The following is a 138,630-nucleotide window of genomic DNA, read 5'->3' on the forward strand; positions in this document are numbered from 1 at the left end:
AGAAGAGAGATATTCCTCTTTAGAGATTGAGCTCTGTGAGAGTAAACATCCATCCAAATTCTATAGCTGTTCCAAGCCTTCATTTCTTTAGAAGCATAGAGGCAAAGTCTACACAGAGCAACTATCTTGCAAGTAGTCACCAGACTGTATCAGTAAAGATTTACAAGGGCCAGATGCAGTAGCTCGTGCCTGTTATCCCAGTGCTTTGAGAGGCTGAGGCAGGAGGATCACTTTATGCCAGGAGTTCAAGACCAGCCTGGGCAACATGGTGAGACCGCCCCCCCCAATCTCTAAAACAATAAAATAAAATAAAAAAGTAGCTAGGCATGGTGGCATGCATCTGTAGTCTCAGCTACTTAGGAGGTTGAGGTGGGAGGATCGCTGAGCCCAAGAGTTCATGGTTACAGTGAGCTATGATCATGCCACTCACTCCAGACTGGGCAACAGAGTGAGACCCTCTCTCTAAAACATAAATAAATAAATAAATAATAAAAAAATAAAAGATTTACCTGGAACAATCAATAAAAGAAATTAAGATTCCAGCCATTATGTTCTGAGTAGTTCCAAGGTGTAGGATAGGCAGATAAGAATGATTCATTAGCGGCTAATGCAACCAGTACTTATTTTGGAGGATTTAAAATCATGCACTAATCCCACTCAGAAAGGTCTAAGAACTAGCCTAATAGCCATTGAAATGTAAGCTCTCATTTCCACAGTGGAGCCCTTCCAGGCTATATTTTGTCTCAAATAAGATGGATGCCTGAGACTGGGTCAGGCCGGGGTCCTGCACCCATACATTTTTTTCTATGAATTTCATGCCATCAAGAAACCATTGAAAACGGAAGTTCGCACTTTACCCATTATTATATTAATGAGATGAAAATGTGTAACCAATTCTGTCCATTCTGTTTCCATGCTGAGATGGCTTAAATCCTTCTGCTGCATGATTGTTTTGTTGGACCACATCTCAAAACTAGAAACATTAGAAACTTGTCATTTAAGTGTTCAACTTTAACTATCTATAGTTCGCTGAGTTTTTGGTGTGGGATACAGGCAGCATTGCATGGCTATAAAGGATTATTCACTAGATTAAATATAATATATAATATGTATTATATATTATATATTATATATAACATATATTATATATTATTCACTAGATTAAATATAATATATAATTATTATCTAATATATTAACATATATTATATATAATATATTAATATATAATATAATATATATTATACCTAATTCTATCACCTTAACTGATAGGAAGAGGAAATTGATTTTAATCTTATTTTATAATTGTCCTCTATAGCTATTCAAGTGGTCATCTGATTCCTGTTGGAATCAGATGGGTCTGAGCAACCCACAGAAAGTCGGCCGCAGAACCTAGAACCAAAACAATAGAAACCTTAACACTTGCTTAGTCCTGTTCCATGGAAACTGTAGAGGTTGGTTTTTTCCTCTATTCTACAGCCATTTTTCGTAAGTTTATTTCAGCCTGTCTATTGACAAACAACCGATTTTGGAGCATTTAACGATTTTGGTTGGGAAAATGCTGGTGCTTTAAATAATTAATTAGTGTTTTGATAATTGTTTTTATGGCATGTTTGGGCATACCACATAATTTACTTAAATAAACATCCCAATGTGAAGTTAACTAAGTTCTGAAGAAAGTTAACAAAACTCTCAAGAAATAGATTACTTAAAAAACTGCAACCACCTTGGTTCCTGGCTGTCACAACTTAGATTTAGATTGCTATAAGTATACTTCATCGTGCTTACTGCCAAATACTGTATTTCTGTGTTTGTTCATAAAAATTTAATTTGAAATGCATGTAAGGATGATACGGTCTTTTTATAAAAGGAAGTTATTATCTGTGATAAAAGCAGTTGTTGACATTAGAAATGCAGACACAAGGATCCAGACGGGAAATGTAATAAAAAGAAAACAAATGTAGCAGGGGAGAGGGGGTTAAAAATATGGCAAAACAAAGCCAGATGTGGTTGCAAAAATCTGCCCACAGGCAAAGCTGGAACTCCTACCTTTCAGATGGGCCGTCGTTGGCCATGAGAAGTAAAATATCCATCCTGGCTAACATGGTGAAACCCCATTTCTACTAAAAATACAAAAAATTAGCTGGGTGTGGTGGCAGGTGCCTGTAGTCTCAGCTACTTGGGAGGCTGAGGCAGGAGAATCACTTGAACCCGGGAGGCGGAGGTTGCAGTGAGCTGAGCTCACGCCACTGCACTCTAGTCTAGGAGACAAAGTGAGACTCTGTCTCAAAAAAAAAGAAAAGAAAAGAAAAAAAGAAAGTAAAACATGACCCCAGATCTAGAAAGCAAAGTGGACGATTCAATTCACAGCTGCCTGCTGAACGCAACCTCTGCAAGTAGAGATACACATTTGTTCACTCCTAAGCACTGCTTCTATCTTTTTCTAAACACTGCTTCTTTTTTCTTTTTGAAGACAAGGTCTCATTCTGTCACCCAGGCTGGAGTCCAGTGGTGCGATCACGGCTCACTGCAGCCTTGACTTTCCGGGCTCAAGCAGATCCTCCCACCTCAGCCTCCTGAATAGCTTGGACTACAGGCGTGTGCCCCCACATCTGGCTAATTTTTTCATTTTTCTGTAAAAATTAAAAAAGAGGTCTCACTATATTGTCAGACTGGTCTTGAACTCCTGGGCTCAAATGATCCTCCCACCTTGGCCTCCCACTGCTTCTTTTAGTGTCTCGGGATAATTGACTGTGGATTTCCACGCTGCTGAGCCTTCTTGTTTCCATTTTTTCTTCATCAGACATTCTCCAGTGGGGCTCCCATATAGCAGTTTAGTGAACAGGCTTTAATACTATTCCCCATAGAGCTGCAAAGACATGAGGCTGTATGGCAAAAACTGGTACTTCAACACATTTTACTCAGGCTCAGATAATCTGTTAAATGTTAAATTCTTTAAACAAAACCCAGGGCAGGTTCTCCCCTCCCCACATCCATACAGTTGTCATCCTGGAAATTATTTTCACAGATCACCAGGATCCTGTAAGACTCCCCAGGTTCACCCTGATGTTCACCAAAGCAAGTTGTTAATGATGTACTCAGCGGCGGATGTCAGTGCTGGGGTTTGGCTAATGTTTTTAATCTTTCCTGTAAGACAAATGTGTTTTTAACTTGTGTTTTACCCGCCCCCACTCCCCGCCCCTCCCCTAGGCTGTCTAGGGTCGCTCCTTAATGTTCAAAATAATTCCATGCTTATGCAAATAACAGAAAACTCACAGATCTCCCAAAAAGGGTTTCTTAGGGCCCGGCGCAGCAGCTCATGCCTGTAATCCCAGCACTTTGGGAGGCTGAGGCAGGCAGATCACTTGAGGCCAGGAGTTCCAGACCAGCCTGATCAACATAGTGAAATCCTGTCTCCACTAAAAATGCAAAACTTAGCCGGGCATGGTGGCAGACACCTGTAATACCAGCTACTTGGGAGGCTGAGGTGGAAGAATTGCTTGAACGCGGAAGGCGGGGAGGTTGCAGTGAGCCAAGATTACACCACTGCACTCCAGCCTGGGTGACAAAGCAAGACTCCGTCTCAAAAAAAAAAAAAAAAAAAAATTACTATCACTCAAGACAACCCACAATCTTGAATATCATGAAGCCCCTGCCTTTTCCTTCTCCTCCTCCTAGGTGAATTGCTGGAAGACTCAAATTTTAATGAAACTAAAAAGCATGAAAACTGTAGGAGGTGTAGAAATAAATACTTGGTCCTGCCTCAAACCCACAAAAATTCCAGAAGGGAGGCAGCACCCAAGGGTGTGCACAGGACAGTGTAGGAGAAAGACTGACCTCGAGACCCAGAATGATTTGCTAAATTTCCCGCATCTGTGTCTTCAATAGCACAGAAATGTTTCTAATAACTTGGTTCACAACAAGAACCAAACGTTTCTTCAAGTCTTGCCATGAATATTTTCGAAAACTACAATGGCCACATTAATAGAAATCAGACCTGGAAATACATCCCCAGGTTGTTATAAGGATATCCAGATTAGAGAGTTTAAGAAAGTTCAGACCCTTAAGCAAAGTTTCGTGTGTGATATTAGGAATTGGCAATTGAGTCCCACAGCCTATGAGTCTTGTGTTGAAACTCTCAATCCCAGAGCCTCCGTGTGGAAATCCGTGCCTATCACTGTCTTCCCAGCCCTCCTTCTCTGCTGATGTGGGTGGACACACACACATACATATGGACCAGCCAGTTAGATTTTGGCCAAATAATGACCTTGAAATGGGCACTTTCAAATCTGGGTATGAACACATAATCATTTCTTCTTGTTTTTTTTTTTTTTCCTTTGAGACGAGGTCTCACTCTGTCACCTAGGCTGGAGTGCAGTGGGGGTGATCTCAACTCACTGCAGCCTCAACTTCCCAGGCTCGGGTGATCTTCCCACCTCAGCCTCCTCAGTAGCTGAGACTACAGGTGAATGCCACCACGCCTGGTTAATTTTTCTGTATTTTTAGTAGAGACAGAGTTTTGCCGTGTGGCCCAGACTGGTCTCGAACTCCTGGGCTCAAGTGATCGTCCCGCCTCAGCTCCCCAAGTGCTGGGATTACAGGCGTGAGCCACTGCACCTGGTCATCATTTCTTTTAAAAGATATTAAACCTGCAGGATCCTGAATAAACAAGTATATATTAAGGAGATTGGGAAGATGGCCAGGCGCGGTGGTTCACGCCTGTAATCCCATCACTTTTGGAGGTTGAGGCGGACAGATCACGAGGTCAGGAGTTTGAGACCAGCCTGACCAACATGGTGAAACTCCGTCTCTACTAAAAATACAAAAAGTAGCCAGGCATGGTGGTATGCGCCTGTAATCCCAGCTACGCAAGAGGTTGAGGCAGGAAAATGGCTTGAACCCGGGAGGCAGAGGTTGCAGTGAGCCAAGGTTGTACCACTGCACTCCATTCTGGGTGACAGAGTGAGACTCTGTCTCAACCTAACAAACAAACAAAAAAGAAGATTGGTAAGAAAGCAGATCCTGGCCGGGCGTGGGGGCTCATGCCTGTAATCCCAGCACTTTGGGAGGCCCAGGCAGATGGATCACGAGGTCAGGAGATCAAGACCATCCTGGCTAACACGGTGAAACCCCGTCTCTACTAAAAAAAATACAAAAAATTAGCCGGGCGTGGTGGCGGCCACCTGTAGTCCCAGCTACTCGGGAGGCTGAGGCAGGAGAATGGCGTGAACCCGGGAGGCAGAGCTTGCAGTGAGCCGAGATTGTGCCACTGCACTCCAGTCTGGGCAACAGAGCGGGACTCTGTCTCAAAAAAAAAAAAAAAAAAAAAAAAGGAAGCAGATCCTAAAAGTCAACCTCAACTTCAAAGACATTCAATAACCTCCTATGTGATAATGTTGTGATGTAAAACTAGATAGTACTACGTCAATACTAGTCTTCAATTTTAATTCTATTTATTTGAATCTTACCGCAACCGGAATACATGAACATAATATAAACTTTAAGGAAATACATATATGCGTAAAAAGAAGAAAATTATTGTCATCCCTAATCTTAGGACAGAGAGGTAACCATTGTTAGCGTGTTGGTGTGGTGTATCTTTCTTTCCTCCATTCATTTACTATTCATTCATTTATTTATTTAGCACCAATTATGGGCCCAGGAACTGTATATTCTTTCTGTTCTTTATACATAAATATGCTTCTTTTTAAAGCATGGAATTATTTTATACCTAGGATTTTAGCCTAACTTGTTATTGTTGTTGTTATTGAGATGGAGTCTTGCTCTGTTGCCCAGGCTGGAGTGCAGTGGTGCAATCTCGGCTCACTGCAAGCTCCACCTCCTGGGTTTACGCCATTCTCCTGCCTCAGCCTCCCGAGTAGCTGGGACTACAGGTGCCCGCCACCACGCCCGGCTAATTTTTTGTATTTTTAGTAGAGATGGGGTTTCACTGTGTTAGCCAGGATGGTCTCAATCTCCTGATCTCATGATCTGCCCGCCTCGGCCTCCCAAAGTGCTGGGATTACAGGTGTGAACCACTGCACCTAGCCACCTAATTTTTAAAAGTTAATTATAAAATGTTTATTATAAAACATTTTAAAATCAGGTTTTAAAATGGCACAAAATAGATAGAATAAAAGTGTTTTATTTCATCATCTATTTTGCACCCTTTCAATAGTTCTGTATTATTTCATTCTATGTATGGATATACCACAGCTTACTTAACCAAACCATCATTGCCAAACACACATCTTTCACACAGTTTGACAAGGTGCTATGCGAAGTGTAATTTTTACACACATCTATGACATGTCTGCTTACGTGATATAAGCAGACCCACTAGATCAAAGAACACAAAGGTTTGAGGACTTTTGAAATTTATTTGTAAATTAGCCACCACTTTATGTTTTACATTCCCAGCAACAATATGTGATTTCTCACCCTTCCAAACACTAATCACTTTTTAAATTTTACCAACGTGTTAGGTTAAAAACAACACCTTGTTTTGATTTGTAGTGTGTTTCATTATTAAGGAAATTGAACCTCTTGTCATTTGGTTAGTTGGTTGCTCGGGTCAATAATAAGGTATTTATTGAGTGCCTACAATGTTACCAGTTCTAAACTGAGGAAGACAAATGGTTTACATGTAATGAACAATAAAATACCAGGATATATAACAAGAAGAAAACAAGACTTAGAAAGGACAATTGTTTAAGAGCTGAGCTCTAGAAAGGAAGCTAGACTGATGCATTTTTTTCTCCTTATAACCTATTCTATTTTTGCTGCTGTTATTATTTTGTCTTGTTTTTGTTTTTTGTTTTTTGAGACAAGAGTCTCTCTCTGTCGCCCAGGCTGGAGTGCAGAGGCACGATCTTAGCTCACTGAAACCTCTGCTTCCTAGATTTAAGCAATTCTCCTGCCTCAGCCTCCCAAGTAGTTGGGATTACAGGCATGGCCAATACACCTGGCTAATTTTTGTATTTTTTGTAGAGATGGGGTTTCACCATGTTGCCCAGGCTGGTCTCGAACTCCTGGCCTCAAGTGCTCAAGTGATCCTACAGCATTGGCCTCCCATAGTGCTGAGATTACAGGCACTAGCCACCATGCTTGACCAATCTACTCTGTTTTAAAACTTGTTTTGTATATACACTATACACCAAAAAACACACATATATATGTACATCTTAAAGAATTATAGAAATAAAAAAAATGAAATTAAAGAAATGAAACATACACCCATGTGCCGGTCTCCCAGCTTAAGAAAGAAAGGTAACTGATTATTCTGCAGCCTTATAAATGCCTCCCAGAAACAGGTTCTCCTCTATTCTGCAGCCTTATAAATGCCACCCAGAAACAGATTCTCCTCCTTTATTCTAAGAGGTAACTGATGAGCTTTATATAAACCCCCTCCTGAATTTTCTTTAGAGATTGTAACATATGTGAACATATCTCTGATTAACATATTGTTGAGTTTGGCCTGTTGTTGAATCATATATAAGTTCCGCAATTTAGGGCTTTTTTTGTTTTGCTTGGTTCTCTTTTTTCATACACTATGTTCTTGACCTGTATCGAGTATAGGTTTTCCATTTTCAGTGATATAAAGTCTTCCATTACTTAATATACATCAATATACTTATCCAGCTTGCCATCACTGGACATTTGAGTTCAGGTTGTTTTCTTTTTAGAATTATCACAGGCAATATTGCTATGAAGAATCTTATGCATGTCTCCAGATCAAACGTGCAAGAGTGTCTTTAGGGTATATATTAGGTTGAACCACATGAAATTGTCAATTTTTGTATGTCACAGACAGTCTAATTTACTCACTTACACAGTAGGCATATGTTTGACTTAATTCCTAATAAATTGTTTTATAAAATGGTTTTATCAACTTGCACAAACACAAACACAGCAATGTTTGAAAGCTCCCTTTGTTCCACATTCCTGCCAATACTTGGCTTTGCAAGACATTGTCATTTGGGCCACCGTAGAGGGTGTGTAGTGATGTCTCATAGTGGTTATCATCATCCTGATAACCAGTGAGGTCGAGCATTTTTCATTTGTGTATTAGTTATTTATGCCTTCCTCTGGGTCGTACCTGTTCATATTTTCTGCCTTTTTTTAAATTGGAGTGTTTATCTTTTCCTTATTAATTTATAAACATTTATATAAAAAGATGAGTATTCTGTGTGTATAATATACAGAATATACTTTATATTACAGAATACTCATCCTTTGTCCGTTACGTGCTGAAATATCTCAGATTATGACTTGTCTTTTCAGTCTCTCATTGATGTCTTTTGAAGGAAAGGACATCTTGATTTTATTGTGATCGAATTTATTGATATTTTCCTTTATGATTTGTGCTCTCTGTGCTTGTTAAAGAAATTCTGCTCTATCCCTAGGGTCATAAAGATATTCTTCCTATATTTTCTCCCAAGTACTTTAAAATTTTACCTTTCACATTTTGGACTGTAATCCACCTTGCCCTCTGACTTCAGCATTGTCATCTGAAAATGGACTGTGAGACGGCTTTCGTGATTTTTCCCATACACATGACCAACTGTCCTGGTGCCACTTGTTGAATAATCTGCCATTTGTACACTGATCTGCAATTGTCAGCTCGGTCGTGGATCAAGCTGCTATATTTGGCAGGCCTTTTCTTGGGCTCTCTGTTCCATTCTTGCTGTCTCTCTGGAATAATAGACATTATCTTAATTGCTAAAGATATAGTAGACAATATCTTAATTGCTAAAACTTTATAGTAAGTCTTGATATCTTGTAGACATCAAGTATCTTGTAGATAATCTTGATATCTTGTACATGTCCCACCTGGTTCTTTTTAAGATTGTCTTGGTTATTCCTATCAACTTACTCTTCTATTTAAATTTTAGCGCCATTGCGGTGGCTCACGCCTATAATCCCAGCACTTTGGGAGGCCAAGGCAGGCAGATCACCTGAGATCAGGAAACCAGCCTGGCCAACACGAGGAAACCTCGTCTCTAATAAAAATACAAAAATTAGCCAGGCGTGGTGGCACACACCTGTAATCCCAGCTACTCAGGAGGTTGAGACGGGAGAATCGTTTGAACCCGGGAAGCAGAGGTTGCAGTGAGCTGAGATTGTGCCACTGCACTTCAGCCTGGGTGACACAGCAAGACTCTGTCTTAAAAAAACAAATAAATAAAATAAATAAAGTTTAGAATTTGCTTATCAAGTTCTACACAAAATATCCTTTTGGCATTCTTATTAAAATTGCATTAAATCTCTCATCATTTTGGGTAGAATTGACATTTTTATTATGTCTTTCTACCATGAATATGGTTCTCTCTCCATTTAGTTAGCATTTTTGTTATAACTGAATACAATTGTGTAATTTTCTGCATGAAGGACCTGCACAGAATTTGTCAGATGAGTGCTGGATTATCCTACCTTTGACTTCCAAGTGTACCCTCCATCCTTCCCACCATGTCATGTGCCCAGGAGACTGACTCTGTGGACAGCATCAACAGGCTCTCTGGATCCTGACTCCCTGGAGTGTTGGAAGTAGAAAGCAATGGGTGGGAGATCAGAAGGCATAAGAAGAGTGAATTGGAGGTCAGGCACAGTAGCTCACGTCTGTAATCCCAGCACTTTGGGAGGCCGAGCCGGGCGGACCACCTGAGGTCTGCGGTTCAAGACCAGCCTGGCCAACATGGTGAAACCCCGTCTCTATTAAAAATACAGGCCGGGCGCGGTGGCTCAAGCCTGTAATCCCAGCACTTTGGGAGGCCGAGACGGGCGGATCACGAGGTCAGGAGATCAAGACCATCCTGACTAACACGGTGAAACCCCGTCTCTACTAAAAAATACAAAAAACTAGCCGGGCGAGGTGGCGGACGCCTGTAGTCCCAGCTACTTGAGAGGCTGAGGCAGGAGAATGGCGTAAACTCGGGCGGCGGAGCTTGCAGTGAGCTGAGATCCGGCCACTGCACTCCAGCTTGGGCGACAGAGCGAGACTCCGTCTCAAAAAAAAAAAAAAAAAAATTAGCCAGGTGTGGTGGCGAACGTCTGTAATCCCAGCTACTTGGGAGGCTGAGGCACGAGAATCGCTTGAACCCAGGCAGCAGAGATTGCAGTGAGTCAAGATTGCACCATTGCGCTCCAGCCTGGGCGACAGAGCGAGACTCCACCTCAAAAACAAAAAACAAAACAAAAAAATAGAAAAGCCATGCATAGTGACTCACACCTGTAATCCCAGCACTTTGGGAGGCTGAGGCGGGTGGATCACCTGAGGTCAGGAGTTCGAGACAAGCCTGAACAACATGGTGAAACCCTGTCTCTACTACAAATACGAAAATTACACGCGCGTGGTGGCGGGCGCCTGTAGTCCCAGGTACGCGGGAGGCTGAGGCAGGAGAATCACTTTCAACCCAGGAGGCGGAGGTTGCAGTGAGCTAAGTTTGCACCGCTGAACTCCAGCCTGGGTGAAAGAGCGAGAGACAAAGTCTCAAAAAATAAAGAAATAAATAAAAAGAGTGAAATTTAAAAAAAACGTCCCAGCACCTTCTCTTCCAGGCAGGCGGTAGGCAGTGACTGTGCTCTTCCCTCCTGCAGCTCCAGCTAAAGCTGAAATTCGCTCCAGCTTCTGCTTCCCATTCTTGCCTCCCCAGGCCTGAGGGTCCCTGGCTGTTACTTGCCCGGGGGTTTGATCATCTTCACTGGTATCCCTTCGCCCTGCCCAGACCTTTGCAGTCATTAAACTGCATTGGAGTTGCCACCTATTTCCTGTAGAGACCCTGCCTGATACAACTGTGAGTGTATGAAATTTCTCATGCTTTGTAAATTCTTTCACGTTTTCTACGTAGAAAATCATATTCTCTGCAAATAGTAATATTTTATTTTTTTCCTGTCTGATTCTTACACTTTCTGCTTTCCTTACACTGACTTGTGCTCCAGAGCACTGCTGGTCTGCAGCAGCAAGAGCGACCACCCCCGTTTCATGCCTGATTTTAAAGAGATGGCTTTTCCTAATTCTCTACTCGTAAGATGGTTGCTGTCGGTATAGGGATTTCCATCCTAAACCTTGCTTGCTAAGATTTTATCATGAATGGTTTATGAATTTCCTCAAATGCTTTTTCTGAATCTATCATAATCACAGGATTTTTCTCCTTAAGACTATTAACATGAGGTATGACATAGTACCCTTTATAATGCTATATCAATCATTCTAGAAATAAACACTACTTGTTCATTGCTTGCTCTGGATTGCTATTTAGGATTCTTGCCTTTAGATTGGTCTGGGGATCTTTTTTTCTCCTAAATGTCCTTGTTTGCTATTGGCATCTGGATTACATTTGTCTCATAAAATACGTGAAAAATGTTCTGTCCCTTTCTATTCTTTGAAAGAGTTTGTGTAAGCTTGAAACTACCTGTTCCTTGAATATACAGTAGAAACTACTTACAAAAACATCTGGGATTGGTGTTTATTTTGTGGGAAGACTTTTTTTTTTTTTTTTTTTTGAGACGGAGTCCCGCTCTGTCACCCAGACTGGAGTGCAGTGGCCGGATGTCAGCTCACTGCAAGCTCCGCCTCCCGGGTTTACGCTATTCTCCTGCCTCAGCCTCCCGAGTAGCTGGGACTACAGGCGCCAGCCACCTCGCCCGGCTAGTTTTTTGTATTTTTTTAGTAGAGACGGGGTTTCACCGTGTTAGCCAGGATGGTCTCGATCTCCTGACCTCGTGATCCGCCCGTCTCAGCCTCCCAAAGTGCTGGGATTACAGGCTTGAGCCACCGCGCCCGGCCAATTGTGGGAAGACTTTTAACTACTGACTCAAATTCTTTAAAAATTATAGGGCCCTTCAGGTGTTTATTACTTAAATCAGTTTTAAAATGTATACGTTTCTAGGAGTTTTTCCATTTAACCTAAGTTTTTAAGTATTTGACATTAAGTTGATCACAGTATTCCCATAAAATGTAAGGCAGTTATGAACTTCATCCATTCAGATATTATTTGTCATTTCTTTTTTTATTGATCTGTCTTGCTAAAAGTTTGTCATTTTAAGCAGCTTTGGGTTTGATAATTTTGCATCTTTGTTTCTTATTTTATTTCTTATTTCTATCTTATTATTTCTTTGTTCTTATCTTCTTTAGATACATAGCCTTTCTTTTTTTCCAGTTAAGCATTTAAGGTTAGAAATTATACTCTAAAATATGACTTTAGCTATGTTTGCCAAGTTTCAACATATAATATTCCCGTTTTATTCAATTTTAACTATTTTCTAATTTCCACAATGGTTTTCTCTTTGAGCCATGGGTCCCTTTTTATGTTTTATTTATTTATATTTAGAGACCGAGTTTCGCTCTTGTTGCCCAGGCTGGAGTGCAATGGCGCGATCTCGGCTCACTGCAACCTCTGCCTCCCGGGTTCAAGCCATTCTCCTGCCTCAGCCTCCTGAGTAGCTGGGATTACAGGCGCCCACCACCACACCCAGCTAATTTTTGTATTTTTAGTAGAGACGGGGTTTCAAATGTTGGCCAGACTGGTCTTGAACTCCTGACCTCAGGTGATCTGCCCGCCTCAGCCTCCCAAAGTGCTGGGATTACAGGCATGAGCCACCACGCCCAGCCCATGGGTTTTTTTTAACATTACATAGTAAGAGATTTATTTTAAGTTTATCTTTTAAACAGTAATTTCTGGTGTATTTGTATTGTGCTAGGGACTTTGAGATTTGTAAGCTTGCTTTATGACCTGTTAAGTATAGGTGTCCCTTAGGGGCATTGGTTCCAGGACCCCTGTGGATTCCGAAACCCAAAGATGCTAGTTCCTCATATAAAATGGGAGTAGTGTTTGATTATAACCTATACACATTCTCCTATATACTTTAAATCATCTCTAGATTACTTATAGTACCTAATATAATGTAAATACTATGTAAATAGTTGTTATAATGTATTGTTTTTATTCAGTAGTTTTTCATCGTTTTTGTTTTGTTTTTATTTTATATTGTTTTGTTTTCATTGTTTTATTGTTACTGTGGTTTTTTTTTTCCCACATATTTTCAACCCGAGGTTGATTGAATCTAAAGTTGTGGAACCACAGATACAGAGGGCCAACTGTCATCAATTTATAAACTGGCCTATGCGTACCTAAAAAGAACGTGTATTGACCAGGAACTGGGCACATTTTACACACACACATACACACATATATATGTATGTACATTTCTCAGTAGATTCATATTGATAATTGTGCTGTTCAAATCATCTGTCTCCAATGATGTTTTAGTGAATCTGTCACTAATTCCAAGAGAGAGATGTTTTAAAACCTCAATTTATCCTTAAAACTGTTAATTTAGGATTTATATGTGATTCAGTGCCTATAAATTTAGAATTGTAACTTTCTGTTTAATTGAAACTTCTACCATTACGTTGAAACTGTAATAAATTATTTTTGCCCTTAGGCTAATTTATCTTTACATGGTCATATCTGCCAAGTCACTGAAGGCATCAGCTCCCTGTGCTAGTTAAGCAATAACTGGAAATCTGGAATACAGAACCTGCCCTTTAGTAGTCACTAAATAAATTACTGTTCAAATAGTGAATGAATGGATGGATGAACACACCCAGCTGACTGCCTGAAGAGACAGTAAAAATAGCTTTCAGCTGAAGAGAGAAATTATATTCCCACCATTTGTTTTTCATCCTCAAGCAAAAACCACAATACTGCAGCCAACCCGAGAGTCTGTCCAATCAGTCCGTTTCACCAGAGAAGCAATCTCCCCCTGCCTTGCAAAATGGTGATTTTAAGGAAAAACCTTAACACTCTTTCTTAAGGAAAGTGCTTGGAGAGATCGGAAATTGGGTAAAGCTGTCAGTGACTCCACGGGGGGAAAAAATAAGTTTTATTTGCTGCCCCTGGTTGAGCATCAGAACAAACTTAGAATCAAATACTTTTATGCTCTGGAAAATGTGTGCTTGAGAAGATGCAGAGGAGTCCGGCAATTAAAAGGATATGAAAACATTTCATTTCTCTTGCATCAAATTAGTTTGCTGTTTGCAGATTTCAGAGATAAAATCACGTGGGTTTTCAGATCCTGTGTCTTATTGTAACAGATTTCAGGGGTACGGGATGGAGAAAGAGAAACAAAGACTAATGGAGAAGATAAAAATAGAAGGAGTCAGACACAGAGAGAGGGAGAGAAAGAGGAAGACAGAAAAAGAGAGAGAAAGTTAGAGGCAGAGGTAGAGAGAATCCGATGGTGTAGGCGGACTAAGAAACATGCTCCCAACCGGCAAAGGGAGGAAAGGAGAAAGAAACGCTCCACCACTGAAGTTTGTTTGCCTCACTTCTTTAGCTCTGGAAAGAATAGATAAAGAGGAAATGGGGGACTGGAAGGGGAGAGAGCAAAGGGAGGTTATAAAACACTTTAATACGTTAAGCTGAGGGAGGATTCCAGTGCTGTCTGCTGAGGTTTCTTTCATTGATTAAGACCAGCGCCAGCTAAAAGGGACAACAGCATGACCCCACATCCTCTCCTTTCCCTCTACGACTCCCTGTCCATCTTTCACCAGCTCTGTCAGCCTGCGTGTAGAGGCCTTCATCATCTCTCCTAGTCCCAGCCCAGGAACCAGAATCAAGAGTTCATTCCTCCTGTCCCTGACAGGCCTCGCATTTCAGCAGTGTTGGGAAGCAGATGGAGATAATCCTTGCTTCCAGCAGAGAAGAGCGGAACCTGCAAATTTACATGCAGAGACCCATCTCATCCAACAGTCATGGTGGGGATTCCATAACACTTCACTTCTACCCAAAGAGAGCCCTCGTCTCAGTCCTGCTCTGCTTAAAGTAGGATTCATTGTGCACTTGTCTTTGAAACCCCAGCCTCTCCACTCTGCTGGACCTATGGGGCATTGCCTGATTCATTCATTTCAGGCTCCCCTGAAGCCTGACCAACCAGAGTCTTGTTCATAGAGGAAGGACTCTGTACATTTAGAATCGAATTGAAACTGGGGCCAAGCAAGGGGTTGCATAGCTCCCTAGAAGTAAAGCTTAGATTTTCTGGGGTCTCACTCCAGGGCTCTTTCAACCTGACCACACCCCTGTTGCTCAAAAAGGCAGCTAACTTTTCCTTCTTCCAGACAGCAAGTGTCCACTAGCCTGGCATCAATAACAATCTATTATTCAAATGACTCCCTGTATTCCTATTTCCCTAGTTGTTCATTCTGGTCTCTTTCTTCCTACTTCATACTTTGCAATGTCTAGTAACTATTACTAAGTATCTGATACATAGAGGAGATCCTCTCCCGACTGATCAGGCTTGAATGTGTGCATGGATGAGACACACAGATCATCTTTATTGAGGGGGTTTGACTTTAAGAATACACAGGAAACTGAGACAGCCCAAAAGCAGGCTCAAGCAGCAGTGTAGACGGCAAATCGTGGTGCTTCCAAGTTCACGATGTACATCAGGCCCTGGGGAGAGCTGAAACAGTACTGGCTTAATGCTGCTCAGAATCCAACCTGAGCTGTAGACCCATTTCACGTGATTTTCCTGGCCCAAGAAGTCAGGTCAGTTTGCCTCTGTCCAGTAAGGAGTCATCCTGTTGGTCTCTATTTATTTATTTATTTATAGATACAGAGTCACTTTGTTGCCCAGGCTGGAGTGCAGTGGCACAATCATAGCTCGTCGCAGCGTTGAACTCCTGGGCTCAAGCGATCCTCCCACCTTGGACTTCAGAGTAGCTGAGACTACAGGCATGTGCCACCACGCCTGGTTAATTTATTATTATTTTTTTTTTTTGTAAAGATAAGGGCTTGCTGTGTTGTGCAAACTGATCTTAAACTCCTGGCCTCAAGCGATCCTCCTGCGTCAGCCTCTCAAAGTGCTGGGATTACAGGCATGAGCCACTGTGCCCAGCCAATCTCCCTCATTTAGATCCTCAGATGCTAAACCCATATCAGTGTCTTGAGTCCTGGACAATCACTTGGTACTCGGGAAGGAAGGCTGGCACTTGGAGTGCCTCACTCCTCTCCAGGACATCTCTCCTAACAAGTAGAAACTATTTTTCAACTTTCCCATAAGCAGTATTAATCTATTTTCATCCCAGTCTGTTTCAAGTAGTTATTCAGGCCGGGCGCGGTGGCTCAAGCCTGTAATCCCAGCACTTTGGGAGGCCGAGACGGGCGGATCACGAGGTCAGGAGATCGAGACCATCCTGGCTAACACAGTGAAACCCCGTCTCTACTAAAAATACAAAAAATTAGCCGGGCGTGGTGGCGGCGCCTGTAGTCCCAACTACTCGGGAGGCTGAGGCAGGAGAATGGCGTAAACCCGGGAGGCGGAGCTTGCAGTGAGCCGAGATCGCGCCACTGCACTCCAGCCTGGGCGACAGAGCAAGACTCCGCCTCAAAAAAAAAAAAAAAAGTAGTTATTCAACTCTTCTTTCCTCAAGCTATTCTGTCATTTACTCCTCAGTCAAGTCACTCAATTTACTTGCTCTCTATTCTGCTAATCAATTTCTAAAAGGTCCTTCATCCCATCACAATAAAGCCAGTACCCAGAAGCTCTGGTCCCTGCTGTCTTCAGGAGTCTCTCACGTCATATCAATGCCCTCTTCCCATCATGCCAACCCCATCTCAGAGATCTGCAGATCTGAGTACACATGGCATAAAGATGGCAACAGCAGACACTGGGGACTACTAGAGGGAGGAAGAAGAGACGGGGAATGGGTTGGGAAACTATACCTATTGGGGACTGTGCTTAATACCTGGGTGACAGGCTCAATCACTCCCCAAACCTCAGCATCACGCAATATACTCATGTAACAAACCTGCACGTACACCTCCTGACTCTAAAATAGAAGTTATTTGCCAGGTGCCATGGCTCACACCTGTGATCCCAACACCTTGGATCACCTGAGCCCGGAAGTTTGAGACCAGCCTAGGCAACAATAGGGAGACCCTGTCTCTACAAAAAAATTAAAAATTAGCTGAGCCTAGTGACACACGCCTGTAGTCCCAGCTACCTGGGAGGCTGAGGTGGGAGGATTGCTTGAGCCTAGGAGTTCGAGGCTGCAGTAAGCTGTGATCACACCACAGCACTCCAGCCTGGATGATAGAGCAAGACCCTGTCTCAAAATAAAAAAACAGATAAAATTAAATTTACTAGTTGAAATTATTTTTTTAAAAATCACTAGTCATATGTTTTATATCCTTTTAATCTAACTTCTAAGGTAATTACTAAATAATTACATTATAATCTAATTAAATGATTGGTTTCACAATTATATTTTTATTAGAAATTAAGAATATTTAAATTATATATATAAAGAAGAAGTCTGCAGGTCGTTGCTGGTGTAAAATTCCCAATGAAGGGTTCATGTTTCAGTTGGCACGTTTGTTACCCCACCCCCTATCTAATCAGAAACATACTCATCCTTCTACACAGGCAAACACATTAGTAACCTGCTGAATATTACTTGTTCTCCATGTCAAAGCTGTCATGTTCAGCTAACCACCTAGGATAGCTTCCTCCTCTCTGCACTGTCCTTCAATAGCCTGCCCAACAGGAGAACCACACCAACTGGATCGCAGGAACACCTCATCATTGCAACAGCAAAGCTGCAAAAGACTGGCATTGTGGATACTGAGTTCCACTAAACCATGCCAAAAGCCATCTTCTCCCCACCCTCATCTCTGTCCAAGCCATCAGCAGCTCTTTTACCTGGAGAAAGATTAAAAGGAGGATGAATGAGAAGACCCCAAAATAGAGTGGCTCAGGAAGGTGACTTCTGATTAAAGACTTAAAGAAAGGGAACATGGCCACATGGAAATGTGGAGGCCAACATTCCAGGCAGAAGGAGCAAGGTGCAGAGGTCCTGAGGTCAGAGATACCTGATGTAATAGAGAAATGGGAGGAGACCACGGGGCCAGAACAGAGGGAACAGGAAGGAGAGGAGATAACAAAGGCCTTGGAAGTCACTGACGAGTTTGAGCAATGCATTGACAGGACCTGATACTATTACAAGCCCCTTCTAATGGTGGAAGAGGCCATAGAAGAAGACAGAGAGGGCAGCTGTAAGACAGTGAGAGGTGCTGGGGTTTGGGGTCAGGGTGCTCCACTGGTGGTTATGGGATGTGGTAGAACTCTGGGTACATTTTAGAGGGAGAGCCAGCGGAATTTTTTTTGGATTACATGTGACGTGTGAGGGAAAGGCTGAAAACAGTGGGACGCCAAGGCCCTGTGATTCTAGATGGAGTTGCCATCACTAAAATGGGGAGATGGTCCCCCTTTCTCATAGGGTGAAGCACAGCTTTAGCCTGGGAAGGCTGTGCATGATGCAGCATCACTTTAGCATTTTCTAGACTGCAGTACTGAAGGCAAAAGGAGGTGGCTCATACAAAAAGCACCTGTGGTCCAGTAAGGACCCCAAGAGAGTCAGTAAGGACACTGAGGTTTGTTGGCCGCAGCCTCTGGAAGAAAGGAGTTGCCTCTAACTGAGATGAAAGCTCATGTGACCTCGGAGAGATGCCTCAGCTCCTGACTGTCCAATATTCAGTTCCAGATCCCATAGGGTCCAGCCCTTCTTCTTAAAATCAGATTCTGGGATAGCCCCCTGCAGCCTATCAATAAAGAAAGCCCTTTTCCTTTGGCTCATTTGAGTCAGTTTCTCTTCCTTGTAATTTGTCTGTTAAGATGGAGACAAAAATATGTCTATAATGGTCGCCCTTGATTATGGGTTCACATCCCATTCCATGATGCTACCTTTCCTTTATATAAGCTGTGTGTCTACCATGTGTGAATCAGGTTTGAAATAGAATGCAATAACCCATTTAATCAATAGAATGATCAGTAAAAATATAAAATGGTCGGCATTCATCAGAGTTCTCTAAGTTGAAAGCAAAAGAAATTTGACTCAGCCGGGCACAGTGGCTCACACCTGTAATCCTAGCACTTTGGGAGGCTGAGGCAAGTGAATCATGAGGTCAGGAGTTCGAGACCACCCTGGCCAACGTGGTGAAACTCTGTGTCTACTAAAAATACAAAAAATCAGCTAGGCGTTTGGGTGGGCACCTGTAATCCCAGCTACTCGGGAGGCTGAGGCAGGAGAATAGCTTGAACCCAGGAGGCAGAGTTGCAGTGAGCTGAGATCGCACGGCTGCACTCCATCCTGGGCAACAGAGTGAGACTCTGTCTCAAAAAAAGAAAAGAAAAAGAAATTTGACTCAAAATAGCTTAAGTATAAAAGGACATGTGGCCAGGTGCGGTGGCTCAAGCCTGTAATCCAAGCACTTTAGGAGGCCGAGGCAGGCAGATCACCTAGGGTCAGGAGTTCGAGACCAGCCTGGCCAACATGGTGAAACCCTGTCTCTACTAAAAATACAAAAATTAGCCGGGTGTGGTGGTGGGCGCCTGTAATCCTAGCTACTCAGGAGACTGAGGCAGGAGAATTGCTTGAACTTGGGAGGCGAAGGTTGCGGTGAGTCGAGATCATGCCACTGCACCCCAGCCTAGGTGACAGAGCAAGACTCAGTCTCAAAAAAAAAAAAGGAAACGTATGCCTCTTACACTTGGGAAGTTGGAGAGGTGGCTCTTCAGGTATGATATGCTCCACATGCAGATTATATCAGCAGGTATCTTCCTATTTATCTATCTTTCCATCCATCCATCCATCCCTCCCTCTCTCCATCCACCCATCCACCCCGCTATCCATCCCTCCATCCATCTCTCCCTCCCTTCTTCCCTCCATCCATCATTCATCCCTCTCTCCATCCATCCCTTCTTCCATCCATCCTCTCCATCCACGTCGACGTGCCAAAGATCGATCGATCGCGCAAAGTTGATCTGACGTTGATCGATCTGATTTGATCTGCAAGCGTGTTGATCGATCGCTGATTGAGGCTGCTGATCGGTTCGACTGCTGATCGACGCGTTGATCTGACGCGCGGTTTGATCGACGCAAAGATTGATTCCGCAGCGCGATTCGATCGCGTTGATCGATCGATCTTTTGATCGATCTTTGATCTGATCTTTTTCCTGATCGATGCGCTGATCGATCCCTCCTCCATCCATCCCTCCCTCTCCATCCATCCCCTTCTCCATCCATCCCTCTTTCCAGCCATTCCTCCATCCACCATCCATCCATCCATCCATCCATCTGTCCGTCCGTCCGTCCATCCATCCATCTCTTGGTTCTACTTTCCTCTGTGTTGATGTTGTTCTCAGGCAGACTCTACCCAGTGGTAAAAAAGATGACCCTCCAGGACTGTGGGTTTACGTCTTCCCTGGAGAGACCACTTTCTCTCATCATCCACATCAGTCTCTGAAACAGGTTTTTGTCTGAGCTGCCTGGGTCTCATGTCAACCCTGTGGTGGGAGTGTTGTTGATTGCAAGCCATTAGTTGACTGACCCACCAGAATTATACAAATGCCAGAGTAGTAAATCCTGAAAGGGAGGAATAATCTGATTCAGACAAAATAGTAAGAGATGAGAAGTTTTATCTGAGGAATACAAGTCATTTTAATTATCAAGCCTGGAGAGACATTAAAATGAGACAGCAATCATATTTTACTCCCCGCTTTGAGCTATGTATTCATCTCTTGAAACAGCTAGCTATTGCCCCAAGTAGCTATAAATTAACCTAATGCTGCTGCACTGGACAGGTTCACAATATAGAGTCAATCACAAATCAATGTTATTTCTGTGAACCAATGAGAATTCCTGACAAGCTACTTCATATCAGGCTACTCCCTGTCCCCGCCTCCTTTTTTTTTTTTTTTCAGACAGAGTCTCGCTTTGTCACCCAGGCTGGAGTGCAGTGGTGCAATCTTGGCTCACTGCAACCTCCACCCCACTGGGTTCAAGTGATTCTCCTACCTCAGCCTCCCAAATAGCTGGGACTACAGGCATACACCACCACATCCAGCTAATTTTTGTATTTTTAGTAGAGATGGGGTTTCACCATGTTGGCCAAGATGGTCTCCATCTCTTGACCTCGTGATCCGCCCACCTCAGCCTCTCAGAGTGCTGGGATTACAGGCATGAGCCACCACACCAGGCCCTGTCCCCCCTTTTTTGCCTTTAAAAGCCTACTCGTAACTGCTGCTAACCAGAGTATATATTCAAGGCAACTTGAATCTATGCTCCCGGGTTGCAATCCTCAAGCTTGGCCCAAATTATATCTCTACTTATATCAGTTTTGCCTCAGCTTCTCCCTTTTAAGTCGACAGAGATATCCACTGCATAGGTCTTCATTTGAAAGTAATAAAAATGGTCTTCTCTGTAATATACAACTGATACCACATTAAATCTGTACACAAATGCCCTAAAACCATAACAGGTATTTCAACATGTTTAAAGGCAGTTTCTCTCTTACATGTGCACATATACACACATACAGACTCCAGCAAAAGTGTTCATTTAAAGATTCATTGGAAAGGCTATTGGGTAAGCATTTTCACAAGGAAGTAAATCAAATGTGACTTTATTGGATATCAGATCAGCTCACTCTTTGTTTTTTAACGACTTCTTGTGTAAACTGTAAGAGAAACACTCCTTGGGCTGGCAGAGGCGATGGGAGTTTGTATGGAGCTGTCTTGCTCAAGGGCTATTTTTTAGACACTAAACTCTTTCTTCTGCTTCGGGCACAGAAGCAGGGGGTTACATGAAATGAGTGAAGCACAAATAAATTTCTTAAAGGGGTGGGAAGGGGGAAAAGGAATAAAGTCTGTGTTTTGATATACAACGTGGAGAGTACAGGTCAGGAGGAAAAGAAAGGGTCATTCAAACAAAGATACCCAAGAGGCCTACAAATGTGTCTCATTTTGTGAGCATTATCCATTTTGGGGAAGGGGGGGTGTCGGATGTTGATTTATGCACCAGGCCACCAAATGTAACGTTTTGCCAATTTTTTTTTAAAGGAAATGTGGTCATTACCTTTGAATGAAATCCAACTAGCCAGCTTTCAATCATGCAGGAACTAACTATCCTGGTGTGAGTTACCTAAATCCTTTTCCTAGCTGACCTCTTTGTATGATTACTTCACCTTGAGGAGAGCAGTGGAGGGGGAAGAACTTAAGAGTTTTAAAATCTCAGCTTGGGTAGCGAGGACGTAAATCCGTAGCCAAATGGGAGTTAAGGGTCAAGGATTGAACACTGTCTTTACTCCCTGATCCTTCCACCGCTTCAGAAACTATTAATACGGCCGGGCGCGGTGGCTCACGCCTGTAATCTACGGCCGGGCGCGGTGGCTCACGCCTGTAATCCCAGCACTGTGGGAGGCCGAGGCGGGCGGATCACGAGGTCAGGACATCGAGACCATCCTGGCTAACACGGTGAAACCCCATCTCTACTAAAAATACAAAAAATTAGTCGGGCGTGGTGGGGAGCGCGTGTATTCCCAGCTACTCGGGAGGCTGAGACAGGAGTATGGCGTGAACCCGCAAGGCAGAGCTTGCAGTGAGCCGAGACCGCGCCACTGCGCTCCAGCCTGGGCGACAGAGCAAGAGTCCGTCTCAAAAAAAAAAAAAAAAAAAAGAAACTGTTAATACATCTTCTAGGAGCTTTTCTTACCGAAATTAAAAAAGGAGAAGGGCCCCGGGGTGGGATGGCTGGGTGAAGGGGGATCCCAGATTGTAGTGTTTAAGAAAATAAATCCTTCCAGAAAAGGAGGCCAAAAAAGACTCCATTTATCGCGATGATGATGACTTCCTGAATTCACTTGACTTGTTTCCATTTTTCTCGATCTTTCTGCCTTTTCCCCTTTTTATTTATATGTATGAGCTCCTTACATACTATGAATAATAATCTTTATCAATCATGTAGCTTGCAAATATTTTACCTAAGACTGTTTATCATATTTTACTTATTTCACTGCATTAAACCTTTTTACATTAACTAAATTTGGGTAAAATGTCTTCTTTATGAAAAATGCATCAGCTCTTGATATATTGGTTTTTAAAAACAAAGTTTAATGGCTTAATTAAGAATGAATATATTATTTTAAATTTTCATACAATACAGAAGTATACTGACTACAAAAAAGAGCCACTTTTACTTCCTCCCTCCCCCAATCACAACACACCCCCCAAGGAAAGCACTATTACAGTTTGGTACGTAAATTTTAGGCTTTTTTTCTATGCAGTTGTACATGTGCATCCATACATACACACAGACCACAGACACACACACGGGAGGTATATAAATAGCATTAAACTGGACATATTGCTCAGTGTGTACTTTGTCACATAAAAATATGTCTTATGATTCCATACTATAGGTCTACCTTAGCCTCTCTCTCACTCCTTTTTTTTTTTTTTTTTTTTGGTTGCCCAAGTTGGAGTGCAGTGGCATGATCTCAGCTCACTGCAACCTTCACCCTGCAGGTTCAAGCGATTCTCCTGCCTCAGCCTCCTGAGTAGCTGGGATTACAGGCATGCACCACTACACCTGACTTATTTTTTGTATTTTTGTAGAAACAGGGTTTCACCATGTTGGCCAGGTTGGTCTCAAACTCCTGACCTCAAGTGATGAGGCTGAGATGAATGGATCACTGTAGGTCTACCTTAGTCTCTACAGGTCTACCTTAGTCTGTCTCTCTCTCTCTCTCTCTTTTTTATTTCATTTTTTATTTATTTATTATTTTTTGGTTCACTCAGGTTGGAGTGCAGTGGTGCGATCTCAGCTCACTGCAACCTTTGCCTCCAAGTTTAAGCAATTCTCCTACCTCAGACTCCCAAGTAGCTGGGATTACAGGCACACACCACCATGTCTGGCTAGTTTTTTGTGTTTTTGTAGAGATGGGGTTTCACCATGTTGATCATGCTGTTCTCAAACTCTTGACCTCAAGTAATCTGCCCACTTCAGCCTCCCAAAGTGCTAGGATTACAGGCGTGAGCCACCGTGCCCAGCCACTTACCTTATTCTCTCTTACTGCTGCATAATGCTATGTAGCATTGGAAATAGCACAGTTTGTTTCCCTAATGATGGACATTTAAATTGAAAAATTTTTGCAATTATAAACAATGCTGCATTGAAAATTTTTATCCATGCCTGTTTCGACCTGTATACCTTTGTACATGTGCAAAGAACTCTCTTGGACAGAAAATACAGAAGTGGAGGTGGTAATGCAAAGAAAAATGGATATTTTTCTTTTAATAAACACTGCCAAATCAGTCTTCAAAAGGCTATACCAATGCATACTCCTTCAACATGGAATGCAACAGAATTTTTTTTGAACTGCCCAGCTAATGGGTGAAAAATAATCTATCTTCCTTACTTTGATCTGTGTTCACTGTTTACTAATGAGATTAAGAATGTTTTCACATGTAGATTGGTTTATTTAAGTGAATCACTTGACTGTTCCCATTTTTATCCATCTTTCTGCCTTTTTTCCTTTTTTTATTTGCATGAGCTCCTGACATATTATGAATAATAATCTTTATCAATCATGTATCATGTAGCTTGCAAATATTTTATCCAAGACTGTTGATCATATTTTATTTATATCACTGCATTAAACCTGAATTTTTTTTTTATTTTTATTTTTTTTGAGATGGAGTCTCACTCTGTCACCCAGGCTGGAGAGCAATGGAGTGATCTCTGCCCACTGCAAGCTCCGCCTTCCCGGTTCAAGCTATTCTCCTGCCTCAGCCTCCTGAGTAGCTGGGATTACACGCACACGCCACCACACCAGCTAATTTTTGTATTTTTAGTAGAGATGGGGTTTCACCATGTTAGTAAGGCTGGTCTTGAACTCCTGACCTTGTGATCCACTCACCTCAGCCTCCCAAAGTGCTGAGATTACAGGCGTGAGCCACTCCACCCAGCTCAAATTTTTATTGTTGGCAACAAATTCAAATTTTAAAAGAAGTTGTGCCAACAATCTTTTTTATTGGCCAGGTGAGGTGGCCTATAATCCCAGTTCTTTGGGAGGCTAAGGCAGGAGGATCACTTGAGGCCAGAAGTTTGACACCAGCCTGAGCAACATAGTAAGACCCTGCCTCTACCAAAAAACATAAAAATAAAAATTTTAATTAGCCAGATGTGGTGGTGTATGCCAATAGTTCCAGCTACTTGGGAGAGTGAAGCAGGAGGACTGGTTGAGCCCAGGAGTTAGAGGCTGCAGGGAGCTATGATCATGCCACTGCACTGCCACCTGGGTGACAAAGCAAGACTCTGTCTCTAGAAAAAAAAAAATTTAAATCTATTTTATTAATCTGTGTATTTTCCATTCTATATAAACTAGCAGATGGGCTTGTCAGATTTCATAAACTATCCCTGTTACGGTCTGAATGTGGCCCCCAAAGTTCATGTGTTGGAAACTTAATGCCCAATGCAACAATGTTGAGAGATGAGCCCTTTAAGAGGTGATTAGATCATGAGGGCACTACCTACATACATGAATTAATGACCTTATGGCAGGAGTGGGTTAGTTATCTCAAGATTGGATTCCTGATAAAAGAATACATTTGGGTCACCTTCCCTGTCTTACTCTAGCCCTCTCTCTCTTGTCCTTCCAACTCCTGCCATGGGATGATGCAGCACCAAGGCTCTCACCAAATGCTGGCGCCATGCTCTTGGACTTCCCAGACGCCAGAACTATAAGCCAAACCAATTTCTGTTTATTATAAATTACCCAGTCCGTGGTGTTGTTATAGCAACATAAAATGGACTAAAATGGACTAACACAATCCCTTTGTAACTTTTCATGAGCTTGCATTGAATTAATAGATGACTTAGAAAAGAAAAAAATTGCTCTTTCCCTGCTGCCACCAAGTCACACGGAGGCAGAGGCTTGGGTGCGTTCAAGATTCTGCTTCACCCTTAACCCACCGCCATGGCCGAGGAGGGCATTGCTGCTGGAGGTGTAATGGACATTAATACTGCTTTACAAGAGGTGCTGAAGACTGCCCTCATCCATGATGGCCTAGCACGTGGAATTCGCGAAGCTGCCAAAGCCTTAGACAAGCGCCAAGCCCATCTTTGTGTGCTTGCATCCAACTGTGACAAGCCTATGTATGTCAAGTTGGTGGAGGCCCTTTGTGCTGAACACCAAATCAACCTAATTAAGGTTGATGACAAGAAACTACGAGAATGGGGAGGCCTCTGTAAAATCGACAGAGAGGGGAAACCCTGTAAAGTGGTTGGTTGCAGTTGTGTAGTAGTTGAGGACTATGGAAAGGAGTCTCAGGCCAAGGATGTTATCAAAGAGTACTTCAAATGCAAGAAATGGATAAATAAATCTTTGGCTCACCAAAAAAAAAAAAAAGAAAAGAAAAAAATTGACTTTCACAATGTTTATTCTTACCATCCAAAAACATGATATGTGTGCTTATTCGACTTGACTTTTCTTTTGTCCTTCAATAAAATTTTATGTGTTTCTTTACATTAGGTTTATGTCTAGAATTTTTCTCTCCACAGGAAATGAACTTTAATTAGCTTTTGTCTCCAGAATTCCCCACTGATGCCTGGGCTTTACGGTTCTCCTCACCCCCTCCAGTTTGAAGGTCCAGACTGGAAAGAAGAGACACAAGGGGCACAGAAGATTCCCTAGCACAAAGTTACAGGGGGGTGTCTCCCTGGCAAGAGATCCCCGGGCCCAATGCCTCCCCAGCCCAGCCACAAGTACTCAGAGTGTCAGAACTTATTTTTGTAATGAGAAACGTGGGCCCTGCCTCTCCCCCACTCATGGAGAAGGTGGGTGTCTTGCAGCCTTGGGGGTCTTCACTTCAGTGGGGCAGAGAGTGTGGGCCCAGCGAGTGTGGGCCCAGCAGAGGCACCAACAGCGAGAAGTGGTCAAAGAGACGGTTGCACACCACAATCTCCCTGTTCGGGGCCCGGCCTGGACACTTGTACACCATAAAGTCACTGCTTTCATTCTCATCTGCAGACTCCAGCTCCTCAGGAGGCTCTTTCTGCAGTTCCAGCCATAGCATCTGTTACTTCTGGTGCTGGTAGTGATAAATGTGCATGCTGGGCACCAGCTGCTGGTCGCAGGTTGTATGGAGGCGGAAGAATAGTCAATTATTTTACCACCATAATTAAAATCCTTCCTTCCTTCCTTCCTTCCTTCCTCCCTCCCTCCCTCCTTCCATCCTCCCTTCCCTCCCTTTCTTCTTTTTCTCTTTCTTTCTTTCTTTCCTTTCTTTCCTTTCTTTCAGAGTCAATTATTTTATCACCATAACTAAAATACTTTCTCTTTCTTTTCTTTTTTGTTGACAGGGTCTTACTCTGGAGTTCACTGATGTGATTATAGCTCACTGCAGCCTGGAACTACTGGCCTTAAGTGCTCCTCCTACATCAGGTCTCCCAAAGTGCTGGGATGACAGGCATGAACCACCACACCCCACTTAAAATATTTTCAAGACTGTCTCTAATTGTTTATTGATGGTACATTGAGTTACTAATTTTTCACCCATTCACTCAACAGGCGTTTGTTAAATGCTTACCATGTGGGGTATTGCAATTCTGTTTCTGGAAAGGGATCCCGAACTAGACCCCAAGAGAGGGTTCTTGGATCTCTCTCAAGAAAGAATTCAAGGCAAACCCAGAGTAAAGTGAAAAGCAAGTTTATTAAAGAAGTAAAGAAATAAAAGAATGGCTACCCCATAGGCAAAGCAGCCCCAAGGGCTGCTGGTTGGCTATTTTTATGGTTGTTTTTTGATTGTATGCTAAACAAGGAGTGGATAATTAATGAGTTTTCCCAGAAAGGCGTGGGCTATTCCCAGAACTGAGAGTTCCTCCCCTTTTTAGACTATATAAGGTAGACATTGCCATGGCATCTGTAAACTGTCATGGCACTGGTGAGAGTGTCTTTTAGCATGCTAATGCATTGTAATTGGCGTATAATGAGCAGTGAGGACGACCAGAGGTCACTTTTCTCTCCGTCATGGTTTGGGTGGGTTTTGGCCACCTTCTTTACCGCATCCTTTTATCAGTAACGTCTTTGTGACCTGTACTTTGTGCCAACCTCCTATCTCATCCTGTAACTTAGAAAGTCTTTATTTCTTAGAAAAACTTTATTTCTAGGAATGCAGCTCAATAGGTGTCAGCCTCATTTTACCCAGTCTCTATTCAAGATGCAGTCGCTTTAGTTCAAGCACCTCTGACAATTTTGATTGTCTACTGTTGGCGGGGCATGGTGGCTCAAGCCTGGAATCCCAGCACTTTGGGAGGCCAAGGCAGGTGGATCACTTGAGTTCAGGAATTTGAAACCAGCCTGGCCAACATGGTGAAACCCCATCTCTACTACAAATATAAAAATTTGCCAGGCATGGTGGCAGGCACCTCTAGTCGCAGCTACTTGGGAGGCTGAGGCGGGAGAATCAGTTGAACTCAGGAGGTGGAGGTTGTAGTGAGCCAAGATCGTGCCACTGCACTCCAGCCTGGGCAACAGAGCGAGACTCCATCTCCAAAAAAAAAAAAAAGTCTTCTGTAGGGATACAGACAAATGATTGAGTTTCCTATGTTCATATCTGTACAAGAAGCTATAGGATGAAATATCAGAGAATAAATTTTAATAACCAAGGTCGAATGGACAGAGAAGGCCAAAAAGTTTAAAGGAAAAGCAAAGCAAAGCACTTAGAAACATTTCCTAGTACATTTTCAACCACGTTTCAAGTGTCTCCTACTAACACAGGAGAATTTTCTATTGAGTGGTGGTCAACACTTTTCTCTTCCTGTGGTCATGCCATCTTTCTCACAAAAAACCAAAAATACACAACTGTGGGTCCCCTTCCTCCACTCACCTGCCAACTCACCCCCGTTTTGCATTTGATGCTGTGAAGTTCAGAGTCAACCTTAGCAAGCCTCCAGTGCATTATCCATATTATCTTTCTCCCACCTACCTGATTAGGTTTTCGCTTTTGTTCACCTTTTAAATTCGGGTTTCCTATAAACTCCCAGGAAACAAGGCGAGGAGGAAGAAGAAAATATTTCTAAGTATCTGGGACACTAGTTGGTACAAAACAGTTTCGAAGGGGGTTGTTCCTTCACATTCCTGAGACTCCCAAGGACAAGGTCAATCAGGTCCCGCTCCCCTTCTCCCTCCCCACTCCGCTCCTGCCCCAAGCCTAGGTTCAGTGGAGACCATGTTATCCCCTACTGACCGCCAGCCTTTCCGCTGTGGGGCTGCGCTTCTCTCCCTAAGTCACCTCTGACTTTTCAGCCAGCAACTATGTTCTTTCCGGCTGCCAGGGACAAACAGGACATGAAACCTTTTATCGTAAAGACAGAAGTATTTTCTTGAGTTTCTTTTTTCTTTTTGAGTCTTCGGAAAGAGAAAAGGAAGGAACCTTCTTTCAAGGCCCAAAACAGTTATAAAAGTTGCGTGCTCATGGCAAACAGCATTTCTCATTGTGTTTATGTGTTTTCTGCCCCACAATTCTGAATGACTCAGATGACAAAAAAAAAATCCAGGCCTGGGGGAGGGGCACCCGCGGGGTGGTTGTTGCTTTTCAAACTGTGAGGCATAAATGATACAAAATGCCAAAAGAAGCTGGAAACCCATTTTAACCTGAACTACAGGTTTGCATTTTTCCCATTTCTCTGCCTTCTGTCACCTCCATCCCACCCCCACATCCAACTTAGCTTTTCTATTGCAAATAGCTGGGCCCAGGATTTGAATGAAAGCAGAAGCTGTTTCCTCTGCTTACGATCGGCAGACAACTGCATCACAATCTGGGCGACTTTGCAGGCTTGCTACCAATTGTGAAATAAATAACTTCTGATTTATGCCATTTGTGTAGCAGAAAACTACAAAATAATAGATACAAATAAAGAGGTTTTTGTTGTTCCTTTATGCACAAGAAACCTCTTTATTTGTATCTATTATTTTGTGAAGGCCATATTTAGATGAATAGCTGGCCTTTAGATTTTTGTATCTTTAGGCTTGAACAAGAGTACAATAACAAAGAATTTACCAAAAAAAAAAAAAAGTAATCAGGACAACCTTGTAGTAAATTTTTGACCCTTGAATAATTCAGAAGCCAAAATCTATGAGAGCCACATTCCACCTGAGACAAGGAGAAATGATTCTTTCACTGCAAGAATTTCTTTAAAAAATCAACTGACAAATTTTTAGCTAAAAGGGAAATCTCCCATCTAGTTTCTTGAATGACAGTCATTGTTACTTAAAACAGACTCCCGTGTTCGGTTCTGATTGGAGGGTTGTGCAGTTTTTCTGGTTTTAAAACTGATGGCATTCAACATGGCAAGGGAAAGAATTCTCCCAGCCATTTGCATAATTATCTACATTTAAATTCTCACCTTAATAAATAAGTCCTTTTTTCCCTCAGCGTCATTATTCTTTTTTTTTTTTTTTTTTTTTTGAGACGGAGTCTTGCTCTATCCCCCAGGCTGGAGTGCAGTGGCGCAATCTCTGCTCACTGCAAGCTCCGCCCCCCGGGTTCACGCCATTCTCCTGCCTCAGCCTCCCGTGTAGCTGGGACTACAGGTGCCCGCCACCACACCCGGCTAATTTTTTTTTTTTTTTTTTTGTATTTTTAGTAGAGATGGGGTTTCACCGTGTTAGCCAGGATGGTCTCGATCTCCTGACCTCGTGATCCGCCCGTCTCGGCCTCCCAAAGTGCTGGGATTACAGGCGTGAGCCACCGCGCCCGGCCTGCGTCATTATTCTTTAATAGCATTTTACCTGATTGCAAAAGTAACACCTGTGCATTGTAAACATTTTGGAAAATCCTGAAAATCACAGGGAAGAAATAGACAAATCATTTGTTTCTCCAGCACCCACCAATAACTATTATTCACATGTTAATGTTTAGTCTTCTAGTCTGTACTTCTCAATATGAATATATTCATGTTCTTCACAAAAATAAGAATACGCCATTTTTGCTTTTTCACAAACCATTAAAAATCTTTGCCATCGTGTTTGCAAGTAGATGCCATCCGATGCTGCACCATATTTTTTCCCACCAATTCTTTCCTCCTAGGCATTTGGGCTTTTCCTGGTGGCTCCATGAACAATGGAGTTCGTGGTTATGAAGAACGTAGTCTAATTCAACTCACCCTAAAGTGACACTTCTACCCCTGTGACCAAGAATTCTCCTGGCGGGGAAAACATAACAGGAAAATATTTCATACACTTTTGGGTGAGGGTTGGCCATACTAGACTTTAATGCAATTATTAACGTTTCAACGGCAAACTCCTCATTGGCTCATTCAAACAACCAACCAAGAAGGGGGAAAGTTCTCTTTTCAGCTTTACACATTTATTCTCTATGAAGGTACACTTTCCCTCATTCCCTAAAGAGTAAGGAAAGCTCATTTGAACTTTTATATTCCCTTTTTGCTCTGAACTCCATTATAATGTTTCTCTCAATTGTCCCCTTTTCCGTAAAACTTTCACCCACTTCCCCCTCGGCCATCTTAGCCCAGGCCCCCACAACACGGGATCTGCTCCTGTCCTGGGGTAACCATCATTATCTGTTATGTTATCTTTGGGCTATTTAAAAAAAAAAAAAAACCTTTTATCTTTTCTCCTAGTGTTTTTTTTTTTCCTCCATCAGAGTGTATGCCCGATTCAACTTGGTAGCCCCACACAGTAGACACTCAATAAATATTTGTCGAATGATTCTTTCAAGGCATCTCGGTCACAGCACTTTCTCTGCATGTAGGTCTCTCACAGGCTGGAGGCCACAGTTTAACAAAGCCAGGGCAAGGTCAGAGGGAGGCCGAGAAGGCGCTTTCAAGTTGAGTAATGAAAGGCGATGTTAATTACTGACATGGGCCATTTAGAAGGAAGAAAAATGCTATCTCTTATTAATTTTGCTGAAATGGACACACTCTTGTCAGTGGCTAATGGTTAACAAAGCCACTCTTTGCTGAAGGACAGGACAGGAAAACCTCGGTTACGAAAGGACCAGAGCAGCCACAGTGCAGAAACTTCCTGCCCCTACACGCCTGCACCCGCCAGAGATAACGTCTTTCACCATTTTTTTTTCCTCATGTATAAAGTTAGACAGAAAACCATCAAGGAGAGGTTAAAAGTTTCATTTCTACCAAGATGTTTATGATGGGTTTACAGGGAAGCCAGGCTCCGGCAAAGGACACAGGAATCAAGTTTACATTTTAATGGAGGGAGGCGGGAGGTAGAAAGAGGAGAAAAAGGCAGCTTGTGGAATGGGAATTCCTCATCCTGTTAGTGGACAACACTAATGTAATCAAGAAGAAAGGGTCTGTTGAACAGGCGCTCTCCCTGCGATTTCAGCCTGCCGATAATCTTGGTGGAAGTTCATAAATGCGTCTCAAATGCTCCCAGCCTTTCAGTCTGAACACGCGGTTTTGGCAGTTGTGAACTTCAAGTGGACCCATTTAAGCTGATCAGAGGAAACAGGCTGACAGTGAGCTGATTAGAAACCTCTTAGAGACCCTTCTTTAAAGACGGAAAGGAGTTCTTAACTTTTTTCCATCATCTTTAGAGAGAGACCCAGGGGTGGGTAATAAAAAAGAAAGGTTGCAAGTGGGGTGGGAGTGGGGGTTGTGGGCGAAGGAAAAGGTTCATTTTAGAACACGAAGAAAAACAACTGCTTTGCCAGCCCTTTCCCAACCTCCTCGCTCTTGTCAATTTCTGCTTTGAGGGAATGTTTGAAGATAACAGGAAAGGAAATCATGAAATGATATGGCAAGGATGAGTGAGGCTTAAAGAGACGAAGGCAAGCTGTTTCCTTGACCCAGGCTTATCTCAAGCTTGCCAAAAAAATAACCATCTATCACAGACCCATAAATAGGTTAGGAACATGGGAGTAAAATGCTGCTTTTAATGATAAAGCAATCGGTGAGTTAGTTTTAGAAAACAACCATCTCAGACATCTTAGGCTTAACAGATGCACACAAAGGTGTACTTTTGTCTGGGGGGGGAGGGGGGGTGACTTCTTGAACAAGCTGAATATTTTTTAGGAAGGAGGAGCTCCACTTGAGAAAAGTTACAAACATACGAACATTCAGAAAGAACATTTCAAAACCTCTCTGGGGAAAATAGGAGTTACTGACAATAATACACGTGCAGGGAGAGATTCCACTGCAAATCTAAATAAGTGAGAAAGCTACCTCTTTGCTAGCCGCAAAGCCCTGATCAGCAACAAAAAGTCCAAGTTAAGGATTTGCTTTCCAAACTGATACCCCACATGTGACCTAAAATAGACCAGGCAGTCAGGTTTCTCACTGGGGCCCTTGAGTCTGCAAACCTGATCCCTGCTGAAATACTCCAGGAAGAACCAAATTCTCTGGGTTACAGCTCTTAAGATCACAATAGCAGTTTCAATTCCAGACCTTCAACTGAAAATGAAGTTTACAAATTAGCTTTGAATAAATATTATGCTTCCAGTCTCCAGCGAAGAGCCACAGCTCTGAGAGAAACCAAATTAGAAAAAGACTCAATTCAGCTCCTAAACACACAGAACCAAGCCCAAACCGACCTAGCCTGGCATGTTTCTCTTCTTGCTCTACCAAAATAGCATGGTGATGTCATGCTTTCATTTGTCCCCCAAAACCAGCCACCCTGCCCTCCTAAAAATAGCTTGATGCACTTCTAAAGGGAAAAAAGGGGGAGTCAAAATATTTTTTGAAATAAAATTTTTTTCACTTAAACCGTCAAGCAATAAAAGATAATCTTTTCTTTCCTGTTTACTTTGTCTCCCAGACTCTGTGTGTGTGTGTGTTTTTCCCAAAGTCCCTCTGAAAATCATACAAGAAGGAAAAACCTTTTCCAAAATAATTTATGTAGTCTGACTTCTGAGGCCTTCTTATGTTTGTAAATTTTCTCTTTGTTCTTTGCCAGTGAATGCACCAGACTCAGGATTAACCAAGGACTTATTTAGGAGTCCTTTGAAAAATATAAGCTTATGTGTAGGGAAGAGGACCGACTTAAAGAGACTGCTAGACATCAGGGACATACATCAGTGATCCTCAAGGCTGTTTGAGCCTCCAGACACTTGTAACACTTTGAGATACGAAACCTTGGACTCACTAGGGACCTGTTAAATCATTTAAGTAAGGCCCAGCCATCTGCATCATTCAAAAGAAACCCAGGTAGCCATGTGTGGTAGCTCATACCTGTAATCCCAGCACGTTCAGAGGTTGAGGTGGGAGGACCAGGTCAGGAGTTGGAGATCAGCCTGGACAACATGGTGAAATCCTGTCTCTACTAAAAATACAAAATAAATAAATAAATAAAAATTAGCCAGCCATGGTGGCAAGTGCCTGTAATCTCAGCTACTCAAGAGGCTGAGGCAGGAGAATTGCTTGAACCCGGGATGCAGAAGTTGCAGGGAGGCAGAGGTTGCAATGCAATGAGCCAAGATTTTGCACCACTGCATTCCAGCCTGGGCGACAGAGTGAGACTTCATCTCAAAAAAAACAAAAAAAACGTTAGCTGGGCATGGTGGCATGCACCTGTAGTCCCAGCTACTCAGGAGGCTGAAGCAGGAAGATCACTTAAGGCCAGGAGTCCAAGGCTGCAGTGAGCCATGATCATGCCACTGCACTCTAGCCTGGGCAACAGAGCAAGAAAAAGGAGTAGGGAGCTTGGAGGGAGGTGGCGATGGTTAATGGGTACCAAAAAAAAAATGAGTAAGACATACTATTTGATTGCACAACACGGCAACTATAGTCAATAGCAACTTAATGTACATTTCTAAATAACTAAAAGAGTGTAATTGGGTTGTTTGTAACACATAGGATAAATGTTTGAGGGGATGGATACCCCATTCTCCATGAATCTCCTGCCTGTATCAAAACATCTCATGTACCCTACAAATATATATACCTACTATGTGCCCACAAAAATTTAAAAATACATTTTTAAATTAAAAGGAACCCAGGTGACTCCGAGGCTCATTCGGCATTAGGAAGCACCCATCAGACTTGGCATGAAGGCCGATGTTCCAAAGAGCAAGCTCTCATGTCCCTCTCCCCACACCAAAAAGCGGTACCTTGTCCCAGCTCTTCTGAACACAGCAGACACCAGCTATTCCAGCTAGATTGATGATTTCAGAACACCCCTTAAAGTAACTTAGCATCTCTCTCCCACTTCCTTCATTTCTCATAAATTGCTATAGGTTGTCTTTGATCTCAGAGTAAACTCCTTATAAAAAGGAGGCAAAGTAACTGAGATGAAAAACAAACTTTACTCAAGAATCCAATAAAAGATGAGTGGAGAGGGTCCCTGCCACAGATAGGAGATTTCATTCACTAAGTCTGAAGACACAGGCAGGGCAATGGGTAATAACTTGTTTGAGCCAAACTTACCCCCTAGTTAGGAAGGCTGGCTGTCATTTACCTGAGGGTTACATTAGAACAAAAACAAGTCCAAAAAAAAAAAGATGCTAAGAATAAAAATATCTCTCTTTTTGGGGTCTTCTTAACTTTGTCAGAGTGCTTCCACATCTATTGTCTGTTTTTATAATTAATCCCACAAGTAACTACATATTTGTTTGTTTTGTTTTATTTTGAGATGAAGTCTTACTCTGTTTCCAGTGCAGTGGTGCAATCTCGGCTCCCTGCAACCTCCTCCTCCTGGGCCCAAGCAATTCTCATGCCCCAGCATCCTGAGTAACTGGGATTACAGGTGCGGGCCACCACGCTGGACTAATTTTTGTATTTTTGGTAGAGATGGGGTCTTACCATGTTGCCCAGGCTGGGCTCGAACTGCTGGCCTCAAGTGATCCACCTGCCTCAGCCTCCCAAAGTGCTGGGATTACAGGCGTGAGCCACTGCATCCGGCGATATTTACGTATGAGATCTATTAACCAGCCTGTAATCTCGGCACTTTGGGAGGCGGAGGCATGTGGATCACGAGGTCAGGAGATCAAGACCATCCTGGCGAACACGGTGAAACCCTGTCTCTACTAAAAATACAAAAAAATTAGTCGGGCGTGGTGGTGGGTTCCTATAGTCCCGGCTACTCAGGAGACTGAAACAGGAGAATGGCCTGAACCCGGGGAGCGGAGCTTGCAGTGAGCGGAGAGATCGTACCACTGCACTCCAGCCTGGGCTACAGAGCGAGACTCCGTCTCAAAAACAAACAAACAAAAAAACTATTAACCAAGCACATTTTAATATTGCTGTCACTCCCTAGCTTAAGAGAAATATGGGAAAAATTTCACGGGATTATGAAATTGATTTCTAAATACCAGTATATTTACAATTTATTTTTTAACTTATCAAGTGAAATATCACCAGTATGTTTATAATTTATTTTTAACTTAATTTTTACTTTATCAAGTCAAATATCTGGCAGAGTTACTTTAAAAGCATTAAGACTTTGGCCTAAATTGGACCATTGAGGTAGGGCATGTTTTCTTTTTTTTTTTTTTTTTTTTTTTTTGAGACGGAGTCTCGCTCTGTCAGCCAGGCTGGAGGCTGGAGTACAGTGGCCGGATCTCAGCTCACTGCAAGCTCCGCCTCCCGGGTTTACGCCATTCTCCTGCCTCAGCCTCCCGAGTAGCTGGGACTACAGGCGCCCGCCACCTCACCCGGCTAGTTTTTGTATTTTTTTTTTTTAGTAGAGACGGGGTTTCACCGTGTTAGCCCGGATGGTCTTGATCTCCTGACCTCGTGATCCGCCCGTCTCGGCCTCCCAAAGTGCTGGGATTACAGGCTTGAGCCACCGCGCCCGGCCGGGCATGTTTTCAAATTTCTGTCTTTGATCAGTGCTTTTCCTAAACCACTACAAATAAATGAGAACCTCACCAACCTTAAAGATATGGCAAAGTAAGGCCGGGCGCGGTGGCTCAAGCCTGTAATCCCAGGACTTTGGGAGGCCGAGGCGGGCGGATCACGAGGTCAGGAGATCCAGACCATCCTGGCTAACACGGTGAAACCCCGTCTCTACTAAAAAAAACACAAAAAACTAGCGGGGCGTGGTGGTGGACGCCTGTAGTCCCAGCTACTCGGGAGGCTGAGGCAGGAGAACGGCGTAAACCCGGGAGGCAGAGGTTGCAGTGAGCTGAGATGGCGCCACTACACTCCAGCCCAGGTGACAGAGCGAGACTCCGTCTCCAAAAAAAAAAAAAAAGATATGGCAAAGTAAAGGACGTTTTAGTGCCTCCTCTGGTAAACCATTTCTATTTTCCTTGACTCACTGTCAGTGACAATGTAGACTGATACCTAATTACACACTTAGATTCGTACGAAATTACTAAAACGGCTTCATCGTCTGGAGTATTACCCGAGGTTCGTGGTCTCACAGCCAAGGAGAACAAGGACGCAGGCGCGCAAAAGTGGGAGGTTAAGAGCAGAAGTTCAACAGGCAAAAGAAAGAGAATAGCTCTCTGATGCGGAGAGGGGTCCCAGAGAAACGGTTTGCCAGTTCCACTGGTGAGATGCAGGGGCTTTATAGCCCAGCTGGTGAGGAGGCAGTGTCTGATTTACATAGGGCAAGAAAGACTGATTGGACCAGGTGTGCCATTTGCATAGGGTACGAATTTCTGGCCACCCCCACCCTAATCTTTTAGTATGCCTGGCCTGCGCCATGTTGCCCACTCCTTTACTGTACACGTGGTAACAGTACATGTGGTAACAAAAAAAGGGAAGATGGAGCTTCCATGTTGGACATTCCTGGCCCCCAGGTAGCCCTTTTCTGTCGGCACAGCTGCCAGCATTCCCCCATGCAAGTTGCCAGCTTGCTTATCTATTTTTGCAGCTGGATTTTTCAGAATGCTCTTTGTTAGAAAAAATAATAATAATAATTTATTGGGCTGCATTTTTGTTAAAAGGGAAGCTCTGCTGAGGACTCTGTTGCCCTCACTCTCCGCCTAATTTCTTTCTACCTCCTGTATCATTACCTTGCATGTGATCTCCATCAAAAGAAGTATCTCTACTTCCTCTCAACTTTCCCAGCAATCTTGGTTTCCAGGCTTTACTTCACACCTTTGGGTTCCTCAAGCGCCCCCAAGTTCTCTCAGACTCCTCCAAGAATTTAGTGAAATGCTTAGTAGGAACAAGGGTAAGAGAGTGTCTATAGTCTACAGCGACTCAGAAAACCAGAGGAAGGAGAGATCCCTCCAAAACAGGCTCACCAGGAAACCTTAATGGCAGACACAGGTTCTTTGTTGTTACTGATGTTGTTGAGATAGGTTCTCATTCTCTGTCACTCTGCCACCCAGGCTGGAGTGCAGTGGGGCAATCATAGCTCACTGCAACCTCGAACTCCTTGGCTCAAGTGATCCTCCCTCCTCAGCCTCCTGGGTAGCTGAGACTACAGGCATACACCACCATATCCAGCTAATTTTTTTTTTTTTAATTTTTTGGGAGATGGGATCTTGCTATGCTGCCCAGGCTGATCTGGAACTCCTGGGCTTAAGCCATTCTCCCACCTTGGCCTCCCAAAGCGCTGGGATTATAGGCATGAGCCACTGTGCCTGGCCAAGGGAGACAGGTTTGATCTGGGCTTTAAAGAATGGATCAGGATGCAGGGAGGAATCGTTGGCTTTGTATCAGAAAGTATTCGGGATTTACCTGGAATAAGAACAAGCACAGGGCATGGTGGGGGGCACCTCTGGGTGGGAAAGAGCAACTAGAAGATTGTTCTCATTTGAGAGACAGGTCTGTGGGAGACTTCTAGAAATAAAATTGGAAGGACAAGGTGGCAGAAAACCCAATAAAGCCTGAATGCCAAGGTGACGGCCTTGGAAATAATCAGAAACGCCACTGAGAGCCACTCCTGACTTTTAAAGAGAGTGACATTTAAGAGGTTTAAGTTGGCAGCCATATGCAAGATGTGTCAGAATGAGGTAAATAAGCAAACTGGGTGAGAGGCAAAAGGGCCTCGACCAAGGTTTATTGATAAGTATGTTGCCCAAGACTGAGTCAAAACTCTTGCTAAAGTCAATCTAGATTAAATCTGTCGCTTGCCTTTAACCTAGCAGGCCAATCAAGGTCTCCAAGGAAGAGATGAAATTCCTCAGAGCAGGTCTTGGTTATGAAGCCAAGTGAGTGGTTATTCACACTTCGTGTCTCTGAGATGGGCACACAGGCAGATGTGCTGACTATTTCCCTCTTTCCACTGTCAGTCACTTCCTGGCCAAACTGTCTAAAAACAAGAGAATCACAGAGTCTTAGCGGTGGACATAACCTCAGCAATCATGTGGTTCCTATCATGCACTGGTACATCATTTTGCACTGAGAGCCAACCATGTGACCAGAACTGTGCTGGAGGAGGGAAATGGAACACAGTAGCCTCACGGGAGGCAGAAGCACCTTACCACCAAGCACCCCAGCTAGTCCAACTCCTTCATTTTACAGATGGGTAAACTGAGATACAGACACATCAAGTGACATATCCACATTCACACAGGTATTTGCAGATCCAGGTTAAATATGTAGACAGGCCAGGCGCGGTGGCTCACGCTTATAAACCCAGCATTTGGGGAGGCCAAGGCAGGAGGGTCACTTGAGCCCAGGAGTTCAAGATCATCCTGGGCAACATAGCAAGATCCCATCTCTACGAAAAGTAAAATACAATTAGCCAGTTGTGGTGGTACATGCCTATAGTCCCAGCTACTCAGGAGGCCGAGGAGGGAGGATGGCTTGAGCCCAGGAGTTCGAGGCTACAGTGAGCTATGATCACACCACTGCACTCCAGTCTGGGCAACAAAACAACATCCTGACTCTTAAAAGGAAAATGCAGACACATAGAAATCTACACGGAGACTATATATATATATGTGATGTATATGCAATATATACATACGTCTTTGTGGTTATGTATGTAAATATATATGTATATATGTAAAAGCTCTGTGGACATTGTGACTATCAAAGAGTTCATAAGTAGATACCCTAATCTGGCAAACACAACGCAGATAGCAAAGCTTCACTTTGATTCAGTTACTTACAGGAAACATATTAATGATCTTTATCACTAGATACCCCAAGGAGAAGTAACCTGGGAGCAGAAAGGGGTAACTTTTGAGCAGCACAATCATTTATTAACATGACCGCCAACCCTTCAGTACCAGTAACTACAAAGCATTCCACTCTCAGAATATACTTTCCCATCTTGGGATGCTTTCACTTAAAACAGGCAAAAATTGGTTGCATTCTGCACCAAGGGGCAGCCCTGCTGAATTAGGTCCTGTGGTTTGTTTCTAAGGTATAGCCATCAAACTTCTCCATTCACAGGATTTTTGTGGATTTGGTTTTATCTCTGGACAAGAGACCAGGCTCTGACAAGCTGCAGAAATCACCTCTTTCTCACAGAAGAAGAAGAAGATTGGAAAAGCCATTTAGTAATAATTTGATCAGCGAATTTTCCTCGCCAGTGGGCCTTAGCACAATTGCCTTAATTTCTCCCCTGGGTTGGAGGAGTGTGTGACTGACGGGGACTCCGGTGGCGTCTGCGTGGCAGGATGCACACACACGCAGGGCTTGCAGCTGACAGAGCTGCAGCAGTGGCCCTGAACGGCTTAGGGAAAATAGTTATGTTTCAGCTACAAACAAGGCCAAACCTGGAGGTGAAAAGACAATCAACAAAGCCACAGTGTTGATACTCCCGAAATGGAAAACAGCTGTCTCGGAGGGAAATGTTGGCTATTCCTCTGTAGCACGGAGGCTGTATGGCAGTCTCCCACCCGCCTAATTTCTCAGCAGAGGATCGGTGTTCATGAGAGAGAAGGAAACACGAGACAAACCGAGTGACAAACCAGGCAGAGTCTACCTGAGAGAAGAGCAAAGGGGAGGGAGAGTAAAAGGAAGCACAAAGAAAGAAGAGCAAGCAATTCTGCAGGAGAAATACTCCCAAAGTAGCAGAATGAAACAACCACAGCGCACCGCATGAAAGAATAATCTGGAACTTGGTGATGGTGATCCCTCAAAAGATCTCGGAGGAATCGAATATGATTCCAGTCTTATTCTAAAGAAACTTGGTCAGTTAACGAAAAAAAAAAAAAAACAGGTCTTCGGCAGAGTGAGGCCAATTGCAGGAGTATTCAACTGAAATGCATATGGTTTCGATGACTTTCAGCTAAAATGAAAATTTAGGATTTCAAGGTATACTTAAGAGGTTTGGTTTTAAAAAAAAAAAAATCTCAAAAGATAGGTTAAAAGGAGAGGGAGTGAGAGGAAACCAATTGTACCAGTAGGGGTGGGGGTAAAGAAGAAAACAAGGAAGGAAGAACATGATGCAAAACTCAAGTGAGACCAGAACATTTTCACCAGGAAAGCCCTAGTTTTAGTTTTTAATATATTTTTTTGAGACAGAGTCTCACTCTGTTACCCAGGCTAGAGTGCAGGAGTGTGATCATGGCTCACTGCAGCCTCAACCGCCTGGGCTCCAGCAATTCTCCCACTTCAACCTCCCAAGTAGCTGGGACTACAGATGCACACCACCACACCTGCTAATTTTTAAATGTTTTTGTAGAGATGGGGTCTCGCTGTATTGCCCAGGTTGGGCTCAAGTGACCTTCCCACCTCCCTCTGATTACAGGTATGAGCCACTGTACCCAGGCCAACAAATGTTTCTATATCAAAAGAGCTCACAATACGAAAAGGTTACAGAATCAAGAATAGTTCAAGAGTTCTAGAAAGAGTCTCCCATGTGGAGCTAGTCGTAGAAAACAGAGGCTAAATCCTGGATGCAGACACATGGGCAGTCCAAGCTCACTATAAGGCCATATGTTAACCTCCAGTCCCAGAGGCAAGCGGTGAGCACACACCGGCGACGCCCTTGCAGAGCCAGGACAGGCTCCTGAATTAGATTTTTGCATACACTTCCTTGATTGTTACCCGTGATGTCCCAGGATGAGGGAGAACAAGAAGCATTTGTCCTTTTGTGACAGAGGGTCACAGAAACAAGGAGCCAGGGTGAGGAGGGAGTGGAGGAAAAGTATATGTTTGAAGGAAGAAGATGGAGAGGCAGCAAGGATGAACATTAAAGGAGGAGGGGGAGGAGAATACAGATCTAGAATTTCTAAATTACCCTTGGCGCAAAGATCTGGTTTACCACTCAAACGGTACAATTATAAAGTTGGCGTAAAGGAGACCAGGGATCTAGTTACTAATTTCTTACTAGCAATAGCATCAAAACCTTCTCTGCTGGTAGCTGGTCTCTTGACAAAAACCGTGTGCCTTGTACATGATGTGGCCTATAGGGAGAAGTGGTTTTAATCAGGCCGATCTATAAAATGGTATGCAGTTGTGGTCTTGCTTCTCAGATGTCGATCCGAGCAGAGGAGAAAGTGAGGGTTGGAATTGTCAAAGTAACTAAGGGGCGGGGGGCGGGAAACACTTTACATAAATGCTCCCTTGTCTTGTAGATGCAGTGTATAGGCTAAGTTCGTCAGAAAATTCAGTGGGAACCCTCTGGTGGATTTGAGAAAAATTACCAGAAACATTCCTGTTGTTCATGGTTTTTGGACCAGATTCTACCCGGCCTCAAAAAGGAAATTCTGGCTTGGTTACAGCCTTAAATGGGTGCTCAAATCCCCTGAATATTTGCTGCAAAAGTACTTTCATTCTTACTCCATTTTGGTTCATAAGAACATCAGGCATCAAAGTCACATCCTGGCTGTATCCCTGTTGACCTTGGCAGTGATAGATACAGCCATAGTTCCAAGATTATTCATTTCTAAGGTACAAAATTCCCCTCTCCCCTCTGCCTTTTTTTCTTTTCCCAGAGACAGGGTCTCACTCTGTCCCCCAGGCTGGAGTGCAGTGGCTCAATCATAGCTCACCGCAGTCTCCAGCTCTTGGGGGCAAGCGATCCTCTCACCTCAACCTCCTGAGTAACTGGGACTACAGACAGATCCCACCATGCCTGATTTTTTTTTTTTTTTTTTTTTTTTTTTTTTTTGGTATTTATTGTAGAGCTGAAGGCCTCACTGTATTGCTCAGGCAGGTCTTGAACTCCTGGCCTCAGCTGATCTTCCCATCTCAGCCTCCGAAAGTGCTGGGATTACAGCTATAAGCCACTGCACCCAGTCCCATTTTTTTTTTTTTTTTTTTTTTTTTTACAAACTTTGTAGAATTTTTACATGGCAGGCTTTTTTTCTATCTAATTATTATTTTCATTTCCTAGGAAAATGCTAAATTGCAAATGTAGGGTTTTGTTTGTTTGTTTTTATTTATTTTGAGACAGGGTCTCACTCTATCTCCCAGGCTGGAGTGCAGTGACACTCTCACAGCTCACTGCAAACTTGATCTCCTGGACTCAAGCCATCCGCCCACCTCAGCCTCCCAAAGTGCTGGGATTATATGCGTGAGCCACCATACCAGACCCCGCAAATGTAGATTTTTGAAAAAACAACTGCAACATTTTAGCCCTTTTTAAAATCAGGACCCCTAGGTCTTTCCCAATATAACTAACCAGCCAGTGATTCCTCACTCACCTCCCTTTTTTCTTTTTTTTTCTCTTTTCGATACGGAGTCTCACTCTGTCACCCAGGCTGGAGTGCAGTGGCGCCATCTTGGCTCACTGCTACCTCCGCCTCCCGGGTTCAAGCGATTCTTCTGCCTCAGTCTCCGGAGTAGGTGGGACTATAGGTGCGCGTCACCATGCCAGGCTAATTTTTGTATGTTTAGTAGAAACGGGGTTTCACTATATTGGCCAGGCTGGTCTCGAACTCCTGACCTCGCTATTCACGCACTTCAGCCTCTCAAAGTGCTGGGATTACAGGCATGAGCCACCGCTCCCAGCCCACTCCCTTTTAAATGCAAATCTTCTGTGGGAGGATTAAGTCACGGAGCCCCCAGAGAACTGTGCTGGGAGGGGAAGTGGAGGGTGTGGAAAGCCAGTGGAAAGCAAATCTGTACATAGCCTGTAGGGCAGATGCCCGAGGCTTGGGGAGACTGGGAGAGCAGGTCTCTAAAAGGAACTTCATCACTTTTCTCCTAGGCCTCAGATGATGCTAGAGTCCTACCAGAAATTGCAAATAATTCTGGCTCACTTTTGTATTAGAGCAGACGAGAGCCTAGAAGAGCAACAACAACGACAATAAAATTCAGTGTGTCCTTGAGGCATTCTCATGAGATAATATTAAATATATAAATACTATTCATTGTTTTTTCTCACAAATACATACCCACCACCTACCAGGAACTGTCCCAGAAATTGATGAGGAAAAAATGATTTTTATGCCATAACTAATCATATCGTAATATGCACTAGAATAAGCAAAGAACTTAAAATAGGATATCATGGGGACATTCGAATTTATAAGTCTAGGAGTGACATGTAAGCCGGGCCTGAAAGAATAACCGCAATTCTGCTGAACTAATTAAGTAGGTTGTGGGCCGGGCGCGGTGGCTCAAGCTTGTAATCCCAGCACTTTGGGAGGCCGAGACGGGCGGATCACGAGGTCAGGAGATCGAGACCATCCTGGCTAACACGGTGAAACCCCGTCTCTACTAAAAAATACAAAAAAAAAACTAGCCGGGCGAGGTGGCGGGCGCCTGTAGTCCCAGCTACTCCGGAGGCTGAGGCAGGAGAATGGCGTGAACCCGGGAGGCGGAGCTTGCAGTGAGCTGAGATCCGGCCACTGCACCCCAGCCGGGGCGACAGGGCGGGCCCCGTTCTCAAAAAAAAAAAAAAAAAAAAAAAGTAGGTTGTGGAAGAGAGTGCTAGCTGGTGAGGAAAACCTCTCTTCTCCTAAACAGGCAGCTAAACTGTGTTTTCCATCCTTTTTTTGCCGTTAAGTGTGGTCATGTGACTGAGTTCTAACCAATTAGAATGAGACGGCAAGGGATGTGTAGCTTTTTCAATCCTGGCCATAACATTGTCCTTCATGCGCTTCTCAATGTCCTTTCTCCTTTCATTAGGTAAAATGGAGATGATCCCCAGGCCCATCTTGGAAGCAGTTTTTGAAGACGGTAGAGACGGGCCCGCTTAACTGCTGAAAGACTAGGAAGGGGTCAGTTTCATGACCACGTGCAACCACAGAGGGCTGTTAGGTGAGCAAAAACAAACCAGCTGTGTCTGAGCCACCACCCATTTGTCTATGGGTTGTAGCAGTTGGTCCACCTAAGCAAGGAAGTGCCGAGAGCACAGGACGTGAAAAGACACAGGGCTAAGGTACATGGCACGTTCACGAAGGTACAGGAGAGGCAAGAAATGAGACGGGAAAGGGGGCCTAGGACCAGGTCTTGAATGACATGATAACTAAGTTTTGGCTTTTTCTTGTAGGTCAGTGGTTCTCACCCAGCGGCAATTTTGCCTTCCAGGGAACATTTGTCAAAGTCTAGAAACATACTTGGTTGTCTTCACCAAGGGGAGGAGGGAGAAAAGTGCTACTGACATCCATGGGTTGAAGCCAAGGATGCTGCTAAACATCCTACAATGCACAGGACAGCCTTCCCCATCAAGGAATTACCTGGGTCAAATATCAGTAGTACTGAGATTGAGAAACCCTGCTGTATGCAGTGAGACACTAGCAACAATTCTTCTTTTTTTAAGCTGGAGTCAGGGTCTCCTGCTGTTGCCCAGGCTGGTCTTGAACTCCTGGGCTCAAGCAATCCTGCCACCCTGGCCTCCCAAAGTACTGGGATTACAGGTGTGAGCCATCAAGCCCAGTCACAGCGATTCTTAAAAGGAAAGTAACCATCTTTGTGTGTTAGATAATTATAACAACATGGAGGATTCACTGAAGAGAGAGAGAGGAGATGAGAAAAACAATTTCATGCTTTGTTTATCAAGGACCTCTTATGTGTGCTTGATCATGTATCAGGCACTACGGATTCAAAGATGAGTAAGAGTCCAGCAAGGGAAATAATAAGTACCTTTATGGGACCTGGGGAGACTCAAATTCTGGCCTCAGGTCTTTATCCCCATGAGCCTCCTAAATTAAAGCAAGAGAAGGGCCTGAGCTAGAGCAGGGGTTGAGGACATTGAAAAGAGGACCTACTTGAGAAACATCTCAGAAATGAAATGAACCAGGCTGAGTGTTGGAGTGGATGTAGAAGTTGAGAGCAGTGAAAACCAAAACTGAGGTCTTTATCCTGGGCAACTGCCCAGATAATGCTGCTAATAGGAAAATGCAGGAGAAGCAACTGACTTAGAGGACTGTTTTGCATGATTTTCTTTTTGAGAGAGTAAATATCAAATTCCTATAGGACAGGTACAAGCAACTCACATAAAAATTGCCAACAGCTGATAAACTGTTTCTTTTTTTTTTTTGTCGGAGTCTCACTCTGTTGCCCAAGCTGGAGTGCAGCAGTAAGATCATAACTCACAGCAAACGACCCCCCAGGCTCAAGTGATCTTCTGGCCTCAGCCTCCCAAGTAGGTAGGACAATAGGTGCACACCACCACTCCAAACTAATTTTTAAAATTTTTTGCGGGCCGGGCGTGATGGCTCACATCTGTAATCCCAGCACTCTGGGAGGCTGAGATGAGCAGATCACCTGAAGTCAGGAGTTCGAGCCCAGCCTGGCCAACATGGTGAAACCCTGTCTGTACTAAAAATACAAAAATTAAACAGGCATGGTGGTGGGCACTTGGGAGGCTGAGGCAGGAGAATTGCTTCAACCTGGGAGGTGGAGATTGCAGTGAGCCAAAATAGTGCCATTGCACTCCAGCCTGGGTGACAGAGCAAGACTCCGTCTCAAAAATAAATGAATAAATTTTTTTTTTTTTTGTAGAGATGGGGTCACACCTTGTTGAACAGGCTGGTCTTGAACTCCTGGCCTCAGGCAGTCTTGCCTTGGCCTCCCAAAGCTCTGGGATTACAAGTGCGAGCCATTGCACCTGACCCCAATAAACATTTTAAGAATGTTTGGCGCAAGGCAGTGATGAGTTACACCAGAGGTCTGTCATATCCAGAGGTCTGAGAACCAGGAGAGTCAATGGTGTCACCCTCAATTTGAAGCAGAAGGCCTGAGAATGAGAGGAGAATAGGGCTCAGGGGGCGCTGGCACAAGTCTGGAGTCTGAAGGCCAGACAACCTAGAGTTCTGATGTCGAAAGATGGGGGGAAAACATGGATGTTCCTGCTGCAGAAGAGAGCAAATTTGCCTTTCCTAGGCCTTTTTGTTGTATCAGGGCCCTAAAGTGATTGAATGATGGCCATCTACACTGGTAAGGGCGAATCTTCCTCACTCAGTCTCCTGATTCAAATGCTAATCTCTTCCCAAAACACCCTGCGTACACACCCAGAAATAATATTTTACCAGCTGTCTGGGTATCCTTTAACCCAGTTAAGTTGACCCAGAAAACTAACAATCACATTGGCATTTTAAGTACATATAAAATCATTTACATTGAAATAGTAGTACATTCACATTGGCATTTTAAATACATACAAAATCATTTACATTAAAATAGTAATGCATGTAAGTATATTTGTAATTGATATAAAACATATATACATATTTAAATATGTATGCTCTATAATTCAAAATTTCACTTCTAGGAAGAAATTCTACAGAAATAACCAAATGAATATATTAAAAAGTGTTCTACACATATAATGGAATGTTGTTTATATTTCATTGGAAACAAATGACCACAAATTGGGAATCAGTTAAATAAATTATAATACTTTTGAACCAGATGGAATACTGCACAGCCACTACAAATAATGTACTCATTGAATGCAAAGATATTCACAACATTAATAATACTAACAAATTAACAATATTGAAGTGACCAAAAGCAGGCTGTTAAGCAACCCATATGGTAGAATCACACTGATATAAAACTGTATACATCTAATAAGAATCGAAATTTTTTAATTGGTAAAAAACAAAAGGCGATCATGGTTGCCTCTAGGTGATAGGGTTGTATGTGATTTTCCCTTCTTAGCTAACCTGAAAAAGATTGTTTTTTTGTTTGTTTTGTTTTTCAGGTTTCCTGCACCACAAAGTTCCTTTCACTTAAAAATTTTTTTTTTGTATATTTCACAATCTTTACTTGTACCTTATAGTCTAAGGCTATCAATCCAACTTCAGTAAGAACAGTTTCAGCATCAACTAATGAACAGTAGCTAAACCAGAGAGCAGTCAAAAGTGTTTTAAAGGCAGCAGCATCAGCTGATGTTCTGCTGAGTCTCTGGATGTTCAGAACCACGGTCCCCCGGCACTTCCAAGCACCTGTGGGCTGCAGGTGGAGCCCCAGGAGCCAAAGGGCCGCTCAGCAAAGGGTGGAACTTGGCCTCGCAGTCAGCTGGCTTCTGCCTATTATGGTCATCTTCTTTCCAGAGGTCTTGCTATCTCAGTGGACGTGGAGGTCATCCAGCTGTCCTGGGCTGTTTTCTCATAGAAGAGGAGCTCCCTCTGAAAACTGTGTCATTCTTAATTCCTGGGCCAAGTCTTGGGACACATCTTTTCTTAACGCTTGCGGGTATGACAAGTGCAGTTCCCATTTTCCTGCACTTTACGAAGTCTCTAAGGTGCAGGCAGTAGACATCCTTCTCCATGGACTCCCCCTGAGGCTCCTTCACATGTTTTCAGGACAGTTCAGGCAGAGCGGAAAGCATCGGCTGCAGCTTCCGGACGTCCCTTGCACCCTGCAGAGAGACCTGCTCACTGAGCAGACCTTGGACTTGTGCTGTGAGTTCTGTACTCCTTTGGGTTTCTTCCCACAATTGTATGTCTGCTTTACCAGTCTTTCCCTCAGGACATTCGAAGGAAGCACCTAAATCACCATTGTCATCCACGTTTTCAGAGGGACTTGCCGCCTCGATGCTGGGGGACCACCCTGTTCTGCTTCCCTGTTGCCCTCCACTTCCAAGTCCTCATTTTCCGTGTCGTCCGTCTTTCCTGGTGCAGATGAAGGGTACTCAGCAGAGCATGGGCCAGGGAAGTCACTCGCCTACTCCCGTTCGAATATTCGGGACTTGAGGCCTTCTTGTCTTTTTTTTTTTTTTTTTTTTTGTGGCGTCTGATTCACAACTTCTTGGTCAGGCAGCTCTGCGGGTTGCTGATGGTCCGTGCTGTCATTCACATCGTCCGTGGTGTGCACCGGAAGATCTCCATGCTGTGAAGCGTGCGGGATGCGCTTCACATCAGTCACTTGGGAAGTTCAGGAGACTGCTTTTTCATGCTTTTTTCAGAAGCTCACCTTGGTTAAGTCGTGATCGGAAGACCTGCTCATTTCCATTAGAACCTTCAAGCAGAGTGTTTGGAGCAATCAAGGACTGGCCTGAGCATGGATAACAGGTAGCTACCACTGGTGTGGGCTGCTGGTTGCATCTTGGCGCCGCCCTTTCTGTGGACCTCACCTTAGAGGGAAGCCCTTAGGGCCAGCCCTTCCCTCCTTCTCACTGCGTGTCGTCTCCTGACCAGAGAGGCCATCAAAGCGGTGCACGCCCGGCTCACTCAGAGTATCCCTAGGGTCGCTGGCACTGGTCCCAGGATTCTGTACATCACTAATTACCGCTGCCCACAGGTGGACCAGCAGCAGTTGAGGAGGCATTTCGCTGTGAGCAGCAGGCCCTCCGTGGCTCTCGAGGGCTCCACACCTCTGCCTCCATTCTCCACTGGCATGTGGGCCACAACTGACCACTCAGAGTCCTGCAGAGTGTTCCACCTCTAACACGAGGGCCCGCCAACCAGGATAAACCATCCATTCTGCTGGGGGAGGAAAGGCACCGCATGTTCTAGAAAACTGTGTCCCTGATTTTGCTGTGCAAATAGAAAGTGACATTACTTAATGCAGTGCCTTAGAAGAGTGGAAAGAGTTCACAGCAGCCCCCAGCTCAGGCCACTCCAGGTCCTACCTGGCCTTACAGCATAGCTAGAGGGTCAAAGCCGGTCATGCCACAGCCCCGTGTCCAGGCACGATCCTCTCAGGGCAGTGTGATGGCCTATGCCTGGTGGGGCTCATTACCCTGATTTCAGGTTTCCTTCTGCTGCAGGGAAGCCTGGTCCCGCCTACAAAGAGGCTGTCTACCTTGCTAGATTGAACTGTGGGACTATGTTTTCTTCATCTCTGTAACCCCAGTAGCTCGCCAGAGACCCTTATACACTAGGGGCTCAGTCACTGCTTGTCTTGTTTTCTTGTTGACTCTACTCTGACTTAGGGCATGTTGCTTTCCCCTCTTGATCTCCATGTTCAGATTTGTGAATAAGAGTTAAGTGGGTGAAGGCCCCTCTAGCTTTAAAGCCCCTCCACACAGAGAGAACACTGAAACCGGAAGCAGAAGCTGAGTGTGGTGAGTGGAGCATTTTCCCCTGGATGATGGAGGGGACCTATGGATCTGGCTGTGAGGGTGGCATCTGGCCACTTGAATGACTCTGCAGAACTGGACCCTAGTTTTCAAATCAGATTCAAGAATGATCTTTAGTGTGGGTGGTTTTGTGGGGTATGTATTTTTTTAGACTTCGCTATTGACACAACAGCTTCTGGAAGTCTTTTTGACAGAGTATGCGCAGGTGCAGGCTCCATCTGCTCCGCAGCCGCTGTCTGGTGACGGTGAGGGCTGAGAGCTGGACGGTCCTGTTAGAAAGGCAGAGTGCCAGCCTCTGGCAATGAGCAGAGTGACCCAACCTCGTCTCTCCTTCCCCGTGGAGCACTGCGAGCTCTTCCCCAGACCGGCTTCTAGGCTTCCCTTCACCCTCTCCCACCAGGCGGCTGTGGCCACTCTAGGATTCCATTTTTAGTTGTACTTTTTTTTTTTAATTGATCATTTTGTGAGCATTTTTCTCTGTAATGCAACAGAAATAGCACAAGTCCTTAAAAATGTGGGATCTCTCAGCTCCCACAAAAACAAACATGATGGCCTATGTAATTCGCTACATATTTAAATTGCTAGCTCTAAAAATAGATTCGGAGAAAGGGTGGACACATGTTCCACTTTTCTCATAACAGTCCTGGGTTATGCCTGTTATCCTGGCATAGTTATTAATCCTGTCCCCTTTCACTCTTAGACGGTCCTGGTTTGGAGGATAAATTTGATTTCATTCTATGCAAAGAGGAAATCTACAAAGGTGACATCATCTAACCTGTATTCATATAAACAGATTTTCCAGTCTTAGGTTCTGCGTACCTCTCCAAACCCCACAATTTTCTAATCATTTTATGTATTATTTATAGGAAAAGAGCACCAGCTAAAATATCTTGCCCCTTGGATTTCTTCAGCCAGCTGCTGAAGGAATTTATCTTAGTCTTTACTGAAGACTGAATTGTATCAGTAAGACTTTCTTCTAAGTCCTGTTGTTTTGACTTTTTGACTTACTCTGTGCCCTCTGATACACAAAGTAGCAATAATTTCTACAATGAACCATTGTATTTGTTCAGGAGAAATTCTTCCTTTTCCTCACATTTCTATTCAGTTTCCTCAAGGTATGTATTTGAAAACTTGAAAAATTGCCTGGCACGGTTATAGTTTAATGGGAGCATTTAAACATACTTTTCCTACAAAGCTTATCAGTTAGTTACTTAACCTTTATGAATAGGTTAAATATTTTCCACGGTATTTATATAAATATGATACTTGGTTTCAAGTTAAACCTAATAAAAAGGAAGTTATTCTTGACTTAAATTACTCCCCTTTCTTTTCATTTGTTTTTATTTTCCTCTTTTTTATGACCACTTGACTAAGAAATTCACAAGGCAGATGTGGAAACGTTGCTTTATAAATACAAGATTCAGCCAGTCCCTGTTGTTGTCCCTGTTTTAAGAAAAGAAAAGGTAACTATTCCTCCTGGATGTATGCTTTGGCCATGAAAGTAAGGTTTAAAATCAAGTCAAAGGGCTGTGTCGAGTTTAGAAAAAAAAAAAAAAAAAACCTCTAAATGAAACGATCTCCGTGCTGAATTCAGAGTGATGGTGCAGAGGCTTGTGTGATGCACAGAAAGCATCCCAGTGTTCTTGAATCCCAACAAAACTTTCCTTGTTCTGGCATCTCCCAAAGGCTCCAAGCACACATAGGCTGCGCACTCTCTGCCAATGGGGAAACACTCTGCTAAGTGCTTTATTCATTCCCAGATGCTCTGTTTATTCATTTTTCAACAAAAAGTGGCACATTGAATATGTATTCCTGGAAATCACCTGAAATCTATTCATTAGGCTTTAGCGAGTCTCTCGTACACCTAACTCCACATCCCAGGAGCCGACCCCAGTAAACCCAAGTCTCCCATCAGCTCCACAATCCAGTGCCTTAGGATACAGCAGCCAGACCAGAAAAATACCTTTAGGCCAAGTCTGCATGGTTTTAAGAAATTAGCTAGCCCTACACATCACCTTTGACTCAGTAAAGCAGTCCCCTGTCTATGACACCACCCAAATTATTGCCCTAGTCTAGAGCCTTACGCCTCTGCTTTCTATTTTGGTGAATTCAGAACAGAAGATTTAACCAGCATAAGACTGACATAATCTTGTGATCTGGGACAGCCCCTGATAGTAGGCAGGTGGTTGGGCAAAGCTTTAGTACCAAGGAGTTACTAGTTGGCAGCCTGAAGCTGAATCATCTCACGACACCCTTGAGACAGTGTGACATTCAGAGTAAAGACCACAGTAAAGACCACAACAGCTCAAGTGCCACACTGCACCCAGCACATTCTATTTTTAAAAGAAAGAGTCAAAATACCGTTCTATCCAACAATCCCATTACTAGGTATATAGCCAAAAGAAAATAAATCGTTCTGCCAAAAAGCCACCTTGCATGTGTATTGCAGCACTATTCATAATAGCAAAGACATGGAATCGACCCAGGTGCCCATCAGTGGTAGACTGGATAAAGAAAATGTGGTACGTATACACCATGGTATACTACAAATGTGGTACGTATACACCATGGTATACATATATATACACCATGGTATACTATACATGGTATACCATAAAAGGGAATGAAATCTTGTCCTTTGCAGTAACATGGATGCAACCAGAGGCTATTATTATTATTATTATTATAATTATTATTATTAAAACAGGGTCTCACTTTATCACTCAGGCTGGAGTGCAGTGGTACAATGTCAGCTCACTGCAGCCTGAACCTCCTGGGTTCAAGCAATCCTCCCACCTCAGCCCCCCAAGTAGCTGGGACTATAGGCACACACTGCCATGCCCGGCAGATTTTTTGTATTTTTTTTAGAGATAGGATTTCCCCATGTTACCCACACTGGTCTCAAACTCCTGAGCTCAATCTGTTTGCCTTAGCCTCCCAAAGTGCTAGGATTACAGGCGTGAGCCACCACGACCAGAGGCCATTATCTTAAGCAAACTAATGCAGGAACAGAAAACCAAATAACACATGTTCTCACTCATAAGTGGGACCTGAACATTGGGTACACATGGACAGAAAGATGGGAACAACAGGCACTGAGGACTCCTATAGGAGGAGGAAGAACAGGAGGCAAAGTGAACTATCGGGTATTATACTCAGTACCTGAGTGACAGAATCAGTTGTACGCCACGCCTCAGCATCATGCAGTCTACCCAGGTAATAAGCCTGCACATGTACCCCTGAAGCTAAAATAAAAGTGGAAATTATTAAAAACAAAATATTTGTTTTTAATACTTCAAATTCAAAATTCAAATAAAATTTTTAAAATTAAAAGAGCTTACATAGAGCTCAAAAAATGGGGAAAGAAACTCCCCAGGAAACACATCTAAAAGTGTCCAAAACCAGAACAAAGCAGTCCTTTGCAGCAACATGGATGCAGTTAGAGGCTACTATTATTATTATTATTATTATTATTATTATCATCATCATCGAGACAGGGTCTCAATAAAGTTCTGGTTTTCTAACAAAACCAGAACTGCAAACACAGACTATTATTGTCCTTATTTTCATTTTTAAAAGTTCTAGTTAGGAAAGATGATGGTTCTAGTGTTTCAATTTACTAATAAAATCAGAAATGCCACGAAGTATGGTCAATAAAAGGTGTGACATCTCAAAGAGAACAGGTCATCTGAAGTCTGGAACATCCACAGGCACATAGGAGTGTTCGGAAAAAAGGTTTGGAGACAAACAAATTATCCAATGAACGAAAAGAAGAGGGGACAATCTAGACTTCATTTTATTAATGGCTTCAGGTAAAAAGCGTGCTATTGGGAGTCAGGGATGTAGGTTTCAAGTCTTGCTCTGGACGTCATACAATGTATGACCTTGAACAAGTCATTCAAGCCCCCTGTGTTTGTTTTTATTTCCACATCTATGAAATGAACTTTAGATTTGATCATCTCTAAAATCTCCGTTCTGCTCAAAATTTATGTTGTCCTGAGAAACACTGGATTTTAAGTATAAATCTCAGGAAAATCCCTGTAGCATTTCAAAGATGTGTGAAGCTACAACACTCAAGGAAACCTTTGTCCTGGTCTTCTGACCTGATCTCCCAGAGCTGCGTCTTACACTCCCTGTTCCAGGAGTTGGCAGTGGCAAAAGCTGGTGTCTCCAACATGATGGGTAAATGTCAGACGCAGAAAGCAGGGAATCCATAGATAAACAAGGGTGGAAATGGCATGAGAGTCTAATCAGGCTTACAGGTACGAGCACTGCATCTGGCTTTCTTCTAATTTTGAAAGAAATTAAAACATTATTGCAGGTCCCTGAAAACCACTGGGGCCTTGGGCACTTTGCCTCCTATAGGACATGCAGGCTGTGGGCTCCGACTTCTGGTTGTACGAAGTCTCCATTTGGCGGTTGGTGGTGGGAAGGGGGTGTTGTCTCCTATACATTAAGGAAAGTCTAATCCCAGAAACAGTGAAACTCCTCATCTACACTTTTAGGGAGCAGTGAGGGGTGAGACCATAAAACAACACAAACCCAACTATTGTAACTCATATTTGCCTGCTTCAACACATCCTTTGGTGATGCCTAAATAAAATGTACCTGTATGTATGATTACTCCAGTTAGTGACACATGAGCTGATAGGTACGGTCGAAGCCCGGTGCTATCATCCAGTCCTAGGGAAGTGCATTAAAGTCTCTGTCGGTTTCCTCATTTGTAAAATAAGATGATGAACATCTGTAATCCAGAGGGCTCTTATGAGGACTAAATGGAGTAATATAAATAAAGAACGTAGCCCCATAGCTGGCATATGGTAAACACCGGGTAAATAAACATGAGCTAAAAATTGTTCAGACCACCATCATCACTGTCATCGCTGCTACCCATGAAGACAACAGAGCAAAATGGTCTAATTTGGAACCAACATGGATAATCCAAGAGGTCTCTTGCCACATTCACATCATCTCTGATCAAGAGTTTAAGGTCCAACTATAACTATCTGACTCTTAACGTTTGGATGGATTCATAAGACAATCGGCCAATGATTCAAAGAATAACACAATGTATGCAACCAATAAAGAACGTAAAGAAAAACCCAGACAACAGAGCTACTCTCTAAAGCAGCTATGGGAAAAAGAGAAAGCATTCTCTGTGGAAAACACTGCTGAGTATTATTCAAATGGGGGTGACACACCCCCAAAACAGAGTTGTCTAAACAAGGACTAGACACAATATCACGTGGGACCTTCACCCCTTCCAAGCGCAGCTGAAGAGAAGCCACTTACATCTCCAAAACTCAGCAACAAATTTTCATCAAGCAAAATAGCAAAAGAGAGGAAAGTAGAAAACTGAGTTTGTTGTCACGTACTTAGAGCATTTGAATGCATACGTACTCATCAGACTGAGAAACGCACTATGAAGTAAGTAATTCAAGAAATTGCAATCAAGTATTTGAGAAGGAAACCAAAGTTAAGAGAGCATGAATTCTACCATGGGAACTGCAAGAAAACAAAAAAGAAAAAAAAGTATTCATGTCCTGGCAGGGAAAAGATAACCCCTGAGGAGATGAAAGAGACTCTTAACAGAGAAACGGGACTCACAGATAAGGCAAGGGAGATGGGCCCGGGGAGCCAGGTCAGTAAATAGCGTAAGAAATCTAACTGACAAGAAATATTCAAAGGGATGTACACATATCGCTGGGAGGCAGCCCTTTTCCCACAAGAACGGAAGATGTAATCAGCATGGGCTGAGGATAAGAAATGACTTCACCCCTACCCAGAATCACTTTTGCCTTGCCTGCCTTTTACACCTGAAACAGGAGACTGTTCTTCGTGGTGAACAAAAGAAATGGGGTGGAAAGTGTAACAGTTTTCACTCTGGGCCATTAGAATAAAGTTAGCTGGGGCTAAGACCTGGGGCTGGCAGATGCAGTCAAATGCTCTGTGCAGATGCTTATTTGAGAGAGAAAATGAGACTCTTTGATCCCCAAAGACAGGAGAGTCAGCATATCTTAGCATGCAGACTGAGAAGGAGGTAGCACGCCAGGTCTTACCCAGGAGGCTGGCTGCAGAGAAGCTGGCAGAGTGGGCCCATGGAAAAGGAGAGTCCTGCTCCTAGATCTTGGGGGGCTCAATGGGGTAGAGCCACGGCTAGAAAGAGGGAGCCTCAGCTAACTGTGTCCTTCCACCACTTGTCACCCCCACCCCAAACGGACAAGTAGGATGTCCCATGGGATTGGTGGGAAGGAGGAGGAGAGAGACGTAACACCATTATATGTGCAAAGGCGTTCTCATTCTTTGCTTCAATCTCTCTTCAGCCCAGCTATCAAGAAACTAGGTCACAGCCACCACCTGGACCTGGTCCTCATTATTTTTCCCTGGACTGTTGCAATAACTTCCTTAGAGGCCTTCTTCTACATATCCCTAGCCCCTCAACTCATCCTACACCCCCAGTCTCTCTGCTGCACAGCTGCCACCGGAATGATCTTTCCAAACCCAAATCCGATCATGTCTATTTCCCTCTTAAAAATCTCCAGTGGTTTCCCATCACCTGTGGCTGTCAGCAGACTATGACTTGGGGGCCAAATCTGGCCCGTCAACTAAGAATGGTTTTTACATGTGTAAAGGGTTGTACAAAATTAAACTTAACTTAAAAAGAAATATGTGAGCAGGCACAGTGGCTCACAACTATCATCTCAGCACTTTGGAAGGCTAAGGCAGGAGGATCACTTGAGACTAGGAGTTCAAGGCCAGCCTGGGCAACATAGCAAGACCTCATCTCTATAAAAGAATAAATAAAATTAGCCTGGCAAGGGGATATGCACCAATGGTCCCAGCTATTTGGGAGGCTGAGGCAGGAGGATCACTAGAGCCCAGGAGTTCAAGGCTGCAGTGAGCTGTGATCCCACCACTGCACTCCAGCCTGGGCCACAGAAGGACACCCTGTCTCTAAATAGATAGATAGATAGATAGATAGATAGATAGATAGATAACAGTATGTGACAGAGAGGTAGGTCACCTACAAAGCTTAAAATGTTTACTATTGGAATCTTTTTAGAAAGTTTGTCACCCCTATGATTTGAGTAGGGAACAAAAAATCTAAACATAAGAAGATATATGAGACCTTAATCTTGCCTGCCTGCCTCCCAGCTTCCTGTCCTCATCCCTTCTGCTGGAAGTTTATCCTCCGCAGCTATGGAACTCACAATACGCTAGGCATTCTCATTTCTCCTGCTGTCCTCTTCCTTTATCCCGGAATGCCAGGCTCCCCACAAACGTGAACTCATTAGTCAAGCTTCAGCTCACAGACTGCATACTGCGTGAGTCTTGTCATTTATTTACTTAAGAATCCGGCCTCTCCAGATAGGACACTGCGTCCACCCGTATCAATGACAAGCGTCACTTGGTCTGCAAATGCCAGCTCAACCGGAAGCTTCCTGGGAGCAGGCTGCAGCATCTTATCCTCCCTGTAGCACGGTATGTGGCCTGAAACAGTGTCAACATGCAACAATATATAAAGCAATCATTACCAAATTACAAAGAAATAATTATTTAATAATAAGTAAATACATATTGCCTTTGTTGCCAAAGGTGACTTCTGTATTAATCATCTGTATCAATCTCTAAGTCTCTGTATCATCTGTACAACTATAACAATCATCAGTATCAAATTGTAACACTCATCTGTATCAATCTGGTTAAGTCTCAGTTTGCTCATCTTTAGGACAAATTTTAACCCAATGATTGTTAAGCCCTGAAGGTATATGAGAAGGTATCTGCTTTCTATGAGAAGCAGAGTTTAAGATGGAATGCTAGCAGAAAATTTCTTGCCTATGTCTCCTCAAAGAATTTCAAGAAGCAGTACTGTCTCAGAGCTCAGGAGATAGTTGTCTTTTATTTCCCGTGAGTCTTTGCCAAGAGCCTAAGCTAGGGAGCAGGGATAAATTAGCAGAATCTCTTACAGAGGCCTGGCTGTGAAGGGCAAGTCAATGTTCAACCAGCCTGGTGCTGAAAAGCTAATTTGGGGATGAGCATTAAACCTGGTTTCTCTACCTGTCGTTTGTATTCTCTCTTTTTCACACCATAGGCAAGAGTCTGCCAATCAAAACTCTTGTGAAGGTTTGGTAAGGAAGGTGGTGGTAGCATGGCTTAGCTTTTTTATAGTAGATCCTTATTCTATTTTAAAAGGAAAAAGGCCAGGAGCGGCAGGTCACACCTGTAATCCCAGTGCTCTGGAAAGCTGAGAAGGGAGGACGGCCTGAGGCCAGGAGTTTGAGACCAGCTGGGACAACATAGCAAGACCCTGTTTCCAGGAAAAAACAAAATTTAAAAATTAGTCAGGTGTGGTGGAATGCACCTGTAGTCCCAGCTACTCAGGAAGCTGAGGCAGAAGGATCACTTGATCCCGAAAGTTGGAGGCTGCAATGAGCTATGATCATGCCACTGCATTCCAGCCTGTGTGACAGAACCAGACCCTGTCTCAAAAACGTAAAAAATAAATAACATAAAATTAAAAACCAATATATAAATTCTTTTCCCATTCATAAACCCAGTCCACTTCAGAATCACTGTTTTTGGTGTTTTGTTTTGTTTTGTTTTGTTTGAGATGGGGTCTCATTCTGTCACCCAGGCTGGAATGCAGTGGTGCAATCTTAGCTCACTGCAACCTCCGCCTCCTGGGCTCAAGCGGTTCTCTTTCCTCAATGTTCCGAGTAGCTGGGATTACAGGTGCACACAATCACCCCTGGCTAATTTTTTTTTTTTTTTTTTTTTTTTTTTTTTTGGTAGGGACAGGGTTTTGCCATGTTTCCCAGGCTGATCTCAAACTCCTGGGCTCAGGAGATGCACCTGCCTTGGTCTCCCAAAGTGCTGGGATTACAGGCATGAGCCACCATACTTGGCCAAAATCACTGTTACCAAGTTACTGTGTCTCTTTCCAGAGATATTTTATGTATATAAGAACATATACTAGATATCTATCCTCTCCCCCTTTTTTACACGAATGGTAGCGTTCTATTCATGCTGTAGTGTACTATGCTAGTGTAAAAGTAATTGTGGTTTTCGCCATTGAAAGTAATGGCAAAAGTAATTGTGGTTTTCGCCATTGAAAGTAATGGCAAAACCGCAATTACTTTTGCGCCAACCTCGTACCTTGCTATGTTTGCCGAAAAGTATATTCTAGAGTGGTACACTGAAGGGTGGCCCCCTAAAGATGTTCACATCCTAATTCCTGGATCCCATAAATCTTACATGGGAAGAGGGACTTTGCAGTTGTGATTGAGTGAAGGATCATGAGAAGGAGAGGCTATCCTGGATTATCCCGGATTATCTAGTGGCCCAATGTAATCACAAGGGTCCTCACAAAAGGGAGGTGGAGAATGAGACATGATGATGGAAGCAGAAGTCAGAGAACAAATCTTTGCTGCTGGCTTTGAAGACAGAGGCAGAAACGAAGAGGAGGTAACCTTTAGAAGCAAGAAAAGACAAAGAAATGGATGCTTCCCCGTGATGGTTAATACTGAATGTCAACTTGATTGGATTGAAGGATGCGAAGTACTGTTCCTGGGTGTGTCTGTGAGAGTGTTGTCAAAGGAGATTAACATTTGGGTCAATGGACTCGGAGAGGCAGACCCACACTCAGTCTGGGTGGGCACCAGAGCTATGGATGACTTTTCTCTAATATGCCTATTGGTAAAACTTTACTAAGGTATTAGGTCTCTCTCTCTCTCTGAGGGTCTTAATTGAAATGAAACATGAGCAGTTTAAATGAGTGAGGCTTTTTGATAAACTCATGAAATACAGACATCCCTGGTGATCCATTCTGTTGGTGGAGAAATCAGTGAGAATAACGAAGCAAATGTTTGAAAGGACAGGCAATCACTGTGGTTGGACAGGAGGGAAGATGGCCAATCTCAGGCTCAGGGAGGACCATGCAGACCTAGCTAGAAAGAGGTGGGGTTCACCTGCAGTCATTGCTTGTGAAAGTTACATACAATTAAGAAGTTGACACTGAAGTGCTTTTGTGGTTTTTATTCTAATCACCCCAGTCCTCCGTCTACAAAAATGTCTAAAATCAAAGTTAATTTGCACAGCACAGAGAAGACAAAATGAACCCAAACTTTACAGTATTATTTTATGAAGACTACTCCAAGAAACAGGGTCTCCAGTAATCCTGTCTGGCTGTGAAGGAAATTAACTAGGAGTGGGGTGCTGGGGAGGGAGGCTGAGAACCACATTATCTCCCAGGGAGAATGAGAAGTCACAGACATTTTTCATAAATCTTCTCTTACGGCAATTTAAAAACCAGAAAGAGATAAATGAGTGACAGATCCAACCGTGCCTGGCTTTGCCATGACTAATCCATGGCTACCATCCCTCTAATCAGCAGGAAGTAGTCTTCTTTTTCTTTTAATGAGGTCACAATCATTAGTCACTCCAGTATTATCATCTGATGTCATTGTGATTCTGTTTCAGGGAGAGATTGGGTGTGGCACGTTCTCACTTTGCATCAAACATACAACCACCAGTGCTTTTGGGGGTGAACATGCTTGAACTTAACTCCAAATTCTAGCTTTCAGATGGGCAGGAGCCCCTCCATCCCATGGTAGAGGAAACAGTTTTCTTCATTGTGCACCCGGTCACAAGGAGGTAGATGGATCCATCATCATGTTCTCACTGGACGCAGTGGGACACTCCTTTAATCCTAGCTACTTGGAAGCCTGAAGCAGGGGGATGGCTTGAGCCCAGGAGTTCGAGGCTGCAGTGAGCTGAGATCATGCCACTGTACTCCAACCTTGGTAACAGAGTGAGACCCTGTCTCAAAAAAAAAAGACTGCTCTTCTCACTTGTTCCCTGCTGACCCTCAGGAAAAACTCCTGTTTAACCACAGTCTAAGTAATGAATACGTGCTCTCTGCAAGATCCAGGACCCGAAGCCAAGTTTCCCTGCACATCTCACTCCCTGGCCACAAATGTGGTCTGTCTCAGCCTTGTTGCCCTGAGAGGAAAGGATGAGGAAAATTCCTCTTCTGTCCAGCTCATCGCCTCTGATGACTTCAAGGTCAGAAGGTTTTCCATCCTGCATACAGAGTGCATTGAATCTGCTGAACGAGTTGTCAAAGTTAGCAGGGTTTTTTTTTTTTTTTTTTTTTGAGCAGTCTCCCTATCAGTCACTATTATTGAACTTTAGCATTTTCAGTGTCACTTGCAAAATCAAAAGCATCCCAACATGCATACTTGAAAAACAGAGTTTGCTCTTCAAAGAGCTACTTGCCTGCATTGTTTTCAACAGTGACTTATTCCTCAACTTCTAGTTAAATTTAACTCATGCTGTGTTAATTTCATTTTCATACTTGTTTTTTTTTTTTTTTTTTTTGAAGGAGTCTCGCTTTGTCACCTAGGCTGGAGGTGCAGTGACATTATCACGGTTCACCTCAGCCTTGACCTCCCGGGCTCAAGTGATCCTCTCGCCTCAGTCTCCGGAGTACCTAAGACTACAGGTATGCACCACCACACCTGGCTAATTTTTGTATTTTTTGTACAGACCAGAGTTTCACTGTGTTGCTCAGGCTGCTCTCCAACTCCGGAGTTCAATGGATCCTCCCATCTTGGCCTCCCAAAGTGAGCCACTGTGACTGGCCTCATCATCATACCTTTTTAAAACATGTTTTCTACTATGTGAGGGTAACAGGAAAGTGGGGGGCACTTTCCATCCATTCCCGAACAATCCCACCTGATTGTCAAGTGATCCCTGAATCTTCTAGACTGTGAATAATCTAATACAAATTTCCTATACAGCGTAGCTACACCCTGCCTGGCATTTCATGTCACTATTTCATGAAGGGCTATGTTATCTGAAATTATCCATTTCTTGATAACAAAATTTTCATTTTTCACCTCTTTCACATGCGTGTGTCCCTGCTTATCCATAACTGCCTCCTATGAATTATCATGTTCCCTCTGTGCTGAGGGATAACAGCGCAAAGTGAAAATGTGCTGAATTCAATCGATGATAGGCCGAGGCCTTGAAAAAGAGAGGCAAACCCAGATGTCATGTGTGAAAATTTCCACATTTCTTTTTAAACTTGAAATTACTCCAAACAAGAGCAATTAACACAAAAGTGTTCCTATAACCCTCTCTGCATCCGTTTTAATGTGTACTTCATTCCTAAGAACACGATTTTTTTTTCCAACACAGTTGTCCAGGCTGGAGTGGAGTGGCATGATCGTGGCTCATTGCAGCCTCAACTCTCCCTGGGCTCAGGTGATCCTCCCACCTCAGCCTCTGGAGTAGCTGGGACTTCAGGTGCAGGCCACCATGCCCAGCTAATATTTGTACTTTTTGTAGAGATTGGCCACATCCAGGCTTGTCTTGAACTCCTGGGCTCAAGTGATCCGCCCGCCTGGACTGCAAAAGTGCTGGGATTATAGGCATGAGCCACTGCACCAGGTGAGAAACATGATTTAAAGCTAGCCAGCTAGTTATTTTTTTCTGCTGGTCCAGTATTAAGGGAAATTTTCATGCAAGAATGAGATCTAGAAGAAATGATTAGAATCTTATTTTCCCAGCAGCTGACATTCTATCCCAGCCTCTCAAACCTGGTCAGCCCTTAGAAAAGTATGGTTTCATCATAATTACAGTAAACACTCATTGACTTCTCACTATGTGCTAGATACTGTGTTAAGTGTATTAATTGCATACCTTATCTCATCTAATCTCCACAATAATTGAAAAAGACAGGAACTACAATAACTCTTATGTCATAGGTTGAACAAACCATGGGGCATACACATTGAGTAACTTGCCCAGACTCATACAACCTGTAGTGGGTAAAACCAAAATTCAAATCAGCTTTGTTTACCTCTTGCTACTCAAAGTGTGGTCCCTAGACCAGCAGCACTGGCACCACCTGGGGACTTGTTAAAAACGCAAAATCCCCAGTTCCTCCACAGATTTACTGCATCAGAAGCCCTGAAATCGGGGCCCAGCAATCTGTAGTTTAAAAAGGTCTTCAGAGGCTGGGCACAGTGTCTGATGCCTGTAATTACAACACTTTGGGAGGCTAAGGCAGATGAATTGCTTGAGGCCAGGAGTTCGAGACCAGCCTGGGCAATATAGCAAGACCCCATCTTATATGGTTTGGCTCTGTGTCACCACTCAAATCTCATGTTGAATCGTAATTCCCAGTGTTGGAGGGGGGACCTGGTGGGAGGTGTTTGGATCATGGGGGTAGAGTTCTCATGAAGGGTACAGCACCATCCCCTCTGTGCTCTTCTCAAGACAGTGAGTTATTCTGAGATCTGGTTGTTTAAAAGTGTGTAGCACCTGCCCCTCTCTCTTCCTCCTGCTCTAACCTTGTAAGACGTGCTTGCTTCCCTTCGCCTTCTGTGATAATCGTAAGTTTCCTGAGGCCTCCCCAGCCATGCTTGCTATAGAGCCTGTGCAACTGTGAACTAATTAAACCTCTTTCCTTTATAAATTACCGAGTCTTTGGTATTTCTTTATAACAGTGAGATAACAACTAATACACCATCTCTATAAAAAATAGAAATAAAAAAATTAGCCAGGCCTAGTGGCTGGGGGGTCAAGGGTGCAGTAAGCCATGATTGTGCTACTGCACGCCAGCCTGGGTGACAAAGCGAGACCCTGTCTCAAAGTAAAAGTTCATGTTTTAATTATCAGGAGCTCTTCTTGTTCTCTGATTTTTCTTGGGTCACGACAACTTGTTCTTATTTTCGGAATGTAATGTCATCCATATCATCCTAAATTGTTCTGAGAACTCTAAAAAAGGGGTTTTTTTAGTTCTTTTTAGTTACCTGAGTTATATCTATTTTCTTCACAGTCAGTTGTTCTATTTGTTCATATTAATCCTTCCCTTTTCTGGAATTGGCATAATCAAATATCTAGTGTTATATCTGTATCAGTCCATTCTCACACTGCTATAAAAAACTACCCAAGACTGGGTAATTTATGAAGAAAAGAGGTTTGACTCACAGTTCTGCAGGCTGTACAGGAAGCATGACTGGGAGGCCTCAGGAAACTTACAATCATGGCAGATGGCAAAAGGGAAGCTAGCACCTTCTTCACACAAAGCAGAAGAGAGAAAGCGTAAAGGGGGAAGTGCCACACACTTTTAAAACCACCAGATCTCATGAGAGCTCATTAACTATCACAAGAACAGCAAGGGGGAAATCTGCCCCCATGATCCAATCACCTCCCACCAGGTCCTCCCCTCTAATCCCCAGGGATTACAATTCAACATGAGATTTGGGAGAGCCGAACAGAGCCAAACCATGTCAATACCTATGGCTCAAGGACAAAGCTGATTAGTACAGATAGCATGGGTTTCTCAGGACTCTTTCTTAAGTGAGGGAGTTCTGTGCATACGCCAGGTGAGTGGGAGTGCTGTCAGGAAGCCTTCCCTATTATATAGACCAGGCAGCCTAGAGATCCCCAAGACTGTTAGGGAATAAAGAACTTTGGCGTAGTTCACACCTGAGCAAAGCTGCCTTACTTAGCATTTGCTCTGCAGGCCCAGGGTTACCTCCAGCTTTTTTCTTTAGGTCCAGCATCTATAGCTCCTTACTCTAAAGGGTTAGGGTTGTTTAGAGATTATTTGGTTTTGTCCACTTGCCATAATTTGCCCATGTTTGCTTTGAAATTGCACAGTGGACTAGAGAAGGAAGAGAGGAGAAGGAAAAGCTCTAGTTGAAGAAGGGGGTTCCAAAGTCCTGAATTCAGAACTTTAAATAAACACTCTGATGGGTACCCTCTGACCCATCCCTGTCCTTTGTATTGGATGACTCTGAGCTTTGGAGCTTCTCCAGCCCTCTCTTATCTCTGGAATCTCCTCCTCTGTTTTTACTTTTGTTTGCTTTTCATATTTGTCCATCTGCTTTCTTTCTACCAGCATGTATTTCACGCTCTGTGATTCCTTTATTGATGTCCAACACTGTGGTTTCATTGGATAGACTGATAGACAGACAGACAGACAACAGATGGGTAAGCATTTCAGTCATTTCAGTGGGACCTTGAGAAAGTCTGAAGGTTGATATGTTGCTCACTCTCCCTTCTTAAACAAGAAGATACTCAGCAAAGATTGCAGCATACAGAATTTTTCATTTTAGAAGTCATCTTTACCTTTTCCTCCTCCCACCCTATCAAATTATATGTTCAGAAAATTATCAGATAAATACATATATAATAAATACATCAGCTAGGAAATATTTATTTTATTGTATTTATTATTTCTTTATTTTGAGATAGGATCTCACTCTGTCACCCAGGCTGGGGTGAAGTGGCATGATCCTAGCTCACTGCAGCCTCTAACTCCTAGGTTCAAATAATTGTCCCACCTCATCCTCCTGAGTAGCTGGCACTACAGGCACACACCACCATGCCTGGTGTATTTGTCTGTTCTCATACTGCTAATAAAGACATACCTGAGACTGGGTAATTTATAATGAAAAAGAGGTTTGATGGGCTCACAGTTCTATGTGGCTGGGGAGGTCTCACAGTCATGGCAGAAGGCAAAGGAGGAGCAAAGTCACATCTTACATGGCGGCAGGCAAGAGAGGGAGCATGTGTAGGAGAACTGCCCTTTATAAAAACCATCAGATCTCATGAGACTTACTCACTATCACAAGAGCAACCTAGGAAAGACTGCCCCCATGATTCAATTACCTCCCACCAGGTCCCTCCCATGACACATGGGAATTATGGGAGCTACAATGCGAGATTTGGGTGGGGGCACAGTCAAACCATATCACCTGGGTAATTTTTTTTTAATTTTTTTAGAGACAAGGGTCTCACTATGTTGACCAGGCTGGTCTCGAACTCCTGGCCTCAAGTGTTCCTCCTGTCTCAGCCTCCCAAAGTGCTGGGATTACAGAGATAAGCTACCGTGCCTGGCCTTGATACTTCTTTAAGTACATACACACAGACACACATGAACAAAATGGGAAATGTTACAAGTCAAATTGTAGTAGAAACAAAAGCCTAGCTTAAAAAAAAAAATTACCATTTGAGAATTTCAGGTATCATGAAAGTACAAACATTCAAATATTTTATGGACATTTTCCTTTTATGGGGAATTTAAATGCATGAGGTCAATTAAGGGTGAATCTGAACATCTCTGAGCCCTAATAAATCTACCAATCAGATGAACTAATAACTTTCTGGTGCTATTTGGTGACCAACTGAGAAAGCAATGTGCTATTTTTAAGAAAGGCGACAGACCAAACCAAACTAACCACATCAAGGTAAATCTATACATCTCATTTTTCAAAATGTCTATGACTGCAGGAATCTTTGAAAGTTTATAGAAAGGAAGTATTGATAAATCTATGTATATTTCAAAGAAACTTCTAAATCAAATATTTTGCCTCGTCATAAATAATACTTTGTCCAGATGTAGGGGGAAAAAAAAGAGAACAAGAACAAGAACACATAGTTAAAACTGGAAAAGACAAAGGTAATGACTAAAGGAAACATTATGTTTGGATTTTCAACTCTCACTATTATTCTAAACATTAAAAGCTGGGCACGGTGGCTCATGCCTGTAATCCCATCACTTTGGGAGGCCAAGGCAGGCAGATCACCTGAGATCAGGAGTTCAAGACCCGCCTGTCCAACATGGTGAAACCCCATCTCTACTAAAAATACAAAAATTATCTGGGCATGATGGCGGGTGCCTGTAATCCCAGCTACTCAGGAGGTTGAGGCAGGAGGATCACTTGAATGCGAGAGGCGGAGGTTGCAGTGAACCAAGATCGCACCATCGCACTCCAGCCTAGGCCACAAGAGTGAAATTCCATCTCAAAAAAAAAAAAAAAAAAATTAAAACCAGATAGGCTAACACTAATTAGTTGAATTTCTGTAAAGTCATTCATTACTCAAAATATCCAATTCATTTTATCATAACATATGTGTATTATAATGCATGAGTATACATTATTATAAATGGCAATTGTAGAATGATTATGGTATGGGAATCTTTTTAAAAGCTGGCATTTGGTCTGGGTGTGGTAGCTCTCACCTATCATCCCAGCGCTTTGGAAGGCAGAGGTAGGAGGATTGTTGGAGACCAGGAGTTCAACACCAGCCTGGGCAACATAGCGAGACCTCCATCTCTACAAAATTTTAAAAATTAGCCAGGTGCAATGGCATGTGCTTGTAGTTCCATCTGCTCAAGAGGCTGAGGCAAGAGGATCACTTGAGCCCAGGAGTTCAACGCTACAGTGAACTATGGTCTTACCACTACACACCAGCCTGAGAGAGCGAGACTCTTGTCTCTAAGAAAATAAAAATAAAAAATAAAAGTTGGCATTTGGTGCTCTTCACTTTGCAAATAAGTAGACAGAAACAAATTTCTCAGCTCCCAATGTTAGCTTGTAGTCCAAATCCTTTTGACTTTGAAGCTGCTTGTCTATCTTTTTCAAGCATGTGTGTGTACATGCGTGGATGTGTGTATATATAGGTTCACATGCATGTACACACACAGTCCTTGCTTTTCATCTCAACGGTTGGATAGATGAGGCCTATGGCCAGATTCAACCATGCTCTACAGTTATCAAACATGACAGAGCTGGAAGAAAAACATCTGGTCCAAGGTTTGCCTTTGTAGCAGAGAATTTTCTTTGATCTCCAGCTGGAGTTCTCTATTGAGTCTAGCAGATCAATTAGTTAATAGGCCATTCCCACTAGTAGTCCTACCAACTGACTACCTAGGATAGAAATAAGTTCTATTTATCAATCCTTCCCTTCCCCTTCTACTTTAGGCAGATCCTTTTTTCCTCTTGAAATAACATAATTATTAAACCACTTCAGTCACTTTTGTGGTTAATGATTCCCTCCTTTTTCGGTTCCGCTCTCCTGCTGAAACCTCTTGGTGGGTTTTAAACACACCACTCCATGGCTACAGTTTCATTTTCTACTACAATTAAGGTTGGGAACAGCTTGCAGTACCAATATAAAAACCAACAGCTTATCCAGGTTTTACTAGTTCCCTTGGGGAATTGAAACAATAATTTTTGTATCTATGTCTCCAAAAATTCAAAAAGTAATATAACAATTACATATTCACCTGGATTTCATTCTAGGAAGCTTGGTTCATTTTCCTTATATTATAAACATCGGTTCCATGAATTTAAACAAACATAAGAATTTTTTTATCCCATTTACAATGATGTTGCTATCAGTGCTATTTAGCAAAGAATAATTATATGTCAGGGAATCAAACTGTCTTATTTTGGGACGGGCATGTAGAATTCCAATTAGTTTTAATAATTTTAGTGGGGTCAAGACATTTTGTCTAAACTCAGTGTTTCACCTGAGCACAAAACCATTATTTTGTACTATATTTACCTATCAAAAAGGTGCTCTAAATTAGTTCTTTTTGGGAAAAAAACAGGATTAGCTAAATGACTGGACGTTTTAGACACTCCAGTTAGACCAGTTACACACAGAGGACAGTCAACGATAACTTAATTCTCTAGTGAGGTGGGATTTGATGCCCTGTTCAATGCATTTTACAGCAAGAGACCCTAGTCCAGTTTCTATGCTGGGACCGAGTCAAACTGTGCGGTACCAACGCTGGCTCTGCCCGAAGTACTCCCCTGGAAATGAAACAGGGCAGCTGTCTTCCAGCACACAGGGCATCCCAGGCCGTTACAAGTACTTCATCCACATAACATTGCAAAGGGAATTTTAGAAGTCAGAATGTAATTATCCCCTTTGGGGTTTGGCAAGGGAACAGGAGGATTAAACAGAGCTGTCCTTTGTCCCCAAAATAAAAGATGCCAGCGCCACAATAGACACAACCAAGGCATGGGGAAGGAGCCTGGACTCTTGTTTGTTCTGGTGTCCGCTTTCTCACCTCTGTACATCACCAGTTCCATGTTCTCAAAAATCAGAGCAGGCCTCAAGGTGACCCCTTTTATGGCATGTTACTACCACTTTCAATGCTGTTTAGAAGAAGCTAGATAGAAATATTCAATAAAATCCTTGTGAGCCCCTGCCCTTGTGCCTCAGTAAAAACGAAGAGCTACTTAATTTTTTTTATTTTTTTTTTTATTTTTTTTTTTTTTTATTTTTTTATTTTTTTATTTTTTTATTTTTTTTTTTTGAGACGGAGTCTCGCTCTGTCGCCCAGGCTGGAGTGCAGTGGCCGGATCTCAGCTCACTGCAAGCTCCGCCTCCCGGGTTTACGCCATTCTCCTGCCTCAGCCTCCCGAGTAGCTGGGACTACAGGCGCTGGCCACCGCGCCCGGCTAGTTTTTTGTATTTTTTTAGTAGAGACGGGGTTTCACCGCGTTAGCCAGGATGGTCTCGATCTCCTGACCTCGTGATCCGCCCGTCTCGGCCTCCCAAAGTGCTGGGATTACAGGCTTGAGCCACCGCGCCCGGCCCGAAGAGCTACTTAAAATACAAGTCTCCAAGCTTTGCCTCGCAGAGAACTAGAACAACCCCAGGATACCCTGGGCTTTGATGCAGAACTTTCCAAAGACCACATTAGATGGCAACTACCAGTATAACTCTTCTCAAAAATGGAAATATAGCAACTGCAGCCTCCAGAATGCCTTATGTCTCATTTCCATAAACTTTATAATAAAACACTTGTAACTAGGTTGGTAGGAAATGAACTGCTGAGTACAGGTCTTGAGAGGTTCACCACTAGGTACCTTCAGAGAATTACTGAATGTAAGTTAGCTGCTTGATTTATGCCACGTATATCCACAAGAACAGCAAAACCAGGACAAAGTGGAAGTTGCTGTACAGCCTTACAATCTACACTCTCTCTCAGCGTTTACTGGATTCTGCTCTTATTCCTTTGTTCAAAGCATCCTTGACATGACTCTCCTTTCTACTTTCTACTTCCTATTGACCCTTCTGAGAAGGTCACTATCCTAAATGACTTATCCCGGGATCTGACACTCATTCCTAACATATTTTGACAGAATCCAAGTAGCACCCCAACAATACATTCTCAAGGCCCCCAGCCCTGACTCAAGGCAGGCTGATGAAAGCTAAGATGCAGTATTCTAAAACCCTGAGCTCAACTCTAGCCAATGCCGACATCCTGACTCTCAAACCCATCCGTTTCCAAAAGGAAAAAAAGTTTCAAGCTTTCCAATCATAAGTTCTGAGCCACCTAATACTGACATGTTGTAGCTGATTGGGTGAAACAGAAGTCAAACCCAGACTCAAGTTCTCTAAGGTGACATACTTTCCTCTAGTGTTTGCTCTAGATGACAAACATCCTCTTGAGGATAGAACCAGTAAACCCCTCTTTCCCAAGAGCCACACTTCATCAAGCAGCCCCGGTCAGATTTTATGATGTGCAAACTAGCTAGAGAATAGACATTACCTAAAAGCTCACTTCCTACTCATACAATGTTGTTACCTCCAGTAAAAACGTCTTGTGTCATTTTCACACAAGAAGAATAGAAATCAGTTCTTTGATCACTGTAAGTTAGCCCCAAGGTCTTGCTTTCTGGTCTTTTTCTCATCTCTTGGGTATATTGCTGTCCCATTTTGATTCTTTTTTCCTAGCACAAACTTTGAATTTTTGGACAGGTGCAATGGCTCATGCCTCTAATCCCAGCACTTTGGGAGGCCGAGGTGGGCAGATCATGAGGTCAGGAGATTGAGACCATCCTGGCTAACATGGTGAAACCCCATCTCTACTAAAAATACAAAAAATTAGCCAGGTGTGGTGGCCATGCACCTATAATCCCAGCTACTAGGGAGGCTGAGGCAGGAGAATCGCTTTAACCCGGGAGCCAGAGGTTGCAGTGAGCCAAGATCATACCACTGCACTCCAGCCTGGGCGACAGAGCAAGACTCTGTCTCAAAAAAAAAAAAAAATTTGAATTTTTTTAATCCAGAAAATGAAGTGCCAATAATAGCAGCAAACAGGATGTTTTCTTTGTGACAGTCCCAAATCTGTTTGACTCCTGCAATAGACTGAATGTGTCCCCAAAAAACTCACATGTTGGAACCTAACCCCCAATGTGATGCTATTTGGATGTGGGGTCTTTGGGAGGTCATTGGGTCATAAGGGTGGAGCCATCATGAATGGGATTTGTGCCCTTATAAAAGGGACCCCAGAGAAGCCCTTCACCCCTTCCACTATGTAAGGACCCAGCAAGGAGATGAACATCCATGAACCAGGAAGCAGCCCATCACCAGATACCACATATCCAAGTGCTGTGATCTGGGATTCCCAGCCACCAGAACCATAAGAAATAAATTTCTGTTGCGTGTAAGCCATGAGTCTGCGGTCATGTGTTATAGCAGCCGGAATGGACTAAGACAAGTTCAATACCCAAGATCTTCTCTCACTGCCTCTCAATTAATTACCTGCTATGGGAAATCCTTTTGAAAGATACTTGCCTGGTGATTAGGAGGATTTTATTGCTTCCCATACACAGGGACAAAAGCAAGCTTCCAAAAGTTTTAAACAACTTACTAGAGTCACAAAGTGAATGTGAAACAGCTATAGCCATGTGTTCTTTGTTCGGTAAAGTCATGATCACATGGAGCTCTTTAAGGAGGCTGAAGGCAGAGCAGAAAGGATGATGAGAGCATCCCCCTCTGATGCAACAAAAGAAGCTCCCAGCTCCAGCCCTCCCAATTTATGCCCTGAAGTCCCATCTTCACTCTCATTCCATTACCTCTGGGAGTCCACCTCTAGTCAAGTCTGGGCTTCTGAACAACCGTTTTATTTTTGTTTTTTGTTTGTTTGTTTGTTTTTTTGGATACAGAGTCTTGCTCTGTCACCTAGGCTGGAGTGCAGTGGCGTGCTCTCAGCTCATTGCAAGTTTCGCCTCCCGGATTCATGCCATTCTCCTGCCTTAGCCTCCTGAGGAGCTGGGACTACAGGCGCCCGCCACCACGCCTGGTTATTTTTTTGTATTTTTAGTAGAGATGGGGTTTCACCATGTTAACCGGGATGGTCTCGATCTCCTGACCTCATGATTTGCCCGCCTCAGCCTCCCAAAGTGCTGGGATTACAGGCATGAGCCTGTACAGCCCAGCCTGAACAACCGTTTTCATTTCCTGTGTCTTTGGAACATTCTCTGTGTTGCTTATTTCTTGCAGACTTCACTGGATACTCTCAGCGTGTTGAGTTTCATCACGTATGTACCTGGCTGAGCGACCCACTTAGCAAAACTCCCTTGGTTTACGGCTGTGGGAAGCCCTCTGTGAAACCAGCCTACCATGAGTGGGACTCCTACTTTCTGCCCTGGCCGAAACCAAGCTCCCTTCCTCTTGGCAGCCGTGGAAACATGGGTGTTTTTTCACCCAAAGTTTACAATGGGTTAACTTTCTTTTTCAGACTTGCTCCAAATACTTGTCTGGTCTCTGAGCAGGACTTGTGATTTGATGACATGTAATCTAAGTAAATACATTCAACTCTAATTTATGGGTGAAGAGGGAGATTCAGAATTTAAAACAAGGCATTAAAATAAAAATAGAGGCTTCCCAATATGCATTCCCCAGGGTTTTGCTCTGACTGCCTCTGTTTTCCACTTTTCTACAGGCCAACTCCTGCTTGTCCTGAATAGACCTCCCATGGAACAGAAGCATCGGGACATTAATCTAAGATTAAAACACGCCTCCACACTGGCCAACTCACAGGCTACTCCCAACAGTACTCTTATTGATTGATTGATTGATTGATTGATTGATAGGGTGCTCCTTTATCACCCAGGCTGAAGGGCAATGGCACCATCACGGCTCACTGCAGTCTCAACCTCCCAGGCTCAAGGGACCCTCCAGCCTCAGCCTCCCAAGTAGCTGGGACCTCAGGCATGCACCACCACATCCAGCTAATTTTTGGATTTTTTGTAGAGATGAGGTTTTCCCGTGTTGCCCAGGCTCCAACAGTAAGTACTTTTAGAAGCAGTTGGGTATCACTTGGCAAACAAGGTTCAAAGGGTTAAATATTTGGCCCTCGAGGCCCTATATCCTGATGCTCTCAGATTCAAGAGAAACTTATAAATTAATTTCTTTTTTTTTCTTTTTTTGAGACAGAGTCTTGCTTTGTCACTCAGGCTGGAGTGCAGTGGTGCGATCTCAGCTCACCGCAACCTCTGCCTCCTGGGTTCAAATGATTCTCGTGCCTCAGCCTCCTGAGTAGCTGGGTCTACAGGGATGCGCCACCACACCAGCTAATTTTTGTATTTTTAGTAGAGACGGGGTTTCTCCATGTTGGCCAGGCTGGTCTCAAGCTCCTGACCTCAAGTGATCCACCTGCTTTGGCCTCCGAAAGTGCTGGGATTACAGGCATGAGCCACCACACCCAGCCATATACATGAATTTATCAGGCTTTATTGTATACACATCAAGTATTTAGCCTGGGCCGGGCGCGGTGGCTCACGCCTGTAATCCCAGCACTTTGGGAGGCCGAGGCGGGCGGATCCCGAGGTCAGGAGATCGAGACCATCCTGGCTAACACGGTGAAACTCCGTCTCTACTAAAAATGCAAAAAATTAGCCGGGCGAGGCGGCGGGCGCCTGTAGTCCCAGCTACTCGGGAGGCTGAGGCAGGAGAATGGCGTGAACCTGGGAGGCGGAGCTTGCAGTGAGCCGAGATCGCGCCACTGCACTCCAGCCTGGGCGACTAAGCGAGACTCTGTCTCAAAAAAAAAAAAAAAAAAAAAAAAGTATTTAGCCTGAGCACATAACCTACGGAAAAGCATGGGGGTTCCAAGAAAATACGAACTTCTAGACTCAACCACGATGCTAACTATGGGGGTTTCCTTGGAAAAGTGACATTTCAATCTGAACCTCACTTTCCTTATCTGCAAAGGTAGCCCTTCAACAGGATCATGTCCCAGGTGCCTAAACCCTTAGGAAAATGGAATGGCTCTGTGTCAGCCGTGACATCTGCCAACCCGTGCCCCATGCAAAGTTATGTCTCCGGCTCCACTGGAAAGGCACAGACAGAACACAGACAAGAATGCCAGCAAATCTTCACATAGCCACTTCATTTCTCCTCTCCATCATGAGATTGTGACAACCCTTTTGTAACAACAGCACCAACCCCAGGAACAGCAGGAAATTGAGAATGCTGGTCCTTAAACAAAAACATCCACATCTAAAAGCCTGCCTTGGAAAAATTAAGGTAAACATCTTTTGGACTTGTTGCTATTGACAGTATGTTTTCAATTTGCAACACAAATTCATCGGAAGCTTTTCTGCCAGGGAACCGGATGGCCCTGGGAATTGGTAATTGGTAATGAGTCGTGCAACCTTTCAGGTCTCGGTTACCATTCTGAATGGAACCCAGCTAATAGTGAATTACCTGATACTGCTGGAAACCTTTGCAACATGAGCCAGACCCCTGGATTTCTTCCCTAGTTCAAAACATGAGTTAAAACAGTGTCTGATTGGCATTTATAAAGAGAATTAGCAGAGAACACTGCATGGGGACAAAGGTGGACAAAGAGAGAGTAAGCTGGGGGTTCTGTCTCTGTGTCTGTGGTTTTTCCCCAGGATAATCCAAGGGAAATTTCCAAGGAATGTCAGGCCTAGAGAAGTGGAATTAATGTACACCTCACATTCTTGAAGGGTCAGAAATTCCAGTCTTGGAATTTTTATTTCTTCCTAATCACTCTCCCAGTCCAGAGGATCAAACTACTTTTGCAGCAACTTTCAAGGTGAAATAGATTTTACTACTTATGATTTGTTCAGTGAGCCCACATTAAAAAAAAAAAAAAGAAAAGAGGAAAAAAAAGGACAGTTATCATAAGGGCTTTAAAAGCAAAGCAAAACAACGAATCTTCTTGGCCAAGAGTCACTCAAATGAACTTCTACGTTATGATTTGGTCTGCTGCATTTTATTTTTGGTATTTGCCGTCTTCCTAGGGGAACCATCTAACAGAAAAACAGAACTTTTACATCACTAGCTTTCCCTGCCCAATCCAGTTCCATATTTATATCACTACTTTTCCTTTACACTCTTTGGTTTATAGTAGCAATAATTTTTCCTCATATATAGTCCAACGAACAACCAATTAACAAATGCCCAGAGTGGTAAAATATTTTTGGCTGTCTTGCCCAGTTGGTCATTAATTTGGTGAAGGAAGGGCTAACAAACTCATAAAGGGGAACTTGAATTTTAGAAGTTAGTTCAATTTTACATTATTAAAAAGGAAAATGTAGTAAAAATAATAAGAGCTTTGCCAAAACTCTACAGCAAAGTCAATTAGACTCACAAAGAGCCTCGGAGTCTGCGATATGGACTTGCATTTGGAATCACTTAGCCTATTAGAACAATTCCAAACATCTTCTCTCTGAAACCATATTTCAGTGCTCATGGCTGCAGCTTACTGAGTAAAATTCTTTCACCATCCTCAGTACAACATAATTTAAAGTATTCTTTGTGTCTGTATATTTCAAATACACAAATGTGACTTCACGCATGCATATCTTCATACATATGTCCATCACAATCATAAAAATTTCATACATAAGTATGGTCTTCTACAACATATACTAAAATGCATACTGTATTTTGTGTTGGCATGGTATATATTTGTAAGATGCCTTTAAAAAAAAACAATTTCAAAAAGAAAAATCGCAACACTGGCATTACAAGTCTGTAGCAAAAATAAATTGTATTTTACTCTGAAGAAAAATCACTTTTATCATTTTTCACCTTATTTCAAGTATAAGGGAATGCTGTTCCTTTAATCCAAAAACATGTCATTTGTCCATCATCATCACTATAGGCATTTTGTTCATATAAATATTTCATTTTGCTCTGATTGAGCAATGGGAAAACGTTAAAATGCTAAATGAGATTATTTTCATAGGCAATTCTTGCAAAATAGTGTTATGCAATCAACTATTTGAATTCTGACAGGTTTTTTAAAAAGAAAAAATATATCCTATTTTGTTAAAATCTAACAACTATCCTCCAAATTCCTTAAGTGAAATGATGTTGTATCTTTTCAGACTAGTGGCTCCCAACTCTCAGCCTCTGTAAAAATCCCAGTGATTGCTATAGGTTTTCCAGCGAAGATTCAGTTCTAATTAACTACAATTTTGTCCATATTTTGTTTTTCTACTGCATTGAAAGAATAGCAGGGGGTTAGCGCTGCAGAAAAGAAGATTATTAAAACTTTAATAACCTGAGCCTTTGAACCTTTTCAAATTCTTTACAATTTTCTCACGTTTCCAGCCCAGATGTCTGCACGTAGTTATAGGGACAACATGAACTTTTTGTTTACAATTTTATTCACCTTATTTATTACCTCCTTTAAAAAAAAAAAAACAAAACAGAAAGAGGAACACACAGAAATGTTTTAGCTCTTCTAAAGCAAAATAATTTTATTAAAAACATAAACTTGAAGAATGATTTTTACCCATTTTTAAGTTAAGTATTTCCAACAACACGACGGTTTCCTCCCCACTGCTAGAGGTAAATTGTCAGGCAGCCTAGCAACGTGGCCAGCTGAATCACAGCCTTCTTTTCAATCAAGCTACAAAGCTCCAAGAGACTGAAAAAGAGAGTTCACTTTGGAAACTTGAACTCTTGAGATTGTTACAAAAGAAAGAGACCAAAAAGAAGGCATCCTTTAACATAATTAGCTGCTTGCTGTTTCACCAAAGAGAGGGATATTTGCATACAACAATAGCCAATAGAATTGCCTTTCATAGAATTCAGTGTGGCAGTTGCATTATTCCAACTCCAGATGGTTGTAGCCCCTCAAGAGCAATTATTACCTTTCTTTTGAAAACAGAACCCCAGTTATTCAAGCATTTCACAAACAGCTTTGCTCTGTAATCGAGTGCTGGCAAATGAAATACAAGTAAATATGTTGAATGGTGCCTTCAGGAAGTCTCCAAAAAAGTGAGCCAGGGCACCTTCTTTTTCCTATCCTCTTTCGGTCGAATGGAATTTTAGTGTGATGGCTGGAACCTGAGCAGCCATCTTGGACCTTAAGTCCAAAGAACGAAAAGCTAAGGAAGACAGAGCACTGAGCTAGCAGGAGCCTGGGTCCCTGCCCAGCAATGGAAGACTTACCTCCAGAATTATTTGCTATATGAAAGAGAGATAAACATCTTTATTTTTTGAGCCACTGTTATTTCAGGATGTTGGTTTGCTTAATGTGACAAAATCTAGTCCTAACATATGCCCTGATTTTGAGGGCTCTCCCTTAGGCTATAGCTAGCTGAGAAAGAGAAAACAAGTACTGGCAGCCAGGAGCTGTCCTCGTACAATCAGCAATGCACAATGGCATTGTTAAAAGCTGTTCTGGTCTTCACAGTTAGGTCTTGATGTTGTCCATTTGAACATAAACAACTGCACAAAACATCAGCATCAGACAAGGCCACTTTGTGACCATGAGAGCCCCTGACAAAAATAAGATCATTCCATGCTCGCTTCAGCAATACATATACTAAAATTGGAATGATACAGAGAAGGTTGGCATGACCTCTGTGCAAGAATGACAGAAATTCATGAAACGTTCCATTTTTAATAATGTTATTCCATATCATGTGTGAACACAGACAAAATATGAACATTGTCCAAGCCACAAAATACCAACTCCCCACCCATCCTAGCTAATATGAGTGACTGCTGATTTAGCAATTAAAGCTCTAACCTGGCTTCCTTCCTCTCACTTTCTAGATAAGATGCCCAATTACAGAATTAATTCCACTTCCTGACAGCATCCAATTCAGACCAAAGTCCCGCTTCCTTGAATCCTTTCCCAAATCACCGCACACAGCTTAAATCCTGTAAGTCCTTTTTGACACTCTCCTACAGAGACATCCACAGTTTCCGATTGTGTGTGCTCTCTCTCATCGCAGTGAGTAACACCAATTTGTTCAATTCCAGTTGTGTTCCTGGAGGTCTACGTGGCATTCATGTTGCTATGCTGTGTCTCCCTACAGTGGAAAACTAAAAATAAATCTACTCAACATATCAATCTGTAATTCAAATGATTCCACCCAAATGGAAAGCCCCTATTCTTCAACAGACTTCAATCATCAAGAAACCAAAACATTAATTTGTAGTAATCAGATTCATTGAAATTATCCCCTTGTGCTATTTCCATGGCCTGGAAAAGACCCAGTCAGAACCTTCACCTGGTAGCGAGTTTGCAGTAACTACATAAAGTTCAACTCAATATTCCTTCAAATAAGAAGGGCCTGTGGTAAAACAGAGAGATCGAAGCTTATACTCTATTTTTCTTCCTTTCTTTCTTTTTTGAGATGGAGTCTGGCTCTGGCACTGAGACTGGAGTGCAGTGGCACGATCTCAGCTCACTGCAACCTCTGCCTCCCAGGTTCAAGCGATTCCCTTGCCTCAGCCTCCCAGGTAGCTGGGATTACAGGCGCCCACCACCATGTCCGGCTAATTTTTGTATTTGCAGTAGAGACAGGCTTTCACCATATTGCCCAGGCTGGTCATGAACTCCTGACCTCAATTGATCCGCCTGCCTTGGCCTCCCAAAGTACTGAGATTACAGGTGTCACCCACTGTGCCTAGCCAATTTTTCTCCCTTTCTTTTTTTCCTGCTTTTTTTGTTCTTATTCCTCCTCTCCCTTTTCTGCCTTCTCCTTTGCTAAACTTCCAACTTTTCAGTGGTTCCTGAGCTTCATTCGCTCAGAGCTACTTTAAGTGGGACACTCTTGGACTAAGTTCATAAATCAGATTCTTAAATCACATCTGTCATTCACAGGCAGCTCTTGCAGCTATACTGCCTGCCATATTTTCTTCTACTCTTCACCTGCTTAAAAAGGACCACAGCTTGCCTCATTTTCTCAAGAAAAAGTAATAGGCCTTCTCAGATGCTCTAATAGATGAAAGCAAGAGACAATTCAATTTCTATTCTAATTTCTACTTTTGCCCTTTTTCTCCTCTCCTGATCCACTGGCTGCATTCAAAAGTAAACTTCTAGAGACAATGCGCTTGCTTTTATTGTCTAAATCAAAGGCATAACTCTCAAGATGGAAAAACAGAAGGGAAATTATAAGGCAGGTACTTTAGGACAAGTAATGCCTTCAGATGTTTTTCCTCCTCACTCAAAATAAGCATTGATGCCAAAATTATAGCTATACTTGGCTAGGTGCGGTGGCTCATGCCTGTAATCCCAGCACTTTGGGAGGCCGAGGCAGGCAGATCACGAGGTCAAGAGATCAAGACCATCTGGCCAACATGGTGAAACCCCGTCTCTACTAAAAATACAAAAATTAACTGGGTGTGGTGGCACACGCCTGTAGTTCCAGCTACTCGGGGGACTGAGGCAAGAGAATCGCTTGAACCCGGGAGGCAGAGGTTGCAGTGAGCCAAGATGGCACCGCTGCACTCCAGCCTGGCGACAGAGCATGACTCTGTCTCAAAAAAAAAAAAAAAAAAAAAAAATTATAATTATACAATTCTTGAGAATAAGAACCTTAATATCTTTGGAATCTCTGGTTCTTATCTAAACACCTACGGCAAAAGCAAATGATAAATAAACATTGTTTGAATGATTTAATTAGTCATCTTTGCAAAAAAAAAAAAAATGTAGCATACATTAACCAAACAGGAGAAAAATTCATAAGATGGACAAGAAAGAAGGTGACATGAACCAAAAACAAAGGGTCATTGTGAGTATTGTGTTTTCTTTAGGGCTTGCAAAAAATCACCTTGGAACTTGAGTCATAAAGAAATAAGGAATAAATTAGGAGTCAGGTCACCCAGGTTTTCAGAAGATCTGAAGCTTGTTTGTTCTATACTGTTTCTGTTTTAGTTTTGTTTTTTTCTTTTTAAAAATAAACTTGGAGGCAGGCTCAGTGGCTTACATCTGCAATCTCAATGCTTTGAGAGGCCAACGCAGGAAGATCACTTGAGTCCGGGAGTTTGAGACCAGCCTGGGCAACATAGGAAGACCCCGCCTCCACACACACAAAACAATTTTAATTAGCAGGACTTCGTGGCTAATATTACTTCAAAAGAACTTTTACATTGGTTACAGAATGTAACCAATTCATCAGTCTCTCCTAGGCATTGGTCACCACATAGTGTGACATCATTTGGGTCAGTATTATACCACACTCAGTTCTCAACAGGCTCAGGTGAGCTTAAGAGTTTGATTTTTTTCTAGTGTACCATTTTATTCCTCCTCATTTTCTTTTTCTTTCTTTCTTTTTTTTTTTTTTTTTCCTAGACAAAGTCTCAATCTATCACCCAGGCTGGAGTGCAGAGGCATGATCTCGGCTCACTGCAACCTCCATCTCCCAGATTCAAACGATTCTCCTGCCTCAGCCTTCTGAGTAGCTGGGACGACAGGTGCATGCCACCACGACTGGCTAATTTTTATATTTTTAGTAGAGATGGGTTTTTGCCACGTTGGCCAGGCAGGTCTTGAACTCCTGATCTCAAGTGATCTGCCCACCTCAGCCTCTGAAAGTGCTAGGATTACAGGCGTGAGCCCCTGCACCCAGCCTTCATTTTCTTTTCTATATATATTTTTAGTTACAGTCTTAGTGACTACTGCTCTTGATATCCTACATTTATAAAAATCTACTTTGAAAGGTTACCAACTTAGCTTCAATAGCAAATAAAAACTCTGCTTCTATACAGATCTGCCCTCCTTTTCATTGTGAGTTCCTTGACATAGATTTATTTTATGCATTTACCTCTAAATCACATTGAAAACAAAGAATATATATGTGTGTGTGTGTATACATATATATTTATATATATTCAGCTGCCTTCTTCATTAAGCGTTCCTCTGGTTTCTATACATTTCTCGTTAGATTCCACAGTTCCAAAAAAGTAGCGTCTGTCAGTTGTTCCCAGCTTAATGGTTGTTTCATTAGAGAGACTGATTATTTGAGTATCCTGTTCTGCCATTCTCCATGAAGTAATTTGTATATATGCTTTGTTGTCTTGCTTTTTTTTAATGTTTTAATTTTTATTTATTAATTTATTTTGAGACAGAGTTTTGCTCTTGTTATCCAGGCTGGAGTGCAATGGCACGATCTCAGCTCACTGCAACCTCTACCTCCCAAGTTCAAGTGATTCTCCTGCCTCAGCCTCCTGAGTAGCTGGGATTACAGGGGCCCGCTACCATGCCCAACTAATTTTTGTGTTTTTAGTAGAGACGGGGTTTTGCTGTGTTGGCCAGACTGGTCTCAAACTCCTGACCTCAGGTGATCCAACTGCCTAGGCCTCCCAAAGTGCTGGGATTACAGGCGTGAGCCACAGTGCCCGGCTGCTGTTGCCTTGCTTTTAAAAAAAAAACCTAAGCATTGGAAAATGTACTCGTTATTGTATATAGCCAGAATTGAATTTATGGGTTTGTTTTGTTTTGCTTTGAGACAGGCTCTCACTTCATCACTCAGGCTGGAACACAGTGGTGCAATCTCAACTCACTGCAGCCTTGACCTTCCAAGCACAAGTGATCCTCCCACCTCAGCCTCCCAAGTAGCTGGGACTCCAGGCACACACCACCATTCCCAGGTAATTTTTTGTATTTTCATAGAGACAGGGTTTTGCCATGTTGTCCAGGATGGATTCAAACTCCTGAGCTCAAGTGATCCTCCCACCTCAGCTTCCCAAAGTGCTAGGATTACAGACGTGACCCACAGCAACCAACCGATTATGCCAATTTATACTACAACAAATGATGAATGAGAATTTGAGTTCCTTCATAGCCTTGTCAGAATTTGGCATTGCCAGGCTCTTTAATGTCAGCCATTCTAGTGGATGTGGCTATTAGCAATTCTTGGATAAGTAATAGAAGAGCACCTTTTCATAAGTGTGTTAACCACTTGGATATACTCTTTTATAAAGTGCCTGTTCAAGTCTCTTACCATTTTTCTTCTTCTGGGTTGTTTGGTTTTTTTTCTTAGTGATAAATAGCAGCCCTTTATATTTTCCAGAATGAATCATCTGCTTTTTGTGCCCTTTCTAATACACTTTGATAAACGGGAGTTCTTGATTTTCAGTTCAATGTATCAGTATTTTCCGTTATACCCAGTACTGCTTAAGGACTGAAATATTGCAGAAATCAGATTGGCCATGAATTAATAATTGTAGAAGTTAAGTGATAAATACATGAGGGCACATTACATTATTAAAGACTTTGGTACATATTTGAGATTTTCTATAATAAAAAGTATTATTATTATTATTTTTAATCCAAGGGATAACTTAAGACAGGACCAATGAGATAAGCAGGAACAGAATAATAGAAGTAGAGACAGAAGGAGGAAGGAGAAGGTGACAAGAAATGAAACATATGAATTTGGAGATTTAGAAATGGAATCTATGACTTGAACACACATCAGGAGTTTTTCACTTGGCAATCTTACTATATGATCCAAAGGAACTACAACAAAAGTTAAATACATAGAAAAAGGATTAGGTCAAAACTGATAAACTTGGAAAGCAGAGGACTGAGTGTGCATACAACTCAAAACTTTCAAGAGAGAGTAGGGTTACAAGTGGCTAGTGACTGGGCGCAGTGGCTCATGCCTGTAATTCTAGCACTTTTGGAGGCCGAAATGGGTGGATCACTGAGGTCAGGGGTTCGATACCAGCTTGGCAAATATGGTGAAACCCTGTCTCTTCTAAAAATAAAAAAAATTAGCCTGGCATGGTGGCGCATGCCTGTAATCCCAGCTATTAGTGAGGCTGAGGCAGGAGAATCGCTTGAACCTAGGAGTTGGAGGTTGCAGTGAGCCAAGACTCTCTCAAAAAAAAAAAAAAGTGGCTAGTGACCTACTTACTAGTCATATGGGACAAAGACAATTAAATGATACTTTTTTTGTTTGTTTGTTTTTTGAGATAGAGTCTCGCTCTGTTGCCCAGGCTGGAGTGCAGTGGCACCATCTCGGCTCACTGCAAGCTCCACCCCCCGGGTTCACGCCATTCTCCTGCCTCAGCCTCCCGAGTAGCTGGGACTACAGGTGCCCACCACCACGCCCGGCTAATTTTTTTTGTATTTTTAGTAGAGACAGGGTTTCACAGTGTTTGCCAGGATGGTCTCGATCTCCTGACCTCGTGATCCGCCCGACTTGGCCTCCCAAAGTGCTGGGATTACAGGCGTGAGCCACCGCGCCCGGCCTAAATGATACATTTTGAGTTAACCTGAATTACTGCCAATTCTCGTTTAACTACAAAGGCTGGAAATGAGATGTCCTAGTTAAGCCAATTTCATATGCGTAAATACCATACATTTAGAAAACGATCACTTATTAAAGTAGGAAACAGAACTCTCCGGGAGCCACTTCATCGCATTGTAGAGCATTTGGTGGCTTTCCTGAGCATGAATCTGTAGAATATTTTTGGAAGAGAAAGTTTATGAGTCTCTACCATTCACATCATTTCATGGTATTCTTCCAAATGCATGACTTTCTTTTACAAGCAAAAGAAGGATCTTCCAAAGATAGGAACTATTCTGGGTCATTCATGTTTTCCAGCCAGCAAAGCAGCTACAGAAATGAAAAAGCAGGACACTGTTATCAGACTTGGGGTTAAATAATCATAATGAAAGACCACTCCTTAATCACTCCATAGCACATTAGCCTCTCTAGACAGCTGAATTTACTTAAATCTGTCAAAAACATGGCTGATTTTGGAACCAAGTTGCAGGTTATTATGGTACAAAATTCCAGTGGACATTTAGCAAGCTTAACCCAAATAAAGATGACAGTTCAGGCTATAGTAGAGCTATTAAATTTGTCATTATAACTTCTAGCCAAGTATTTGTCAACTACGTATTCATCTGAACAAAACCATATGCATTTGTAAGATGTCAGCCTCCTAAGTGTAGAGACATACATAGCCCAAAAATCATCCCAAGAACAACTCAGTAATTCTCCTGCTGCAAAATTTAAGGACAGAACCAACTCAGGGACACAGGAACGTTTTCCGCAGCCTCCGGGGCAGAACTTCCAAGTTGCCTATGAACAAGTCATTTTCTTCTATTTATTGTCTCAAGAATGCTGAGGTTCAGGCAGAAGGGAAGAAGGCGGTGGCAGAATCAGATGGTTTGCAAATATGAATCATAAGGCACTCACTCATTTCTGCCCTTGTCTGCTATCTTCCTTTCCACCCTTAGGTATTTATTTTAACCTAGTTTGATCTGTGTCAATGCAATGGAGGCAAGAATGAATAAAAAATACTGAGGATGGGCCGGGCACAGTGGCTCACGCCTGTAATCCCAGCACTTTGGGGGGCCGAGGTGGGTGGATCACAAGGTCAGGAGTTTGAGACCAGCCTGGCCAATATGGTGAAACCCCAACTCTACTAAAAATACAAAAATTAGCTGGGCGTGGTGGTGGGCACCTGTAATCCCAGCTACTCAGGAGGCTGAGCCAGGAGAATCGCTTGAAACCGGAGGCAGAGGTAACAGTGAGCTGAGATTGCGCCACTGCTCTCCAGCCTGGGGGAAAGAGCAAAACTCCTTCTCGTTGTTGAACTCTTGTTTCTCTGGGTCCATTTTTCTCATGTGGTTCAACAGAGGGACTTCTTATTTAGAACCAGGCCCCCCAACCAAAGAACCTAAAAGAGGGGTATAGGAATCTGCCATGATTCCCACATTATGCCAGTTCATGCTTCACTTAGTCTTCTGGTTCACTGTAATTCTCTGCCAGGTTTCAAGGTGATTTCCTTGGCTAAAGCCAAACCTCAGCTGCACTCCAGCCCTGTGACAGAACACAAACCGTAAAGTCCTTCATCCTGCTGGACAAAGTCTATTTCAGTGTATGGCCCATGGCAGACAATAGCGCTCCATTACAGGAATTACTTTCCAGTAGACTACAAATATTACCAACAGACTTGAGGGAAACCCACAGGCTAAATTCCCATCAATAGTATTTCTAACATTATTGGAAATGTAGAAATTTCTAACATTATTGTAAATGGGAATAATATTTATTATAATAATATAGATATACTAATAATATAATAAAATATTTAGAAAATTTATAAATTTATAAAATGATATATAATAATATTGAGGGGGATAATATTCCATCAGTAATATCAGTAATATTTCCAAGGAAAGAGGTTTCCTGAAGTTATTACTTGTATCAGATACCTTGGCTAGGTCAAGATGCCCCTTGGGCACCACTCCACACCTGCTCAGCCTCACCTGTTTCTCTTTGCATCCATTGCTGTTGGGACTAGTACTGTGTAGCAGCTGACCAGCAGGTGCAACCTAACAGCACCCAGACCAGGGCCCCCACTGCCAGCCGTGGTAGGGTAGTTGACACATGGGAACCAGCTTGGTGTTCCCAGATGATGATAACTATTAAATTATCATCTTTCCAATAATCCCCATAGAGTATTAATATTCTAATCATTAATACTCTACAGGACAAACCTTTGATCATGGGAAAAATGGATCCAGTGGATAAAGGCATCCCCTCTGTTCTTTCCCTGGGTTTATGACTTCAAGACACATCTCCGGCAGCCCCACAAGATTGGACACAGGAGCTGTGCCCAGCTCAACAAAACAGCTCTGTAATCGACTCTCTTTCCTTCTTTGCTTTCACTCCCATCCTTCACTCCTGCTCCTAGGTCATATGCTAAAATAAAGCATGTGAAATATGACCTTAAGCCTTAACTATGTGGCCATATATCAGCTTTCCAGAGAATCCAGGCTAAGACACTAGTCTATCAGCAGTCTCAGTGTGATGATGAGTAAATACTACATTGATTTCCCAACCTTTGAACGTTTTATATGATAGAAATATAAACTCTACTAAGCCCTCTCAAATTCCAATTCCATCACATCATCTGCCTGAACAACAAACTACAACTTCTTCTGCCATCATTTCAACTCCTCAGCTGTTCCCTTTCCATTTCTATTTTATTAACGTTTATTGGAAATTCCCCTTGGGGTTACATTCAAGGCTGTCCATCTTCTCCCTCCTTCCCTGCCCTTCACCAACTATATCCCCTCCCCCAGATCCAAGCTTCCCTGTTGCTGTCACTCCATGTGTAAGGTGCTCATTCTGCTCCCAGGACTTCAATTCATTAACTGTACCTACTTAGGTTGCCTCCCATCACACCATTACTCCACCTCCCTTCAACAGCAAGATGTTGATGAACATGGTATACAACTGGCACTGTCAAATCTCCTTTATAAGCCAGATGCGGTTCTGTGCTCCTGTAGTCTCAGCTACTCAGGAGGCTGAGGCAGGAGGATTTCTTGAGCCCCAGAGTTCAAGGCCAGCCTGAGCAACATAACAAGATCTCATCTCAAAAAAATTCCCCTTTACAAAGAAAAAGAGAAAAACTGTACAACTGTTACTTTGCTGTAATAAGACTGCTATTTTAAAAGGATGTCCCAGCCTAGGAAACATGGAAAAAACCCGTCTCTGCAAAAAAATTAAAAATTAACTGGGCATGGTGGCATATGCCTATAGTCCCACTACTCAAGAGGTTAAGTAAAGCCTGAGGGTTGCTTGAGCCCAGGAGGTCGAGGATGCAGTGAACCATGATCACACCACTGTGCTCCAGCCTGGATGACAGAGTGAGACCCTATCTCAAAACAAAAAAACAAACAAACAAACAAACAAAAACAGGATGTCATTTGGAACTTAGATATTTTCAAAAAATACGTAATGGTTTTTATCATCATCGTAGAATATTACCTACACATCATTTGGCAATTGAGGAAGTTGCTTTTTCCTTTTCTGTGGATATTTTGTCTCCACCCACAACTGAACTAGGACTTTATTTCTTTTGCTGTTTTCTACTCACAGCCTCAGATCATCAACCCAGTCTGCACATCTAGAGTTGTGCATCACACAAGAAGGTACTCACTCGCTAAGTGTTGGGAAGTGTGCAGGGGACCCAGCCACAGCTAAGGCCAGACAGGCATCAGAAAAGCTGGCCTGGTCCCTCTTCCAATCACTGTTCTAGGATTCCATATTCATCTCTCATCACTTGTGGGGATAAATAGTTGCTAATAAGATGAAATCATAGCTCTGACTTTTAAGCCATAGGAAACATTTTCCAGACACACATATGCACACATATATATTTATGTATGTATGCATGAATATGTATCTTTTTTTCCTACTACTTTCCTAGAGGCAAAGGCGGTGCTTTTGGACTAAACTCAGCTTTGTAGCCATTTAACAATTGCCTTAAGTGGGAATTTTATAAAAACATCTAATCAAGGCCAGGCGCAGTGGCTCCTGCCTGCAATGCCAGTGCTTTGAGGGGCCGAGGCAGGAGGATTGCTTGAAGCTAGGAGTTTAAGACCACCCTGAACAACATAGCAAGACCCATCTCTACAAAAAAAAAAAAAAAAAAAAAAACCTAAAATTTTTTAAAATCAAAATTTTTAAAATCTAATGATATCTACTAATTCTTCACCACTCACTACTTGCCTGTCTCCCATCATGTAAAGGCTGCCTCCTCTCTTCCAATTGTTTAGGCTCCAAAGCTGGAATCCTCCCCAATTTCTCTTTCTCTCATACATCATGCCTTTTCCATTAGCAAGTCCTATGAGCTATACCTTCAAAGAGACCTAAATATGACAGTTCTCACCACCCTGGTCCAAACCAACATCATCCTTCCCCTGAACTGTATTTGAATCACTTTCTAAATATTCTCTTTGCCTCTACCCTCACCTCTGTTTTAGCCCATTCTCAACACAGCAGCTTGTACAATCTTATTAAAATAAAAGGCAGGCCAGGTACAGTGACTCATGCCAGTAGTCCCAGCACTTTGGAAGACCAGGGCAGGAGAATTGCTTGAGCCCAGGAGTTTGAGACCAGCCTGGGCAACAAAGCAAGAACCCATCTCTACAAAAATAAAATAAAAATAAAAAATTAGCCAGTTATGGTGGCATGCACCTGTAGTCTCAGTTATTTGGGAGGCTGGGGCTGGTGGATTGCTTGAGCCCAGGAGTTTGAGGCTGCAGTAAGCTATAATCACACCACTGCACTCCAGCCTGGGCTACAGAGCAAAACCCTGTCTTTAAAAAAACAAAACAAATTCACTGGGCAAGATGGCCAAATAAGACCAGCTCCGGTCTGCAGCTCCCAGTTAGACCAACGCAGAAGGTGGGTGATTTCTTCGTTTCCAACTGAGCCTCCTCTGGTAATACCCAGGCAAACAGTGTCTGCAGTGGACCTCCAGCAAACTCCAGCAGACCTGCAGAAGAGGGGCCTAGAAACAGAAAGAAATAACATCAACATCAACAAAAGACGCCCACGCAAAAACATCATCCAAAGGTCATCATCAAAGATCAAAGGTAGATAAATCCACGAAGATAAGGAAAAACCAGCACAAAAATGCTGAAAATCCAAAAAACCAGAATGCCTCTTCTCCTCCAAAGGATCACAACTCCTTGCCACCAAGGGAACAAAACTGGAGGGAGAATGAGTTTGACGAATTGACAGAAGTAGGCTTCAGAAGGTGAGTAATAACAAACTCCTCTGAGCTAAAGGAGCATGTTCTAATGCAATGCAAGGAGGCTAAGAACCTTGATAAAAAGTTACAGGAACTGCTAATTACAATAACTACTTTAGAGAAGAAGATAAATTACCTAATTGAGAACATAAATGACCTGATGGAGCTGAGGAAACATGGCATGAGAACTTCGTGAAGCACATACAAGTATCAATAGTCAAATCAATCAAGCGGAAGAAAGGATATCTGAGATTGAAAATCAACTTAATGAAATAAAGTGTGAAGACAAGATTAGAGAAAAAGAATGAAAAGGAATGAACAAAGCCTCCAAGAAATATGGAACTATGTGAAAAGACCAAATTTACAATTGATTGTGTACATGAAAATGATGGAGAGAATGGAACCAAGTTTGAAAACACACTTCAGGATATTATCCAGGAGAAATTCCCCAAACTAGCAAGACAGGCCAACATTCAAATTCAGGAAATACAGAGAACACCACAAAGATACTCCTTCAGAGGAGCAACCCCAAGACACATAATCATCAGATTTACCAAGGTTGAAACAAAGAAAAAAATGATAAGGGCAGCCAGAGAGAAAGGTCAGGTTACCCACAAAGGGAAGCCCATCAGACTAACAGTGGATCTCTCTGCAGAAGAGAGCGGGGGCCAATATTCAACATTCCTAAAGAAAAGAATTTTCAACCCAGAATTTCATATCCTGCCAAACTAATCTTCATAAGCAAAGAAGAAATAAAATCCTTTACAGACAAGCAAATGCTGAGGGGTTTGGTCACCACCAGGCCTGCCTTACAAGAGCTCCTGAAGGAAGCACTAAATATGGGAAGGAAAAACCAGTACCAGTCACCGCAAAACCACACCAAAATATAAAGACCAACGACACTATGAAGAAACTGCATCAACTAATGTGCAAAATAACCAGCTAGCATCATGATGACAGGATCAAATTCACACATAACAATATTAACCTTAAATATAAATGGGCAGCTGGGCTCATGCCTGTAATCCCAGCACTTTGGGAGGCTGAGGCAGGCAGATTGCCTGAGATCAGGAGTTCAAGACTAGCATGACCAACATGGTGAAACGTCATCTCTACTAAAAATACAAAAATTAGCCAGGTGTGGTGGCGGGTGCCTGTAATCCCAGCTACTCGGGAGGCTGAGGCAGGAGAATGGCATGAACCTGGGAGGCGGAGGTTGCAGTGAGCCAAGACCAGGCCATTGCACTCCAGCCTGGGCAACAAGAGCAAAACTCTGTCTCAAAAAAAAAAAAAAAAAAAGTAAATGGGTTAAATGCCCCAATTAAAAGACAGAGACTGGCAAATTAGATAAACAGTCAAGACCTATCAGTGTGCTGTATTCATGAGACCCATCTCACATGCAAAGACACACATAGGCTCAAAATAAAGGGATGGAGGAAGATTTACCAAGCAAATGGAAGCCAAAAAAAAAAAGAGCAGGGGTTGCAATTCTAGTATCTGATAAAACAGACATTAAACCAACAAAGATCAAAAGAGACAAAGAAGGGCATTACATAATGGTAAGGTGATCAATGCAACAAGAAGAGCTAACTATCCTAAATATATATGCACCCAATACAGGAACACCCAGATTCGTAAAGCAAGTCCTTAGAGACCTACAAAGAGATTTAGACTCCCACACAATAATAGTGGGGGACTTTAACACCCCACTGTCAATATTACAGATCAATGAGACAGAAAATTAACAAGGATATCCAGGACTTGAACTCAGCTCTGGACCAAGCGGACCTAACAGACATCTATAGAACTCTCCACCTCAATTCCACAGAATATACATTCTTCTCAGCACCACATAGCACTTTTTCTAAAATTGACCACATAATTGGAAATAAAACACTCCTCAGCAAATGTAAAAGAACAGAAATCATAACAAACAGACTCTTAGACCACAGTGCAATCAAATTAGAACTCAGGATTAAGAAACTCACTCAAAACCACACAACTACATGGAAACTGAACAACCTGCTCCTGAATTGGGTAAATAACAAAATTAAGGCAGAAATAAATAAGTTCTTTGAAACCAATGAGAACAAAGAGGACAATGTACCAGAATCTCTGGGACACAGATAAGGCAGTGTTTAGAGGGAAATTTATAGCACTAAATGCCCACATGAGAAAGCAGAAAAGATCTAAAATTGACACCCTAACATCACAAATAAAAGAACTAGAGACGCAAGAGCAAACAAACTCAAAAGCTAGCAGAAGACAAGAAATAACTAACATCAGAGCAGAACTGAAGGAGATGGAGACACGAAAAACCCTTCAAAAAATCAATGAATCCAGGAACTGGTTTTTTTGAAAAGATTAACAAAATAGATAGACTGCTAGCCAGACTAATAAAGAAGAAAAGAGAGAAGAATCAAATAAACAAAATAAAAAATGATAAAGGGGATATCACCACTGATCCCACCAAAATATAAACTACCATCAGAGAATACTATACACACCTCTATGCAAATAAACTAGAAAATCTAGAAGAAATGGATAAATTCCTGGACACATACACCCTACCAATACTAAACCAGGAAGGAGTTGAATCCTCGAATGGATCAAAAACAAGTTCTGAAATTGAGGCAGTAATTAATAGGCTACCAACCAAAAAAAAAAAAAAAAAAGCCCGGGACCAGACAGATTCATAGCTGAATTCTACCAGAGGTACAAAGAGCAGCTGGTACCATTCCTTCTGAAACTATTCCAAACAATAGGAAAAGAGGGGCTCCTCCCGAACTCATTTTATGAGGCCAGCATCATCCTCATACCAAAGCCTGGCAGACACACAACAAAAAAAGAAAATTTCAGGCCAATATCCCTGATGAACATTGATGTGAAAATCCTCAATAAAATACTGGCAAACCAAATCCAGCAGCACGTTAAAAAGCTTATCCACCATGATCAAGTCAGCTTCATCCATGGGACGCAAGGCTGGTTCAACATACACAAAACAATAAACATAATCCATCACATACACAGAACCAATGACAAAAACCACATGATTATCTCAATAGATGCAAAAAAGGCCTTCGATAAAATTCAACACCCCTTCATGTTAAAAACACTCAATAAACTAGGCATTGATGGAACATATCTCAAAATAATAAGAGCTATTTATGACAAACCCACAGCCAATATCATAATGAATGGGCAAAAGCTGGAAGCATTCCCTTTGAAAACCAGCACAAGACAAGGATGCCCTCTCTCACCACTCCTATTCAACATAGTATTGGAAGTTCTGGCCAGGGCAATCAGAGAAGAGAAAGAATTAAAGGGTATTCAAATAGGAAGAGAGGAAGTTAAATTGTCTCTGTTTTCAGATGACATGATTGTATATTTAGAAAACCCCATCTTCTCAGCCCAAAAACTCCTTAAGCTGATAAGCAACTTTGGCAGTCTCAGAATACAAAATAAATGTGCAAAAATCACAAGCACTTCTATACGCCAATAATAGAGAGCCAGATCATGAGTGAACTCCCATTCACAGTTGCTACAAAGAGAATAAAGTACCTAGGAATACAACTTACAAGAGATGTGAAGGACCTCTTCAAGGAGAACTACAAACCACTGCTCAAGGAAATAAGAGAGGACACAAACAAATGGAAGAACATTCCATGCTCATAGATAGGAAGAATAAATATTGTGAAAATGGCCATACTCCCCAAAGTAATTTATAGATTCAATGCTATTCCCATCAAGCTACCATACAGAATGGGAGAAAATTTTTGCAATCTATCCATCTGACAAGGTCTAATATCCAGAATCTACAAGGAACTTAAACAAATTTACAACAGAAAAACAAACAACCCCACCAAAAAGTAGGTGAAGGATATGAACAGGCACTTCTCAAAAGAAGACATTTATGCAGCCAGCAAACATGAAAAAAAGCTCATCATCACTGGTCATTAAAGAATTGCAAATCAAAACCACAATGAGATACCATCTCATGCCAGTTAGAATGGTGATCACTAAAAAGTCAGGAAACAACAGATCCTGGAGAGGATGTGGAGAAATAGGAATGCTTTTACACTGTTGGTGGGAGTATAAATTAGTTCAACCATCGTGACAGACAGTGTGGCGATTCCTCAAGCATCTAGAACCAGAAATACCATTTGACCCAGCAATCCCATTACTGGGTATATACCCAAAGGATTATAAATCATTCTATAAAGACACATATGCCAGCACCAGGCATGGTGGTTCGTGCCTGTAATCTCAGCACTTTGGGAGGCTGAGGCAGATGGATCACAAGGTCAGGAGATCGAGACCATCCTGGCCAACATGGTGAAACCCTGTCTCTACTAAAAATACAAAAATTAGCTGAGCATGGTGGCACATGCCTGTAATCCCAGCTACTCAGGAGGCTGAGGCAGGAGAAGCGCTTGAACCGTAGTGAGTTGTAGGTTGCAGTGAGCCGAGATCTTGCCACTGCACTCCAGCCTGGTGACAGAGGGAGACTCCATCTCAAAAAAAAAAAAAAAAAAGACACATGCACACGTATGTTTATTGCAGCACTATTCATTCACAATAGCAAAGACTTGGAACCAACCCAAATGCCCATCAATGATAGACTGAATAAAGAAAATGTGGCATATATACACAATGGAATACTATGCGGCCATAAAAAAGAATAATTTAATGTCCTTTGCAGAGACATGGATGAAGTTGGAAACTATCATTCTCAGCAAACTAACACAGGAACAGAAAACCAAACACTGCATGTTCTCACTCATAAGTGTGAGTTGACAATGAGAACACATGAACACAGGGAGGGGAACATCACACACTGGGGCCTGTCGAGGGGTTGGGGGGCAAGGGGAGGGATAGCATTCAGAGAAATACCTAAGTAGATGATGGGTTGATGGGTGCAGGGAACCACTATGGCACATGTATACCTATGTAACAAAGCTGTGTGTTCTGCACATGTATCCCAGAACTTGAAGTATAATAATAAAAAATATACATCTATAGTCAGCTTATGTCACTCCTCTGCTCAAAGCCTGAAAAACAATGGCCCTCAACTCATATAAAGTAAGAGCCAAAGTCCATTAGACATTCTACAAGCCTGTAAAGTTAGGAGGTGGTCCCAAGACAACTCTCACTTCTGACACCAATTGCAAGTTCTGGGGTCCCCAAGACTACCCTCAATTTTTGATAACTCATTGAAAATATTCACAGAGCTCACTGACAGCTATTATACCCATGGTTATGGTTTCTTACAGGGAAAGGATACAGATTAAATTCACCAAGAGAAGACACGCATGGGGCCAAGTGCAAGAGATGGAGCTCCCAGGGGTCCTTTCCCAGTAGAGCAACAGATAGCACTGACTTCTCCCAGCAGTGATGCATAATGGTGCACACAGAGTATGGCCAACCAGGAAAGGTCATCTGAGCCTTGGTGGCCAGAGCTTTTCTTGGGGCTCACTACATAGGTATGGTCGACTGTCTTCATGGCTGATGTTTTGTTTTCCTCCAGAAATCAAGCTGATATGATATGACGTAAGGTCCCCATCATATTGTTTCACAATCCAGTGTACCCCCAGGCCCCAAGGTAAAAAAAAAACAAAACAAAACACTTTCACCAGGCAGGACATTGCAAGGCCACAGAGATCACTTCCCAGGAGCAGAAAGCCAAGGCCAGACCTCTCTTTGGGTAAGATTAACCCTTTACTACGCAAGGCCCTGTGAGGTGAGGCTCTCTGTGGCCTCATTGGCCAACGTTCTCCCATTTTCTCTTTTCAAAGTTGTCACTTTGAAACCAATCCCAGAGGGTTGACAAGAATTACATGCCGTGGTTCTGGACAAAAATATAATTACAATCAAGGATTCATCAGGCTGCACTCAGGCCCATTTCCTTGTTGCTGAAAGTCAGCTGGCACTAGATCCTTCCCATTTGCATCCTCATTGTTCCTACAGACAGGATCTCTAACATTAGAATCATAATGCTTTTGGTTAAGGATTGCTTAAGATGTTTTTCGGACCCGAATTCTAGCAGCCAGCTTGAAGATACCCACAGAAGAACAGGGTGAGCCTGAGAACACCGCCTCTTCATCTCCCTGTCTTGTGACTTCACCCTTCACTCTTCTACCAATCAACAATCTCCACACTTCAACCCACTCCAAAACCTTTGAAAACCCTAACTTCCAAACTCCTTGGGGAGATAGACTTGAGATTTCCTCCCATCTCCTCGTTCAGTGACCCTAGAATTGAACCCCTTTCTCTGCTGCAACCTGGCGACATGCTGTGTGCATGGGGCAATGAACTTATCAGTGTTACAACTTCTCTCCAGCCACACCAGCCTCCTTGCTAGTCCAATACATTCAGGAAACCCCAATTAGGGCTTTCGTACTTGCCGTTCCCTCTGAGTGCCACCTCTATTCCACCTGTGCATACATGGGCTCCTCCAGATCTTCCAGGTCTCTGCTCAGGATTCCCCTGCTAGCCAGCCCCTTCCCCATCACTCTACTGAAAATAGTGACCCCACTCGCACACACCAGCCTTCCCGAGCTGCTCTCAACTTCATGTTCTCCACGCCACTTAGCATTGCCAGTTAAGCATTTGTTTGCCATCCATCTCATCCATGCAGGGTAGGAAAAATAATTTTCTCCTCCACCCTTCCTGAGTCCTTAGCTGGGCTTCTCTGTAACAAAAGACAGATTAACAAGAGAAAAACAAACAGTAGTTTAATAGCATATATACCTCTTGTATCCATGGGAGATAAATCAGAGACATGAGTAATCTCTAGAATAGATCTCAAAGAGGTAATTTAAACTACAAAGAAAGAAAGTGTAGGGAAGGACCCAGTTAAGATGAGATGGCCAGAAAAATCATAAAACAAAGGTATGTTCTCTCCAGTCTGCAGACTGAAGTCCGTGCTTTCTCTGCCAAGAGACTTCTCTGATTCTGTCATCCTTCTCTTTCTAGTGCAGAGGAAGACACACTTACAAATGGAGATTTCCTTTGTAGATGTAAATTTATCTTCCAGAAGGCTAACATTTCAGGGCTTCTCCTGTGTCTGCAGTTTCTCAGAATAATCAAATCAACATAATCCTTTAAGCCAAAGAGGTATATTTGGGGATGGCATATGCTAATCTCCTACAGTCACAGTTTGGGGTGGCTTGTCCTGAGCCCCCTCACGCAGGACGCTGTAAACTCTGGCTGGCTAGGATCCTCCCTCACCTGATATGTTCACCACTCTGTTTGAACATCTAGAATAGTGCTCGGCGCAGAGTAGGTGCTCAATAAATATTAAGTGAATGAACGATTCTAGATCCCTCTGAAGGACAAATGAGGAACTAGCTGCCATACGGGGTGAGGAAACAGCTCCTCCATGAGTTGCCCTTGTCTCTGTTGGACATTAATCAGATAAAATCCATTTTAAGTGCTAAAGAAAGAAGTACTGTAACTTGATTCTATACTGAACTTACTTCCTGGTGGAGATTGACCGTCTTCGGAGCGTGGAAGTCTCTGGTTCCCGGTGGATTTTGTTCTTTTCTTTTCTCCTTCATTTACCTGCTGGTGATTTTCCAGGGAATTATAAATGATGCCAGTGTTTGAGAGCTGGGAGAACTGAACTGGAGGATCTGTGAGGTCCTGACCAGTTCTGAAAGTCCAGATCCAAGTGCACAAACAATTCCTCTTGTACTTTTCCCCTTTCCACTGTCACTCTGCTTTCTTCCTCCTTTCCCAGTCCGGGCTGCCCTCTGACATCTCCCTGAAGCAGTCCCTAGAGCCCCATCTAAGGCGTGGGAGAAAGGGGCCGGTCTCACCCCTGCTTCATTGTGTCCGAGGACCTCTAAGAGGGAGACACAGCTGATAACCACTCTGCCCTGTGGAAGCCACTTTTGTGGTCCCATAGGAAAATTATGTCACAGAGCTGGGACTCTGAGGCCCTTTGCCACCCACTGTCCTCACTGCCTGCTGGGTCTCTCCCAGATCCTCAGGCAGCCGCTGACTGCCACCACAACAGCCCCCTCACCTCCACTCTGATGGCAAAACTGCCCCCTGCCAATCCCGCTCCTCCCCCCTTAAAACCTCACCTATCGCAGCAGCTGACATCAGCCAGTGTGAGGCAAAGATGAGCCGAGTCACAAAGTCATGGCTGGGCACCATGGCTCACACCTGTAATCCCAGCACTTTGGGAGGCTGAGGTGGGAGGATCACTTGAGACCAGGAGTTTGAGACCAGCCTGGATTTGTAAGACCCCCATCTCTATTTTAATTATTTTAAAAAGAAAGAAAAAAAAAGTCAGAAGGCCTGCATCACAGCCAAGTGCCAAATCTCCTCAGAAGGCTTATGCTCTTACCCTCCACAGGTTCATTGAAGTATAATTAACAAATAAGGACACGTGCAGTGGCTCACGTCTGTAATCCCAACATTTTGGGGAGCCAAGGTGGGAGGATCACTGGAGGTCAAGAGTTTGAGACCAGCCTGGGCAATATAGTGAGACCTCATCTCTACATAAAATACAAAAATTGGCTGGCTGTGGTGATGCACACCTTAGCCATTCAGGAGCCTGGGGAGCCCAGGGTCTCAAGGCTGCAGTAAGCTATGATGGCACCACTGCACTCCAGCCTGGGTGACAGAATGGGACCCAGGTCTCTAAAAGAACAACAAAAAATAGGTATATAGTTAAGATACACAACATAATGTTTTGATATATGTATACGTATACACTGTGAAATGATTATCACAATTAAGCTAATTAGCGTATCCATTGCTTCACAGCTACCTTTGTATGGTGTGTGGTGTGTGTGTGGGGGGAGGGGGCGAGATAACTTAAGAGCTAACCTCTTAGCAAATTTCAAACGTAGAATACATTATTGTTAAACCTATAGTCACCATGCTGTACCTTGGATCTCCAGCACTTATTCATCTTATAACTGAAAGTGTGTGCCCCTTAACCAACAACTCCTCATTTCCCCTACCTTCCCATTGGTCCGACCTCTGGTAACAACCCCCTACTCTCTGTTTCCATGAGTTTGACTTTTTAAGATTCCACATATAAGTGACATCAGCATTTGTCTCTCTGTGCCTGTCTGATTTCACTTCACAAAATGTCCTCCAGGTTCAAGGTTGTCACAAGTGACAAGATTTCTTTCTTTTAAAGATTAAATAATAGGCCAGACATGGTGGTTCACGCCTGTAATTCCAGCACTTTGGGAAGCCAAGGCAGGCGGATCATTTGAAGTCAGGAGTTCGAGACCAGCCTGGCCAACATGGTGAAACCCAGTCTCTACTAAAATTACAAAAATTAGGCAGGCGTGGTGGTGTGCCCCTGTAGTCTCAGCTACTCGGAGGCTGAGGTACAAGAATTGCTTGTACCTGGGAGGTGGAGGTTGCAGTGAGCCAAGATCGTGCCACTGCACTCCAGTCTGTCTGACAGAGTGAAACGCTGTCTCAAAAAAATTAATTGAGCCAGGCGTGATGGCTCATGTCTGTATCCCCAGCACTTTGGGAGGCTGAGGCAGGTGGATCATGAGGTCAGGAGTTTGAAACCAGCCTGGCCAACATGGTGAAACCCTGTCTCTACTAAAAATACAAAAATTAGCCAGGCGTGGTGGTGTGTACCTGTAGTCCCAGCTACTTGGGAGGTAGAGGCAGGAGAATCGCTTGAACACAGGAGGCAGAGGTTGCAGTGAGCCGAGATGATGTCACTGACTCCAGCCTGGGTGACAGAGTGAGACTCCATCTCAAAACATAATAATAGGAATAATAATAATAAAGTAATTAATACTTCATAATGTGTGTGTGTGTTTATGACATTTTCTTTATCCACTCATCCATTGATGGACATGTAGGTTGTTTTTATCATGGCTATTGTGAATAATGCTGCAATGAACTTGGAAGTGCAGATATCTCTTTGAGATAGTGATTTTCTTTCTTTTGGATATATACTCAGATTTGAGATTGCTGGATCATATGGGTGTTTTATTTTGAGTGTTTTGAGGACCCTCCATACTGTTTTCCATAATGGCTGTACTAATTGACATTCCCATCAAGACTGTGCAAGTTTCCCCTTTCCACACATTCTTGCCAATGCTGATCTTTTGTCTTTTTGGTGATAGTCACTCTAACATGTTTAGTTCACTCTGGTTTTGATTTGCATTTTCCTGATGGTTAGTGATATTAATTAAGCACATTTCATGTACTTGTTGGCCATTTGTATTAATTCTTTGGGGAAATGTTTTTACCCACTTTTTAATGGTTTCTTTTTTGGCTTCTGAACTGTATGAGTTCCTTATATATTGTGGCTATTCACCTCCTACCAAATGGATAATTTGCAAATATTTTCTCCCATTCCATACATTGCCTTTTCACCTCAATGATTGTTTCCTTTGTTGTGTAGGAAAATTCATACCCTTTAAAAGCCCAAAGGAATAACCTAGAACTCAAAAATTCTTCACTCTGGCTGCACTTGGGCAGCTTTTTAAAAACTCTGATGCTTAGGCCTTGTCCAGACCAACAGAAGCACAAATCAGGGGCAGAGAGGGGTATGAGGGGGGTATGGGCGTCAGGCCTGGTGTTGTCTAAGCTCCCCAGAGGAGTCCAATTTACAGCCCAGGTGAGAACCCTGACCACTGCAACAAAGAAGCATTATGACAGGCTCTCTGGGACTCCTGGGGATACAGCCACCTCCACCTATGAAGGATCAATGCTCTTGTTCATGACTCCAGTAAACCCCTTGTGCCCCCAAACTGTCCTCCACTCTGTATCTTGGCACCTCTGTTCTACCTAGTAGACTAAGGGGCAATATAACGGTAAGGAGGCTCCAAGCAATATTTTTTCAGATATCTGAGAGGACTCTAAGCCAGGAGATGTCACTTGTTGTTTGTCCTTTACTAGCCCCCCACAAACTCCTCCACACGCACCACCCCACACCTCACCTCTCTTTGCGCAAGAGAATCTGGGCCTGCCGTCTTGGTGGTAAAATGATGTTGAAAACCATCTGAGTGGTGACACTAATCAGCCTCTCCGTGTGTCTGTGTGAGCATCAGCAGCATCTTCCCACGTGACACCAGGAAGTCCTGTCACCTGAATGGCCCTGTGTTCATCAGCGCTGCTTCGGTGAACCAAAAATTAAAGCCCAGACAACTCTCAGAACTCTTAGAGACATCAAATTATTCAAAGCATCATACAGGATAAAATGGCGCCCAGAGCAGTAGCTCATGCCTGTAATCCCAGCACTTTGGGAGGCCAAGGTGGGAGGGTCACCTGAGGTCAGGAGTTCGAGACCAGTCTGTCCAACATGGTGAAACCTCATCTCTACTAAAAATACAAAAATTAGCCAGGTGTGGTGGTGTGCACCTTTTATCCCCGTAACTTGGGAGGCTGAGGTAGGAGAATCGCTTGAACCCAGGAGGCAGAGGTTGCAGTGAGCCGAGATCGTGCCACTGCACTCCAGCCTGGGAGACAGAGTCAGAAGAAAGAGAGAAATAAAGAAAGAGAGAAAGAGAGAGAGAGAGGAAAGAAGGAAGGAAGGAAGGAAGGAAAGAAGGAAGGGAGGAAGGGAGGAAGGGAGGGAGGGAGGGAAGGAAGGAAGGGTGGGAGGGAGGTTTTGTAGCCTAACAGCTCTGGCCCTATCAACTGGGACTTTAACCAACAGCTCCTCATTTTCTCTGCAGACTGGGACCAAAGGTCTGACCCCTTGAGGTTCTCCTGATCTCTTGATGAGACCCCTGTGTTACATGTGTGTAGAGAAGAAAATGAAAAAGCCAGCCAAAATCTGCTCACTGTTTTCCTCTAGACTAGAGCAACCACATGATGTATAATAGATACCATCTTTCTTGCCTAAAATATAACTCTAAAAAGGTGAGAGAGAGAGAGAGTGTGTGTGTGTAGCCATCAGGCATAAACTTATTCAAGCTTGAGTATCTACATCTGTCACTTACCCACATCTGTACATATCCTCCTAGTAGTCAATTCCAATGACTGGTCCTTCTTGGCCATTGTGCAGTGATAAAAGAAAAACTTCAGCCGAATTAAATTTAAAAGAGTTTAACTGAGCAATGAATGATTTGTGAATCGGGCAACCCCCAGAATCACAGCAGATTCACAGAGACTGCAGCAAAGCAAATGGAAGAAGATTTATAGACAAAAAAGACAGAAATGACATACAGAAATTGGAAGTGAGGTAGAGAGCGGTTGGATTGGTTACAGGCTGGCGTTTGACTTGTTTGAACACAGTTTGAACACTCAGCAGTGTATGAATGGTTGAAGTATGGCCGCTGGGATTGGCCAAGACTTAGCTACTGTTACAGGTGCATACTGTGAAGTTAGGTTTTCAATTTTATCTGCCTATTAAGCTAGGTTACAGTTCATCCACAAGGACTCAAATATAGAAGTATGGAGTCCTTCTCAGGCCATATTTAGTTTGCTTTAAAAGCAGGCTTCGACACAGTGACCATTCCCTTCTTGAACCATGCTCTCCCTTGGTCTCCATGGTGTTGCGCTTCCCTGGCTCTCCTCTGAGCTCTTGGGCTGTTCCAGTTCAGCCCTCTGCCTTCTCTGTCCATGTTGAGGCTCTTCCAAGTTCTGCCTTTAACTCCTTTCTATCCACATCTCCAGGGGATATCACCTATATATCCATAGATTTCTTATCACCTATGCTGTGACGTTAAACCATCTCTCTCCTGCCCTTTCCTGAGTACAACATGCCACCCAAACTCAACGTGCCACAAACTCATGATCTTCCCAGCCATCTAGGTCTGCTGCCCCTCTTCTTGTGTCCTCAAGCTCAGTCAAGAACACAAGTGCCACCCATTCACTCTGGAGGAACCTGGGAATCATTCCAGCCTCCTTCCTCTTCCCAAAATGCCTCACCAATCAGGGACCTGATTCTGCCTCCTCTGCATCTCTCGTGTTACTTTCCCCACTCTACCTCTGCAGTGAAACAATCTGGCTTTACGCCCTCGTCCTCTCCCTCCTGGATCATTGCAACTGTCTCTCAACAAGTCCCCTCTAGTCTCAGCATCCACCATCCTTCTCCACATGTTACCAAAGCAATAATTCTAAGGAGCAAACCTTGACCTACTCTTCCACGGCCTGGGATCCAACTTTATGTCTGCATCGGGAAGCAATGTGTGGGTAGAGATCTGTCATAAGATAGTCAATCGTACTGAATTTGAGTGGGAGGGAAAATGGTAAATCAGTCCAACCATGAAAATGAAAATTATTCTAGATGTTTCAAACAGAGGGCATTTAACACAGGGAAGTGACTGCAAAAGTGTTGGAAGATCTGGGGGCTCAGAAGACAGTGAGGAAGTCCAAAAAGTTGGCCTGAAGGAGGCAGTGTTCCTGGAGTCCAGGATCTGGCAGAAGCTGGTGGAAGGTAGAACCACCGCAGGGACATCTTTTGGGATCGGGAACCTAGAAGAGACACGATTACTATTGGAGATGCCAGAGAGAGGGGAAAAAATGTGCCTTGATCTCTTCCTACCGCTTACCCTCCAGTTTCATACCAGTGCCTCCCATTGGCCAAACCCAGCCAGAAGGCAATTATGGATATTCTGGGAAATGATTTTCCTACAATACAGACCAGAGCAAAGGAAGGGTAGAGAATGAATCTGACAGCAAACAGGCAAATGACTGGCATAAAAGTGTAGAACATTTATACATTCACAGGGTTTTTTCAAAGACAGAAAGCTCAGTAATCGGACCATCTGATTCCACATGTGATCTCTGGAAACCTTCAACTTCTTCTCCAGGCATGGCTTGCACAAACTTAGCTTTCTAAAAGCTCCTCAAATTACTCAGCTCATATATTTGTCCCCTAAATGCAGAATGAATATTTCTTGGCTCAAATTGTTTCCTTCTGTCTAGAATAATGATCTTGCTCTTTCTACTTATTTAAATCAAACCCATCTTTGGAATCTCAGTTTTTTTATTTTGCTTTTTTTTTTTTCTGTTGTTAGAGATGGTATCTTGCTCTGTCACCCATGCTGGTGTTCAGTGGCACAATCATAGCTCACTGCAGACTTGAACTCCTGGATTTAATTGATTGTCCTGCCTCAGCCTTCCTATTCGCTGGGACTACAGATGTGAGCCACCATGCTCGGCTAGGATGCCCGTTTAATTCCAACCTCTTTCACTAGCATTTCCTGACAACCACTATCAGGATAGGGTTGAAAAGTATTATCAATTCTAGTGAACCATGGCATAACTGAAAATTTACAGGATACACAGCTAAAATCCATTCACTATAAGGTAGGGGTTGTCATAGATGAGTGGTGACTATCTAGACCAGTGGTGCCAGTGATAAAAGCATTAACCAAGACAGTCGTAGGTAAAGAAAGGCAGATTTATTAGAGAAAGTAGAAAAATACGTTGCAAGGGAGCAACAGGCAGGCCAGCAAAAAGGAGCTGACTGTCAGGAGACAAAGGCTTGCTGGGGATTTTATACAACAGTGTTTGTGCTTGCGCTGAAGAGGGCTTTATGCCGTACTGATAATGCCAAGGTTGCAGTGAGCTAACTTGCATTTTTCTGTCAGCTGAGGGTCTGGTGATAGCTGGGTGCAGGAAGATTGTAAGTTACTTGTGCAGGAGGTTTATGTGTCTTGGACCATGAGGAAGGGCAGATTTGTAGCTTATCTGCTTCTTCTTTTTGCTTTCCTTTGGTCCTACCAGCCCAACTTCTTTTCTCTAATTAGGACTCCACGAGGGGAATTTCTGGTGCTTCCTCCATGAAAAGAATGACCATCAAGACATTAATATAACCTCTGGCCTCTCACCATCTCTTATTCACTCTGTCTAAGAGAAGGCAGAAACACTTTTCTGAGAAGAATATACTGTGCATGAAACTATCATCACAGGGTTAACAAGAATTGCATGGCAGGTTCTGGACAGAAATAAGGTCACAATTAAGCATTCGTCAGGCTGCACTTTGCCCACTTCCAAGTAACTGAAAGTCACATAGCACCAGATACAGACCTTTTGCATCCCCACTGTTCCTGTAGATAGGATCCCTGATGATAGAATCATAAGGCTTTTGTTTAAGAATTTCTTAAGATACTTTTCAGACCCTGCATTCTAGTGAAATGGCTGACACAAACCAGTTTGAAGACCCCACAGAGGAACGGAGTCCGCATGAAAATAGCTTCTTCATCACCCCATCCTATGACTTCACCCTGCACTCTTCGACCCATCAAAAATCCCTACACCTCAATCCACTCTAAACCTGTTAAAATCTCTGGCACCCCAGCCAGGACAACATAGTGAGATCCCTATCTCTACAAAAAACAAAAAATTAGCCAGACATGTTGGTGCACACCTGTAGTCCCAGCTACTCGGGAGACTGAAGTGGGAGGATGGAGGATGGCAAGACCTACAGAGAGAGACAGAGTCCTAACTTGCATTTATATATATAATATATATATATTATACATATATGCAAATATAGGAATATAGAAATATATATAAATGCAAGTCCTATACCTGCATTATATATATATATATATATATATATATATATTCCTAGCCCCAAACTCCTTGAGGAGGTGGACTTGAGGTTTCCTCCTGTCTCCTTGTTCAGCAGCCTCTTTTTCTGCAACCTTCAGTGTTGGTATACTGACTTGCTGCACATCAGGTAATGTACTTCTCATGGCTAAAGGCATTCTTGGATCAGCTACACCCTTTTCCCTCTTGGTAGTGAACTTAACTGCAAGCACCAAAAGTTCTCTGTTTCTCCCTACTGTACGTCTTACCTGGTCCACTGCCTACATGAGTGTGGGGTAAGTATGTTGAATTTTGGAATTACTTCACAGGTCCTTGTGGTTCTTGCAATGAACTATGGCTTCCAATTTAACCTTGAACAAAAATAAAGGAAAATTGTGGCCCCATCTGCTACTTTGGACCTGTCAGGTTTTTCTGAACTTGAGCAGGAAAAACAGGTGCCATTTATCAGTACTCATCCTCCCACAAGAAACTCTAACATGTGATTTTCATCTCAGGTTCTTAGGCATAGATTCCTTGATAGTCATGCTTTGGGTTTTGTTTGTTTTGTTTTGTTTTGTTTTAGAGACAGGGTCTCACTCTGTCACACAGGTTGGAGTGCAGTGGCATAATCATGGCTTACTGCAGCCTCAAACTCCTGGGCTCAAGTGATCCTCCTGCCTCAGGATCCTGAGTAGTTGGGACAACAGTTGCATGCTAGCATGCCTGGCTAATGTTTTCTTTCTAAAAATTGTTTATAGAGACAGGGTCTCATCATGTTGCCCAGGCTGGTCTCGAACTCCTAGCCTCAAGCAATGCTCCCAGTTCAGCCTCCAAAGCACTGGGATTAGAGGCATGAGTCACCACACTTGGCCAATATCCACTTTTTTGTTTCATAATAAAACACCCTTCTATCTCTGATCTGGTTCTTCCTGGACTTTCGCTATGACATGGCATTTCTCTATTCTGAAATGTCAGCAAAATGGACCCAGATCTCCACCCCTGCTAAGCTTGCTTGATGCCTTCAGATTCTGCCTCCCTGCTCTTCACTATTGGGACGAGTCATCTCCAGCCCACAGCGATCTCTAATTCTTTTGAGCCCTTGATGAGGCATCATAGCATAGTTGCTAAGAACGTGGGCTCAGTAGCCAGACTGCCTGCATTTGAACAGTTTCCCCATTTAACAGCTGTCTAGCCTTGGGCAAGATACTTAAACTCCCTATAATGTGGCATTACATAATAATTGATGCTCATAAACATGATATGAATCATTAAGCAAAGTTTAAAATCTGTCCAGCATGCTCTGTTTAAAAAAAGTGAAAAATATGTAACACATTCTACAAATATTTTTATCTACAAAAGTTTACAAAATGATGGTACTTAAAAGGCTAAGCTTTGATTATCTCAAAATATAATTTAGAAAGGATGCATCACTTCCTGACACAATTGTATAACTGAAGCACGAGGAGGTGCTACATATGTGTTACATATTTTTTGGGGGAGGTTGGCTGGGTGCAGTGGCTCATGCTTGTAATCCCAGCACTTTGGGAGGCCGAGGCAGGTAGATCACCTGAGGTCAGGAGTTCAGGACCAGACTGGTCAACGTGGTGAAACCCTGTCTCTATTAAAAATACAAAAATTAGCCAGGCGTGGTGGTGCACACCTGTAGTCCCAGCTACTCAGGAGGCTGAGGCAGGAGAATCACTTGAAACTGGGAGGCAGAGGTTGCACTAAGCAGAGCTCGCACCATTTCACCCCACCCGGGGAAAAAAAAGGAAAACCCCCCCCAAAAAAAAAAAAAAAAAAAAAAAAAAAAGACTTTTGGGGAAGCATCCTGGTAGAGTGGAAAAGGTTCATATTTGAAAGCAGACCTTAGTTTGAATCCCATTTCTGGTGCTTCCTGTGTAAATGCACGTAAGGTGTTTTATCTTCCTAAGCACCTGTGTCTGTCTGTGAAAATGGGGATTGAAATTACTACCTTGCAAAATCATCATGAAGCTTAAAACGAAATAATGTAAGTGCAAGAGGATACATGGGCAGTCGCTCTAGGGGTGAGGGGGATTCTTCAACAGCCACTACTCCAACCCACTGGGATTTGGACTATGAGTGCTGTGAGTGGAGTTGGACAGAATTCTTCTGCCCATTCACCTATTTGCCCCAGGAATTTACATAGGAACAGGAAGACTCTTTCAGAGAAAGAGATCTTTTCCCCATGCTCTTCAAAATCATTAAAATATGTCTGATGGGCTTAAAAGCACCAACCAAGTCCTGATTACACAGAGTATAGGACAACGAGGTCCCTGAGAGAGAATTCTCCCTGAGGGTAGACGGAGACACACACAGGTAACTCCCTAGGTAAGGGCTAAGGAACAAGATGAGAATTGACCCTGGTTCGTGACTTAAATCTGTCCTGATTTAGCCTGGTGACAGGCTCATGCCTAGAAAAGAGGCTTTCTGAATGATTCTAAAGAGCTAATGAAGCCATATGATATGCACAAAGGACATCCAAAGCAGTGCTACAAGGGAAAGGTGTAGCCTTAAACACGTACAAAAAGAATTGAAATAAATAAAGCATCTAAATCAGGGAAAAAAACAGGCAGAAGAAACAGTAAATAAAAGCAGAAATAAATTTGAAAGAAAGAATTATAAAACTAATAAGTATATCACAGAGCTAATCATAGGAAAAAGTAGGCAGAAGAAACAGCAAATAAAAGCAGAAATAAATTTGAAAGAAAGAATTATAAAACGAATAAGTATATCAAAGAGCTAATCATAGGAAAAAATACCTTTCTTTTTCATACCTGTTGGGTGTGAATGGATTACATACTCAAAAATTGTTATAAGATAATAGATAGATAGATTAGATAGATAGATAGATAGATAGATAGATAGATAGATAGATAGATAGATAGATAGATAGATAGATAGATAGAAAGAATAGTCATAGAGCTGGGGACCCACCCTGTCTTAGCTCCCTAGAAAGAAGTCAGTAGTAAGGAAGGGAGGTCCTGTCTTATTCCTGGGTACCATACTGCTGTCCCCTGAGCTTGCCAGCAGAAACTTATTTTGTCAGGAGAATGGCTCTCTTGGGTCCCCACTTAATGGGACGGCCCACCCAACTTCCCTCCACTTTTTTTTCCTCTCATGCCCACATCCAATCTATCAGCAAATCTTTTTTTTCTACATTAAGAATAGATCAGACCAGGCTCAGTGGCTCACGCCTGTAATTCCAGCAGTTTGGGAGGCCAAGGTGGGCAGATCACCTGAGGTCAGGAGTTTGAGACCAGCCTGGCCAACATGGCGAAACCCTATCTCTATTAAAAATGCAAAAAATTAGCCAGGGGTGATGGCGGGTGCCTATAATTCCAGCTACTTGGGAGGCTGAGGCAGAAGAATTGCTTGAACTCAGGAGGCGGAGGTTGCAGTGAGCCAAGACTCTGTCCCCAAGAAAACAAAAGAATAGATCAGAATCCAACACTTCTCACACCTCCACCCCAGCCACACCGATCTAAGCCTCCTCATCTCTCACCTGGATTATTAATAGCCTCCTAACCAATATTTCCATCATTTCTTGCAGTTTTTCTCTCAACACAGTAGCCAGAGTAGTCTTTTTATAACAGGTCAGTCGTGTCATTCCTCTATCCAAAATCCCCCAGAGGCTTCCCACCTCCTTCAGAGTAAATATCCAAGCCCTTTCAAGGCCTACAAGGCCTTTAATAATCTACCTCGCAACACACAAGCATCCCACACCAACTGCATCCCCTACTCCTAAGCACTCACTGAGCTCTGAACACCGGCCCCCGTCACATGTTCCCATGTAAATGCCTGCGCTCTTGGGGTTTCTCTTGCCTGGAATTGTTTCCCCCCAGACAACACACAATTCCCTCATATCCTTTGGCTGTTGGTGAGAAATAGGTTATCAGTGAGGCCTTTCCTGACCACCTACTTAAAATAGCAACCTTACTCTCCTGGCTACACACATGCCCAGCCAGTCAAAACTTTCTCTGCCTATTTCCCTCGGCAGGACTTAGACTTACCAGTTACTGCATTTGCTCACTCATTTTTTAGCTCCTTCCATTACAATATAATTTCCCTGAGGCAGAGATTAGATGTGTCTTGGTCACTGTGTCCCCAGTGCCTAGAACCATTTCTGGCACATTTGAGGTACTTAGTAAATTAAGAGTAAATGAACAAATGAATGAATGAATGAATGAATGAATGTATCTGTGGTGCTGAAAGCAAGAATACCACTGAGGCTGAGTAAGGTTGCTCACACCTGTAATTCCAGCACTTAAGGAGACCCAGGCCGGAGGATCATTTGAGCCCAGGAGTTCAAGATCAGCCTGGGCAACATGGCGAGACCCTTGTCTCGACAAAAAAATGACAAAAATTAGCAGGCAAGGTGGTGTGCACCTGTAACCACAGCTGCTTGGGAGGCAGAGGTGGGAGGATCGCTTCAACCCAGGAGGCAGAGGTTGCAGTGAGCTGAGATCCATGCCACTGCACTCCTGCCTAGGTGACAGAGCAAGAGTTCTGTCTCTAAATAAAAAAATAAATAAATAAATAAATAATCCCAGCTGCTTGGGAGGCAGAGGTGGGAGGATCGCTTCAACCCAGGAGGCAGAGGTTGCACTGAGCTGAGATCATGCCACTGCACTACAGCCTGGGCAACAGTGAGACTCTGTCTAGAAAGAAAAGAAAAGAAAAGAACAGAGAGAGAAAGAGAAACAGAGAGAGAGAGAGAAAGAAAGAAGAAAGAAAGAAAAAGAAAAGAAAGAGAAAGAAAGAAAGAAAGAAAGAAAGAAAGAAAGAAAGAAAGAAAGGGGGGAGGGAAGGAAGGAAGGAAGGAAGGAAGGGAGGGAGGGAGGGAGGGAGGAAGGAAGGGAGGGAGGAAAAGAAAACAGGCCAGGCACGGTGGCTCATGCCTGTAATCCCAGCAGTTTGGGAGGCTGAGGCGGGTGGATCACCTGAGGTCAGGAGTTCGAGACCAGCCTGACCAACATGGCGAAAACCCATCTCCACTAAAAATGCAAAAATTTGTTGGGCAGTGGCAGGTGCCTGTAATCCCAACTACTCAGGAGACTGAGGCAGGAGAATGCTTGAACTCAGGAGGCAGAGGTTACAGTGAGCTGAGATCTCACTACTGCACTCCAGCCTGGGCAACAGAGCAAGACTCTGTCAAAAAAAGAAGAAGAAGAAGGACAAGGAGAGGGAGAAGGAGAAGGGGGAAGGAAAGGAAAAGAAAGGAAAGGAAAGGAAAGGAAAGGAAAGGAAAGGAAAGGAAAGGAAAGGAAAGGAAAGGAAAGGAAAGGAAAGGAAAGGGGGAAGGAAAGGAAAGGAAAGGAAAGAGGCAGAGGGGTTTTAATTGACTGTCAAGTCTACAAAGTCGAAGTCAGTGTAACCATTTGGTTTCCTTTTCTGTCTCATTCCTCTGCATAACTGAACTCTGACAACAGGATAGGAAGCCAGAGTCCCTCACTCCTGGCTCCCTCTCATCTCTTCCAGCTCCATCCCCGGGCATCACCTGGAACCAAAACAGCCCTGCTGGTAACCCCTGGCCAAGGCACCTCTCACACCCCCAATTTAAAACCCATTGTTCTCTTTAGAAGAGAAACTCATGCAACCTGGAAGAAAAAGTAGCATTCAAGAGGCCTCAGGCAAGCAGTTCTTTAGAAACAATTATCTCCTACAAAATATGGATGCCACTTTTTTTTCCTTTCTCCTTTTTGGCACAAGAGCCTTAAAAAAAGTGACTTACTGTTGCCTAACAGGATTAAATTCTTAACTAAGGCATTTTCGTCTAATCCATGCACTACCTTCTAATCCCCTGTGAGTCAGAATGTAAGGAAAAGTTTCTATTTTGACTCAAAAAACACATTCTTAGAAGTCCCCACACCCTTGCACTCCTCAGAGCCCCCTTGCTGAACAGGGTAACCCCAAAGTGAATCTTCAACTGCTGCCTCAGGGAGAAAATTCTCAAAAAGACCTTAGCTCTAAATCTGGATCAACTCTTATTTACCACCCGATCTTGCCTTGAACCATGACCTTTTTTTTTTTTTTTTCTCACTTTTATCGCCTAGGCTTGAATGAAATGGTGTGATCTTGACTCACTGCAACCTCTGCCTCCCAGATTCAAGCGATTCTCATTCCTCAGCCTCCCAAGTAGCTGGCATTACAGGCTGTAATTGTGCCAACCACATTCAGCTAATTTTTGTATTTTTGGTAGAGATGGAGTTTCGCCATGTTGGCCAGGCTGGTCTTGAACTCCTGACCTCAGGTAATTCGCCTGCCTCGGCCTCCCAAAGTGCTGGGATTACAGGCGTGAGCCCCCGCGCCTGGCCTCCTCTTTCCTTTTCTTCTTTTCTTAATGTACAAGCAACAGAGATGTTCCTTCTTCGGGCAAGTGAACATTCCAGAGATGTTTCAAGGAAAAGGTCCCGTTTCCTTGGAGCCGTGTTCCTGTGGACAAACTCAATGTTTCATTCTATGCTACAGATTTTATTTTGAAAATCTTAACCAGAGACTCATTCAGCATCACCAATCCATTCTAGACACTCCTTATTGTTGGAAATGTAGGAAAAATAATATTGAAGTAGGAATTAAAGCACCTAGATTTTGTTTTGTTTTGTTTTGTTTTTGTTTGTTTTTTGTTTTTTGTTTGAGACCAGTCTCTGTCACCCAGGCTGGAGTGCAACGGCATGATTTCAGCTCACTGCAACCTCCACCTCCCGGGTTCAAGCAATTCTCCTGCCTCACACTCCTGAATAGCTGGGACTACAGGCACCTGCCACCACTCCCGGCTAATTTTTGTATTTTTAGTACAGACAGGGGTTCATCATATTGGCCAGGCTGGTCTCGAACTCCTGACCTTGTGATCCACCTACTTCGGCCTCGCAAAGTGCTGGGATTACAGGCGTGAGCCACTGCACCCGGCCTAGATTTTATTTTATTTGAATTTATTTACTTTTTTAGAGACAGGGTTTCACTCTGTCACCCAAGCTGGAATGCAGTGGTGCAATCATAGCTCACCACAGCCTTTAACTCCTGGGCTCAGGCAATCCTCCCCCCCACCCTTGACCTCCCAAATGGCTGGGACTACAGGTATACACCACCACACCTGGCAACATATGTATTTTTAAAATCTTTAGTAGCGATGGTGATCTCACTATGTTGCTGGGGCTGGTCTTGAACTTCTGACCTCAAGTGATCCTCCTGCCTCAGCCTCTCAAAGCGCGGGGATTACAAGTGTGAGCCACCGTGACCAACCTAAACACCTAGATTTTAAACCCAGTTCTCCTCCTACCTACTAGCTGAGTCACTTCACCTTGCTGAACCTCCATTGTCTCATGCATGAGAATAATACCCACCCAGGAACCTTCACAGATGAGGAGCCTAAGAGATGAGTTCTCATGTATGAAGTTGACTCATAAGCTACAATGCACTCTACAAATACAAGGTATTAACATTTTCCATCCTGAAGTTTGTGCTTGTTGAAAATGTGTCCTGTCCCCTTTGCCCAATATAAACACAGAATGTTATTGTAGTGTTATCTTCTGCAGGGTCTCTCCTCCCTCATAAATCCTTATTATCACTGGTCCTCTGGACAATCCTGCTGGCCTCCAAAAAATAATATTAATGTTATTTAATCCTGGATTATCAGGGGTTTTCTGTTTGGCAGATGTTGCTGCTCTGTTGGCCTAAGATTACACTATTAGGTAAGGTAAATGTTTTGCAGAAGTATTTATTTCTCCAGCAGAGAAGGAATTTGCACAATTAATTCACTGGAAAGATCCACATAGATATATGATATGATGGGATTCTTTTCCATGAAATACTGCCATCACAGAGCAAAGGAGGAAAAGTGGCACGTATTCATTGAGAAGCATTTTGCAGTCCCATTTATACCATAAGAGGGAAGGGAACCATGTTCCAAATGTTCAGAAGTCTTGCTGGAGACCAAGTCTCTGGCTTCTCGGTGCTGTGCTGAACACTTTTCTGTTCAGGATACTTCATGGCCTTGGTGTGTCCAGCATCAGCCTGAAAGCACACACACTGGTGTGCATTGGGCTGCAGCTTTTCACTACAGCACTCACATTTCTTGAGAACGAGACCAGACACCATAACAAATTACCTCTGGGGAGGAGGCAGGCATAAGTCAGGCCACCAGGCCACCAAGCTGTGTGTCCCAGGACGTCAGGGCCCAGGTGAACCTTTCCTCTTCACTCTTTTGGTCCAAGTACTGGTCCGACCAGAGAACATTCTGCCTGACATACAGGTAAATTTATCAAAGTACAAGATGCAGAATGTTTCAGCCACATTCATCATGCTCCACGTATTAGTCCGTTTCCACACTGCCATAAAGACATGCCCAAGACTGGGCCATTTATAAAGGAAAGAGATTTCATTGACTCACAGTTCCGCATGGCTGGGGAGGCCTCAGGAAACTTACAATCGTGGTGGAAGGGGAAGGGGAAGCAAGGACCTTCTTCACATGGCAGCAGGAGAGAGAAGTGCAAGCAGAGGAAATGCCAGACACTTATAAAACCATCAGATCTTGTGAGAACTCACTATCACAAGAACAGCATGGGGGAAACTGTGCCCATGATCCAATCACTTCCCTCCTTCCATACGTGGCGATTACAATTCAAGATGAGATTCTGGTGGGGACACAGAGTCGAAGCTCATCACTCCATCTCTACAATCAGATAGTTGCAAGGGTAAGTAGTTGTGGAGAGAAGGCCTACTTAGGACAAGTGGAGAGATGTAGTCTGAAGTCTTCCTAGCAGAAATACTTTGTCTGCCCATGGGAAAAATAAAACTGTTCCTCTTCCTTCTTTCCTTCTTAACTGAGATAATGGAGAAACTTTCCTGTACCGTCTTTATTAAAATATCTCTTTGCGGGCCAGGCACAGTGGCTCATGCCTGTAATCCCAGCACTTTGGGAGGCCGAGGTGGGCAGATCGCCTGAGGCCAGGAGTTCAAGACCAGCCTAGCCAGCATGGTGAAACCCCATCTCTCCTAAAAATACAAAAAGTAATCAGGCATGGTGGCGCGTGCCTGTAATCCCAGCTACTTGGGAGGCTGAGGCACAAGAATTGCTTGAACCCAGGAAGCGGAGGTTGCAGTGAGCCAAGATCACACCAAGGCACTCCAGCCTGGATGACAGAGTGAGACTCTGTCTCTTAAAACAAAAACAAAAATCTCTTCACACAGTTTTATTCCAATTCTGATCTTTACAAAAGATGAATGGGTGGGGTGCTCTGGAAGAAGACAATATTTGACAAGAAAGGCAGCTGACATGCCCTTTCTAGAGCACACTGTGGGTTAATAACACATTGCTCTGTTGAGGCCTGTAGGACGTCTGTTCTGATGGGGAACTTAAATAAATCATATTTAGCCTCTTGATGGTTTCTTCCTCCCTATTTTGTGCTTCTCAAATCCTGTGCATTTTCTTTGGTCATCAACTATGAGCAACTCTTAGTTTGCTGAGCAAAGGCTGTCAACTATGCAAAGGCAAGCTTCAGCTCTCAGTCTTTTCAACCTGTTTCATTCCAAAATCTGGCTTTGAGAGGTTTGAATTAGTGAAGTATTATCATAGTACAGCCAGTAAGCACCAAAGACTCAAAGTGTGTGTGGATGCTTACTGTCAGACGCCCAACCTCCTCATGAATCATGAATCTGTGTGTCCCACAGCATGTTCCACTTTGTAGGATACATGAAATGACTGGTCCTCACATCTTTGAATGGTATAAAATTTAAAACCCACAGATTATTAATACCAGATTCTCATTTATTGTTCCATCATTCCTGAAATCACGTTCTGTAGTGAAGACTTTCCAAATATCTTCACATTCATGGGGTCCCCCTGGGGAAAAACAAAACAAAAGCCAAATTATCCTTTGACTACAATATGTGGCACAAGAAAAATCATTTTCTACTGAATTGGCCCCTGTCACAATTATCCCCTGATGCCTGGTTTTGAATACAGAGCTTACACGCCATTTCTAATCATCCATGCCGGCATTTTCTTTACTTGATTGCCCAAATCCTACAAACACAGACATAGTGGTGGATTGACCTGAGTTCATATTTGCCACAATATACTCTGTTCTCTTATGAATAAAAGACTCGAAATTCCTGAAGGGAGGGCTGTGATTGATGGCTGTGTTTAGGTAAACCTTTATGTGGGGCGGGTGGAGTGAAAGGGGCTGGGAAAGGGTCAGATTTGTACCTCTAAAATATGTAAATGAGGATAAAATTACTTCCCAGAAAATGGGGCATAATGCAACTATCTAGAAATTTTGTTTGTTTGTTATTTTCTTAGAGACAGGGTCTGGTTCCGTCTCCCAGGCGGGAATGCAGTGGTGTGATCATAGCTCACTGTAACCTGAACTCCGGGACTCAAGCAATCCTCCTGCCTGTCTCCCAAGTAGCTGGGACTACAGTTGCGTGCCACCATGCCCTGCTAATTTCTTGAAATTTGTTGTTATCTCTCTGTGTTGTCCAGGCTGGTCTCTAACACCTGGCCGCAAGTGATCCCCCTGCCTCAGCTTCCCAAAGAGTTGGAATTACAAGCATGAGTCACCGTGCCCAGCCCAGAACATTTTTTTTTTTAATTCAAAATTGGCTCGGCATGATGGCTCACACCTGTAATTCCAGCACTTTGGGAGGCAAAGGCGGGTGGATCATTTGAGGTCAGACGTTCAAGATCATCATGACCCACATGGTGAAACCCCATCTCTACTAAAAATACAAAAATTAGCCAGGCTTGGTGGCACATGCCTGTAATCCCAGCTACTTGGGAGGCTGAGGCAGGAAAATCACTTGAACCTGGGAGGCAGAGGTTGCAGTGGTCTGAGATCATGCCACTGCATTCCAGTCTAGGCAACAGAGCAAGACTCTATCTCAAAAAAAAAAAAAAATCCACCATAAAATATTAATGGAAAGAGTGTGCCTCTCTACATAGGGCCAAGCCTGAAGTTGATCAGATGATAGAAGCATCTTTTGGTCCATTTTATAGGATTCTTCAGTGTCCTAAGTCTAAAGTTCCCAATATAATGTCTTAATCTGTTTTCTTCTTACCTTCATTTATCAGAAAAGATAGGGTTCATTTTCAGGGTGGTATGGCCATAGATCTTACCATAATTTAAAAGCCCAATTGTTATCGTCATTCATTTTAATTTGGTTTTGGGGAAAGATAGGAGGAAAGAGAGAAAAAGTTATATTCTATCAGTCTTAAAATTCAATATATAAATCAAATTTGACTTCAAATTTTCCACTTTCTGGTATTCTGCAAAAATCCATTAAATTTCTGCCTAGTCCCAAGAGGTAATGCTACCATCTTGTAAGTTTAACTTTCTCTTATGCCAAATATTTAATGAACCAACATACAGTGCTGCAAAATCCTTTCTTGGCTAGACTCTGCATCCAGCCATTACATCTGCCTTTAACAGACTGTCAGTCTGGCAAGAACACCCACTATATGAAGAGCTGCTACTGATCTCAGGTATCATTGGTTCACAGCCTGGCCTGTGTCAGGGTTGGCAACACAGGTCAGTGGAAATACGCACAAATTAGACACAATCAATAGGTGGTTTCCAACCTCTTTTCCATTGGCCCACGTGAGGGTAACAAGCACGCAACAATCTTGCCCACCTGTAAGCTGGAATTTACCACATAAGCAGTCCAACTTTTCCAAAGGATTAAGCAGGAAGGCAAGAAGTTAAATTATTAAATATGATTGCTCTTTGCAAAGCATGACACAAATACCAAAAATGTTACAGGCCGGATGTGGTGGCTTACACCTAGAATCCCAGCACTTTGGGAGGCTGAGGTGGGATGATCGCTTGAGCTCAGGACCTCAAGACCAGCCTGGGCAAGATCATGAAACCTCATCTCTACTAAAAATAAAATTTTAAAATTAACCAAGTGTGGTGACATGTGCCTATAGTCTCAGATACTCAGGAGGCCGAGGTGGGAGGATCTCTTGGCCAGGGAGGTCAAGGCTGCAGTGAGCTATGATCACACCACTACACTCCAGCCTGGACAACAGGGCAAGACCCGGTCTCCAAAAAAAAGGCAAAAAAGTAAAAACAAAAAAATTACTTTGTTAGGCCAGGCACAGTGGCTCATGCCTGTAATCCCAGCACTTTGGGAGGCCAAGACAGGCAGATCACCTGAGGTTGGGAGTTCGAGACCAGCCTGACCAACATGGAGAAACCCCATCTCTACTAAAAACACAAAATTAGCCAGGTATGATGGTGCATGTCTGTAATCCCAGCTACTTGGGAGGCTGAGGCAGAAGAATCGCTTGAACCCAGGAGGCAGAGGTTGCGGTGAGCCAAGATCACACCATCGCACTCCAGTCTGGGCAACAAGAGCAAAACTCCGTCTCAAAAACAAACAAACAAACAAAAAACATGACTTTGTATGGGGGGAAAAATGGAAGGATTTATGTATTTCCTCATCACAGTTGAGAATATGGATTCATACAACTGTATCATAGGGAATTCTTTGTATCTTACGTATACACTATCATATCATTCCTTTGGATTTTAAATTTACTAGGTCAAAAAATTTCCCTTAACAGCAACAACAGTAAAAAATAATCTGTGTAGATGTTTTACATGCTGGGAGGTGGGGGGCGGGAATTAATTCTTCAAGTATCAAAGGGGAGCCTTAATGATGTAGAAATGCGGCCAAGTTCATCAACTTGGAAAATTAACTCATGTGCCTGGGTTGTATTGACTGCATCTGCTATTCCTTCTCCAGAACAAGTCAGAAACACTCAAGATTTTGCAAATAAGGAATCCATCTGTCCATGTAGTCATCAAGAAGTTGGGGGTCTCTTTCAAGTTATCTGAGAAAAGCGATTTCAACGCTCTGAACGCCGCCCCCTCCCCCGCCCAGTACTTTAACAAGAAATTCCAAGGTCATTCAGCCTGGGCCAAAGGAAAAAGAAAGATATTTTTTAATTAAGAAATCAATGCAACAGCGAAATGCCTTTGGTGTAAGTCCTCTCCGAGTCGCTTAGAGACGTGAGGAAATCTGCTCGAGCTAAGCTATCTTTAATAACGCCAATTCTTCAGCGAGCCCCTCTTAGGTGAGTTTGCATATAGGCCCCCCAGAGAGAGGCACCTCTGCGGAAATGAACATTGACCTCACGTGGCTGAGTCTTCTGCAGCAAAGGGATGCCATCCCTGCGGCTCCTGGAGCCACGTGTTGCTGGGGCGCATTTACACCTGGCACCGGGATGGGCGGTGCGATGCGGCGCTTGGAGGATCTCACCTGGGCGGGGAGACCGAGCGCTGATGTTAGCTGGAGCTGCCTCAGAATTTTGTGTTCTTCATCACATTTCACAGGGATTTCACTCCCGCCCGAGCACCCTCTTTCGGCTGCTGCTGACGGGACACATGCATCCAGGGACCAGTGAACCCAGAGCGAGGCAGGGACATGACACAGGGCGGCGGGGCCTCGGGGGACAAAGGGGACCCGCGCTCGGAAGGGGACGTCCGACGCGGAGACGTTTCTATTTCCAGCCTGTCTGCCCAGAGGCTGAGTTTGCCACATCAGTGACGGCCGGCCTGGGAAGGTTTCTCTGAAATAGCCTCCCACTTGTGCTCAACATGAAGCTGAACCCATTAATTCAAAACACAGCTCTGCGCTTCCTCCCCGCCGCTGCTTTCGCGACAGATGCTGCCCCAGCAGAACAAACCTTTGCATTTGGAGGCCCGCGCGGCTCCGGAGCGCTGAGTCGGTTTTGTCTAAACAGCTCCCAGCGGTGGTTCTCATTACAGGGAGACAGCCCCACGCAAACAGACAGCCCTGCTCCTTTAAACACAGCAATTTGGGCTCGTCTGTTGCTCCCTGCTCTTTTTTTTTTTTTTTTTTTTTTTAATCATTTGGACTGTAAATAATTAGAGGGATAGACATTCCCAAAATAAGAAGATCAACAGCTGAGCTTTATAATTCTAACGTGAGCACACATATCATTTCAGGCTCTCCCAGGACCCCTAGGCAGGTACGATTTCAATAATCAAAGCGTTTTGCATACATTTTCTAATTACCACTCTTGCCCTTGGATTTTTTTGTTTTTGAACTTCCACGCTCGCCAGTGCCTCAGAGGGTGGGCTCCATCCCCTCTGTCACCGCCTGGCTTCCCGCTCCCATCCTCAGCCTTTCCCACCGCTGAGCACAACCTTAGTTTGTTTTTCCCCTATCAAAGCGCTGTGCGAAGAAAGGAAAATAGTGTTTTAAGGGGGAAGAGTAAGGAGTGGTAATTATATTCCTAATCACATGTAATTTAAGAGAAAATGAGTAGATGGGAGAGGCTATTTAGCTCTTGACTCCGTGTAATTCCACAGTCTGGGACCACAGGCACCCCACTGTCACCTGGGTGTCTTTCAAAGCTACCCTAGGCTCAGCAGCCAAACGATTAATTACAAGGGAGAAGCTGCTTTCCAGCAACTGCAGCTCTAACTGTGGAACACTGTCATTAGATGACAATGGCAGCCTTTGCCCCAAATCCAGAGCCTACCTCAGACTGTTCCCCTGGGTTCTCTGCCCCACTTCCGAAATGGGAGAGGCACCAGGCATGTGCAAACGCATGACAACAAACATGAGGGCTGCACTCGGTTTAACATACCAGTATTTTTGTGCTCAGTACATTAGATATGTAACTCATGTCATTTGCACAATTCAATTAATGAACAATTGAGTAATTTACTGAGAAAAAGCTACTCACATGGGTACCATTGTGCAAAGAGTCACATATGTTAGTTCATCTGTGAAACAAATACCGACTCAAGGATTGCTGAGAGGATTGAACAAGATAATAAACAATAATGACCAGGTACGGTGGCTCATGCCTGTAATCCCAGCACTTTGGGAGGCCAAGGTGGGCAGATCACCTGAGCTCAGGAGTTCAAGACAAACCATGGGCAACATGGAAAAACCCCATCTCTATAAAAAATTTAAAAATTAGCCAGGCATGGTGGTACATGCCTGTAGTCCCAGCCACTTGGGAGGCTGAGGTAGGAGATCACTTGAGCCCAGAAGATTGAAGCTACGGTGAGCGGTGATCACACCACTGCACTCCAGCTTAGGCAACAGAGCAAGACTTTGTCTCAATAAAACAATAAAATGAAATAAAATTAATAATAATGATAATAAAACCTTGAACACTGCCTGACACAGCAGGTGTTCAGCAAATGTTAGATATTAATACTTAAAATTCAAGCCTGAGCAACATAGTGGGACTCTTTTTTTATTTCTTTATTTTATTTTTCTATTTTTTTTTTGAGATGGAGTCTCACTCTATCGCCCAGTCTGGAATGCAGTGGCACGATCTCAGCTCACTGCAACCTCCACCTCCCAAGTTCAAGCAATTATCTTGTCTCAGTCTCTCCAGTAGTTGGGACTACAAGCGCCTGCCACCATGCCCTGCTAATTTTTTGTATTTTTAGTACAGACTGGGTTTCACCATATTGGTCAGGCTGGTCTCGAACTCCTGACCTCAAATAATCCACCCGCCTCGCACTCCCAAAGGAGACTCTGTCTCTAAAAAATTTTAAATTAGCCAGGCATGGTGGTGCACACCTGTAGTTCCAGTTACTCAGAAGGCTGAGCCAGGAGGATGACTTGAGCCCAGGAGTTTGAGGCTGCAGGGAGCTATGATCGCACCACTGCACTCCAGCCTGGACAACACAGGGAGACCCTGTCTCAAACAAAACAAAACAAAACAAAAGAACCTTAAAATTCCATGCATATGAGTTGTGTGTCCAGTACTTTATATTCATCTTATTTCATATTTACAATAATACCATGAAGAAAGCTATTCTTATTGACATTTCACCAAAAACTGAAAAATAAAGAGATTAAAAAACTGTGCCCAAGGTCACACAGCCAGTAACAGAAGTGGGATTTAAACTCAGGAAACGTGACTCAACAGCCTGTTATTTAATCAAAACATTCCTCTCTTTGTCTCCCTCCCTACCTCTTCCTCTGTCTTATCTTGTGCATATAAATATATGTATAATGTTGTATGTCTTAAATAATAAACCTCATACAAATGCCGCATTGTTAGAACCTAAGGATTATTATTTTCCCTCAAAGAGATTTACTGCATCTCACAATTTATAGCTAGAGCGTTTGATTGACATAGAGTTTTATTGCAAGTTATGTTTTATGTGTGTTTCTTATCTCCAAAATTATACTTTAAGCTCCTCTATAACCACACCATATCTATTCAGCTTTGTATCCCCTCACGGTTTGCCCTTTAACATCAGAAGGAGTGCTATAGATATTATGCATTAATTACGTTCAAAATGAATTAACAAATACATATTGAGTGCCAATACAAGGCATTATTCACCATGTTCTTTTCATCCAAAAAATTGTAACATACCCAGAAATTAAAGATAGCTTCACAATATCTTTGCCATGTGGTGCCAGTGGCAGAGGCTCTCAAAAACAAAAACAAAAACAAAAAATAAAAACTTCAACGTTTGAATTAAATGATGAAATTTATTTCTTTTTTTGAAATAGGGTCTCATTCTGTCACCCAGACTGGAGTGCAGTGGCATGAACACAGCTCACTGCAGCTTCAGTCTCCTGGGTTCAAGCAATTCTCCCACCTCAGCCTCCCAAGTAGCTGTGGCCACAGGTATGCATCACCACGCTCAGCTAATTTTTCAGCTTTCTGTAGAGACGGGATCTCACCATCTTGCCCAGGCTGGTCTCAAACTTTTAGGCTCAAGTGATCTGCCCTCTTTAGCCTCCCAAAGTGCTGGGATTACAGGTGTGAGTCACCACACCAGGTCAATAATTTCTTAGACTAATATGGGGCAGGAGACATAATGGTCCCATGACTTCTCAACTACAAATAGGTGCCAGAAGTGGCATCCACAGCCATACTTTATAAGCGAAATTTTTTTAATCAACTGATTTATATGAACATAAATGCAGAAAGGGGAGCACTATATATTTGATGTTGCCCTGCAATATTATAGTGGTTAAAAAGGAAGGAAAATTATTATGGTAAAGGTAAGGACCTATTTATTCAATATATAAGTACTGATTATCGTGTCTTCCACACTGAAGGTGTTACAAAGAAGGTTAAAAAAGGGACTGGCGGCCAGGCGTGGTGGTTCACACCTGTAATCCCACCACTTTGGGAGGCCAAGGAGGATGGATCACTGGAGGTGAGGAGTTCAAGACCAGCCTGGCCAACATGGTAAAATCCCATCTCTATTAAAAATACAGAAAAAAAAAAATAGCTAGGCATGGTGGCGGATGCCTGTAATCCCAGCTATTCGGGAGGCTGAGGCAGGAGAATCACCTGGACCCGGGAGGCAGAGGTTGCAGTAAGACAAGATCGCGCCACTGCACTCCAGCCCAAGCAACAGAGAAAGACTTTGTAACAAAAAAAGAAAAAGAAAAAGATATGGACTGGGCATGGTGGTACACACCTGTAATCCCAGCACTTTGAGAGGCCAAGGAGGGAGGATCAGTTGAGCCCAGGAGCCTGAGACCAGCCTGTTCAACATAGGGAGACCCTGTCTATACAAAAAATAAAATTAGGAGCCAGGCACAGTGGCTCATGCCTATAATCTCAGCACTTTGAGAAGCCAAGGAGGGAGGATCATTTGAGCCCAGGAGTCTAAGACCAGCCTGTTTAACATAGGGAGACCCTGTCTCTACAAAAAATAAAATTGGGGGCCAGGCACAGTGGCTCATGCCTATAATCCCAGCACTTTGGGAGGCCAAGATGGGTGATTCACCTGCAGTCAGGAGTTCAAGACCAGCCTGGTCAACATGGTGAAACCCCATCTCTACTAAAAAATACACAAATTAGCCAGTCATGGTGGTGCACACCTGTAATCCCAGCTACTTGGGAGGCTGAGGCATGAGAATCGCTTGAACCCCAGAGGCAGAGGTTGTAGTGAGCTGAGATCACACCACTGCACTCCAGCCTGGGTGACAGAGCAAGACTCCATCATAAAATAAAATAAAATAGACCATCCATGGTGGCTCACACCTGTGGTCCCAGCTACTCAGAAGACTGAAGTGGGAGGATCACTTGAGCCCTGGAGGTCAAGGTTATAGTGAGCTGTGATCACACCACTGCACTCCAGCTGGGCAACAGAACAAACCCGTGCCAAAAAACAAAATGGAAAAAAGTAGCCTGGCACAGTAGTGTGTGCCTGTAGTCTTAGCTACTCAGGAAGCTGAGGTGGGAGAATCCATTGACCCTAGGAGTTGGAGGCTGCAATGAGCTATGATGGCACCACTGCACATCAGCTTAGACAACAGTGACCTTGACAAAAAAAGAAAAGAAAGAAAGGAGGGAGGGAGGGAGGGAAGAGGAAGGAAGGAGGGAAGGAAGGAAGGAAGGAAGGAAGGAAGGAAGGAAGGAAGGAAGGAGAAGGAGAGGAAGAGGAAGAGGAAGAGAAAAGAAAGGAAGGAAGGAAGAAAGAGAGAAAGAAAGAAAGAAAAGAGAGAGGGAGGGAGGGAAGAAAGGAAGGAGGGAAGGAAGGAAGGAAAGAAGGGAGGGAGGGAGGGGGAGGGAAGGAAAAATAGAGAAAAAATGAGTAAGACACTGGCCGTGAGCTCAAAGAACTCACAGTCCAACTGGGGAGGTGAACGTGTAAATAGACAATGACAACACAATGTGGTAGGCACAATAACAGCTAGAAACATAAAAACAGAATGTGCTGAAAGCCCTGGAGAGAAGACAAGAAACAGCAGAAGTGACATTTTAACAGGGTCTCGAAGGCACTATAGCAGTTGGCTGGGTAGAGCAGGAAAGAAGAGCCTTCCACACAGATAACAACGTGAACACACAGCAAGAATAATACTAACAAAGCATGTTCACGTTCATCATTTCATTCAGTAACTTGAGGGTAGGTAGGACACATATTAGCCCTGTTTTACAAAGATAGAAGCTGAGGCTCAGAGCATTTCACTTGCCTGAAAATTAGTAGTTGCAGGTCATTTGACTCCAAGTCCAGCTCCCTTCTGTCTAAGATAGACGCCAGCCCCTGAAAAGTGGAGGAAATATTGCTCCTGAAAGGAGTATTTTACTTGTTTTAAAATTGGAAACTGGCAATGGTGGAAGGAGTGGTGAGCATTCATAATTTTATGAGACTTAATGATGTTATGGCTGCAGGTTGAGAGTTGAAGGTTCTGGTTGGATGTGATAGCTATGTCTCCTTTCAATCCAGGTGTCATAAAAGAAGAGAGGGCCACTTCATCAACAGTGCTCTCAGGGTGGGCTCAGTGGCTCACACCTGTAATCCCAGAACTTTGAGAGACCAAGGTGGGAGGATTGCTTGAGGCTAGAAGTTTGAGTTAAGCCTGGCCAACATAGCAAGACCCCAATTCTATAAAACAAGACAAAAGGAAAGAAAAAAGAAAAAAAAACACAATGCGTTCATTTTCCCAGAAGGGGCTGCACTTTAAAATAAAAAGTGGTTTGAACTCCATGCCTGTCTTAGTCCATTTGGTGTTCCTACAACAGAATACCTGAGACCGGGTAACTTATCATGAACAGAAATTTATGTTGTCACAGTTCTGGAGGCTGGGAAGTCCAAGGTCAAGGCTCTGGCATTTGGTGAGGGCTTTCCTGCTGTGTCACCCATGGAGAAGAAGAGGTGGAGAAGGACAAATTCACCCTTTTATAATGAACCAACTCCCACAATAGCAGCATTAATTTGTCCATGAGGGCAGTATCCACATGAACCAAACACCTCTCATTAGGCTCCACCTCTCAGCACCATGGCACTGAGGATCAAGTTCCCAGCACAAGAACTTTGGAGTACACATTCATACCATAGCAATGCCTTCCTTTGTTTGGGCCCCTTTGTCCTACCAATAACAGGCTGTTATCATCCATCACTTTCTTCCTCTTTAGCATTTTCAGGCTCTTCTTCATCTTCAGCATTAAACAGCCATCTTCCTTCCATGCCTTCAAAGCTTGACACAGGGACAAAGGGCACATTTTTGTATCAACTGATGCAAAACTGAATTAAGATATTTATCCATTGTGCTGGTGTATGATTTTTAAAACTTGAATTTAATACACATTAATGGTATCAGAGTTGGTTTGATTTGGGTGCCACTAACTTAAAAGGAACTTGCCACAGAGGACAACAGTGATTTCCAGTGACAAAGAGCTCGATCCAACAGTGTTGTTCTTCTCACTTGGTACCTCAGGAGGAAAATACCATAGGTCTCATCCCCCACCAGATCCAAGACTTCTAGCTTTTTACTTGTTGGGTATCAGAAAAGCACAGAAAGAGTTTTCTTCCACATTGGTCGTACTCAACTATAAAACTTGTTCCAAGGCTAAAAGTATTCCTTAAAATATACCCCTGTCACGTGCACACAGGTGGCAGGCCAAGGTGGGCAGATTGCTTGAGCTCAGGAGTTCAAGACCAGCTTGGGCAACATAGTGAAACCACATCTCTATTAAAAATACGAAAAGTTTGTTGAGCATGGTGGCATGAATCTGTAGTCCCAGCTACTTGGGAGGCTGAGGTGGGAGAACCACATTGAGCTCAGGAGGTCGAGGCTGTCGTGAACTGGGATTGCACCACTACACTACAGCCTGAGCGACAGTATGAGACCCTGTCTCCAAAAAAAAAATTTTTTTAAAGAAATTACCGGGAGGAAGCCTAGGCTGTGCCTTTTGCCTATAATCCAATTCAACTTCTCCAGAAGCGGTCTAAGTATTTGCTCCTAAGATTAGAGAATGAGTTGAAATAAAATTTTTAAATTGCCCACCAACTAGTTAATCAATTTTAAAATAGGCAATGCCAATCAACTTTTTCAAACATACTTAGAAAACGAAGCCTATCATTTGCATCCTTCTGAATTGTACTTCCTGCCTTTGAATTTTAAAAAAGCAACTCTTGTGTTCTCAGAGAGAAGGGTAACATCAAGTTCACACAGCAGCTAGAAACGTGATAAATCCACCAGGGCCACAGTGATGCCTGCCTAAACTAACAATCCATTTATTGCTACAGTTCACTGCCGTTGTCATCACTTTTATGCCTCTAATTACCTTACATCTGTTTTATGTTTGAAGTTTACAACACTTGCCCACTTTGGCTACACTAGTTTACATCTAACACCAAACACATGTTTATGTTTACCACATACCAGTTCTGCATTCTTAGACTTAAAATTATATCAATTTATAATCCCATTAATGGAAAACTTATGAGAAGGATCCGGCTCCTTTAATAAAACTAGAAAGAACAACCATTTGGATGCTGTTAAGTACAAGCCCATACTGAAGGCTAAATGATTCAATTAGATGCACCCCGTTCAGGTAAGTGGGCTTCATGAAACACTACGTTGGCTGCTGAGTACAGACGATGTCTTGTAGTCCATTTGCTGGCACTCCATGCTGGAGTTCCCATCTTCATTGAAAAGATAAAGTGTGATCAAAGAGTAATTCGGGTGTGCTTTGTTCAAAATATATCAAATGTATATCGGCATCTTGGAATGTGGCATTTTAAGGTCACATTTGTGAATAAAAGAAGTTTTCCATTTTGAGAGTGACAGTGGGGCAGGCAAGCAGCGTTTTACCATTTGGCAACACCTGCCCGCTCCACATATAGAGCTCCCTGCAACAGAGCTGGGTACGTGTCTGGATATCTGTGTCTGCTGCTGAACGAGTTCCAAAGAAAACCACAGATAAGAACATTATTTGGATCTTGGACCATTTCTGAGGGATTTCAGCTCTATAAAAAAGCGGGGAAAAGACCTTGGGAACTGTAAGCAATTAAATTCTGCTCACGTATGCTTCATTCCACTTAAAGGAGAAACTACCCTTTCCTTTCAACCTGTTTTGCCAATTTCAATCCTCTTTTTGGGGACTAGACTGAGAGTCTTGCCCTCTGCTGGAGTCCAACATCTATTAACAGGAAACTTGATCTTCAAAACCAGTAAATAAACAAGAGGTTTGATGACCTTTTGATGACCTTTCTAAGTAGCATTCCTTTAAAACAAAAAATAGCTCTCTATCTAGAATTCCCTAATATAGATGACTGGTCTAGCTGTCTGAATCGGAAGTCGTATCTTAAAGGAAATGCACTATGTAGCCTGAAGAGTAGCAACTCTTCCATCTTTTGCCTCTACCTCTCCAGGACCCACACTGGGTTTTAGAGAGCTTTTCCCAGGTACATCAGAATTTTGCATTAAAAATTGAAGACATAGCCTGGCCAATATGGTAAAACCCCATCTCTACAAACAATACAAAAAAACTAGGCATGATGGTGCACACCTATAGTCCCAGCTGCTTGGGAGGCTAAGGCAAGAGAATCATCTGAGCCTGAGAGGTCAAGGCTGCAGTGAGCTGTGATCGAACCACTGCACTCCAGCTGGGCAACAGAGCAAGAACCTATCCCCCAAAAAAAAAAAAAAAAAAATCAAACACATCAAATGAGGTGAAAGTTTGTCCTGAAACGCCACCCTGGGCTTGTCTGAACTCAATGATCGGATGCCTTTCCCTTTCATCTAGTGGCCCACTCAGCCAACACGAAATCTAAGTGGCACCTTTCTCCCATGGGATTCTTGCTGCCGTGGACATCTCCCTGTTGCATGGGGTCTCTGAAAATCCTCTGTGATGGGGATCAGCATGCCTGCCCGGATCCTCTTCACCTGCATACCAGGTGACCCTGGTCCCAATCAACGCAGAATAAAGATGTACTGGACAGCACGGGAAAAGGGTGGAGGAGGGAAGGAGCAGGAAGGGAAGGAGTGCTCATCACCGAGCTCAGCAGCCTGAGCCCTGCTGAATCATGACAAGGATTGTAATTCATGCTTGCAAAGCAGCATCAATTCTGTTCCCTCGGGAGCCTTTCTTTACCACGTCAGGCTAACTTTTGTATTTTTAGTAGAGACAGGGTTTCACCACGTTGGTCAGGCTAGTCTTGAACTCCTGGCATCATGATCTGCCCACTTCGGCCTCCCAAAGTGCTGGGATTACATGCGTGAGCCACTGCTCCTGGCCATAATTGGTCCTTAATAAATGGTAGCTCTGATGATGGAGACCCACCCCTGAGATCACAGAGCTGGGGACTGGAGGAACTGGGACTCCAGCTTAGATCCTCCACCACCACAGGCCTTACCTTTCCAGTACAGGCCATCCGGCAGTGGCTGCAGAGGTGAGCAGCAACATGGTATTCTGTAGGGGCTGCACTGTCAGCAAACAAAATCCGTTAAGATCGGGGATTGTTGGGCCGGGCATAGTGGCTCATGCCTATAATCCCAGCACTTTAGGAGGTTGAGGCAGGAGGATTGCTTGAGTCCAGGAGTTCAAGACTAGCATGGGCAACATGGTGAAGCCCCTCTTTTACCAAAAAGCAAAATGCTTAGCTGGGTGTGGTGGTGCTCGCCTGTAGTCCCAGGTACTGGAAAGGCTGAGATGGGAGGATTGCTTGAGCCGAGGAGATCGAGGCTGCAATGAGGTATGCTCGTGCCCCTGTACTGTAGCCTGGGTGACAGAGTGAGACCCTATCTCAAAAAAAAAAAAAAAAGAAAGAAAAAAGGCCAGGGATTGTCTCAGTCCATTCAGGTTGCTATAACAAAATGCCTTAGACTGGGTAAATAATACACAACAGAAATTGACTGTTCATAGTTCTGGAGGCTGAGAAGTCCAAGATGAAGGCACTGGCAGATTCAGCGTCTCTTGAGGGCCTGTTCCTCATAGATGGTGGCTTCTATGTTTCCTCACAGGGCAGAAGGAGAAAGGGGCCAACACCTCTCTTAAGCTTCTTTTATAAGGGCACTAAGCCCATGCACGAGGCTGGTCTCGAACTCATGACCTCAAGTGATGGGCCCACCTCAGCCTCCCAAAGTGCTGGAATTATAGGCATGAGCCACTGAGCCCGGTTGAGAACTGCTCTTTTAATGGGGATTGAGGGTACTTCGTTTTTTGTAGAGAAGCTTTATTAATGGCATTGAATGCCATTATCAAGCATTAAAGCAAGTCTAATGACAAGATGTTGTTGTCCTTTCCTTTCATTTGTCTCTATTCCCAAATGACAACAGTCATTCGAATCAGAGATACATGTGTAGATTGGCCTTGACTTCTGCCATAATGAATCACTCATAGGGTGTGTTTGATTGCCTTCAGGATGTCTTTCAATAAAAAGAGCATTTGACAATCTTAGCAAAGCTGAGCCTAAGCCCCCTGCTCTAAGCTGATGAACTTGGGAGTCCCTCTGGGGACAGAGTCAAGTGTTCTGAAAGTCTCCCGCTCACAGAGATTTCACATTCTCAGTTTAGTCTTTCCTGCCAGATAAATAGCCCTAGACAACATGACCAAATTCACTCACTTTGCCCGTCCACCCACCATCCGGTGAACTCCTGGCCTCTAAGCATCTCTTACCAGCGCCAGAGCCTGGACACCACCTCTGTCCACCGCACTTTCCTTTGCCTTCTAAAAGCATTCCATCTAGATCTGCTTTTTCATTCTCATTTTGAACTTCCTGGATCTAAAATGATCTTTATTTCCCCATCAGAATTCCAGCTCCTAGCTGGTTTCCAAAGTTGACAGTAGTGAACTTGTTCATTCTGAGATTGTTAGTGATTGATACAGATTTATGAGAGCATATCCCGGGAAAACATGTCCTTGGAAGGGTGGAAAAAAAGAAAATTAGAGAGAGAAAGTCCCAGTCCAAGGGGAGGAGTGGCAATGTTGTCATCATGGGTACTGCAGGCTCGTAGAGGAAACATTTGCAAGCCTGCGCATTTCCAGAACCCTAGAGTGTAATTCAGAGCTGCAGCCTCGCCTGCATAAGAGGCTCACCTTGCTTTTGACATGACATGCTGCAAAGCTGTGCCCTTGGAGAACTCTAATGACCTTTCTCACTGCTGGAATCTGTATCCACAGTTTCCCTTATCCACTATAGTGGCAAGGCCTTCTCCGTTCACTTTCTGAGTGACAGCTGGTGGAGGACAAGAGGCCAGGCTGGGAGGCAGAAGGCTGGAGCTGGCCCATTTCCACCCCAACTCATGCAGCAACCTTGGGGAAGCACAGTGGCCTCGCCCTTAGCTTCTTCATCTGTAAAATGGAGAGATTACACTAAACCACTGCTTCCCAGGCTCTTGGATTTTGTAACAAAATGCTTAAAATAAAGCTTTTTTCAAAAATGTTTTAGCTTTATCTTTTACAAAATACTTTTAAATATATTGTCTAATAAAAAAAATGGGTCGGGCGCAGTGGCTCACACCTATAATCCCAGCACTTTGGGAGGCTGAGGCGGGCAGATCACTTGAGGTCAGGAGTTCGAGACCAGCCTCGCCAACATGGTGAACTCCATTGCTACTAAAAATACAAAAATTAGCCAGGTGTGGTGGCAGGCGCCTGTAATCCCAGCTACCTGGGAGGTTGAGGCAGGAGAATTGTTTGAACCCAGGAGGCAGAGGTTGCAGTGAGCCAAGATGGTGCCACTGCACTCCAGCCTGGGCCACAGGACAAGATTCTGTCTCAAAAAAAATTAATTAATTAATTAATTAATAATAGTAAGATGTTTTATACCAAAAAGGGAGAAAAAACAAAACCTCAGACTAAAGATCGGCCATTTAAATGAATAAATGTTTCTTAAGAAAACTCACTATAATCTGAATTTTTCTTTGGTTGGGAGCCGTCGACATTCTGGCCTGGAATCATCCCTGAGGTCCCTTCTAGCATCATATTCTAGAGAAGGAAAGATTAAAAAGAGAAAACAAAGCAAACCTTTAGGACAGAGTCAAAGCAGCTCCTTCAAAGCCAAGAAGGATGCTTTAGAACTCAGGATAATTTCAGGCTCCACATTTAAGCAAAGGCTTTGCCATCCAGTAAGACTTTAAGAGGAAAGATTTAAAAATCCATCTGTTTGCCTTGGGGGACTCAGAACAAAAGCAGAGTTTCAAGCTGATAGGCTCGTGATAATATAACATATTCATTAGGTCATAAAGGGTAAAATACATGACTGCAGGTTTGGAGCCCCTCATTTACACAGCTTTTAGGAAACTTACTTTATATACCCCCAGCTGGAATTGCTTCTCCAAAGCCATTCCCCAGATTGCATAATTGTTCATTATGTCTTCAGGGAGGCTTCCATCTGTAGTCACGAATCCCCATGAAAATTTGTGGGAAAATATCCTTGCTCTTTCATTACATCTAAAATGTGATCACCCGATATTAAAACACAAAGAGCGGTTACATTTTAAAGGTGAACTGCAGAGCTAAATTGAGACTTGACTTAATCCCATTTTTATGGGCTGATTAATGTCCCGAGTAACCAGGCTGGGAGGAAAGTTAATGCCTTTTTCCTTTAATGGAATGCACCATGTTTCTTGCTTTATTATCAGGGGAGCACATCGCTACCACTGTGGCTTCGTACAGAACAAGACTCAAAGCGACTGTTAGAACTTTCCTTGTGTCAGATGGACCCCAAATTATCCATGCATCAAAATTCTTAAAAGTCCAAGTTTCAATAAAGGAGGAAAAAAGGAAAATAAATGGGAAGTGGAGATTTCTTCACAAGAGGCTAGTCGTGTCTGTCTGTGACAGCTTGAGATCTGAGTTAGTTGAGATGATGTGTAAACTCTGCTTCAGTGGTAACAGTAATAGCCACTTGTTGCATAGCTACTCTGTGCTAAAAATTGTGCCAGGAACTTTGCATATGTGTTCTTATTTAACCCTCTGAGATAGCTGATATGAGCCACACAGAGGCTGAGCAACCTGTCCAAGGAGTAGACTTAGGCTTGCCTGACTTATGGGTCCCCCTGCCCATCCCCAGATTGACCTCCCTGACCCTTCGGTCTCCTGTCTACCTTGGGCAGATTTGTTTACCCACCCATGTGCAGCAGTTCAAAGAAGACATCCTTTCATTCATCCATTGACTCATCAGTGAAGAAATTAACATTTCCAAAAACAATATGGCCAGGCTGCCTAGATCCCTCTCCTCAACCTTCGCCCTGACCACAACCACCACCCCATGCGCCCTATCCCAGCTACCACCCCAAGCCCCCACCCCAACCTGAGACATGTGGCAATTTCACTCCTTGTCCTTGAGTCCATACCTCCATAACTCACCATTTCACATGCATACCCATTGTGAAAAATATCCATTATCACCATAGTATTACCAACACATTATTACAGGGCTTACATGGCACAGAACTCTTTCTGATGAATTGTGTCATTTGATAATTACCTTAGGCAGAGGGAGGAGGGAGAAAGATAAATTATTTAAGGCTGGGCGCGATGGCTTATGACCTTAATCCCAGCACTTTGGGAGGCCAAGGCAAGAGGATTGCTTGAGTCCAGGAGTTCAAGACCAGCCTGGGCAACATAGCAATACAACATATGTATCTCCCTTTTTTTTTTTTTTTTTTTTTGAGACGGAGTCTTGCTCTGTCGCCCGGGCTGGAGTGCAGTGGCCAGATCTCAGCTCACTGCAAGCTCCGCCTCCCAGGTTTACGCCATTCTTCTGCCTCAGCCTCCCGTGTAGCTCGGACTATAGGCGCCCACCACCTCGCCCAGCTAGTTTTTTGTATTTTTTAGTAGAGATGAGGTTTCACCGTGTTAGCCAGGATGGTCTCGATCTCCTGACCTCGTGATCCGCCAGTCTCAGCCTCCCAAAGTGCTGGGATTACAGGCTTGAGCCACTGTGCCCGGCCAACATATGTATCTCTATTAAAAAAAGTACTGAGCATGGTGGCTCATGCCTGTAGTCCCAGCTACCTGGGGGCACAGAGGCTGGAGGATCACTTGAGCCCAGCAGGTTGAGGCTGCCATGAGCTGTGATCACACCTCTGCACTCCAGCCTGGATGACAAAGTGAGACCCTGTCTCAAAAAAAAAAAAATTAATTTCATTTCATTAAAAAATTTAAAAATTGACCAGGCGTGGTGGCTCATACCTGTAATCCCAGCACTTTGGGAGGCTGAGGTGGGCATATCACAAGGTCGGGAGTTCGAGACCAGCTTGGCCAACAAGGTGAAACCATCTCTACTAAAAATACAAAAAGTTAGCCAGGCGTGGTGGTGTGCCTCTGTAATCTCAGCTACTCAGGAGGCTGAGGCAGGAGAATCGTTTGAACCTGGGAGGTGGAGGTTGCAGTGAGCCGAGATCGCACCATTGCCCTCTAGCCTGGGTGACAGATAAGAGACTCTGGGGAAAAAAATAAATAAATAAAATTAAAAATTAAACTAATTAATTAATTAATAATAAAGTTATTTAGGCCAAGTGCAGTGGTTCACACCTGCAATCCCAGCACTTTGGGAGGCTAAGGTGGGTAGATCACTTGAGGTCAAGAGTTTGAGACCAGCCTGGCCAACATGGTGAAACCCTGTCTTTACTAAAAGTATAAAAGTTAGTCCAGCATGTTGGCAGGCACCTGTAATCTCAGCTACTCAGGAGGCTGAGGTGGGAGAATAGCTTGAACCTGGGAGGCAAAGGTTGCAGTGAGCCAAGGTCACGCCAATGCGTTCCAGCCTGGGTAACAGAGCAAGACTCCGTCTCAAAAAAAAGAAAAGAAAAACCAACCTGGTTACACTGTCACTTGATTGTATAGTATTTTGGTTTCCAGAAGCTCCTATATTAGGCTGAAGGGTGAAGAAGTTATCATTTTTCAACACATCTGCCTTTTCTCCCCTCGCTTGAATCTCCAATATTTATCCCACCCAATTCCTTTCTTTATCCTCTGCTCCTCATTGTCAAGAAAAAATAGGGCCAGGAGCAATGGCTTACACCTGTAATCCCAGCGCTTTGGGAGGCCAAGGTAGGAGGATCACTTGAGGCCAGGAGTTCGAGACCAACATGGGCAGCATCGCAAGACCCCCACTCATCTCTACAAAAAAAAAAAAAAAAAAGAAAAGAAAAGAAATTGAGAGATTCACTGGTCATGGTGGTGCAAGATTCTGTCTCTTAAAAGAAGCAAAAGCAAAAAAAAAGAATAGAACCTAGTTGCATGCGCTAAAGTATAATAACTGACAACAGATCAAAATGTTAACTCTTGCCACGGCATTTTTATCCATAAGGATTCAAGGTCTTATCGAAAGGCATAGTTTCAAAAGTTCAGACGTTAGCTGATGGGTAGGGAGAAATGGCAGCAAGAGAGCAGCAGAGCTTCTGGAATTAGAAAACACACAATTTCGGCCGGGCACAGTGGCTCACACCTGTAATTCCAGCACTTTGGGAGGCCGAGGCAGGCAGATCACCTGAGGTCTGGAGTTTGAGACCAGCCTGCACAACATGGTGAAACCCCGTCTCTACTAAAAATAATACAAAAATTAGCCGGCCATGGTGGTGGGTGCCTGTCATCCCAGCTACTCGGGAGGCTGAGGCAGGAGAATCACTTGAACCCGGGAGGCAGAGGTTGCAGGGAGCCCAGATCATGCCACTGCACTCCAGTCTGGGTGACAGCAAGCCTCCATCTCAAAAAGAAAAAGAACACAGCTCCTGGGCGTGCTTTCTAGCGCCGTCCAGTGATTTGCCTCTCGTCAGGTCAGACAGTCCTGAAGCAAACCCGAGCATCTGTGCTTCATCTCCCTTCCAGATCCCACCCCACCACCAGGAGTCAGTCCTGATGCTCCCTCAGAGTCTCCAACTGCCCCACAACCCGAGTGGGCCACACAGCCAGGGCTGCTGCAGGCCCATGGTCATCCAGCAGCCTGGTTGGCCGGGGATATGGGGCCAAAAGGGATGCAGACCGCCGCTGCTACCTGCCATTCCCTTCCAGTTGGTTGTTCTAAAACTACGGCAAATGAGAAGAAGCAATGAGCCCCCCACTTTTTTTTATGATGTTACCCCTAAAAGAAATAATAGCTAATGATAAATAACATGTATTTAATACTTACCATGTGCCAGGCTCTGTCCTAAGCGTGCATTAACCTATTTTATCATCACAGCAATCCTTTGATGTAGATGCTCTGATTGTCCACATTTTATAATGAAACTGAGGCTGAGAGAGGTTAGGTGACTTTCCCAAAGGCACACAGCTGGGAAGTGACAGCTGGGACCCAAAGGACATACACTTGACTACTATCCACAGGAATTCCATTAAGGACAGATGTGACCCGGAGCCAATCCTTCAACGTCTCTGAACTCATCAGAAAAGGACACTGGACTAGATCACCTCTGACCGCACTTAACTCTCTCATCTAATGAATTTAAGCCCTTTTGGGAAGTCCCTCACGCACCCCTGCGCGCTGGAACCGAATTCATTTTGTTGGGAGTGGGTGTGAATCAGATCCTCCCGTTTCAAAGCCCAGTGGAATCCCAGGCATGAAGTACATTCTATAAATGTTTGGTTGTTATCGTTATTACTGCGACTTTAATGGGCACTCATTTTCCCTATAACCCCTTCAGGGCTTTGTCTTATCCCTGGATCCTTTTTCATTCACCACTTAGACAACAGCAAGGGAGAACGTTTTATTATTAACATTTTATTATCTGCGTGGAGGCATCTGGCTTTGCACTCTCCCTCCTCCCCAAACCACCTCCACTTCATCAATTCCAGTGATAAATTATTTATTCCCGAGACGACTGTTTTTTCAATCCTAGGCTTGGAACAAGGAGGAAGATAGCTACATTCCCTTCACGCTCACGGTCAGCTGTCTGATTTATTTTCCCCTTTTGTGAATTCCTCTCCTCTCTTTTCTCAGCAGCTTTTCTGCTAGAAGAGTTATATCTTAAAATTGCCCCGAGGCTTTAGGCCACCAGTGACAACCCATCCCATGCCCGAATGCATTTCTTTTCTGACTTTGGTACTAAAAGCAGAGAGATTGGACAGTATTTTAATGGCTTCTTTTTGGAGGTTGCAGGGGTTTTTACGTTTTGGTTTGGTTTTCAGGTTTTTGTTTTGTTACGTTTTGCTGTGTTGTTTTTGTGTTTTTGAAACAGTGTCTCACTCTTTCACCCAGCCCGGAGCACAGTGGTGTCATCAAGGTTCACTGCAGCCTCATCCTCCCAGGCTCAAGCAATCCTGCCCCCTCAGCCCCCACAAGTAGCTGGGATTACAGGCATGCACCACCACACCCAGCTAATTTTTTAATTTTTTGTAGAAACAGCACCGTCCTTTATTGCCCAGGCTGGTCTCAATCTCCTGGACTCAAGGGATCCTCCCACCTTGGCTTCCCAAAGTGCTGGGATTACAGGTGCCAGCCACTGCAGCGGGCACGTTTTTGTTTTGTCTTTCTGCCTGAGGTAAGGACCTAGGTGGGAGGATCCAGGGGGGTCTCACTCGAAGGGAAAATGGAGTTCCTATGAAACTCACTCCAAGCAAGTGAGGTAAGCCTTCTTGTTGCCTAGTGGCCCTGACTGACTGCTTTTTTTTTTTTTTTTTTTTGTCTGAGATGGAGTTTCACTCTTGTTGCCCAGGCTGGAGAGCAATGGCCCGATCTTGGCTTACTGCAACCTCTGCCTCCCAGGTTAAAGTGATTTTCCTGCCTCAGTCTCCTGAGTAGCTGGGATTACAGGCGTGTGCCACCACGCCTAGCTCATTTTTGTATTTTTAGTAGAGACGGGTTTTCGCCATGTTGGCCAGGCTGGTCTCGAACTCCTGACCTCAAGTGATCCGCCTGCCTCGGACTCTCAAAGTGCTGGGATTATAGACATGAGCCACTGCAGTTGACTTTTTTTTTTTTTTTTTTTTTTTTTTTTTTGAGACAGACTCTCGCTCTGTCACCCAGGCTGGAGTACAGGGGCATGATCTTGGCTCACTGCAACCTCCGCCTCCCATGTTCAAGCGATTCTCCTGCCTCAGCGTCCCCAGCAGCTGGGACTAGAGGTGTGCATCACCATGTCCAGCTAATTTTTGTATTTTTAGAAGAGACAGGGTTTTGCCATGTTAGCCAGGCTGGTCTCGAGCTCCTGACCTCAGGCATACACCTGCTTTGGCCTACCAGTGTGCTGGGATTACAGGCGTGAGCCACCGCACCTGGCCCAGAAATGCCACTTGTAAGATGCCACTGCAGCGCCCCCCCTTACCACAGGAAGACACACCCTGGCTTCTTTCTTTGGGGTGAAGCTTTGTCAAAAATCTGTTTAGGCCAGGCCCAGTGGCTCACACTTGTAATCCCAGCACATTAGAAGGCCAAGGCAAGAAAATCACTTGAAGCCAGGAGTTCAAGACCAGCCTGGGCAACACAGCAAGACCTTGTGTCTACAAAAATTCAAAATTAAAACATTAGCCTGGCATGGTGGTGCATTCATGTAGTCCCAGCTGCTCAGGACGGGAAGGCAGGAAGATCGCTTAATTAAGCTCAGGAGTTCGAGGCTGCAGTGAGCTATGATCACACCACTGCACTCCAGCCTGGTCAACAGAGTGAGATCCTGTCTCAAGAAAAACCAAACAACAAAAAAAATATGTTTAAAGGCAACAACAACCAGAAAAGAAGAAGGCATTCCAGAACAAGATCACTGCCCAACTGATATCCAGCTCCTAGAGAAAAGGAAACTTCAGGAGCAACTCAAAAAGCAAGAATGGATACACTGCAACAAACAGAGAATCTTCGGTCCAAAGCAGGGTGCTTTTCCTGCATGAGGAAAATAAGCAATTACAGGAAAGCCATCTCCGACTCAGCCTCTTAGGGTACAGTCTACAGAGCTCCCTGATTTTCAGAGGAGAGAGAACAACAATTAATAAAATTCCCAAATTTGAAGTATTGAATAAGATACTGCCTTTAGTGGCCGGGCGTGGTGGCTCACACCAGTAATCCCAGCATTTTAGGAGGCTGAGGTGGGCGGATCACAAGGTCAAGAGATCGGGCCAACATGGTTGAGACCATCTGGGCAACATAGAGATGGGGAGAGAAACCCCATCTCTACTAAAAATATAAAAATTAGCTGAGCGTGGTGGCACTAACCTGTAGTCTGTAGCCCCAGCTTCTCAGGAGGCTGAGGCAGGAGAAGCACTTGAACCCGGGAGGCAGAGTTTGCAGTGAGCCAAGATCACACCGCTGCACTCCAGCCTGGCGACAGCAAGACTTTGTCTCAAAAAAAAAAAAAAAAAAAAAAAAAGATACTGCCTTTAGCAACCTCTAGTTTTTCAGGAACAGGTTTAGTTCCTGTTAAGAGATTGAAGAACATCAGTCAGAAGAAGCAAGGGGAAACTCAGCATCCCTGGAGTCTTCCTGTTCCTAGAATTCCAAAGCTGGACACATAAGTGGGGCTTCTCTGAAAGAGACATGCAGCATCCAAGAGCAGGACCCAAGTCAGAACTATAAAATCACCCACGTCTAAAACTATACTCATCAAAACTGCTGACTTGAAGCTTGGACAAGAAGGTGGAACATGGGCCGAGCATGGTGGCTCATGTCTGTAACCCCAGCACTCTGGGAGGCCGAGGCAGGTGGATTGCTTGAGGTCAGGAGTTCAAGACCAGCCTGGCCAACATGGTGAAACCCCATCTCTACTAAAAATTAACAACAACAACAACAAAATTAGCTGGGCATGATGACACATACCTGTAATCCCAGCTACTCAGGCGGTTGAGGCATGAGTATCGCTTGAACCTGGGAGGTGGAGTTTGCACCACCACACTCCAGCCTGGGTGTCAGAGTGAGGCTGCATCTCAAAAAAAAAAAAAAAAAAAAAAGAAGGTGGAACATGAAGTGGAGAATTACCATAGACTCCTTCTAGACCAGTATGTTACAAGTTAAAAGTTACAAGTTACTGATAATAGCTGGCACAGTGGTTCACACCTTTAATCTGAACACTTTGGGAGGCTAAGGCAGGAGGATTGCTTGAGGCCAGGAGTTTAAGTCCAGCCTGGGCAACATAGCAACGTGTTTCTAAAAAGTAAAAAATTTAATTAGCCAGGTGTGGTGGTACACACCTATTGTAGTCCCAGTTACATTGGAGGCTGAGGTAGGAGGATCACTTGAGTCCAGGAGTTTGAGGCTGCAGTGAGCTATGATAGTCCCACTTCACTTCAGCCTGGGCAACAGAGTAAGACCCTATATCTAAGAAAAAGAAGTTGCTGATAAATTCATTAAACTAATTCAATAAAGAGGAATAAGATTAAATGTAATAATGTAATAATTGAGAATGTAATGTAAATAACCCCTCTTCTGGAACACATGAGGTTGTGTGACACTAAACTGCAACCACTGCACATTGATGTCCCATTCTATCAGTCCTTGCTCTGCCTAGATCAGTCAGGGCTGTGGCTGCTGGCCTCTTGCTGTCTCTGACCCAGCCTGACCAGGACAAGGTCCCCCTTGATAGCCCCATTCAGCAGCAGTTAGAATCTGGAATTCACTTTGCACTCGTGACCTAGAGGGCGTTTACAGCCAAGTACACCTTAAACCAGCCAACAGTGTCCAAGTGGCTGTGTCCCTGAAATTCAAGTTAGTTGCCCAATTCTCTCTAAAGGACTGGAAAGGTGAACCCAAACCCCAAGCCAGAAGACTTTCATAGTACTTGTTAATCTTCTGTCACCATGGGCTGAATGAATGTTGCATGTGTAGCCCCGATGAAGTCTGGATCAGAATGGGGTGACCAGTCAGCTCCAAGGCGCTGCCTGCCTCCTGCCTATGTTCAAGGCTCTTGCTTGTCCCCTCGGCAAAAACGCCAGCTCAGATCAGGCCACACGGGCCTCAGCTCTCCACCAGTCATCTCACTCAAGGGACATGTGTGCTGCCAATGTCCCTTTGG

General features: G+C 43.4%; 2 long non-coding RNA genes, 1 other non-coding gene and 1 pseudogene across 5 annotated transcripts; 2 read left to right on the forward strand and 2 right to left on the reverse strand.

Moving 5' to 3' along the window:
• The first annotated feature begins 23,793 nt into the window (after positions 1–23,793).
• LOC110744226 lies at positions 23,794–27,045 on the forward strand (annotated as a pseudogene). The gene has a single exon (XR_002524578.2). The product of XR_002524578.2 is annotated as a 40S ribosomal protein S12 pseudogene (transcript).
• Positions 27,046–31,522: 4,477 nt separating this feature from the next.
• On the reverse strand, positions 31,523–38,146 carry LOC101020021. Its single transcript, XR_651464.2, has 3 exons — positions 37,781–38,146; positions 34,050–34,140; positions 31,523–32,314 (listed from the first exon to the last, which is right to left on the reverse strand). It is a non-coding gene; the product is annotated as an uncharacterized LOC101020021 (long non-coding RNA).
• Positions 38,147–38,273: 127 nt separating this feature from the next.
• On the reverse strand, positions 38,274–97,607 carry LOC108587543. Of its 2 annotated transcripts, none has more exons than XR_004177063.1 (3): positions 95,967–97,607; positions 95,034–95,179; positions 38,274–39,027 (listed from the first exon to the last, which is right to left on the reverse strand). It is a non-coding gene; the product is annotated as an uncharacterized LOC108587543 (long non-coding RNA). The 2 variants fall into 2 exon arrangements; XR_001906242.3 differs by lacking the exon at positions 38,274–39,027 and adding an exon at positions 83,105–83,546.
• LOC116269561 lies at positions 77,491–77,593 on the forward strand. Its single transcript, XR_004177186.1, has one exon. It is a non-coding gene; the product is annotated as a U6 spliceosomal RNA (small nuclear RNA).
• Positions 97,608–138,630: the final 41,023 nt, after the last annotated feature.

This window comes from Papio anubis, chromosome 11 (genome assembly GCF_008728515.1).
Source record: "Papio anubis isolate 15944 chromosome 11, Panubis1.0, whole genome shotgun sequence".
NCBI classification, from domain to species: Eukaryota; Metazoa; Chordata; class Mammalia; order Primates; family Cercopithecidae; genus Papio; species Papio anubis.